This window comes from Phacochoerus africanus, chromosome 3, assembly GCF_016906955.1.
Source record: "Phacochoerus africanus isolate WHEZ1 chromosome 3, ROS_Pafr_v1, whole genome shotgun sequence".
Classification (NCBI taxonomy): Eukaryota; Metazoa; Chordata; class Mammalia; order Artiodactyla; family Suidae; genus Phacochoerus; species Phacochoerus africanus.
Window position 1 is genome coordinate 113,637,203 of NC_062546.1, and position 113,237 is coordinate 113,750,439.

The 113,237-nt window shown below is 41.6% G+C and overlaps 3 protein-coding genes and 1 long non-coding RNA gene across 8 annotated transcripts; 2 read left to right on the top strand and 2 right to left on the bottom strand.

The window, feature by feature from the left end:
- Nucleotides 1-617: 617 nt before the first annotated feature.
- On the bottom strand, nt 618-37,307 carry DDHD2 (DDHD domain containing 2). Of its 5 annotated transcripts, none has more exons than XM_047772465.1 (17): nt 37,055-37,306; nt 35,570-35,797; nt 34,098-34,288; nt 31,747-31,836; nt 30,496-30,616; nt 28,765-28,854; nt 27,459-27,594; nt 23,225-23,433; nt 22,888-22,955; nt 22,026-22,148; nt 20,807-20,902; nt 19,166-19,294; nt 18,639-18,794; nt 18,267-18,369; nt 17,847-18,017; nt 16,540-16,702; nt 618-725 (listed from the first exon to the last, which is right to left on the bottom strand). In XM_047772465.1, the coding sequence occupies exons 2-17, from the start codon at nt 35,787-35,789 to the stop codon at nt 644-646; spliced, it is 2,148 nt and encodes a 715-aa protein (XP_047628421.1). In that variant the 5' UTR covers nt 35,790-35,797; nt 37,055-37,306; the 3' UTR covers nt 618-643. The 5 variants fall into 5 exon arrangements, with proteins under 5 accessions (XP_047628421.1, XP_047628418.1, XP_047628420.1 ...); XM_047772462.1 differs by lacking the exon at nt 37,055-37,306 and adding an exon at nt 37,000-37,045; XM_047772464.1 differs by lacking the exon at nt 37,055-37,306 and adding an exon at nt 36,684-36,880.
- Nucleotides 37,273-51,007, top strand: LOC125123151 (uncharacterized). Its single transcript, XR_007133990.1, has 3 exons — nt 37,273-37,460; nt 39,431-39,605; nt 50,946-51,007. It is a non-coding gene; the product is annotated as an uncharacterized LOC125123151 (long non-coding RNA).
- Nucleotides 50,008-92,130, bottom strand: BAG4 (BAG cochaperone 4). The gene is made up of 5 exons (XM_047772474.1): nt 91,852-92,130; nt 60,347-60,451; nt 53,152-53,406; nt 52,119-52,373; nt 50,008-51,401 (listed from the first exon to the last, which is right to left on the bottom strand). The coding sequence occupies exons 1-5, from the start codon at nt 92,119-92,121 to the stop codon at nt 50,916-50,918; spliced, it is 1,371 nt and encodes a 456-aa protein (XP_047628430.1). The 5' UTR covers nt 92,122-92,130; the 3' UTR covers nt 50,008-50,915.
- A 446-nt stretch (nt 92,131-92,576) lies between these two features.
- On the top strand, nt 92,577-103,798 carry LSM1 (LSM1 homolog, mRNA degradation associated). Its single transcript, XM_047772485.1, has 4 exons — nt 92,577-92,710; nt 96,663-96,731; nt 98,130-98,245; nt 103,278-103,798. Exons 1-4 carry the CDS (start codon nt 92,665-92,667, stop codon nt 103,446-103,448), a joined length of 402 nt encoding a protein of 133 aa, XP_047628441.1. The 5' UTR covers nt 92,577-92,664; the 3' UTR covers nt 103,449-103,798.
- Nucleotides 103,799-113,237: the final 9,439 nt, after the last annotated feature.

Sequence of the window (113,237 nt, forward strand, 5' to 3'; positions counted from 1 at the left end):
CACGCAAGCTTTCCCGGCACACGGCTAACTGAAATGCTGAGTAAGGAAAATCCCAGGACGGACTGTTTGAAATGAAAGCTTTAAGTGTTGCCATGGTAACTTCTGGATGATCAGAACTATTAAGATTCTGAGTTCACGAGTTCTCTGCATAGCTCAGTGGTAACAAATCCGACTAGTAGCCATGAGAACACAGGTTCGATCCCTGGCCTCGCTCAGTGGGTTAAGGATCCAGTGCTGCCGTGAGCTGTGGTGTAAGTCGCAGACACAGCTCGGATCCCAAGTTACTGTAGCTGTGGCTGGCAGTTACAGCTCCAATTACACCCTTAGCCTGGGAACTTCCATATGCTGGGGTGCATCCCTAAAAAGACCAAAAAAAAAAAAAAAAACAAAGGTTATAAGTTTAGATCCTACAAATGATAAGTGTTATTGGACAAAGTTGCTAGCAAAACATGCACACACTAACCTTTCTCTAAGTGGCCCACTGTGGTTTTGCCCCATGCATTTTAAGCAGAGTTCCTCTAAAAGTAAATAACCTAAATCTTGGTGACAGGCAACAAAAAGTATAGGCAAATTCTGGGCCCTATGTTAATATGTATACATGACATTTAAAAACTTACATTAAGCAGCCAGAAGTGATTCATTTTTACTGTAAAGGCTGATCAAGGAAGATACCCTGGGTTTGGTAGATTTCTTTGAGGACTAGCAATACTGTATCTTCAGACTCCCTGTAAAGAGAAAAAATTACATTGTAAAAAGAAGAAACAACTGTACTAGATGCTTTACACATATTATCTCAGTCTATACAAGCACCTTCACATTCATATTTTTACTATTTAAAAAAAAAAATCTGACCCAGGTATGACATAATTGGCAGTGGTTTGGAAGCTAATCATCTAACAAAGAAGTCCAGCATAGAGTTCCCGTTGTGGCACAGTGGTTAACGAATCTGACTAGGAACCATGAGGTTGCGGGTTCGATCCCTGCCCTTGCTCAGTGGGTTAACGATTCGGCGTTGCCGTGAGCTGTGGTGTAGGTTGCAGACGCGGCTCGGATCCCGCATTGCTGTGGCTCTGGCGTAGGCCGGTGGCTACAGCTCCGATTCGACCCCTGGCCTGGGAACCTCCATATGCCGTGGGAGCTGCCCAAGAAATAGCAACAACAACAACGACAAAAAAAAAAAAAAAAAAGTCCAGCATGTGTGCTATAATTTTAAAAAGCTAATAGTAAATAACCAGGCTCTGTTCCCTTTCCATAGAACTCATTCTTGAGACAACATACAAGAACCGTCCAGTTGGTCACCCTAATTTTTTAAATGTTATTCACCTTTTTCAAAAGGAGTTCCCATCATGGCTCAGCAGAAACCAATCTGACTGGTATCCATGAGGATGCAGGGTCAATCCCTGGCCTCATTCAGTGGGTTAAAGATCAGTGTTGCCATGATCTGTAGCATAGGTCACAGACAGGGCTCAGATCTGGCCTTGCTATGGCTGTGGTGTAGGCCGGCAGCTGCAGCTCTCATTCGACCCCTAGCCTGGGGACTTCTATATGCTGCTGGTGCAGCCCTAAAAAAGCTAATACAATCATATGCTTGGAAATGAAAGATATAAAAGGGTATAATAATGAAGCTCCTTCCCACCTGTTTCTTAAGCACTAGTTCCCAACTTCTGACAACCACTGGTATCAACTTTCATGCACCTTCCAGCTATTATTCAGTGTGTGTAAAGCAATTACTTACACTCAGTTCATAAAGAAATCTGAGTATAAAAATAACTTCTTGAGGGATTGCATAAGGGTATATGACTCAAACATTTTTCAAGATCTGAGGTTCAACATTTTTTTTTTTTTTTTGTCTTTTCAGGGCCACTCCTGCGGCACATGGAGGTTCCCAGGCTGGGGGTCGAACTGGAGCTGCAGCTGCCGAACTACACCACAGCCACAGCAACATGGTATCCGAGCTGTGTCTGTGACCTACACCACAGCAACCACCACCAGATCCTTAACCCACTGATCGAGGCCAGAGATCGAATCTGCATCCTTGTGGATACTAATCAGATTCTTTTCCACTGAGCCATGATAGGAATTCCTGAGGTTCAACATTTCTAAAGTCACAGATCTATTTGAGAATCTAATGAAACTTCTGGATTTCTCCCCAGGAAGGATAACATATACACCCAAAATTATAAACAGAATTTAATTGAATTCATACTTTTTATCCCCCACAAGCTGCATACATAAATTTTATGTTAAGAAGTTCCTCCTGGAGTTCCCATAGTGGCGCAGTGGTTAACAAATCCGACTAGGAACCATGAGGTTGTGGGTTCGATCCCTGGCCTTGCTCAGTGGGTTAAGGATCCGGCATTGTCGTGAGCTGTGGTGTAGGTCGAAGATGCGGTTCGGATCCTATGTTGCTGTGGCTCTAGCGTATGCCGGCAGCTATAGCTCACCAATTTGACCCCTAGCTTGGGAACCTCCATATGCCGCGGGAGCAGCCCTCAAAAAGGCAAAAAGACAAAAAAAAAAAAGAAGAAGAAGAAGTTCCTCCTATGTCAATGAGAGGAGAGTAGCTAAACCAAATATTAAAATGGTGTGATTCTGGTTCCTAAATAAATGGATCAATGAAAAAGAACAGGATGTCCAAAAACAGCCTTAAATACACATAGAAATTTAATATAGGAGTTCCTGTTGTGCCTCAGCAGATTAAGAACCCAACGTAGTGTCCATGAGGATATGGGTTCAATCTCTGGCCTCGCTCAGTGGGTTAAGGATCTGGCGGCTAGGTAACAAATGCAGTTCAGATCTGTTGTTGCTGTGGCTGTGGTGTAGACCGCAGCTGCAGCTCCAGCACTAATTTGACCCATAGCCTGAGAACTTCCATAGGCCTCAGGTGCAGCCATTTCAAAAAAAAAAAAACTAAAGAAATTTAACACCATAAAGTTAGAATCTCAAATCTATTAATAGTGTAGCAACAACTGAATAGTCATCTGGAAGATGACTTGGATAAATTTGAATGGAATCAAAGATTTACATGTAAAAATGAAACTTTTTTTTTGTCTTTTTTTTTTTTGCTATTTCTTGGGCCCCTCTCGAGGCATATGGAGGTTCCCACTGCACCACGACGGGAACTCCCAAGGATCCTGTGTTGCTGTGGCTGTGGTATAGGCCAGCAGCTATAGCTCCGATTGGAACCCTAGCCTGGGAACCTCCATATGCTGCAGGTACGGCCATAGAAAGACCAAAAAAAAAAAAATGATAGATCAATGGAATAGGGCCAAGGCCATTCAATAGTTTCTCCATCTGAATAAACTTTTCAGCAGATGTTGCTGAAATAACAGGAAAGTCACATGCAAAACAACAAACCTCAATCCTTTGCTCATACCATATTTAAAAATCAAAATAGATCAGGGAACTAAATATAAAAGCTAAAATGATATAACTTCTAAAACAAAGAAGAAACCTTAATGACATTGGATTTGGTAAAGATTTCTTCAATTCTTAGATATGTCAAAAAGTCACAAATGGAGTTCCCGTCGTGGCTCAGTGGTTAATGAGTCCGACTGGGAACTATGAGGTTGCGGGTCTGATCCCTGGCCTCACTCAGTGGGTTGAGGATCCGGCGTTGCTGTGAGCTGTGGTGTAGGTCGCAGACGCAGCTCAGATCCTGTGTTGCTATGGCTCTGGTGTAGGCCAGTGGCTACAGCTCTGATTAGACCCCTAGCCTGGGAACTCCCATATGCTGCAGGTGCGGCCCTAGAAAAGACAAAAAGACAAAAAAAAAAAAAGCCACAAATGTCAATAAATTGGACTTCATAGAAATAAACTTTTGTTCTTCAAAACATACTTGGTAGAAAACTGAAAAACCACATCCTGAGGAAAAAGCATGTATCTGAAAAGGACTTGTAATGAGAATATAGAAAAAAGTCTTGCAACTTAATGAAATAATCCAATTTTTTAAATAGGCAAAAGATTTCAACAGATAATTTGCCAAAGGTGTAGATGGCAAGAGGTGGCACAGTAAAGAGGACATGGAATTCACCACTCATCCCCCGCAAACACATAAAAAATACACCCACATGCAGAATAATTCGCACTGGAAACCAGCAGAAAAACTCCTGTGCAACCCAGGCCATAAGAAAGATCCACACACAAGTTCCAGTTGTATCTTAGCAATAATGAACCTGACTAGTATCCATGAGGATGCAGGTTCGAGCCTTGGCCTCGCTCAGTGGGTTAAGGATCCGGCATTCCCATGAGCTACTGCATAGGTCACAGACACGGCTTAGATCTGGCATGGTTGTGGCTGTGGTGTAGGCCTGCAGCTGCAGCTCCAATTCGAGCCCTAGCCTGGGAACCTCCATATGCCTCGGAAGTGGCCCTAATAAGAACCCCCCCCAAAAAAAAGACAGAGAAAGAAAGATCCACAAGTAATCAGGACAGGAAGAAAAGCCATCAGATCAGGAACTGTGCTCTTAGGAAGGAACTCAGAGGAAAAGGGAGACTGCAGGGCAGAGATCTGCCCTGGAGAGTAAGCAGTGAAAGCCTCAGATCAGATGCCCAAGGTTTGGGTCCTAATCATGGGAGAAGCGCCCCTTGGCTGGCTGGAAGACCAGTGGGACTAACAGGAAGGCTGCAGGAAGCCCAGACTCCAGATTCCACGGTGAGGGGCTCACACGTGCTGGCCTCCCCCACAGGGTGGAAAGGACAGCTGGAGGATTGCTCTGGTGGCTGCCCGGTGCCTGGGAGCACATCTTAGCCTGAGGTGAGGCGATGGCTGTGAGGGACAAGGTGGACCTGTGCCCGAGGCTGAGCAGAGGAAGGGAATAGCTACAGCGCTTCCACAGGCATTGCACAGCAGGCAGCTCTGACACAAGCAGAAAGCCCACTGGACCACACCTTGTCAATACTCCCCAGCTCTGGGGCAAGGGTTCCCATGTGGAGAGAGGGTAAAACACACACATAAAGGGAACACAGCCAGCCTGGGCCTGAGACTTAGGGCTTCTGCTCCAGCAATTGGGGATCAGACTTCGACCCAGAGAGGGGAAGCCCCCCTCACACTAGCTACAGTCCCTCCCTATCCAGCCCCACCCCCTACACAGATGACAGCTGTCAGCATGCCCTGAAGAAAGACTCGCATCCCAGTGTCAAATCCAGCTCACCCACCAAAGGCATGGGGCGCACACAGTCTACATATACGTATAAGAACATGCCTCCAATGGAGTTCCCATCGTGGCTCAGTGGAAACAAATCTGACTGGTATCCATGAGAATGCAGGTTTGATCTCTGGCCTTGCTCAGTGGGTTAAGGATCTGGCATTGCCATGAGCTGTGGTGTAGGCTGCAGATGCAGCTAAGATCTGGAGTTGCTGTGGCTGTGGTGCAGGCCAGTAGCTACAGCTCTAATTCAACCCCTGGCCTGGGAACCTCCATATGCTGTGGGTGCAGACCTAAAAGACAAAAAAAAAAAAAAAAAAGAACATGCCATCAAGACCGTAATACATAACTATCTCACCTAAATTCACAGAAACAGACAAACTTAAGCACAATGAAAAGGCAGAGGAATTGCTCTTTCAATTGCAACAGCAAGAGGAAAACCATTGAAAAAATAATAATGAAACAGAAATAAACAATTTACCAGATAAAGAATTCAAAACAAAAAATACATAAATAGAAATTTTTTTACAGCAGCCACCTGAGCCACAGCAGTGACAATGCCAGATCCTTAATCTGCTGAGCCACCAGGGAACCGCTGAACATAGAATTTGTGTGTATCTTTTTAGGCTAGGAGTCAAATAGAGCTGTAGCTGCCAGCCTATGCCACAGCAACACCAGATCCGAGCCACGTCTGCAACCTATACCACAGCTCACAGCAATGCTGGATCCTTAACCCACTGAGCAAAGGCAGGGATCAAACCTGTATCCTCATAGATACTACTCAGATTTGTTTCCACTGAGCCACAATGGGAACTCCTGAACATAGAATTTTAACAAGGAACTGGAAAATATAACAAAGACCCAATCAGAAATGTAGAATTCAAGAGGTGCCATAAAAAATACACTTGGAGTTCTTGCTGTGGCACAGTGGGTTAAGAATCTGACTGCAGCGGGTCAGGTCACGGCAGTGGTACAAAAGCATGGGGCACACAGTCTCACGGCAGGTCAATCCTTGACCTGGAGCAGTGGGTTAAAGGATCTGGCATAGTTGCACCTGCAGCATAGGTCGTAGCTGAGGCTCAGATTCAATCCCTGGCCCTGAAACTTCCATATGGCATGGGTGCAGCCATTAAAGAAAAAAAAAAAAAAAAGCACTAGAAAGAATGAGTAGCCTGAATGACACAGAAGAATGCATAAGTGATCTGGAAGATAGAATACTGGAAACTGCCCAGTCAGAACAGCAAAAAGAAAAACAGATTTTATAAAACAAAAACAGGAAGTTCTCTTGTGGTGCAGCAGGTTAAGGATCTCGTTTTGTCACTGCAGTGGCTTAGGTCACTAGAGTGGCACGAGTTCAGTCCCTGGGCCCAGAAACTTCGACATGCCACAGGAGTGGCCAAAAAAAGAAAAAATAAGGTAAAAATATGAAAACAGTATAAGAACTCTCTGGGGTAACATTAAGTATATCAACATTTGCATTATAGTAGTCCCAGAAGAAGAGAGAAATGGCGAACAAAAATGTATTTGAGGAATTATGGCTAAAAACTTCCCAAACGTGAAGGAAACAGACACCCAGAACAGAAAGCACAGAGGGCTCCAAATAAGATGAACCCAAACAGACTCATGCCAAGACAAAACATAATTAAAAATGGCAAAAGTAGGCGTTCCCGTCGTGGCGCAGTGGTTAACGAATCCGACTAGGAACCATGAGTTTGCAGGTTCGGTCCCTGCCCTTGCTCAGTGGGTTAACAATCTGGTGTTGCCGTGAGCTGTGGTGTAGGTCGCAGACGTGGCTCAGATCCTGTGTTGCTGTGGCTCTGGTGTAGGCCAGTAGCTACAGTTCCGATTAGACCCCTGGCCTGGGAACCTCCATATGCCACGAGAGCGGCCCTACAAAAGGCATAAAGACAAAACAAAAACAAAAAAAAAGACCAAAAAAAATGGCAAAAGTTGATGAGAAAATTCTAAGGGCAGCAAGAAAAGACAAGACAGGAGTTCCCATTGTGGCTCAGTGGTAACCAACCCAACTAGTATCCATGAGGACACAGGTTCAATCCCAGCCCTGCTCAGTGGGTTAAGGATCCCACATTGCCATGAGCTGTGGTGTAGGTCACAGATAAGGCTTGGTTTCAGAGTTGCTGTGCCTGTGGCATATGGCGGCAGGTGTAGCACCAATTCAACCCCTAGCCTGGGAACATCCATATGCCATGGGTGTGGCCCTAAAAAGAAAAAAGAAAGGAAGAGAGAAGACATATACAAGGGAATCCCCATAAAGCTATCAGCTGATTTCTCTTCAGGAACCCTGCAGGCCAGAGGGAATGGCATGATACATTCAAAGTTCTAAAAGGAAAAAACCTGCAACCCAGGATACTCTGCCCACCGAGATTATCATTTAAAATCAAAGAAGAGATAAAGAATTTCTCAGACAAGCAAAAATTAAAACAGTTCATCAATACTAAACTGACAAGAAATGTTAAATGTTAAAGGGTTTTCTCTAAGTGGAAAAGAAGAATCTATAAGAAAAGGAGAAAATCCCACCAGGAAAGGCAAATATATAGTAAGGACTGAGGATCAACCACTACATAAGTCAGTGTGAAAATTAAAAGACAAAAAACTGTAAAAGCAACTACAACTTAAAATAAACAGATTTTGATGTAATATATGACATCAAAAACAGAAAATGTGGGGGAAGTGAGTAAAAAAATGTAGATTCTGAACAGAATGTATTTGACCTTAAATGACTACCATTTTTTATTATTATTTTTTTATTTTTTTTTGTCTTATTGACATTTCTTGGGCTGCTCCCGTGGCATATGGAGGTTCCCAGGCTAGGGGTCCAGTCGGAGCTGTAGCCACCAGCCTACGCCAGAGCCACAGCAACACAGGATCTGAGCCACGTCTGCGACCTACACCACAGCTCACGGCAACACCAGATTGTTAACCCACTGAGCAAGGGCAGGGATCAAACCCACAACCTCATGGTTCCCAGTCGGATTCGTTAACCACTGCGCCATGACGGGAACTCCATTTTTAAAAAGTAGATATAGTTCAACATATATGAACCCCAAAATAAAACCTATGAAAGATACATAAAAACTAAAAAGGACCATCAAGTTAAATAAAATCATTAAACCACAAAAGAAACAAAAAGAAGAAATGAACAGAGAAAAACTACCAAACAACCAGAAAACAAGTAATAAAGTGGTAGTAAGTACATATCTATCAATAATTACTTTAAATGTCAATGGAATAAACAAAAGAGTGTATGACTGGACAAAAAACAAGACCCATCTATATGCTACCTTCAAGAGACTTACATCAGAGCTAAAATATATACACTGAAAATGAGGGGATGGGAAAAGATATTTCATACAAATGAAAACTAAAAGAAAGCAGGGGGTGTTCCATGGTGTTGCAATTGGTTAAGGATACAGCATTGTTGCTGCTGTGGCATGGGTTCAATCCCTGGCCCAGGAACTTTGGCATGCTGTGGGCATAGCCATAAATAAAAAACAAACCAGAGGTAGTGACAAAATAACAGGCTATAACAAAAGACAAAGGAGGGCATTATATAATGATAAAGGGATCAATACAAGAATAGGGTAGAACATTTGTTAACATATATGAATCCAAGTCAAGAACACCTAAACATATAAAGCAAATACTAGCAGGCATAAAGGGAGAGTCCACAGTAACTCGGGAGACTTTCACACCACACTTTCATCAATGGATGGATCATCCAGACAGAAAATCAATAAGGCAACAGTGGTCTTAAATGACACAATAGACTAGTTGGATATAATAAATATCTAAGGGACATTACATCCAAAAACAGTAGAATACACATTCTTCTCAAGTGCACATGGAATAGTCTCCAGGATAGATCACACACTAAGCCACGAAACAAGTCTCCACAAACTTAAGCAAATACAATTTATATCAAGCATTTTTTCCCAACCAAAATGGTGTGAAACTAGAAATCAATTACAGAAAGAAAAATGGGAAAAGGACAAACGTGGAAACCGACATGCTACTTAAAAAAAAAAAAAAAAAAGAAGAAGAAGCCTCAATAAAGAAATCAAAGAGGAAATCAGAGAATACCTGGAGACAAATGAAAACCGAAACACAATTGTCCAAAATCTATGCGATGCAGCAAAAGCAGATCTAAGAACGAAGTTTATAGTTATACAGATCTTCCTCAAGAAACAAGACAAATCTCAAACCTAAACAACCACCTAAAAGAATTAGAAAAAGAAGAACAAACAAACCCCAAAGTTAAAAGGAAGGAAATAATAAAGATCAGAGAGGAAATAAAGTGAAATTAAAAAAACCTAGTAGAAAAGATGAATAAAACAGAGAGCTGGTTTTTTGAAAAGATGAACAAAATTGATAAACATTCAGCCAAGCTTAACAAGAAGAAAAAAGAGAATCCAAATAAACTAATAAAGGAAATAGGAGAAATAACCAATACCACAAATATATAAAAATATCACAAGAGGATACTATGAAAAATTATATTCCAACAAACGGACAACTTAGAAGAAATGGACAAAGGTCTAAGAACATACAAACTGCTAACACTGAATCAAGAAGAAGCAAACCAGGGAGTTTCCACTGCAGCAGAGTGGAAACAAATCTGACTAGTATCCACAAGAATGCAGGTTCAATCCCTGGCCTTGCTCAGAGGATTGCAGATCCGGTGTTGCTGTGAGCTGTGGTGTAGGATGCAAACATGGCTCAGATCCCACATTGCTGTGGCTTTGGTGTAGGCTGGCAGCTGCAGTTCCGATTTGACCTCTAGCCTGGGAACTTCCATGTGCTCCAGGTGTGGCCCTGAAAAAAATAAATAAATAAATAGCAGAAAACATTAAAAAAAAAAAGAAGAAGAAGAAGAAGAAGAAACAAACCAGAGTTCCTGTTGTGGCTCAGTGGGTTGCAAACTCTATTAGCATCCACGAGGATGTGGGTTCGATTCCTGGCCTCACTCAGCGGGTTAAAAATCTGGCACTGGTGTGAGCTGTTGTGTAGGCTGCAGCTGCAGCTCTAATTCGATCCCTAGCCTGGGAACTTCCATATGCCACAGGTGTGGGCCTAAAAATAAACAAACAAACAAACACACCATTTGAACAGACCAATTACTAATAGTAAAACTGAATCTGTAATTTAAAAAAATATTCCCAGGAAACAAAATTCCAGGACGTTTCAGAGAAAAATTTTACCAAACATGCAAAAAAGATCTTATACTTATCCTTTTCAAACTACTCCCAATAACTGGAGAGAGAAGAATGTTCCCAAATTCACTCTACAAAGCCACAATTATCCTAGACTGAAATCAAAGACACTACCAAAAAAAGGAAATTAGAGGCCAATATTTTTGACAAATATTGACTGAAAAATCCTCAACAAAATATTAGCAAACCAAATCTAACAATATATAAAAAGTATCATTCATAATGATCAAATGAGATTTGTTTCAGGGACACAAGGAAGGTATGATATTTGCAAATCAATCAATGTGATATACTACTTCAACAAAAGGAAAGACCAAAAATCACACAATCATTTTAACAAATAAGGAAATAGCTTATAAAATTCAACATTCATTCTTGATAAAACCTCTCATCAAAGGTGGTATAGAGGGAACATATCTCAACAGAATAAAAGCCATTTTTGACAAACCCATAGCTAACAACTTCAACAGTGAAAAGCTGAAAGCCTTTCCTCCAAATTCAAGAACACAAAGATGCCCACTCTCGCTACTTCTATTTATCATAGTATTGAAAGTCCTATTCACAGTAATTAGACCAAAAAAATTAAAAAAGAAATAAAAGGCATCCAATTGGAAAGGAAGAAATAAAACTGTCACTATTTGCAGATGACACAATTTATATAGAAAACCCTAAAGTCTCCACTAAAAAAAATTAGAACAAATGAATTCAGTAGGAATTTCCATTGTGGCACAGTGGAAAAGAATCTGACTAGTATCCATGAGGATACAGGTTCAATCCCTGGCCTTGCTCAGTGGGTTAAGGATCCAGCATTGCTGTGAGCTGTGGTGTAGGTCGCAAACGTGGCTCAGATCTGTTGTTGCTGTGGCTATAGTGTAGGCTGGCAGCTATAGCTCCGATTCCACTCCTAGCCTGGGAACTTCTATATGCTATGGGTATGGCCCTAAAAAGACAAAAGATAAAAATAAAAATGAAATCAGTAAAGTTGAAGAATACAAGATTAATACACAGAAATCTGTTGCTTACCTATACACCAATAATGAACAATCATAATGTTTTAAAAAAATCCCATTTAAAATCTCATCAAAAAGAATAAAATAGCCTAGGCATAAACTTAACTAAGGAGGTAAAAGACCTATACTCTGAAAAGTATAAAACATTGATGAAACAAACTGAAGATGATACAAAGAAACATATCTGTGCTCTTAGACTGGAAGAATTAATGTTAAAATGACCGTGCTACCAAAAACAATCTATAGACAATGTGATTTCAACCCAAATATCTCTGACCTTTGTCACAGAACTAGAACAAATAATCCTAAAATTTATATGTAACCACGAAGTTCCTATTTTGCCAAAACAATCTTGAGAAAAAAGAACAAAGCAGGAGGGCATAACCTCCCTGACTTCAGACTATACTACAAAGCTACAGTCATCAAAACAGCATGGCACTGGCACAAAAACAGATACGTAGATCAACAGAACAGGACAGAGAACCCGAAAATTAATCCACACACCTATGGTCAAATAATCTACAACAAAGGAGACAAGAATATACAATGGAAAATAGTGATGATGGGAAAACTAGACAGCTACATGTAAAAGAATGAGATTAGAAAATTTCCACATCCTACACACAAAAATAAACTAAGAATGGATTAAAGACCTAAATATAAGACTGGAAGCCATAAAACTCAAGACAACTTAAGCAGAACATTTTGACATAAATGATAGCAATATTTTTTGGGGGGAGTTCCCGTCGTGGCTCAGTGATTAACATTTCCAACTAGGAACCATGATGTTGTGAGTTCGATCCCTGGCCTTGCTCAGTGGGTTAAGGATCTGGTGTTGCCGTGAGCTGTGGTGTAGGTTGCAGATGTGACTCAGATCTGCTGTTGCTGTGGCTCTGGCATAGGCCAGCAGCTACAGCTCCAATTAGACCCATAGCCTGGGAACCTCCATATGCCAAGGGAGCAGCCCTAGAAAAGACAAAAAGACAAAAAAACAAACAAATAAATGATAGCAATTTTTTTTGGATTTGTCTCCTAAGGCCAAAAAAAAAAAAAAAAAAAAAGCAAAAATGAACAAATGGAATCTAATTAAACTTTAAAACTTTTGCACAGCAAAGGAGACCAGCAACAAAAAGACAAGCTACTGAATTAGAGAAAATACCTGCAAATGATATGACAAATAAGGTGTTAATATCCAAAATATATAAACAGCTCATATAATTCAGTATCAAAAAAACACCACAGTCAAAAGGGGGGGTGGGGGGCAGAAGACCTGAACAGATGCTTTTTCCAAAGAAGACATACAAATGGCTAATGCACACATGAAAAGATGCTCAACATTACCAATCATCAGGGAAATGTAAATCAAAATCACAATGAGGTATCACCTCACACCTGTCAGAATGGCTATCATCAAAAAAACCCCACAAATAACAAATGTTACCAAGGATATGGAGAAAAAGGAATGTAAATTCCCATTGCTGGTAGGAATGTAAATTGGTACAGCCACTGTGGAAAAACAGCATGTAGGCACCTCAAAAAACTAAAAATAGAATATATGGTCCAGCAATTCCATTCCTGGGTATTTATCTGATGAAAATGAAAAAACTAATTTGAAAAGATATATGCACCCCAATGTTCATAGCAGCACTATTTATAATAGTCAATACATGGAAACAGCCTAAGTGTCTATCAACAGATAAGTGAATAAAGATGTATTTACAATGGATTATTACTCAGCCATAGAAAAGAATGAAATTCTGCCATTTGCAGCAACACAGATGGACCTAAAGAATACTATACTTATTGAAATAAGTCAGAGAAAGACAAGTACTGTATGATACCACTTATATGTACAATCTGAAAAACAAAACAAACTAGTGAATATAACAAAATAGAAACAAACTCACATATATAGAGAACAAACACTGGTTACCAGTGAGGAGAGGAAAGGGGGAGGGACAGTATTAAGAGAAGGGAACTAATATGTACAAACTATTATAGGATATATTGCAGGTATATATTGTAAAACACAAGGAACACAGCAATTATTTTATAATAACTATAAATGGAATATAAGCTTTAAAAAATTGTAAATCACTATATTGTACACCTGTAATCTATTTAAAATTATACGTCAACTATACTTTATACATTATCTGGAAAATAAGGAATCGGAATTGGATTTTAGTATTGGACCAATTTCTTTTCCTCCAGAACAACAGAATGAGTTTAAAAAGAACAAGGTGGAGTTCCCATCATGGCACAGGGGAAATGGATCAGACTAGGAACCGTGCGTGAGGTTGCGGGTTTGATCCCCAGCCTTGCTCAATGAGTTAAGGATCTGGCCTTGCCATGAGCTGTGGTATAGGTCGCAGACACAGCTCAGATCTGGCATAGCTGTGGCTCTGGCATAGGCTGGCAGCTACAGCTCCGATTAGACCCCTAGGCTGGGAAATTCCATATGCCATGGGTGCGGCCCTAAAAAGACAAAAGACAGAAAAATAATAATTTTTAAAAAAGAACAAGGTAACCAAATCACTCCAGTCTTCTTTAATAAAATTATAATACAGGTATATTTTTTTAAATGCCTTTATCATGGAGTTCTCATGTGGCACAGCGGATTAAGGATCTGGTGTTGTCACTGCAGTGGCTTGGGTTGCTACTGTGGTACAGTTTGATCCCTGGCCCACAACTTCCACACATGCTGCAAGTGCAGCCAAAACAAAATTTTTAAATGCCTTTTTCAGATATCTATCGAGCCACATCTGGAGAGATCATTCTTAGAAAGCATTATTTTGTCCCCTGTAGGACTGCTTTTACTGAATGCATTTTGATTTTATGCCATGGTCTCTATTGTATTTATTATATAAAGATAATTTTGAGTATTTCAAATAATAATCCCTTTGTCAGAATTCAATAAGAAATTTCCCTCAGGGGAGTTCCCATCGTGGCTCAGTGGTAACAAACCCAAGTAGTATCCATGAAGAAACAGGTTCGATCCCTGGCCTCACTCAGTGGGTTTAGGATCCAGCGTTGCTATGAGCTGTGGTGTAGGTCGCAAACGCGGCTCAGATCTGGTGTGGCTGTGGCATAGCTGGCAGCTACGGCTCTGATTCAACCCTAGCCTGGGAACTTCCACATGCTGTGGGTGGAGCCCTAAAAATAAGACAAAACATTTTCCCAAAGGGAGTTCTGGTGATGGCTCAGTGGTTAGTGAACCCAACTAGCATCCATAAGGACGTGGGTTTAATTTCTGTCCTCGCTCGGTGGGTTAAGCATCCCGCATTGCCATGAGCGGTGGTGTAGGTTGCAGATGTGGCTTGGATCCCTTGCTGCTGTGGCTGTGGCATAGGCCAGCAGCTGCAGCTCTGATTGGACCCCTAGCCTTGGAACCTTCATGGCACAGGTGTAGCCCTAAAAAGACAAAAACACCAAAAAAAAAAAAAAAATCTCCCTTAGGAATTTTTTTTAGTCATCTCAGGAGAGTACTCATTGTGGCTTAGCAGGTTAAGGACCTGACTAGTATCTATGAGCATGTGGGTTTGATCCCTGGCCTCGCTCAGTGGGTTAAGTACCTGGTGTTGCCGTGAGCTTTGGTATAGGTCAAAGATACGGCTCAGATTCAACGTTTCTATGGCTGTGGCGTAGGCTGGCGGCTACAGCTCCGATATGACCCCTATCCTGGGAACTTCCATATGCCACAGGTGTGGCCCTAAAAAGTAAATAAATAAATAAATAAATAAAGTCCTCTCAGTATTATAAAGCATGCATTTATTGAACACTTATCCCTCACCCATCTATTTTCTTCTTTCTTTCTTTTTTTTCCTGTCTTTTTAAGGCTGCACCCATGGCATATGGAAGTTCCCAGGATAGGGGCTGAATGGAAGCTGTAGCCACTGGCCTATGCCACAGCCACAGCCATGCCAAGATCTGAGCCACCGCTGCAACCTACGCCATAGCTCATAGCAATGCCGGATCCTTAACCAAGAGGCCAGGGATTGAACCTGGGTCCTCATGGACACTAGTCAGATTCATTTCCCCTGAGCCACAACAGGAACTCCTCCCGAACCCATTGTATTTTCCTAGTTTTATTTCCCTTAGTTCAATTTCTTCAGTAATTGAGTTCTATTCTGCTATAATACATGAATTTCAGTAAGCACCATTAATCCAATCTACAATCTACCAGGTAATTGATTATAGTTAATAATTAATCTATGAATAAATTCTGGGGATCTAACGTATATAGCATGGTGACTACAGTTAACGATGTTGTATTATGTACTTGAAAGGTGCTAACAGAATAGACCTTAAATGTTCTCGCTGCAAAAAAGAAAGTCATTATGTGAGGTGATGGAAGTGTTAACCTATTGTGATAATCATTTCATAGTACATACATGTATCAAACATCACATGTATTAAACTTACACAATGTTATATGTCAATTATAGCTCAATAAAGCTAGGAAAAAACATTTAAACATTAAAACAAAATTAATCATAAGATCTGATCTCGCTACTGTAAAGTTTTTTTTGTTTTTTTGGTTTTTTTTTGCTTTTTAGGGCTACACTTGCGGCATATGGAGATTCCCAGGCTAGGGGTCGAATTGGAGCTGTAGCTGTCAGCCTATGCCAAAACCACAGCAATGCAGGATCTGAGCCACGTCTGCAACCTACATCACAGCTCACGGCAATGCCGGATCCTTAACCCACTGAGCAAGGCCAGGGATCCAACCTGCATCTTCATGGATGCTAGTCAGATTTATTAACCGCTGAGCCACGACAGGAACTCCTGTAAATACTTTAAAATGGGTTTCCTAAAATACTTTTAGCAATAGTAATGTATTGTTCTAGTTCATACTTATTTGCCCATCCTTCCCCATTACTGGCCAGCAGACAAACTTTTAAGACCAAGCTAACTGAACTCGTGGTTGTTGATGTCATTAGCCTCATGCTCTACCCAACTATAAGACAAAACAATAATGTGTTGAAACGAGATTTCTTCAAATAACATATTATGCTATTGTGTAACTGTCTGTACAAGAAATCATTGTAATCCCAAACGTACATCAGCCTATCCTCCTTTTTCTACATCAATCAAATATCAGACACAATTACACCAAAGAACCCAAGAAACAAAACAAACAACACTTACCAATAGCACAGATGGCTTTGCAAAGCAAATAAATACTCATTAAAACTTTCAATGGGCTTCTCCTGCAGCACATAGTCAATGCGCTGGCCTCCGTTCAGCATTCCCACGTGGATGGGGGGCACGTCTTCTTTAACTGCCACAGGGTTCTCATCTGTGTTAACATCTGGTTACAGAGGAACCACAGTAAGAATCTAAGCTTCCAGCCCTCGGAGTTTCCATTGTGGCTCAGCAATACAAACCCAGAAGCATCCACAAGGATGCAGGCCCAATCCCTGGCCCCGCTCTGTGGGTTAAGGATCCGGCATTGCTATGAGTTGTGATTTAGGCCTCAGATGTGGCTTGGATCTGGCGTTTATGTGGCTGTGGTATAGGCCAGTTGGTACAGCTCTAACTCGACCCCTAGCTTGGGAACCTCCTTATGCCAGAGCTGTGGCCCTAAAAATACAATACAATAAAATAAAAGCTTCCAGACCTCCACGGTCGTCCCCACCTCCCCTCGGATGCCAGGTTTACCGTAGGATGAACTGCTCAGAAACCTCTCTCCCTCCTTTCTCCTCTCAACCCCCTTAAAGCTGCTTTTCAGGCCACATTGGTTTTATCCAGTCCCCTTTTTCTTCCCTGTACCTTTGATAGCTAATTCATTTGCCTTTGATTTACAAACTAAATGGCTTAGGCAGTTGAAAACTAAGGCAAAAGAATGTAGTATTAACTGCAAAATTAAGGGAAGAGGATGTGGATTCAATCCCTGGCCTCAGCATTGACGTGGACTGTGGTATAGGTCATAGACATGGCTCAGATCCTGTGTTGCTGTGGCTGTGGCGTAGGCCGGCAGCTGTAGATAAGATTCGACCCCTAGCCTGGGAATTTCCATATGCTGTAGGTACGGCCCTAAAAAAAAAAAAAAAAGAAAGAAATGAAATGAAATGAAAAAAAAAGAGGAGCGTGTCCTAGCTAGTCCCCAGCCAGGAAAATTAAACCAGCCCATGGATTTACAGACATTCCCCTGTAAAAGTAAGGTTTTTCACAGTGTCATCTCTCAGCATCACGCCCAGAGTTCCCAAGTGGGGAATGTTTTAGAGCCTCATTACTAGATGCTCAGATTCGTGATATTTTTCCTCACAAATAAAGTTTTCCCATAATTTGTGGCTATTAAATGATAGAAAACATGAGCAGTGCTGAAGGTCCTTTAGGATGCATCATATTCATCCTAAACAATCAAAAGGGGACAGAGAGCATAAGGACCACACAGCATGGAGTCCTTCTCAGACAGCCTGATGCAGGAAATCAGTGTGTACAGTCTCACTGACCACTAGGCTTCTCTGAACTTGATTCAGGTTCTGCTTCAGTTTCGTCTACAGTTTCTGAAGCTTGTAAGGCAGGGTATGGCGCTCTGGTGAATGACTTCCAAGCCATCCGCAGCGAACCCAGCAAGTTGTTTTTAAGGTCCATGCTCATCCTGGTTAAGCCCTCTCTCAGTTCTGAAACACATATGAAAAAGAATGTTATGGAGTTTCCCTGGTGACCTAGTGGATTAAGGATGGGTGTTGTTGCTGCTGTGGCTCAGGTTCAGTCCCTGGCCCAAGAACTTCCACATGCTGCAAAAAAAGAACATTATACAGTTTACAAAGTGTTTAAGGTTCAACTCAGCTACACAAAATGAATGTGGCCCCGTCAGTCTGAACTGACCAGAAGGTCTAGAATCATCAGGCTCTGTACTCAAGACTTACCTAAGTGCATCCGCTTTCTGCCCTTATGATGCGGGATCAGCATTGGCTCAAATTCCACTCCTGGGACCACCATTGGTTCAATCCTATAGGCCACAGGATCAAACTACATAGGGAAAATAATAACTACATATACCTCTCCTGAAAAATGATAACCACAGTCTCAGGCACTGTGTATCAGACAAGAATAACTAGAAGCTCTTTTTTTAAAAATGTGGTCATTTAGCCCCATCGCTTCTAGATTCATACTATTATAAACGAACTCATTACTACAGAATTATACAGAAAAATTAAACCCACACAATAGAATGTCATACTGTTTACCCATAAGCCCTAATATTTAGGTTAAAATCACAAGTGCTGCCCAATGCTTACGGGGTGATAAATATTGAAGAAACCTTTGCATGTTGGAAATTTGTAGTTGGGGTCAATTCTTTTTAGTCCTCGGACAGTAAGAAACATTCCAATGGGAGATCCAAAGGCAAAGAATATTTCTGGTTTATAAGTGAGTCGGGGGTATTTAACAGACACCTGGAGGGAGGAAATAAAAGCATCTCTCATTAATAACAGAAGTTACAGGAGTTCCCGTCATGGCTTGGTGGTTTATGAACCTGACCAGGATCTGTGAGGATGTGGGTTCAATCCCTGCCCTCGCTCAGTGGGTTAAGGATCTGGCATTGCCGAGAGCTGTGGTGTAGGTCACAGACGCAGCTCGGATCCTGCATTGCTGTAGCTGTGATGCAGGGCAGCAGCTACAGCTCCAATTCAACCCCTAGCCTTGGAACTTCCATATGCTATGGGTGCAACCCTAAGAAGACAACAAATAAAAAATAAAATAAAATAAAAAACAACAAAGGTTACCTGTGTTTCCACCATACGAATGGCAAACAATATAATGTTACCTGCCCAATGCCAACGTCCAGATACTCATCGTTTCCGGTCTCATTAGTATCACCGCAGTGCTCTGATTCTTTGGGGATGTTAGACATGTTCATCCCTGCATCTGATTGCGGACTTGGTCTATTAATACCCTAAAGAATAAAAAATAGTTCTGTGGAGCTGCTATGTGGTAAAAATATCCAAAGGATACCATTTTCTACTAGTTTGAAAGGAAGCTTGAGAAGGTTTGAAATGACAGGCAACAATTCTAAGAATCATCTCTCAGAAAGCAAGATAAAGCTGATGAAAACAGAAGTTGCCTTAAATTATGAATCGACAACCCTGCATGCTCTAAAATGATGAAAGATGTGCATGGCCATTTGGGTAGCAGTTGAAATTTTAGGCAACCATCAGGAGAGAGAACAGCAGCAGAGCACTGCGAAATGTGGGGGACTGCTGAGTTCAATGAAGTACTGTGACTTTCTAATCAAAGCAAGTAGTATATTTCTATGGGCCTTAAATTTGAGAACTGAGCAACCTGCTAAGAAGTTGAAAAATAATTAACTAGGAAATGAAAAAAAACTTAGCGGCCCAAAATACTGAATGTAGCAGTATGGTTACAACATGAATAAACCTTGAATATATTAAGTGAAAGTAGCCAGCCAGAAAAGGCCACATATCGTATGATTCCAGTTATGTGAACTGTCTAGAATAAGAAATACACACAGATAAAAAAAGATCAAGGGTTCACAGAAGAAGGTAATGGGGAGTGATAGCTAATGAATATGATGTTTCTTTTTTGGGGTGATGGAAGTGTTCTGGAATTAAAGAGGGGTAATGGTTACACAACTCTAACTATATTAAAACCCTCTGCACTGTCTACTTTAAAAGGGTGAATTTTCAACTGAATACTACTCAGCCACAAAAGAGAACAAAATAATGCCATCTGCAGCAACATGGGCAGAATTAGAGACTCTCACACTAAGTGAAGTCAGAAAGAGAAAAACAAATACCATATGATATCGCTTATATCTGCAATCTAATATATAGCACAAACGAACCTTTCCACAGAAAAGAAATGCATGACTTGGAGAATAGACTTGTGGTTACTAAGGGGGAGGGAGTGGGATGGACTGGGAATTTGGGGTTAATAGACGCAAACTATTGCATTTGGAGTGGAAAAGCAATGAGATCCTGCTATATAGGACAGGGAACTATATCTAGTCACGTGTGATGGAACATGATTGAGGATAATGTGAGAAGAAGAATGTATATATATATGTGTGTGTGTATGACTGGGTCACTTTGCTATACAATAGAAAACTGACATAACACTTAAACCAATTATAATAGAAAAAATAAAAATCATTAAAAATAAATAAAAGCATCAATTTTATGCAATCTGATGTAAATTATATTGCAACAAAGCAGTTATAAAAGAAACCCAAGAGAGATAAGAATGGTAGAAGCCCAGGAGAGAGAAGATTTCTGAAGCTAATAACACTTTTAAAGATACCAATAAAGAAAATGTGTTTAATTTCTAAAAAGAGAGCCAAAGATCAATTCTAAAAATTGTTTACCTCCCTATAGTAAACAGCTCACAAAGCACAAGGACACAAGGATGTCAAAAATGTTTAATCCTACAAGCTGTATTAAGCACCTACCACTGAATTTCTTCTGGTCTGAATGTAGTTTAATATTTTCCTTCTTGGTCCTAAGGGAATTCCCATTTCCTGAAGATCTTTGTCTGTACATAAAGCCTAGATGTAAAAAAAAAAAAAAAAAAATCAAATCTTTCCTATTTCAAGGCAAAATAAAATTAATGAAATGTCCTGGTCTCTGAGTGGAGCAAGGCTTAAGCATTTTGTTGTTCTTTGCTTTATGTGACTAAGACTCCGTAGTGGTACAACATCATTAATAACTTCAAGAAGGGAAGAGTATTTTATTCATAAATAAGTTTACAGAAGAATAAAAAAAATCAATACGCCAATAACAATGCTACAGTAATACAGATACTACTGTAAACAAACAAACAAACAAAAAACCCTACAGAAGTGAGTATCTAACTTCATGACAGAAAAACCCTCCATGAATTCCATGAACCTTAGATGTCACATTCCTGAGAAAGACTATGTGTCTGCTCATGGACACAAGCAGTGAGAACGCACAGCAAACACAGAGCATGAAACAGACCAACAACCAGGATCTCCACTTAAGGGCTGCTCCCTGTCCCTCGCCATGAGGAAGTCTTCCCTCACCCGCCCCAACTAGGTTAGCTCATCCTAGGGGGCGCTCTTAAACCACTGTGCACATTCCTTCCTTAGAACTTATCACTGTCGTAATTCATCATGTGTTTGGTTATTTGATGTGTCTTTTCCACTAATACATGAGGTGATGTCTCTACCTGAAGTACTTGAAGTCTGCCTGATCGTAGCAGGCACTTACTAAATTCCTGTCAAATGAACAAATGTATCACAAACCTGAAAAAAGAGCACAACAGGAGTGGCAAAAACCAAAAACGAATCAATAAGCAAATATCCACAGTAGAGCTCCAAAAAGTGTAACAGACAATTAAGAGTTAGAAAAGTCAGTGGTCATTCATTCCTGCTCTCATGTTTTTGAAGCTGTGCTGGATTTTAGTCTCTGCTCTCCTGCTATATCAGCATGGGTCCTCTGAACTCTGAACTCCCACAAAGCAAAGATCACTTAATATGATTAAAAAAAAAAATACACCAATAGCGCTAAAGAACATTCCTAATGATAACAAAGTATTTATGACTAAAATGCTTCTAAAGGGCAGGCTCTTAGCAAGCAGCATGATAAAGATAAGCAACAAAAATCCTGAAAATGGTATAGGACAAAATTTTGAAAGATTATTTTTACCAGAGCTTCTTTATCTACTTTCTCCTTCTCAAAGATACTAAAGAATTCAGAGAGTTGAAGTTTCTTCAGGTCTTCCTCCAGTGTTGGTGTATCTCCTTGATCCATGAAAACAGGTGGCGAATCCTAAAATTTAAATTGTAAAGCTCATATCCTCTAAATTCATTTAATTTTCCTTTATTCATACTACTTTGCAATAAAGAAATGTACTATGTAAGATATATCCACACAGAGATGTATCTTAACTTTGAACTGTAATTTATATGAAATATAAATGTGATTAACATTTAAGTTTTTGCAACATTAGTTGAAACCCAATATATTTTTAAATAAATGAGTAAAGAATTACAAAAATATTCTTCATCGTCATTAACAACACATTTCCTGAGCTCTTATTATTGTTTAAGGACTGCTTTCAAACAGAATTTCTATAAATTATATCAGTTTGCATCCAATTCATTTTCCATTTCCTCAAATGCAAATTCCATTTCAACTCAATGATTCTATAATTCTAATAGCAGACCAGTAGTGTTTATAATGAAAAATAAGGTACCTATAATCATTTTAGAATGTGGCAAATACTTGTAGAAACATGTTATCTTGCTTCAATTATCCAAGAATCATAGAGATAATTACAAGTCTTAAAATTAAAATAAATATAAATGTAACGTTACAGTATGAGACTAAGCAAAAAACAAAGTCTGAAATCTAAAATCCTAGGAGTTCCCTGTTGGCCTAGTAGTTAAGGACTCGGTGTTTGTCACTGCAGTGGCTTAAGTTTGATCCCTGGCCAAAAAATAAAATGAAATCTAAAAATCCTTATTAAGAAATAGTACAAGAGAACCTATCTGAACATCTAAATTACCTTTTTACTGTCAATATCCCCCAGAGAATCCTTCTGATTTGTTAGGATATCAAACAATATAAGCGAACCTACAAGCAAAATAGAAGGGACAATTTCAAAGCATTAACAAAGACTAAATAGCTGTCTTTTATACAGAAATTAATAAGCCAATTACCCATGTAGCAAAACCTATGAAGTAGAGTCTTTCTTTCCAATCCGCCACCCCCCTTGCAACTCCTTCCAAATTCATCATAAACCACTTCTAGACTGCTGAATCTGATACTGATAAAATACTGCACTTCAGAAACGGGTGTCCTTAAAATATGAGAGCCTTCCCTGGTCATAGAGAATCCGTTACCTAAACTATGACCAGCAATGGAAACACCTCCTTTGAAATCGGGGTTCCTCTGCAGAAAAAGCTTATATATTCTGTTCATTTCAGAAGCAACTGTGTCCACAATAGTCTGACAGTAGGTGGGGCTATTGTAGAAGAAGACATCCAGAATCGTGTTGTTGGTGAAGTGCCTTAGGCGGTTAATGCTGGGCAGGGTTATTCGCTGCAGATCTCTGAAAAAAAAAAAAGGAAAGATATTTTAATTAGAAAAATTAATACATGCCATAACCTCCTCTAAATTACTATCCAGCTTAGACTTAGATATTTAAATATACACAAGGTAACTATCAATTTATAGGAAATACAGGGAGTTCCTGTTATGGCTCAGCAGGTTAAGAATCTGACTAGAATCCATGAGGATGTGGGTTCAATCCCTGGCCTCGATCAGTGGGTTAAGAATCTGGCCTTGCTGCAACCTGTGACATAGATTGCAAATGTGGCTCAGATCCCACCTTGCTGTGGCTGTGGTGTAGGCTGGCAGCTGCAGCTCCAATTCAACCCCTAAGCCAGAAACTCTCATATGCCACTAATTGGGCCCAAAAAAGAAAAAAAAAAAGGAAATACAGGAGAGATATACTTTTAACAAAGCCAAAGGACATGATCAGCAAAATTCAGAGTGTGAGAAACTCTACAAGACAAAAAACACAGCTTCTCCAAGACATAAATTGCAAGAAAATAAGAGATGGAAAAGTTATCTTAAAAAGACATTAAAAGAGATTTAAAAGACATTATCTAATTGCAATTTATGGACCTTATTTGGATCTCAGTTTTTGTTTTGTTTCTCTGCTTTTTAGGGCCACACCTGCGGCATATGGAAGTTCCCAGGCTAGGGGTCGATAGGAGCTGCAGCTGCCAGTCACAGCCACAGCCACACAGGATCCAAGCCACGTCTGCGACCTACACCACAGCTCTTGGAATGCTAGATCCTTAATCCACTGAGTGAAGCTAGGGATCAAACTCATATCCTCATGGATATTCAGGTTCATAACCCACTGAGCCACAACAGAAACTCCTGGATCCCAATTTAAAATAAGTGTGTGTGCTTTTGTGTATGTGTATATATAAAATCATGACATTAGACAACTTGAAATTTGTACACTGGTGTGTATTTGTTGATATTAGAATTTATTAGGTGTGATAATGGTATTATGGGTCTATTTTTTTAATTCTTAAGACATACAAACTGAATATAGAACTACTATATGACCTAGCAACCCCACTCACAGGCATCTGGAGAAAACCCTAATTTGAAAAGATACATGCATGCCAATTGTTCACTGTAACACTATTCACAATAGCCAAGACATGGAAGCAACCTAAATGTCCAACAGAGGAATGGATAAAGTATGGTACAAATATACAATGGAATATTACTCAACCATAAAAAAGAACAAAATAATGCCATTTGCAGCAAATGGATGGACCCAGAAATTATCATACTAAGCGAAGTCTGAGAAAGATAAATGTCATATGATATCATTTATATGTGGAATCTAAAATGTGGTACAAATGAACTTATTTATAAAACAAACTGTCACAGACATAGAAAACAAACTTATAGTTACCAAAGGGGACGAGAAGAGGGATAAATTAGGGGTTTGAAGTTAACCTATACACACTATTAAATATAAAACAGATAACTAATAAGGACCTACTGTATACCAGAGGGAACTCAACATTCTGTAATAACCTATATGGGAAAAGAATCTGAGAAAGAATATATATATATAACTGATTTAACTTGGCTGACCACCTGAAACCAACACTGTACTCCAAATGAAATAAATAAATCAAGTATATTATAATCACGAGTTTAAAAAAAAGATACACAATACAAACTGAAACATTGAACTCACAAAATGATATAATGCCTAAGATTTTGTTAAAAAATAATACAGTGGACGGATGGTCAGCATAAAGAGGTACGAAGATGTGGATGGGACAGAAGTGGCCCTGTATTGAGGCTTCTTGGGGCTGTGTAATCATAATCAGAACATGAAGATTCATTATATATGCTCTTGTGTACAAAATTCTCTATAATGAAAGGTTTTTTAAAAGATAGAAAATGTTTTTCCCGGCATTCTCAGCATTAAGGTTTTGTGACCACAAGTCAGATGTTTAATAGCTCAGCTCCCTATTTCAATGCAGAATTTCTACAAGCTGAAAGAAGGCAAGGATGCCAGATGCCAAAAGCAAGCAGAACTCCTATCTCATAAAGGAAAACAATGCAGACAATAATCTAGATCAGCTTCTGGCTAAAGCTTTCTCAAAATTCCCAGAAAGCTTCAACAGCACCTGTAGTTTAGAGAGGGCTATGTGTCCCTTGTGACCTCTCAGCATCACCTCAAATATGAAAGAATGTGAACTCCACACCTAGTAAAGGCAACACCACAGTGGAGCACTTGGCACATGGACTACGTTCAAATCAGAGCATTAAGAACTAAGAGGGAGTTTCGGTTGTGGCTTAGCAGAAACCAACCCAACTAGTATCCATGAGGATGCAGGTTCGATCCCTGGCCTTGCTCAGTGGTTAAGGATCCAGCATTGCTATGAACTGCTGTAGGTCACAGACATGACTCAGATCTGGCGTTGCAATGGCTATGGTGTAGGCTGGCAGATGCAGCTGTGATTGGACCCCTAGCCTGGGAACTTCCATATGCTGCAGGTGCAGCCCTAAAACACACACACACACACACACACACACACACACACACACACACACACCAAACTGAGACACACAGAATCAGAAAAGCCATTTCCACACACACACACACACACACACACACACACCAAACTGAGACACACAGAATCAGAAAAGCCATTTCCAAGACCAGCATTGATGCTTTCTCTACCTGAGAAGCATCTCCTAGTTCTATCCTAGAACTAGCTTATGAACACACTTCTTTCTGGAGATACCATAGCTGAATATCCTTAGTACAAGGATAACCTTCTCTGACTTTCTGTAAAATTTACCATCAAAGCTATTGAACTTGTAACTCAAGAAAGCCATCACTTGGAGTTCACTGGTGGCCCAGTGGGTTAAGAATTTAACCCTGGCATCACTGCAGTGGCTTGGGTTGCTGCTGTGGCATAGTTTCAGTCCCTGGCCTGGGAATTTTTACATGCTATGGGCCCGGCCAAAAAAAATTTTTTTTAATTAAAAAAAATAGCCATCACTCATAAGTCATTATACCAATTATACCTCATGTTATAAATCCTAAAAATTTAATGTTTGGGGATTTCCCTTTTTGCCCAAATTTGGGCAAATGTTATCGAAATTATGATCATAAAAGGAACAAAATTCTTTGTGCATCTTGTGGTAGGTTGGCTTCTGACATCTGAAGATGGAAATACTTATACACCATGGAGAGAAAGCAATATTTGCCTTTAATGCTAAAGAAATAATAAAGCTGTGGAGCTCCCATCGTGGCACAGTGGTTAACGAATCTGACTAGGAACCATGAGGTTGCGGGTTCCATCCCCAGCATTGCTCAGTGGGTTAACAATCTGGCATTGCCGTGAGCTGTGGTGTAGGTCAAAGACCGGGCTTGGATCCCACGTTGCTGTGGCTCTGGCGTAGGCCTATGGCTATGGCTCCCATTAGACCCCTACCCTGGGAACCTCCATATGCCATGGGAGCGGCCTTAGGAAAGGCAAAAAGACAAAATAATTATAATAATAATAAAGCTGTAATAGGAAACACTAACAAGCCAGTAGAATATACTGGAAGAAGATACACACAGCTCTCTACTCCTAACCCGAGCTAGTTAAACCAAGCAATCGGTCAGCACTTATAATGTATCTCTAAGAAAAAGACACAGAGGTGCAAAATGTTTCTGGTGAAAGAAATTTTATTTTTGCTTTTCAGGGCCACACCTGTGGCATATGGAAGTTCCCAGGCTAGGGGTCAAATTGGGGCTGTAGCCACAGCCACAGCAACACGGGATCTGAGCCACGACTGTGACCTACACCACAGCTCATGGCAATGCTGGATCCTTAATCCACTAAATGAGGCCATGGATTGAACCATGTCCTCATGGATACTAGTTGGGTTCATAATCTGCTGAAACACAACAGGAACTCCCAAAATTTTAAATATACAATCAGCTATAGCACTGATACGTTCCTAGGCATATCAATGATCAGAAAACATATTACAACCACACTTAACAACTCGAAGGTGTCAAGGATTACTCACACATCCACACCAGTGGAATGTAAAGGACTGTGCCAGTTGACTGGGAGAAACTCTACCCTCCCAATCTGATGATTTTCATGGGCTTTCTTGAAATGTGTCTGAAGCAGGTTCAAAGAAACACTGCGAAAATCATTAACTGGAAAAGAAAATTAAACAGTGAAGCAGTGGATTCTCAGGATTAGGATGCAATGATCATATAGTTACACTAAGCCTATCATCATTTGCTTAGAGCACCTATTGACCTGAGTCAAAAACAGTGGTATCAGGAGTTCCCGTCGAGGCTCAGTGGTCAACAAATCCGACTAGGAACCATGAGGTTGCGGGTTTGATCCTGGCCTCGTTCAGTCAGTTAAGGATCTGGCGTTGCCGTGAGCTGCGGTGTAGGTTACAGACTCGGCTTGGATCCCGAGTCTGGCACAGGCCGGTGACTACACCTCCGATTAGACCCCCTAGCCTGGGAACTTCCATGTAGAAAAACCAAAAAAAAAGTGGTATCAGAAAAAATTAACCTTGTATGTAGAAAAAGACATTTCTTTAATATAGAATTTGCTTTTACTATAAAAATATTTGATCAAAGAAAACCCTGCTAACTTCAAAAATTTTACTGTCATGGGAACAGTTTCAAATTTTTTTTTAATCACATGACTATGTCAATTGGCCTTGCAGTCAGATTCCTATCCTAACTTTCTGGTTCTCATAAACAACCATTACCCAATATTTTGGATTAAAAACTGCTGTCTGGAATTCATATCACGTAGAGCTTAACCTTCTAGAAGGTTTACGCTTAGAAGCCTTAGCCATTAGGATCAGATTCCAGAACTGGAGCAATTAGACGATGAATACTACCAAGTTTTAGAAGAACTTACCTTTTGAAATCAAGTTACACTAACCACCTAAACATTCCAATTAGAATGTCAAGAGGTTTATGAAAGTTGAATTACAAAAAGGACCGAGCTTCTGTTATTCATTAAACTATATTACCTTTATGGTTATATATTTATAAATAGATTCCCTTTATATCAGGAATGCTCAGAAACAGGAATCACATCCTGAAACCATTTTATTAGGCTTGAGAGCTTGCTCACTCAAGAACTGTTAGTTAAGAGAATAAACCTATTAGACTAAGGAGTTTACTGGTACTTTTAAATCTAAGCTGGGAAGCTTTACCACCATGCTGCTGGCCTTTAGCTCTCCAAATCTTATTATGCAGCTAAGACAACAGATAAAAGACAACACCTGATCTCAACTCACAGGAGCAATAACAGTCCCCTTAAATGATTTAATCTCTTTTGCTCTGCACACCTACCACACTGTACAATGCTTCGAAAGCGGAGATCACAAGCTGGTCCGATCCCATGGACTACAAAAACCAAGTGATCTATTTGTAAAGGTTCCCCTACAAATGAAATTACAAAGAAAAATCATTCTGTATAACTCATCATGTATTCTAAGATTGACATTCACAACAAATAGGTAATTTGAAATGGGCAAGTGAAAAAAGAGCAGAGGAGTTCCCGTTATGGCTCATTGGGTTAAGAACCCGACTAGTATCCATGAGGACGCGGGTTCAACCCCTGGCCTTGTTCAGTGGGTTAAGGATCTAGCGTTGCCATGAGCTGTTGTGTAGGTCGAAGACACAGCTCAGATCCGCTGTGTCTGTGACTGTGGTGCAGGCTGGCAGCTGCAGCTCTGATTTGACCCCTAGCATGGAAACTTCCATATGCTGCAGGTGAGGCCATAAATAAATAAATAAATAAATAAACAAGAGCAGATATTTTAAAGGACATAAATAGTCCTACATTTATAACTACTAAATATACAGTGACTAATTAGTAATAACAGTGATTTTTTAACTTGGTTTCTAATTTATCTTGAAATAAGTTGGTAAAAAAATTTTGGGGGGTTTTAAAACATTTTATTTTGAAATAGTTGGACTCTTACAAACCACATGAAAGAAGAGTAAAACTTTCATGTCCTGTTTACACAGATTCAACACTTTAATACTTGCTTTATTACTCTATGTGTATGTGTATTCACACCCATTTCTTTTTCTCAATTATTCAGGAGCCTGCACACATCATACCTCTTCAACCCTTTAGTATTTTAATATGTATTTCCTAAGAATATTCTCTTATATAACCACAGGGCAGTTACTGAATTTAGGCAGTTTAACACTGACAGAATATTTTTATCTAATATCCCATTTTTATCAATTGTACCAACAATGTCTGGTACGTATTTTGAGGCCTGAAATCTTAAACTCATCTTTTTATTTTTTTCCTATCGTACTTCACTCTATTGCACTTCACAAATGTTGAGTTTTATTGTTGTTTACAAATAGAAGCTTTGTGGCAACCTTGAACTGTCATTAAACTCATCTTTTTGGGAGGTAGCGGGGCTATGCCCGCAGCATGCAGAAGTTCCCTGGCCCAAGGATTGAACCCTCACCACAGCAGCGACCCAAGCCACTACAGTGACAAGGCTGAATTCTTAACCCACTGTGCCACAAGAGAACCCCTAAACTCATCTTCTTAAATTACAGTAAGTCTGAGACTTTATCCAAGAGACAAGCCATCTCCTCTGCAAGATGAAAGGAATTTTATAATCTAGTTAAATACATTATAAAACCAACCATAAATGACCCAAGCTAGACAGCAATGGATACCATGAAGGTCCTACTGAAAAACAGTTTTCCCTAATTGAAAACCCTCAAAGGCAGGAGTTACCAGGAATAAATGAATAATCAAGCAAGGGGAATTATACTTCTCAGAATTAGGACTCAATCAGTTCATTTGTACTTAGTGACTTCCTGATTAGTACTGCCAAATTTTATCCATTCGATCATATACTTGGCAACTTTAACATTTTTTACCTAATTCAGATTCTTAGTAGATGAAGTAATGCTCATGTTCACTTGGAAGCCCATTTGATTAAAGAAAATTTTTAAGCCTTGAGGTAATCAAAAGCCATAGATAAAGGCCACGAGAGATAAACAGATAAGTATACCAGAAGAAAAAAGAAGAATGATTAACATTACCACCATGAATGTCAACAGAGATGTTCTCAACCCCCCTCTTCACTGTTCGTGGTCGACCCTGCTCAGTGGGTGTTGAACCCCATTCATCAGACCCTGCAACTGGCTGGTAATGCACCATAAGCTTAAAAAAAAAAAAAGGATCAGTACAATACAGATAGTCTACATTAAAAACATCTCTATGCAATTCTGAGGGGTAGGGAGCAGGTCTTTCTAAACATAACATAGAGTCATATTCAACTGAAGTTTTTGTTGTTTTTTTTTTTTGTCTTTTTGCCATTTCTTGGGCCACTCCCGCGGCAGCGGCATATGGAGGTTCCCAGGCTAGGGGTCTAATCGGAGCTGCAGCCGCCAGCCTATGCCAGAGCCACAGCAACAAGGGATCCGAGCCTCGTCTGCAACCTACACCACAACTCACGGCAACGCCAGATCCTTAACCCACTGAGCAAGGCCAGGGATCGAACCTGAAACCTCATGGTTCCTAGTCGGATTCGTTAACCACTGAGCCACGACGGGAACTCTTCGACTGGAGTTTTGATAAGCAACTCTTACAGCTTAAAATGAGAATCCTGAAAATACAACAGGCTAATGTTGTATACTTTAAATATCACACTATTATTTTTGTCAGTTATACCTCACTAAAGCTAAAAAAAAAGAAAAAGACATCAGGCTAACAGATCTTTCAACAATACCCTACACATGTAAGATATGCCCACATAATGAATGGGTCAGTGATTTTCTTAATCTACGGTGACATAACTTTCCCTAAGAAAAATTTTTGTGAAAGTTGAACAAGTAAACAACAGTAGTATAGTGGCTACAAATTTTAGGTTTCATAACTGTGAATGCAATATAAAAATTTCCAACACTTATCCTACACAGAATGACCAGAAAAAAAGAAACCAATAGGGAGTTCCCATCGTGGCGCAGTAGTTAACGAATCCGACTAGGAACCATGAGGTTTCAGGTTCGATCCCTGGCCTTGCTCAGTGGGTTAAGGATCTGGCGTTGCCGTGAGTTGTGGTGTAGGTTGCAGACGAGGCTCGGATCCCTTGTTGCTGTGGCTCTGGCATAGGCTGGCGGCTGCAGCTCCGATTAGACCCCTAGCCTGGGAATCTCCATATGCCGTGGAAGCAGCCCTAGAAAAGGCAAAAAGACAAAAAAAAAAAAAAAAAGAGGAACCAATATAAGTTCTCCTTAGTAAGCAATTAACCTTTAATCCCATCATTAAAGAAGGTCTTTCATTTGCTTTACCTTTGGATTGTGTAATATAATAATTTCTCTGTTGGGAGATTCCAGTTTCTTTTTCCATTCATCCAGAGTTACAGCAAGCATGTAAGTTTCCTTAAAAGAAAACACATCTGATTAGATTTCTCTAATAGCTTTTCTATTAAAACTGAACTTTTTTCACAAGAGTACTGCTAGATAAACAATTACAAAAAGAAGAGCTTACTGCAATTTACCAAACTTAATTATTTTAAAATGACAACAGAAAATAAAAAGACACTAATACTAGTATAGAATGAAGAAAAATTAATCACTCCTATTATCCAGACTGGAGATAATCACTGCATACATTTTGTTCTTAAGGGCTGCACCTGTGGCATATGGTAGTTCCTAGGCTAGTGGTTGAATCAGAGCTGCAGCTGCCAGCCACAGTCATAGCCATGGCAATGCAGGATCCAAGCCCCATCTGCGACCTATACCACAGCTCACAGCAATGCCAGATCCTTAACCCACTGAGTGATGCCAGGGATCGAACCCACGTCCTCATGGATACTATTCAGGTTCATTACCATTGAGCTGCAATGGGAATGCCACTGTACACACATTTTGATATATATTTCTTTCAATAATATTAATGCATGAATATGTTTCATAAAATTAGGAATATATACACACATAGTTCTTTCTTGATTTATCATGTTTACTTTAAAATTTTTTTGGAGTTCCCATCATGGCGCAGTGGTTAACAAATCTGATTAGGAATAACGAGGTTGCAGGTTCAATCCCTGGCCTTGCTCAGTGGGTTAAAGATCCAGCGTTGCCGTGAGCTGTGGTGTAGGTTGCAGACGCAGCTCGGATTCCATGTTGCTGCGGCTCTGGCGTAGGCCAGCGGCTGCAGGTCTGATGAGACCCCTAGCCTGGGAACCTCCACATGCCTTGGGAGTGGCCCTAGAAAAGGCAAAAAAAAAAAACCAACAAACAAAAAAAATTATTTTAAAATTTTATAGTATGAGACAAATGAAAAAAAATCACTCCCAATTACATCATTTAGATTAGAGATAATCATTGTTCACATTTTGATATATTTCTTCCAACAATATTGATGTCCCACTCCAATTCATTTTTATTTATTTATTTATATATTTTGTCTTTTTAGGGCCGCACCCTCAGCATATGGAGGTTCCCAGGCTAGGGGTCAAATTGGAGCTGTAGCCACCACCCTACGCCACAGCAACGCCAGATCCAAGCCCAGTCTGTGGCCTACACCATAGTTCACGGCAACGCTGGATCCTTAACCCACTGAGCAAGGCCAGGGACTGAACCCACAACCTCATAGTTCCTAATCAGATTCGTTAACCACTGAGCCACAAAGGGAACTCCTCCCACTCCAATTTAAAGCAAATCTCAGGAGTTCCTGCTGTGGCACAGCGGGTTAAGAACCTGACTGCAGCAGCTGGAGTTGCTGTGGAGGTGAGGGTTCCATTCTCAGCCCGATGAACACAGTGGGTTAAAGGATCTAACGCTGCAGCAGCTGCAGCTCACATTCAATCTCTGGCCCACTGACCTCCAAATGCCGCAGATGTGGTCATTAAAAAATAAATAAATAGGAGTTCCCATCGTGGCGCAGTGGTTAACAAATCCGACTAGGAACCATGAGGTTGCGGATTCAATCCCTGGCCTTGCTCAGTGGGTTAAGGATCTGGCATTGCCGTGAGCTGTGGTGTAGGTCGCAGACTCGGCTTGGATCCTGCGTTGCTGTGGCTCTGGCATAGGCTGGTGGCTACAGCTCCGATTCGACCCCTAGCCTGGGAACCTCCATATGCCGTGGGAGTGGCCCAAGAAATGGTGAAAAGACAAAAATAAATAAATAAATAAATAGGAGTTCCCACTATGGCACAATGGAATCAGCAGTGTCTCTGAAGTGCTGGGATGCAGGGTCAACTCCTGGCTGGCACAGTAAGTTAAGGAGCTGGCACTGCCACAACTGCGGTGTAGGCCACAACTGCAGTTGGAATCTGATCCCTGGCCTGGGAATTCCATATGCCACTGGGTGGCCAAAAAAGAGCAAATTTCAGAATATTTTCAGAGCGAGAAAAAACAGAAGGAAAAAGAGACCAATCCTGTGGTCATAGTTTAAATATTAACAATGATTATAATTAGGCGAAACAATTTTAGACATAATGGTTTTAATTGCATTTCAAAATCTGAAAACTACTTTATCCTGAAACTAACTTGTGAAAAGAAATGCTGTAAACTATTATGCAGATAGAACCAAAACAAACTCTCTGTAAATTCACAAAATAAGTCACCAGAGGAAGAAAAGATTATTACAGAAGAAAAAAATGAAGAAAATAAATAAGAAAAGGCCAAAGGAATACCTCCAATACTTGGCTGAAGCTCTCCGAGTATGGGACATACTTATTGTCTTTGTCTCCCTTGTAAAACCAGGTACATCGTCTCACTTCTGATGCTGGCTCGTCCCAGTACACAGCGTACCGCATCCTCTCCCCCAAATGAACATCATATCTGCCCCCGTCAGTGGGGACAACTCTCCCATTACAATCTTTTCCTATCAAGGATTAGAAAGGGGTAAAGAAGTAGAGAGCCTAGCAAAATAAACTTACCAAAATACATTCCCAAGTTATCCTCTAAATAATGCTATGAAACACATGAATGATCGATTTCTTCTTAGCTCAACTACTTTATAAATTATGAAAATCATTCTTCGGTTTAATGAAACATGGAAAAAAAAAATGCCCAAACACAGTTTCGTTCTTTTTATGAGGAGAGTTAGCTGTGTCCCTTTAAAAAAAATGTAAATAAAGGGAGTTTCCACTGTGACTCAGTGGGTTAAGAGCCTGACAAGAGTCCATGAGGATTTGGGTTCCATTCCTGGCCTTGTTCAGAGGATTAAGGATCCCACATTGCCACAAGCTCTGGCATAGGCTGCACATACAGCTTGGATCCTGTATCGCTGTGGCTATGGCGTAGGCTGGCGGCTTGCAGCTCTGATTCCACTGGTAACCTAGAAACGTCCATATACTGCAGGTGTGGTGGTAAAAAGAAAAAAGGAATGTAAATAAGGTGGCTTTCTGAATTTTTTGCTTGAGGAACCAAAAGGTAAATTAATGACCATGATCATGATGATAAAGCAGTAATCTGCGTCATTCTTGTTTCATAGAAGAAAAAAAAGTGAAAAATTAAAGAATTCTTTATTTTGTAATGTGACACCAGGCCCCCATCACATTCTTTATATAAACAAGAACTGAAACATAAGCTACAACATAAGAAACATAATTGGACAACTATGCAGAAATTAAAATTGGCACTAGTTTCAATATACAGACCAAATGCTTGAATACTGTAAATTAGCCAGATAGTAATGCAGAGCCTTTATATAAAAATGCTAAGATAACTTGAAAAAAAATCGAAAATTTATCTTTAATAGCACTCACTCTAAGGACTTTTATACTGACACAACACTATAAATCATCTATACTTTAATAAAAAATTTTTAAAAATGGAACATATAGGAGTTCCCATTGTGGCACAGCCGAAACAAATCCAACTAGTATCTGAGGATGCGGGTTTGATTCCGGGCCTCACTCAGTGGGTTGGGGATCCAGCGTTGCCATGAGCTGTGGTGTAGGTCGAAGATGTGACTAGTTTCCGCATTGCTGCGACTGTGGCATAGACAGGCAACTGTAGCTCTGATTTGACTGATAGCCTGGGAACCTCCATATGCTGCAGGTGCAGCCCTAAAAAGCAAAAAACAAACAAGACTGGGAATATATAGTTTAGAGCGATAACACTAAATCCTTGCCTATTACAAGTCATTGTTTTGACGTACCATTGTCATATGCCTCTTCCAGTTGCTGTGAATCCTCAGAGTTGAAAGGAATCCAGGTCTCCTTAGAATCTATTATCTTACAGTAAAACCAATGAGGAGAAACTGGTTCATACAAACTGCTGGCATCCATGTCTATTAGCTCAAAGGAACTACATGAGTTTGGTGATGGGGATGGATCTGACTGGGACAATTGTTCCTGGTGTGATTCCACTGATGACATTTCGTTCTCTAAAAGACAAAGGAAAATTATCATAAAAATGTTTCCTTCTATTAACAGTTGTTCAAAGACACACAACTGGTCATTTTAAGGAGTCACTTCTGAAAGAAAAATCTAAGGAGGCTACACAATTTGAAATAGAAATAACATAACAGAAGTAACAGCTGGATTTTTTTTTTTTTTTAGGGGAGAGGTTTTAAACAAAATGCTCCTTATTGTTAGACCAACCACTCTGTAGTGATTTCCCAGTTCTCTCAGAAAACTACATGGTTTTAATTAAACAAAACCAGAATCACAAGAAACACCTGATCAAACTCTTGATTGCAAAAAAACAAACCACCACCAACAAAAAAACCCCACTTTACCCCAATTTCAAATCTAAGTCTACTGTCAGAGGCAAAAAAATTTACTCTAACTGAAAGTCTTAACACCTGGTTTTAGGCTCCAGGCCCCTGTCATTACATATTTACATGACTACTCAAATCTTACAATACCGAAAATAAAACTATCCACTTAAGAACTGGTTCTTGTAGAGTGCTTAAATAGGAACTACCTTACAAATTCTGAAATCACAAACGCTTGCTCGGGGCCCCTGAGCGCATGCACTGACCCACTCCCACCGTCCAAGTCCCAGATGAAAAGTAACAAGTGACCTCAAAAGCTTCCTTCCCTCAAGGAAGACTCTGACCTGTGTGTTTCTATCCTTTCAACACTCTGACCACTCGGCAGACACTAACACTGCAGACATCAAAAGTAAACCCAGCCTCCCCACTAGGAGAGTGGACAAGATAGTTGCTATCTCCGCAGCCTGCGCAGCTGGACCGCAAACACACGGCCTCTTGAGCGGACGCTCCCCAGGCTTCCGCTACTTTATCTTTTTTCCCAGCATGAATTTACCTTCTCTACCTTGCGTGTTCCTTTTTCCCCGTGGCCCCTGGCCTCATGCAGCCCAGATCAGGGACCTCGGAGCTTGAGGACGCGTCTCCCCCTCCCTCCTCCAAGCCCCGCAAGGAGGGCTGGAGCCTCGGATGCAAACGAAGTAATTTCTCTTTGCCTTCGGGCGCAGTGGATACAAAAGGGGGCCTGTCGTGCCCCTGGAGTCGAGGTCACCTCACCCCGCCGGGACTGGTCCTCCCAGCCCCCTTCCCCGCCTTGGGCAGCGCGTCCTCCTCCGCTGCTGGCACCTCCATCCTGCAGTGCCTCCAACACGCACCTGGGTCTGAGCCCTTGGCCAGGCCGCCGCCCCTAACGCGCTGCCACGGACTCACCTAACAGCTCCGCAGCCTTTCACTCTTTCCAGCCCTCGCCGAAGGGGGCAGGACATGTCCCCGCGGAGGCCTTCCCCCGAGCCCGGGCGGGGCGGGGCGGAGCCTGCGGCCCCGCCGGGCTCGCGCCCAACTCTGAGCTCCACCGCGCTCCCAGCGTGCGAGCAGGAGCAGGGCTACTAAAAGCAAAGGTGAAGTGACGTGTAGCTCCCAATCGAGGCGGCGGCGGGTGAGGCGTGGAGGCCCGCAGGGGAACTGGCGGGAAGTGTCGCGAGAGGTGGAGGGAATCGCGCGAGATCTGGTCCTCCTAGAGTGCAGGCGGCCGGAGCACTGGGCACGCGGGTGGTGCGTGCAGCGTGCCCTCCACCTGCAGCCAATGCACGGGAACTCCGCGAGGACGGAGGTCTTGGTAAGGCAGGGATGGGGAATGAGACTTATAGGTGGGGAGCATAATTTCGATGAAGGCAAGCTTCTTCAAGATGACCAGCCCAGCCTCCTCACCTAGTAGATGAGGAAACAGACCTCCTGACTCTGTGGTACCCTGGCTAACCCTACTAATGGGCGGGATAGTGCGAGGACACGGGGATGTCACAACCCCTGATGAAAAGTAGGCCGGGGCGCTAGCAACAGCTCCATCCTGCCAGACCTCCACTTCAGGGTGCTGAGGACATTGGCATTTGCAAAGAAAAAGTGTCTTGTCTCTGGGGCTTTGCCCCTTCCCCTTTGCATTTATTAAGATTTAGAGGCTGCCAAAAAGATTTATCTCTGGAAGATGTAGCGGTGAGCTTGGCAGGATTTAAAAGCCGCAAGGGCGGTTTAGGAGGAAATACTTTTGTCCAAATAAGATAACTGGGGAGTTCCCGTAGTGGCTCAGCGGTTAACGAACCTGACTAGGATCCATGAGGATGCGGTTTCGATCAGTGGGCTCGCTCAGTGGGTTAAGGATCCCGCGTTGGGGTGAGCTGTGGTGTAGGTCACAGACTCTGCTGGGATCCTGCGTTGTTGTGGCTGTGGCGTAGGCCGGCAGCTGTAGCTCGTATTAGAGCCCTAGCCTGGGAACTTCCATATGTCACGGGTGCCACCCTAAGAAGAAAAAAAGAAATAACATAACTGAAGAGTTTAAATGAATTTCCTGATTGGTAGACCTGCCCAGCTCTCCTGAGTATACAGTTTTCTGGAAGGCCTCAATTCCTTTAGGGCATGCAATAAAATACTTCCCTATTTTCTAACTATATTACAGGGCGGGGTTCAGGGAATGCTGAAAATGGAAGTTTTATTTCCGCAAAAGCTGAGAAAAAGGAAACTAAAAGAAGGAATTTTTCTAACACCTTAATTCTCTCACCGTTCAAAAACCACACACAGGAGATCCTGTCGTGGTGCAGCAGAAACGAATCTGACTAGGAACCATGGGGTTGCAGGTTCGATCCCTGGCCTCGCTCAGTGGGTTAAGGATCCGGCGTTGCCATGAGCTGTGGTGTAGGTCACAGACTCGGCTTGGATCTGGCGTTGCTGTGGCCGTGGTGTAGGCTGGCAGCAACAGCTCTGATTAGACCCCTAGCCTGGGAACCTCCATATGCCGAAGGTGTGGCCCTAGAAAAGGCAAAAAGACAAAAAATAAAATAAAAATAAAAACCACACACAATTACCCACAAGTGTATATAGGCCTTCTGAAATTTATAACACCTGAACAGATCCTGTTTTCTCCAGGAGGATGAAGGAAGCCAGGGCTGTGTCTCAGTCTCTAGGCATCTGTTTCAGATGCCTTGCTAATATAACTAAAAATGGTAGCCAGCTTTTACTGAGCTCTTACTATATTCTAGATACAACTGTAAACATTTTACAAGTAAAAATCCTATTTAAGCCTCACAGCAACCTGGTAGGTTATCCCTGTTTGCAGAGGTAGAGGTGCAAGTAAGCAGGACCCCATGAGGCCTTCCCAGAGTGGACCCCCCGCTCATGTCCTTCACCTGCATTTTTATGCATAGAAAGACTTCAAAGAATCAATTTAGGGAGTTCTCGTTGTGGCTCAGTGGGTTACGAACCCTAATAGTATCCATGAGGATGCAGGTTCAATCCCTGGCCTCGTTCAGTGCATTAAGGATCTGACGTTGCCCTGAGCTGTGGTGTAGGCTGGCAGATGCCCCTCCAATTATACCCCTAGCCTGGGAACTTCCATACGTTGCAGGTGCGGCCATAAAAAGAAAAATAAATAAATTTAATCAGAGAAGTGAAAAAGAAAATACAGAGAAAAAGGAAAACAGTCAAGAGTGACAGAATAGTAATAGTTTAGCCATTCAACCAAGTCAAGGGTCTTTGGTTAATTCTTCTTCAAAGACTATAGATAATATTCTGAGCCATGTCCTTGGAGCTGTTTTGCAGGTGCTGAAGCCCCCACCTTCTGCAGGTGGAAGAAGTCAACTGTATGCTGCCCACAAGCAGGTGGATCCCAGACTGGCTGGAACCGGAAGGTTGATGATGCTGACTCCCAATGACCTCACCACCAACCAATCAGAAAAATATTCATGAGCTGATGATGCCCTGCTTCTCAAACACTGTAAGACTCCTCACTACCTCTTCTAAGGAGGGGGGCAGAATCCTGGAGGCACTAGCCTGCTGGGTTCCCCTCTTTGCCTGGCAATTAGAGCTACTTTTTCTGTTTCCTCCAACTATGTCTCCACATTTCTATTTGGCTTCTGCGTATAGAGGCAGCCGAGATTTCGGCAACAGAGGGACTCACCCAAAGCCATACATACTAGCAAGTGATGGAGCCAGTATTATAAACATCTGGTCTGTTTTTAGGGGCTGCACCCAAGTACCTTACCTAAAATAGTTAAGTGCTAGAACTGAACTTGAATTTAGGTCCATACTCCAAAGCCATGTTGCAGCCTTTAAAAAAAAAATTTTTTTTGTCTCAGGATCCTTCATACTTTAATTATGGAGAATCCTAAGGAGTGTTGATTACGTAGATTGTATCTATCGCTATTCACTGTACTAGATGTTAAAACTGAGAAATTTAAATATTTAATTCATTTAAAAATAAGAAAAAGCCATTCCATGTATATAAACATTTTTATGGAAAAAGAATTCTTTTCCAAAATAATTTTTTTGAAAATCAAAAATGACATTGTATTACATTTTTGTACATTTATTTAATGACATGTTAATAGAAAACCGTTTTGGTTCTCATATTTGCTTTTTCATTCAATCTGTTACAATTTTAGTTTTCGTTGAAGTAAATGAAGAAAATCCAACTATGTAGTTGGAGAGGGAAGGGGTCTCTTAATAGCCTTCTCAGATAAATGTGGATATTCTTTTTAATACTATGTTAAAATTCAACAAATGGTAGCTTCTTAAAAGTTAGTTACAATGTGGAATCTGAAAACGTATTAGTGAATGTACTCTGATATATTAAAACCCATTGGTCTGTCCTGCACTTTGGATGGGTCTTTTATCCATGCATGGCTTATGATATCATGCATTAGTCATTTGAAAAATATTAGTGCACTGAGCTATGCAGTCTTTCAGATGTTAACATGTGTGTGTGTGTGTATATATATATATAAACACACCCATCTATATGTAAAATTACCACCCATCTCATTAGAAAAGTCTTTTAAGGAGTCCCCATTGCAGCTCAACGGAAATGAATCCGACCAGGAACCATGAGGTTGCAGGTTCAATCCCTGGCCTTGATCAGTGGGTTAAGGATCTGGGGTTACCGTGAGCTGTGGTATCGGTTGCAGACGCAGCTCGGATCTGGCATTGCTGTGGCTGTGGCATAGGCCAGCAGCAACAGCTCCAATTAGACCCTTAGCCTAGGAACCTCCATATGCTGCAGGTGCGGCCCTCAAAAGACAAAAGGCAAAAAAAAAAAAAAAGTCTTTTAAGTATTGGGAAGCTGTCAAGCTCATAGATATGTTTTCCAAAATTCTTTTCTCTTTAAAAGTGTAAATTGGCAACAAATACTGTCAGTTGTTTTGCTTGACATGATAGGTTCATTTTTTGTTTGTTTGTTTTGTCTTTTTAGGGCTGTACCAGCCGCACATGGAGGTTCCCAGGCTAGGGGTCAAACCGGAGCTGCAGCTGCCGGCCCACGCCAGAGCCACAGTAACTTGGAATCCAAGCCATGTCTGCGACCTACACCACAGCTCACGGCAACGCCATATCATTAACCCACTAAGCAAGGCTAGGGATCGAACCTGTGTCCTCATGGATGCTAGTCAGATTCGTTTCCACTGAGCCACGAGGGGAACTCCTCACTTTGTTTTGAAGAGAAGTTCTGCTGGGTACCTAAATCTGAATAGCTATAGTTTTTCATTTGTACTTTCAAAAAAATGATGTTCAATGAAAAAAGCTACCAAGTCAATAATGTTAGGTGCTTTCTCCTCAAGAAACCAGGTGTAATACTGTGATTTACAGGAAAAATATATATTTGATCATTCAGATGAATATATATTCATCCACAAGTCCTAGCTCACAAAACCTTTGGAATTTTCTTAACTATAAAAGCAATAGGTATTATTCGGTGTCTTGTCCTCGGTTCCTGAAAATGCTTCAAGGAAAGTGACTCTTGGATCCCACAAAGGATTGGGGGCTGCTTGCCAGGAGAACCAGCCATGTGATTAGATGGGGGAACTTCCATCCCAACCCCCAACCTCTGGGGAGGGCAGAGGTGCTGGAGGTTGAACCAACTGCCAGTGGCTTAATAAGGCATGCCTATGTAATGAAGCCTCTTTAAAAACACAAAGGAGGAGTTCCTGTTGTGGCTCAATGGTTAATGAATCTAACTAGGAACCACAAGGTTGCAGGTTCAATCCCTGGCCTTACTCAGTGGGTTAAGGATCCGGCTTTGCTGTGAGCTGTGGTGTAGGTTGCATTCGAGGCTCGGATCCCGCGTTGCTATGGCCTTGGTGTAGGCTGGCGGCTACAACTCCGATTAGACCCCTAGCCTGGGAACCTCCATATGCCGTGAGTGCAGCTCCCGAAAAAGGCAAAAAGACAAAACAAAAACAAAAACCTCCGCAAAGGAGGAGTTCCCACTGTGGCACCAAGGGATGGGCAGCGTCTTGGGAACACTGGGACTGGGAACACTGGGATGCAGGTTTGATCCCTAGCCCAGCTCAGTGGGTTAAGGATCCAATGTTGCCCACTCTGCGGCTTAGGTCAAGGCAGCTGCTTGGGTCTGATCCCTGCAACTCCATATGCCAAGGGGCAGCCAAAAAAAGAAAAAAAAAAGTGCAAAGGACAGGGTTCAGAGAGCTTCCAGGTTAGGGAACACAGGAAGACTGGGAAAGTGGTGTCCCTGGAAAGGGCACTGGAAGCCCCACTCCCTTCCCCCAGGCCCTGCCCTACTTAGCTCTTCACCTGGCTGCTCTGTAACCTTTAATAGCCTTTTATAATTAACTGTTAATCTAATAAATAAATGGCTTTTCCTGGGTTCTGTAAGCCGTTCTAGCAAATTAATGGAAGCCCAGGAGGAAGAAGCTAGAGAACCTCTGACTTATAGCCAGTCAGTCAGAAGGACAGGTAACGACCCAGGTGTGTGACTATCATCTAAAGTGGAGCCCTTTACCTGTGGAATCTGATTCTGTCTCCAGGTAGACAGTGTCAGACTGAGTTGAATTCTTGGACACGCTGCTGGTTGCATGTTGGTGTGGGGAGGCCAAAACACACACATTGGAATCGGGTCCAGGAACCCATTTTCACCAGCATACTTCAACCCTCAGAATTGTTTTTGTGCATACTAACCATTTTGTCACATATAATGTGAAAGAGGTGTGAATTCAAGGATTAAGAGTTAATAGGATTTGGAGTTTCTATTGTGGCTCAGCAGGTTAAGAATCCAGTTAAGGAGTTCCCGTCGTGGCGCAGTGGTTAACGAATCCGACTAGGAACCATGAGGTTGCGGGTTCGGTCCCTGCCCTTGCTCAGTGGGTTAACGATCCGGCGTTGCCGTGAGCTGTGGTGTAGGTTGCAGATGCAGCTCAGATCTGATATTGCTGTTGCTGTGGCATAGGCCAGGGGCTACAACTCCAATTCAACCCCTAGCCTGGGAACCTCTACATGCCCCTCCACAAAAGATGTGATGACTAAATGGGATCCTGGAAGAGGAAAACAGTGTGTTAGGTAAAAATAAAGGAAATCTGAATAAAGTATGTACTTTCAGTCAATAAGAATCTATCAGTATCAATCCATTAACTGTGACAAATGTACAACACTCATTTAAGGCATCAATAACAGGGTGTGGGTTATGTGGGAATTCTTAGTATTACAATTTTCTGTAAATCTAAATTATTCTAAAATATGAAGTTTATTAAAATAAATCCCGTTAGAGAATGGGCAAAAGACATGCACAGACATCTCACAGAGAATTTACAGATAGAAAATAAGCACATGAAAAGATGTTCAACATCATTAACCACTAAGGAAATGCAAATTAAAGCACAATGGGATACCACTACATACCATCAAAATGGTTAAAATAAAAAATACTGGGAGTTCCCGTCGTGGCGCAGTGGTTAACGAATCCGACTAGGAACCATGAGGTTGCGGGTTCGGTCCCTGCCCTTGCTCAGTGGGTTAATGATCCGGCGTTGCCGTGAGCTGTGGTGTAGGTTGCAGACGCGGCTCGGATCCCGCGTTGCTGTGGCTCTAGTGTAGGCCAGTGGCTACAGCTCCGATTCGACCCCTGGCCTGGGAACCTCCATATGCCGTGGGAGCGGCCCAAGAAATAGCAAAAAAAGACCAAAAAAATATATATATATATTAAAAATAAATAAAATAAATAAATAAATAAAAAATACTAGAGTTCCCTGGTGGCTCAGTGGGTTAAGGATTTGGCATTGTCACTGCTGATTTGATCCTAGCCTAAGAATTTCTGCATGCCTTGGCCAAAAAAAAAGTTTAAGAAAGTGACAACACCAAATACTAGCAAGGGTGTAAGAAAACTCATACTTTACTAGTGGGAATGTAAAATGCTAAGTCTCTCTAGGAAAGTTTGGTAGTTTCCTAAAAAATTAAACATGGCAAGTATCATATGATCCAGAACTGCACTCCTGGGCATTTATCCCAAAGAAATGAAAACTATGTCCACACAAAAACATGTACATGAATGTACTTAGCAGCTTTATTTATAATAGCCCCAAACTAGAAACAACCCAGATATCCTTCAACAGGTGAATGTTTGAACAAACCATGGTACATCCATATCATAGACTACTATTTAGCAATAAAAAAGAGCTACTGATACAGGAAACAATTTGGATGAATGTTGAGAGAATTAGGCTGAGTGGGAAAAAAGCCAATCTCTAGTGGTTACATACTGTACAATTTTATTTATATAACATTCTCAAAATGACAAAGTTTAGAAAAGGAGAACAGATTAGTGGTCGCCAGGGGTTTAGTCTGGTGGGAAAGGAGAAGCAGACGTGGCTGTGAAAAGTCAACAGGAGGAAGAGTTGTGGTGATGGAACTGCTCTTTATCTTGGCTGTATTGATGTCAATCCTGGTTGTGACATTGCAGTAAAGTTTGGCAAGATGTTACCACTCGAGGAAACTGGGTGAAGGGTACAGGAAAGCTCCGTGATATTTCATAAAACTGCATGTGAATTTACAATGATCTCAAAATATAACTTTAATTAAAAAATACAATATAGTTGGCACTCCTATCCATGGGTTCCACATCCACAGGTTCAAGCAAAATTTGAAAAGAAAAAATAAAAACTTCAGAAAGTTCCAAAATGCAAAACTGAATTTGCTCCACACCCAGCAACTATTTACATAGCATTTACATTTTATTTGCAACTATTTACATAGCAATTTACATTGTATTAGGTATTACAACTAATCTAGAGATGACTTAAAGTATAGGGAGGATGTGCATAGGTTATCTGCAAACAATACACCACTTCATATAAAGGACTTGAGCATCCACAGGTTTTGGTACCCATGGGGGATCCTAGAACCAATCCCCCACAGAGACTGTAGGCTGTTTACTCCTGGTTATTTTGAATTTCAGGAAAGCAGTCATTTTTAGTAGCATTATGTCCCATGCAATATTTGGAACATATTGATACTAAAACCTGATTTGTTGTCTATCTGAAATTTAAATGTAACCGAGAGTCCTATATTTTCTCTGGCAGTACTACCCTTGGTATTAGTTTACCAGGATAAAATATACATACTGCAAAATAAAAGAACATTTAAGGGTTGGCTAAGAGAAGATGTGTTCTGATCTCAGAAATCCCTAAATTCTCCCTTCTCAGCAGCTCACATCTCCTCTGCCTCACATTTTATTACAACAAATGTGCTACTGCCCACCAATCCTGGTGAGGAAACTACACAGAGTACAAAACCCTCCTGTCTTCACAGGGGAGTAAAAATTATCCAGATAATCCTCCCCAATTTCAACTTAAACTAGCCCCTCCAAGAAAGATTATGAAAAAATAATAAACAGAATAGTCAGGAAGCATTTTATAGAAGCAGTTTGGGAGCTCCTGTACAATAATACCATAAAAAACACAACCAAGAACAAACAGACATCTGAAAAAATATCTCTAACATGACTGAGATCAAAAAAAAGAAAGGAAAGAACAACTTTGGAGGCAATCCATTACTGAAGAAAAAAAATTATCACAAATATCCTCAAAGATATAAGATGCTAAAACCACAAACAAGAGCAGAGTCTCACAGAAAACACAGAGAACAACAAAAATCCTAGAAATTAAAAGAGAAATGTAAAATTCAATGAAGAACTGGAAGATCTAGATGAGTAAATCTCCCACAAAGTTCAACAAAAAGGCAAAAAATAAAGGTGAAAAAATACGTATATCAAAGACTCAGTCTAAAATGTCTATAACAGAAACAGCAGGAACTCTAGAAAGATGTAATAGAGATTAGGTAGCCGAGGGGGAAAACAAACAAATGAAACCAAGAAAATGTTAAAGGACTTAAGGGAAGGAGTTTCCACAATAAATGTGCCCAGAAAAATGAACAAAAACAGATGCACACCATCATTATCCTGAAAGGAAATTTTAGAACAGAGAGGACAAAAATATCCTACAAGCTTCCAAGAAGAAAAATCAAGTAATAAAGGATCATGAAAACTTTCAAATACGCAAGATGTAAAAAAGTGATTTCCTATGCACCCTTTTCCAGGAAGCTACTGGAGAACATGCTCTACCAAAATGAGGGAATAAACTAAGAAAGAGAAGGACGGAAGAATCCAACAAAAGAGGCGGAAAGAACCCCTGGAATGAAAGTCCACACCACGCCAGGATCTAACTTGCTCTCCAGTCAGAAGGCGCCAGGACAGCTTCCTCAGGAGTCTCAGCATCTCAAGAGAAGATTCAGACAAATGATGGAGGGTGTGAGGTCAAGTGAGTCATGAGTACATAAGCAAATACAATACATAAGACAAATGATTCCCTCCAGGGAGAACCAGGAGTTGTTCACGAAGAGAAAGTAACCACAGTCTACCGCATGACTGAGCTCTGGTCAGCATTTACATGGTCTAGTCACTGACAACAGAATTACCATATAACTGGATGGAGAAACTGGAGGGGTGAGGGCTGGTAGAGGCAGAGAAACAGAACTAATCTTCCTCCTCTACAACAGAAAATCAGCAGAAATGAGCTAAAATTGATAAATCAAGAAGAAGCAATACAATTACGTTATTTTGAAAAATAGAGATAATTTTTTTTTAATTCAACTTGAAAGGGGTTACTTTTGTAGAAGGAAAAATGGGAGTGGAACAGAAACATGCTCCTTTTTGTAGAACTGACTCTTTAAATTCCTCAGTTCCAGAGAATTGAGTCTCTAAACCTGTAACTTTTTTAAAAAGATGAAATACTTCAGGAGTTCCTGTCATGGCTCAGTGGTTAACGAACCCGACTAGTAACCATGAGGTTGCGGGTTTGATCCCTGGCCTCGCTCAGTGGGTTGGGGATCCAGCGTTGCCGTGAGCTGTGGTGTAGGTGGAAGACATGGCTCGGATCCCGAGTTGCTGTGGCTCTGGCATAGGCTGGCGGCTACACCTCTGATTAGACCACTAGCCTGGGAACATCCATATGCCGCGGGTGCAGCCCTAGAAAAGGCAAAAAAAGAAAAAGAAAAACTTCAGTCATCAAGTTTCTATCCCCCCTCAAACTTTTTTAATGCCAATTTAATCTACACTCTTCAACTTTAAAACAAAAAGAACTGCCTACTTCTAAAGGTATTATATTAACCAACTAAAGAACCGTTTTCAAAACCCTATTTTTATTTCTTTTTAGGGCCACACCCAAGGGATATGGAAGTTCCCTGGCTAGGGGTTGAATTGGAGCAGGAGCTGCCGGCCTAAGCCACAGCAGCAGCTACAGCAATGCCAGGTCCAAGCCACATCTGTGATCTACACCACAGCTTGTGGCAGCGCCAGATCCTTAACTGACTGAGCCAGACATTGAACCCTCATCCTCATGGATACTAGTAGGTTCTTAAGCCGCTGAGTAACAACAGGAACTCCCAACCCTATTTTTAAAAGCATTTAAAAGAATTCTCCACCAACAATGTAGCAATCAGCATAGCCCATTCTGCTGATACTTCATTAGAACTTATTTGTCTCAGTATTTATATTGGCATTTATATTTGGAACAATATTGAACTATAAAGAAAACTCAGTTGTGTCTAACATGCCAGATCTAGATAATCGTATTTACAATTTTGACAAAAATTATCCCCAAAGTAATATAAATGTAGACACTTTTTAAAAGTCCGGATGTGAAATATCAAAACATTTTATGGGAGCTTCCTGGTGGCCTAGCGAATTAAGGATCCAGCGTTATCACTGCTGTGGCACGGGTTTACTCCCTGGCCAGGAACATCTATGTGCCATGGGCATGGCCAAAATAATAATAACAATAATAATAATAATAATAATAATAATTTTTTAATTCAGTCTGGAGTCGATACTGTCAAAAACAACCAAATCCACCAAAAAAAAAAAAAAAACTATTTTCCTTTTTAAGTTCACTATTTTTTTCTGGAACAGGCTGCCAATTTAGTTTTTCTTTCCTTGATATTAGCATCTGGAATCATTTTAACATGGTTTATACCTTTAAGTTCTAAGTTTGTACTTATCCTGAATGTCTTACTATAATTAAAAATATAAACCCAGAAGCAACAGCCCTTCCTCACAGAAGTCCAATGAATAAATGTAGAAGGAATGAGAGAAAGAGAAAGCCACCACAGGAACACCACAGTAGTAACTGACACCAGCAAGGTCTGCCAGTGGATAGAAAAATGAGTGGGTAAGTTTAAGCACAAACAGGACATTTGCATAGCTCGAATTATCTCCGGCAAACACTCAGTCATTACAAAGGAAAACACAGCAAGTTTACAACCAAGAGGCCTAGGAGACACCACCTTAGGTGATGTTAAGGTAAACAACACCAATAGTTCATTACCACATCAGGTGTCATGACACAATGTCACACTTTGAAGCCATGACAGTGGAATGCAAGACAGGGTCCTAGACTGGATCCCCAGACAGTGAAAGGACCTTAGTGAAAAGATTACGAAAATCTCTACTTTCAAAACTCTCTAGTTAATAGCATTGTATCAAGGCAACTTTCTTAACTTGGCAAACGTTCTACAATTATGTAAGATGTTAATATAAGGGGATGGTGACTGAAGGGTATAAACGAACTGTTTTTACAACACTTCAGTTAAAATTCTCAAAATTTAAAACATAACTGTTAAAAATTTAAAACATACATATATATGAATATATGTGTCTAACATATGTTATTTAGACTTCATGGAAAATAACGTTAAGACTCCAGGGAAACTGGTATCTGGGGCACTCAGTCAAAGAGCAGTCTTCTCTCCTGAATTAGTCACTGTCTCACTGGTTGCTAACTTAGTTTTAAGGTTCTTCCCCTTCCAAATATTTAGTTTCAAGTACTTTTAAATTTTCATAGAAAAGCTTACTTTTAAACATTCCTCTATTAGGCCAAAATTTAAAATCCTAGAATAAAACTGTCACCACGGAGTTCCCATCGTGGTGCAGCGGAAACAAATCTGACTAGGAACCATGAAGCTGCAGGTTCGATCTATGGCCTCGATCAGTGGATTAAGGATCTGGCGTTGCCGCGAGCTGACACAGCTTGGATCTGGTGTGGCTGTGGCTGTGGCTGTGGCTGGCAGCAACAGCTCCGATTAGACCCCTAGCCTGGGAACTTCCATATGCCACAGGAGTGGCCCTAAAAGGACAAAAACAAACAAACAAACAAACAAAAAAACTGTCACCAAATTATCTCATAAAATCACTTCTACCAACCACATGACCCGACCATTTCTTTTCATCATATAATATGATTGTATTGGTGTTGTTTATAAGGAGAGGGAAGGGCTAATAGATTTATTTTATTAATAGGCCTGGCAGTGAAGAAAAAAAAATTATCAGTTGGCTATCTTATTAAGAAATAACAGTTTTTGCAATAATAGATATTGTGTACTGGAACCCACTTCAGATGTAAAAAGCAACTTACCTAAGTCACTTCTATGTGGTAGCATAGGGCTACCAAAGCAAACCCAGCTAAGATCTTTCATTATCCCTTCCTTAAATGACTCTAATGTGACTGTTATTAGCGGTGGTAAACATCTTTAAAAAAAAAAAAAAAAAAAAAAAACAGGCAATACTGTCTATGCAATTTATTCCAAGGGAATAAAGATAAACATCAAGTCTACCTTTCAAAAGCTGAACATAATTTCTCACTCTAGCTATGGCTGCTGATTCATTCCCTGAGCTTGAATCCTCTTTTACCCACATTGTTTCTTACTATAAACTGAGCTGAAATCTGCCCATAGGGGTCCTGATGGTGAAGTTAATATTCTAGATGGAGAAGAGCATTCCCAAACGGTTGTATTTATTACTTTTGCAATTATTATTTCTACTTGCTATGGCATTTAATTTTTCATTTGTATTTAGCACGTTGCTCCATATGGAAACAGCTATAGTAAAAAGATGGGGGGTGGGGTGGAGTTTAAAGTGGATCTTCATCCAATACCATTAAAAAAGCAAAAAAGAAAATGGCCACATTTTCATTTCTATACCCATGCCATTTTAACCAAATTAACCTTCCAAAAATAACATGAAAAGCAGAAGTGGTAAAACTCTAACCTAATGATCTATACAAAAAAGGAGTCACTCTACCTCAGGAACTCACTACACACTGCAATATACTCAAGTGGTGAAAAGATAAAAATTCAACCAGAACTGCCATACTCTCTGGCTGTCAATACAGTCTCCTGAGTAATTATATTAAACATACTACTACAAAATGTACCAAGTAGTAGAGAATAGTACTATATTTGTGAACTGCAAGTAACAAAACAAAACAGAGATCCAAGAAAGCTAAAGTCCAAGCTGTAATTTACACGTAAAGTGTATGTTGAAAGCCGTCACGATGTACAAAAATGTGACAAGTAGTCCAGACGTTTAAAAAAAAAACAGAGCTTGTTTGTCTCAGATAGTATCCAGTCTTATCTGGTAGGTTTCTGATAAGCCTGTTACATAAAGTGTATTTCCCTCCTGCTGATAAGAAGCAGCTTGCAGATACCCATACATTTCTTAAGGGGTGAATCTACTTGACAATATTGATAATGCCATAGTTTCCTATTACATTCATTGGTCTGAAAATTGAAAACAACCCATAATCCAACTTTTCTTCCAAGTCCTTTACCAGTTTTTCAAGTTTTATAGCAAACGAAATTGGAATGTATTGCTTCTTGTCATCAACAGGCATTTCAAAACGAGGGTAATTAACCAAAATCAAGAGTTCTTTGGTCAAGTTAGTAACAGGCTTCCCCTTTGTTCTAAATCCCTTCATAATCCTTTTTTTTCCAATTTTTCCAGTATGGCCTGGATTTTACAAACAGCCTCTTTCCTGGCCTGCCGGACAGTGTCCTGGCCCCCAGTTTCAACTGAATCCAGTTCTAAAAGTTCCTTGGTTAGCATTTCCTCCAGAAGCCAGTATGCTTTGTCTGTCTTTTTTCCTACGAACTCTTCTACTTCTTGCTCAAGATATTGGACCTTCTCCAACACATGTATGATTTTTTTAATACTTGGGGGAGTCCCTTCATCTGAAGATAAACACTCGTCAGGAAGATTATTACTCGGATCTTGATTGCTGGGATGTTCATTGCTGGCATGACCGTACAGCTGAGGCTCGGCACTGTACTGGACTTGGGAATCCAAAAGCTCTGAATCATCACTGTTCATTGTTCCCGAGGACTCGTACTGATGGACACTGCAAGGAAAGCTGTGCCGGCTCATGCCTTGATCTGATTGGCTATAGGGGTATGAGGAATCCTTGGAGCAGAGGAGCAAAGAGGGGAAAAAAGCTGTTTTAATGGGAATCTATCATATTTGTTAGCCCACATCTTTTACCTGACCAGCGAGGTAGATGAAAAGATTACCCACCAATAAAACTCTTAAGCCCTCCTTAATCATTTCGAGAAAAACACAGCCCTAAAAAGACAAGAGGCAGATAATTCCTGAGCACAAAGGCTAGAATCTATCCTCAGGCAGGTCATCATCATGAAGACCTCATAATCTATCCTTACTACCTCACAATCCATCCAGTGACTTAATAAATAGGAAATAGATAGTTTTTTCCCCTAAAGTGAGAAACCCTTAAGACAAATCTTGAAAAGGAACCTAGCCACAGGCAAACGCTGTCTGAGTCTATGGCTTAATGAAACCATGCAATTTCATACTGGTTTTGCCTTCTGTCTGGAGACTGAGGTAATAAAATCCAGTCTTTGATTTTGTTTAACAGATAGCATTACAACACATAGTAAAGGAATGTCTTTTAAAAATAGATGTGAACCTAATACTCCTCTAAAAAATAAAGTCTTGAATAAAATTTTTTAAAAAAAGGAAACTGGGCTACATAAAGCTATAGGGTAGTAGCCACCAACTTTTTGAAATTAGTCCTCATTTAACACAGACCAATGCAGACAAATTCCACGTTGTGCTCTCTTGTTACCCAAACATCAGAAGACCAATGTTCAGAAGGTCTCCTACCTTGGGCTGCGGGGGTGGTGGTGAAGGAGGTGGCTGAGGAGAGCCACTGCTAGGCCATGACGAAGCACTTTCGCTCACATAGAGACTCCCAGGTGGTGCTGAGGGTGAGGCTGCAGGCCAGGGGTAGCGGGTTCCCACTCCATAAGTGCCAGGAGGGGCCCATGCATCCTCCTGTGGTCGCACGGTGGGTCCTGGTTGTGGAACACTACGGTTACCATCCCCATAAGGGTAGTGGGGCACGCTCATTCCAGGGTTCTGGATTGAGAGGAAGGAAATAGGCTGGTCACTGCTAAAAAGCACTTTAAAGAAAATGTTCTAGTGTAAATAGATTCTGAGATGCTTCTTCTCTGCTTAACGAAGTACATTTTTGCTGTTACTGGGCTAACCTGTAGCATCTCTAACCAGGTGCAATAATTTCTCCAAGCCTAAAAAGGCCAGGTTCCAAAGCTACCAGGGGCAGATCTGCTGATGATCAAACTCAGAAGGAATAGGACCTAAATTCAAGGTCTGCCCACAGATACTATAAATAAATGGATCCATGTGCTATAAGGAAGCACAAATACATATTAGAACTCTCCTTGAAGTGAACAGAGAAAAACATGGGATCATTCACAGAATATTAAAAAAAATATAGGGAGTTCCCGTCGTGGCGCAGTGGTTAACGAATCCGACTAGGAACCATGAGGTTGCGGGTTCGGTCCCTGCCCTTGCTCAGTGGGTTGACGATCCGGCGTTGCCGTGAGCTGTGGTGTAGGTTGCAGACGCGGCTCGGATCCCGCGTTGCTGTGGCTCTGGTGTAGGCAGGTGGCTACAGCTCCGATTGGACCCCTAGCCTGGGAACCTCCATGTGCCGTGGGAGCGGCCCAAGAAATAGCAACAACAACAACAATAACAACAACAACAACAACAACAAAAAGACCAGAAAAAATAAAAAATAAAAAAAATAAACCTCACCTCTTGAGGTAAACAGAGAAATAAACTTGGTACCATTCATTCATACTAACAAATAAAACCACCACAGAAACATGCTCACCTGTGAAGCAGGATATCCTGAAACCTGCCCCCTAAGAGGGGGTGCTTCAGTCTGACAGTCCTGCTGGGGATACATCCAACGGGACACTGGGGTTGGGCTGTTGCCAGGTGAACGGTAAGTGCTTGGAACCTCTGTGGAGTAACTGGTCTGAGCATACCCGGGTGTGTAATAAGCCCCGGAGTAGGAGGCAGGGTTTGTGCCAGGGCCAGTGGGGTATGGTGGGCCATATGCTCCATTTGTATAAGAATTCAAATTCTGTAAAAAGGCAATGTTGGGAGGGAAAAAAAAAAAAAGACGAATGAGTAGAAGAGCTAAATGCCCTCACTCTGAAAACTTTGAGAAAGGAAATCAGTAACCAATGAAAACATGAACTACCGAATTGATCTTTGAGGCATTCTTTTGTATTATAATCATATACATACATAAGTTCAGATTATTACTGAAGAGTCTGTGTCATAACAATGGGAGAGTATATGGTGATGAATTATGAACCAATGGCCTTAGAGCAGTGCTTCTCGACCATTTCCACAAGTGCACCTAACAACCATATCTAATAGCAGAGGACTTGCCTCTACCAACTGGGCAGGGGGTTCTAGGAAACTTGGGAGAATGGCTGGAGATAGAAGACAATAACCATGATACAACAGAAAGAAAAAAAGAACACAGAGACAGACCTAGCCTGACCACAAGCTTTGGGTTTACCTTCTCTCAACTTTAGTTTCTCCACCAGGAAAATGGAGATCATAAACCTATGTTGCAAGGTTACTGTGAAAATTAAATGAGATGACATTTATATATGACATATATAAAATCCTTAGTATGGTATCTGGCACACAGTATGCTCAATAATTGGTAATTATTTGTATTATCATTGTTAGTATTATTACGACAAGGTCAGGAAATGAACCCAGGTCTGACTCCAAGCCCATGTTCTTTGTCCTATCCCACTCTGTTTCCCAGATAATAACAGCAGAGACAGATTCCTCATATATTGCTTACTGCAATTTGTTTCATTTTTGGTTTTTTCTTTTTTGGCCATCCTGCAGCATATGGAGTTCCCAGGCCAGGGATCAGATCTGAGCCTCAGTTGCGACCTACATGGCAGCTGTGGCAACGCCAGATCCTTTAACCCACCATGCCAAGCCGGGAATCAAACAAGCATCCCAGCACTCTAGAGACGCCACCAATGCCACTGCACCACAGCGGAAACTCTGCTTACCGCAGTTTTACCTCACCTATCCAGACTATTATTGACACCCAGAATCCTCAGTTTAGTAGGACTTCTTATATCTTAAAGATACATGCCTAAGTGTTCACAAGAGAAATAAAATATAATGGCCATGTGCTGATATTTGTTGAGATGGAATAATGGATTTGTGGGGGATTATTATGCACTATTCTCATTACTTTATGTAATTATTATGTTTGAAAATTTCCTTCTTACAAAAAGAGTTCCTGTTATTTCACCCTATAACATGGAAAGTACAGATGATAAATGAAAAGGCATATGTATAGTAAGTTTAAAATTGTGCAAATATGATAGAGAAAAGGCTGAAAACAAATTTACCAAGATAAGAATATTAGTATGACAGAATTAGTGTTTGTTCTCTCTTTTCCTTATTTCCCAAATGTTTAGTAATAAAGTTGTATTACTTTTTGGAGTTCCTATTGTGGTGCAGCGGAAACGCATCTGACTAGCAACCATGAGGTTGTGGATTCGATCCCTGGCCTTGCTCAGTGGGTTAAGGATCCGGGAGCTGTGGTATAGGTTGCAGATGCAGCCCAGATCTGGTGTTGCTGTGGCTCTGGCATAGGCTGGTGGCTACAGCTCTGATTAGACCCCTAGTCTGGGAACCTCCATATGCCACAGGTGCAGCCCTTTTATACAAAGGACAAAAGACAAAATTATATAAAGTTGTATTACTTTTTATAGAAAAAAATGTGCTATTAAAAATGTCATGAGGGAGGCTCTCTGGTGGTCTAGTGGTTAGGACTCAGTGCTTTCACTGTTGCAGCTTGCATTCAATCCTTGGTATGGGAACTGAGATCCCAGATCAAGCTGGGGAATGCCACAGCCAAAACATAAAAATAAAAATGTCATGGTGTTCCCCTTATGGCCCAGTGGGTTATGAACCTGACTAGTATCCATGAGCATGCAGGTTCAACCCCTGGCCTTGCTCAGTGGGCTCAGGATGCCAAGTTGCCATGAGCCATGGTGTAGGTCACAGATGTGGCTCGGATCCCACATGGCTGTGGCTGTGGCTTGGCATAGGCCAGCAGCTGCAGCTCCAATTCACCCCCTAGCCAGGGAACTTCCCTATGCCACACGTATGGCCCTAAAAGGCAAAATAAATAAATAAATAAACAAACAAACAAACAAACAAACAAACCTCAGAGTTCCCTTGTGGCCCAGTGGGTTAAGGATCTGGCACTATAGCTGCTGTGGAATGGGGTCAATCCCTAGCTCAGGAATTTATGCATGCCATGGGCATGGCCAAAAAAGGGAAAAGTCATGCAATTCCATGTATGTCTAGAAACTGATGGGCTATTAGGACCACAGCTAAATCCATCTTTGTCTAAGTAGACTAATTTACAAAAGGAAACTTAACATGGAGAGCAAGCTGTGATTTGAAACCTGTCAGTTCATATGGCAACAGAGGAAATCTGAAACTGAGGAACTACAAAAAGAATTACACAAAATCTTTGACAATCACTGAATTTCTGTAGAAGTCTCATTCTGGATTCCAGAAGAAATCAAGAGACTAGATTTTGATCGATCTCTTAAAAGGCAAAAATATTCCAAGGGCTGCTCTTGTTCTAGAGGTAAATGTAAATATGACTCAGCATTCAAAAGCCAAAATGTCATACCATATGGTGTCTCACTGCAAACTAAAGATTATACAGAAGGGAAATAATTCTTCCAAAATCTGGTTTTACAATTGATAGGCTGTTGTGTAAAGGCAGAATCCAAAGAGGAGAAAAGTGATCAGGTCTCTTACCCAGAAAGTAACACACTGTTCAACACCTTCCCTTTCCCATTTGGTATATGAATATCAAACAGCAAACAGACCCAACCTAAGTGGGGGACTTAAAAAAACAAAAGCCAAAAACCCACCACAATCATTACCAGAAAACCTGTGTGTTTATCATACTTTTTCCAAGTACCCACTGGGTCACTGGATCAGAGATACAACATGGATATTTACAAATGATCACAGAGTTAGAAGAATATGTATTAATTAGTCTTGCAGCTGCTATAAATGTTGACTGAGAATGAAGCTAATGAACACAGTTCAGAAATGTTTCAAAGTCTTTAAGTCTCCTGAAAAGTAGCGTGGCAGCAAAGCAAAGAAAATAAAGGAGTTTCTGCCCCAGTTTCAGAGCCCTGATACAGGGGCCAAAGAGGAAGAAAACAGTTCTGGGGCAGTCCTGGATGCAAATGAAGGCTTTAAAAGCAAATAAGAAGAAAACTTAGTTTTGTAGAACTCAGAAAATACTTCACTGTTGAATCTCATCAACAGTCTGGTGATCCTTGGAGGGAAAAAAAAAAGAGGAGTTCCCATTGTGGCTCAGTGAGTTACAAACCCAGTTGGTATCCATGAGGATGCAGATTCGGGTTCAATCCCTGACCCCACTCAGTGGGTTAAGGATCTGGAGTTCCTGTGAGCTGCAGTATAGGTCGCAGACGTGGCCTGGATCTGGTGATGCTAGGGCTCCAGTTTGTTGCTTAGCCTGGGAACTTCAACATGCCACAGGCGCAGCCCTAAAAAAAAAATAAATAAATAAAAATAAAAGTCTGGTGAGACCAAATCTTCTGTATGAGCTGGTATACTTACCACCACTCAAACTTGCTCCATGAACCATCCTACATGCTTCTCAACAATCCTTACTACCAGCTGAAGAATGAAGCTCCAGAAAAATGAGTGAAGCTGTATTTCGAAGACTGTCCCCACTACCTGCACAGCACATAAATCAACCTGAGCAAAGCTGGCTAATCAACTTTGAGGACTGCTCTTGGGCCCACACAACATTAACAGCTTCTAAAAAAACAGATGTAGGGAGTTCCCGCCATGGCTCAGCAGTAACGAACCCAACTAGGATCCATGAGGACATGGGTTCGATCTCTGGCCTTGCTCAGTGGGTTAAGGATCTGGCATTGCTGTGGCTGTGGTGTAGGCTGGCAGCTATAGCTCCGATTTGAGCCCTGGCCTGGGAACTTCCATATGCTGTGAGTGTGGCCCTAAAAAGACAAAAAAAAAAAAAAAGAAAGAAAGAAAGAAATGAATGTAAATTCCACATGATCAGGGGGAAATGCATGAAATTATGCACTCTTGTTTATTAGAGCTGTTTCTGAATTGGAATGTTTTAAAATTTAAAAAACCTACCAAAAAGAAGAATGATCACGTGGCTAACATGAGGCGGCGACTAGAAAGCAAATGAGTGAAACTATTCACTTTTTAAAAAATGAAGCTGGGTGCACCCAAAATGGAAAAAAAAAAAAAACACCTCATATCAACAATAAAAAGCTAAAATATCCCAATTTAAAAATGGGTAAAGAATCTGGATATTTCTCCAAGTAAGATATACAAATGGTTAATAAACACATGAAGATGCTCAACATCATTAGTCATCAGAGATGTGCAAATTAAAACCAATGAGATAAGAGTTCCCATCGTGGCGCAGTGGTTAACGAATCCGACTAGGAACCATAAGGTTGCGGGTTCGGTTCCTGCCCTTGCTCAGTGGGTTGACAATCCGGCGTTGCCGTGAGCTGTGGTGTAGGTTGCAGACGCAGCTCAGATCCCGAGTTGCTGTGGCCCTGGCGTAGGCCAGTGGCTACAGCTCTGATTCGACCCCTAGACTGGGAACCTCCATATGCCACGGGAGCGGCCCAAAGAAATAGCAAAAAGACAAAAAAAAAAAAAAACAAAACAAAAAAACCCAGTGAGATAGAAATCACTTCATACCCACTAAAAAACTAAATGGCAGATCGAGAGAATGGGCTCTTATTTGCCCACAGAGAAGAGTGAAGTACTGACACATGTCACAACATGGGTGAACATTATGCTAAGTAAAAGAACCCATTTATAAATATAATTTATATTTATAATTCCCTTTATATGATATGTCCAGAGTAGGCAAACCTATCGAGAAAAAATAGACTAGAGGTTGCCAGGGTCTGGGGAGAGGGAGGAATGGGATGATAGGTACACAGTTATATGTAGGATGACGGACATATTCTGGAATTAGTGATGACGGCTGCACAATCTTGCAGATGTACTAAAAACAACTGAACTGTACCTTTAAAAGGTGAATTTGAAGTTTCTATAGTGGCTCAGCAGTTAACGAACCCGACTACTATCTACAAGGATTCGGATTCGATCCTTGGCCTTGATCAGTGGGTTAAGGATCCAGCGTTGCCATGAGCTGTGGTGCAGGTTGCAGACGTGGCTTGGATCTCACATTGCTATGGCTGTGGCGTAGGCCACAGCTACAGCTCCAATTGGACCCCTAGCCAAGGAACCTCCATATGCCACTAGTGCAGCCCTAAAAGACAAAATAAAAAAAAAAAAGGTGAATTTTATGGTACATGGCCAAACCAGAAGCAGGTAGCACTAAGCAATAATAATGCCTGCTTCTCAGGCCAGCTCACAGCAATGCTAGATCCCTACCCACTGAGAGAGGCCAGGGATCGAACCCGCAACCTCATGGTTCCTAGTCAGATTCGTTTCCACTGAGCCACAACAGGAACTCCATGCCCGCTTCTTGATTTCAGTCACAGGAATGAGGATGACATGATAAAATGGAAGTTTGTGATGAGCAGTAAAATGTTGCAGGTTTTTTTTTGCTTTTTAGGGCCATACCTGCAGCATATGGAAGCTCCTAGGCTCAAATCAGAGCTACAGCTGCCGGCCTATGCCACAGCCACAGCAATTTGGGATCTGAGCCAGTCTGCAACCTTCACCACAGCTCACAGCAATGCTGGATCCTTAATGCACTGAGCAAGGCCAGGGATCAAACCGGCATCCTCATGGATCCTAGTGAGGTTCATTAACTGCTGAGCCATGAAGAGAACTCCCAAGTAACATATTTTTCCTTTATTTTGCATTCCACTATCTCTGAACAACCTTATCCTAAAGTTCATATATACATGATCATTATTAACAAATCAATTCCAGAGTTCCCGTCATGGCTCAGTGGTTAATGTCAGACATAGACAAATAACATTATATCTCACTTATCTGTGCAATCTAAAAAGCAAAAGCCAACTTACATATACAGAAAACAGACTAGTGGTTGCCAGAGATAGAGCAGGGGTTAGGGATGCAGAGGTTAGGGATGTAGGAATGAGTAAAAGTGGTCAAAAGGTACAAACTTCCAGTTATAAGATAGACAAATCACAGCCCATAATGTACAGCATGGTAACTATAATTAATTACTGTATTACATATTTGAAAGTTACTAAGAGTATATCTTAAAAGTTCTCATCACAAGAAAACAAAAATTTCTAATTATGTATGGTAACATATGTTAACTAGACTTGCTAAGGTGATCATTTTGCAAAGTATACAAATGCTGAATCATCCTATTGTACACCTGAAACTAATACAATGTCATACGTCAATTATATCTCCATAAAAAAGTAAAATTTTTAAAAATAAGTACATTTTGTGTTTGGTTGTTTCCAGGTCCTAAGAAATAATCTATTATGTCTCAAGCTACCTTTGCTATAGGTAATATTGGCCTAGATAGTTCCTTTATCTCTGAGCTAAAAACATTAAAATGGGAGTTCCTGTGGTGGCGCAGTGGTTAACGAATCCGACTAGGAACCATGAGGTTGCGGGTTCGATCCCTGCCCTTGCTCAGTGGGTTAACGATCCGGCGTTGCCGTGAGCTGTGGTGTAGGTCGCAGACTCCGCTCAGATCCCGAGCTGCTGTGGCTCTGGCGGAGACCAGCGGCTATAACTGCGATTCGACCCCTAGTCTGGAAACCTCCATATGCCGCAGGAGTGGCCCAAGAAATGGCAAAAAGACAAAAAACAAAACAAACAAAAAAAAACCATTAAAATGATTAAGATGGAGTCCATTACACAACAAAAACCCACATACCCTTACTATGAAATCTTCACAGGTTCTTCAATAAATTGACTCATTAGGAAAAAATTCAGAAAGTTGTGTCAATTTTAGAATATACCTGGCCTTGCATTTCTGGTCTCACAGGATATGTACTTGGGTAAGGAGCCCGAGGTCTCGCAGAATTCCAGTAGTTAGAATTGTAGCTAGGGTATGGTGGCTGCTCCTAAGGAGAAAAAGGAAAACGAGTTCACTTTTACTAACATCCTTACATCAATCCTAACACACTGATAGAGGCAGGTATAAGTATCAAAAAAAAAAAAAAGGCAATAGACAAAAAGCATTGGAACCTCACTATAACATCACTCATTTAAACTGATGTAGATATGGTAAATCACTTGCCCTAAGACAAAACAATTAACTACTCTTACGCATTATACCAATTATAACAAATGATATATAAATAATACATCTACTATGGCAAGATAATTAGCAAAACCAGAGACACTGAATTCCCTTACCCCTCTCCAATCACTAGCCCCATCACTACTAACTTAATTAGCTCAGCACAATGACAGTTTCTTTGCCATTGTTAAGAAGAGCAGTATCTCAACAACTTTGGAATCTGAAGTAATATTTGACTAACTTCACTTCAAACGAACACATCTTCAAAACTCAATTTCTTTGCCTGGCCATACCCCTAGAATTTTCATATTCCTGTTTTCTGCTATGGCTAAGCCTTCTGCTGGCAGCCCACAACTAACTTGGTAACAGGAAATGATGTAGAATAATTACCATTCTAATCACCACTCCAAGGAGAAAACCTAGCTACAGCATTATTCTCTACAACCTTCCACATCAACTCAAAAAGTTAGTGCAATCATTTGCTGTAAGCCAATACACTCTGACAAGAGACTAGATCAACTCAAAACATTTTAGGCTGTTTTAATATATACATTTGTTACCACATAAATTGAGATGTTCTGCTTTAATCTTTATAACAAAATAAAGCTTAAACAGGATCTTCAAATCTATAAATATGGTTTTACAAAGATATTCATTGGCAGCTGTAGACACTGAGAATTTAATTATCGCCATCTTAACTGCACTACTTACCAGTTTCATAATACTTTGTTTTCAAAGCATGCAGTTATTCCACATGACATTATACAAGCTGGGCAAGTAACATCTCCTTTACATAATATAGCAACTAAAGCAATACAGAAACTAGCAAGATGAAAGGAAAATGTTTTGGGCAAACTTTAGATCCCAACAATCAAATTTTTCAAACGGACAAATTCCCCTGATCAATGCCCTCCCCTCCCTCCCCCAGTAAGTGGTATTTCACTAACTGACTTATCTCTATAAAGCATTTGAATCTTATTAAAGAGGTGCAAAGTCAAGAACTGAAGCTGACTCGCCCCAACAGTGGTGAACTGACATCTAAATGCCCAGAATCACCTTAGTTTCTGGTCTTTCCTACAGATTCTCCAAAGCTCCCCATATTTATACCACCGTCCCACCCACTCATTCCCCATTCAGGTCCCCAACACATTAACCCCTTGCCACTCTCCCACAGAGGTACTCACTCTGCAAAAACCTAACCCAATGATGCACTGACTCCACATCTGTACTGCATCAAAGTATCATCGGAGAGAAACGCAAGCTTGCTGGTTTTACACAAGTAGACATTCAGCACTGCCTAGCAGCCACAGCACACCTCCTCAGTATGTTCATCACATTCTCCAGAACAACCATTTCTCTTTCCCTGTCCCCTCAAATCTTCAATATCCTCTTCTGCCACCAATCACTTTAAGCTGACAACTTCGTCTCATACTTTAAGCAGCAGAACATTGTAAATCAACCATACATCAATAAGAAAAAAACTTTTTTGTTGTTGTTTTTTTTAGGGCTGCACTCATGGCATATGGAAGTTTCCAGGCTAGGGGTCAAATTGGAGCTGCAACTGCCAGCCTACAACACCACAGCCACATCAATGTGGGATCCTAACTGTGTCTTCAACCTACACCACAGCTAAGCCACAATGGGAATTCCCCAAATTTTTTAAATGGGGAGAAAAAAAAAAAAAACAGCAATCAGACAGAAATTCCGTCTTCCTACTTACTAAAGCTACCAAGCTACAGTATCTGTCACATCTATTCAGAAAGCATGAATGAAGTGTCTATGGCCCTATTAAAAGGCCAATCCTTCAACATAGCTCCGGACCACATAATGTCTTAACTAGTAAAGAACTTTCATGAATCATTTATTTCTCCTAGTACAGCAGATCACCTCAATTAGAATACAAACCTGCTCTTAAAACTGTCCTAACTGGGGAGTTCCCACTGTGGCTCAGCAGAAACAAACCCAACTACTATCCATAAGGTCATGGGCTCGATCCCTGGCCTTCTCAGTGGGTTAAGGATCCAGCATTGTGCTGTGGTGTAGGTCGCAGACAAGGCTCAGATCCAACATTGCTGTGGCTATGGCGTAGACCTGCAGCTATAGCTCCAATTTGACCCCTAGCCTGGGAATTTCCACATTCCACAGGTGTGGACCTTAAAAAAAAAAAAAAAAACTGTCCTAAACAAATATTAAAACATATTTTTAAACTCTCATAACAGTGTGGCAAGCGATTGGGTGTAGAATAAATAAGATTAGCAATAATCTGAGAATTGCTCAAGATGAGTGATGGCTATCGGGGAGTTTTATTATACTAATCTCTCTACTTTCACAAATGTTTAAAAGCTTCTATAAGAAAAAGTTAAAAACAAAACTGTGGGGTAGGAATTGAAGGAAGACTTTTTTTTTTGCTTTTTAGGGCCACACCTGTGGCACATGTAGGTTCCCAGGCTAGGGGTCAAATTGGAGCTATAGCTGCTGGCCTACACCACTGCCACAGCAACACCAGATCCAAGCCGTGTCTGCGACCTACACCACAGCTCACGGCAATGCCGGATCCTTAGCCCACTGAGTGAGGCCAGGGACTGAATCTGCAACCTCATGGTTCCTAGTCGGATTTGTTTCCACTGCACCACGATGGGAACTCCTAGACTTTTTAAAAATATACCCTGTTTTGTACATTTGACTTTAGAACAATTACAAATATTTTACATAATTATAAAAAATAATGAAATATTTTATTTATTTATTTTTTGTCTTTTTGCCATTTTCTTGGGCTGCTCCCAAGGCATATGGAGGTTCCCAGGCTAGGGGTCGAATCGGAGCTGTAGCCTACACCAGAGCCACAGCAACACGGGATCTGAGCCGCATCTACAACCTACACCACAGCTCACAGCAACGCCAGATCCCTAATCCACTGAGCAAGGGCAGGGATCGAACCCGCAACCTGATGGTTCCTAGTCAGATTCGTTAACCACTGAGCCACGATGGGAACGCCAATGAAATATTTTTCAATCCCTAAAAGAAAGCAAAACAAAACAAAAAATAATGAGTTAATGAATTGATAGAACAACCCCACAAAGAGAAACTATTTCAAGTGTATATGGAGCCCAGTAATTTGACAAATATCCCTATTGGGATATATTCTATAGACACCCCTCACCATTGAATTTTTTCAGTAATCATATTAACATCAACTTTGTTGGTATTGCTGTTTTGTGGGTACTGTAGGTAAAAATAAATGATTGTGCTGGTGTGTGGAAAGCAGTTATTTTCACAGTGAGAGATTTAAAAAAAATAAGAATAACAATTTTTTTCTTAGGGAAAAGTTCTTTTTATTACAACTATGAGAATTCCTTTTTCGTATGAATTCGGAAAGTTTAGACATCCTTACAGGTCTGGTATCTCTCCAACATATCTCCTATATTAAAATCAAAAGAACTATTTCAAATCTTTCCTACTTGCCTGCTATAGTCTAGCAAGGGGAATTAATGGTATAAATTAAATCAGTTTCCTCTGAATATACTTATATGATGAAGCATGTTGAGTTTTTTATATGGGAAAATGTCAGAGACTTTGGCAGCCTGATACCACTGCTCATGGTGCTCCACCTCTGGCTTTTGGATCAGGTAAAATATGAGATACTCAAACTAATACTCAACATTCTGAGAAAGAAGTCTGGAGTATCATGACTATCAAAAGGCAAATTCTGGTTAGCAAAATATTTTCAAAATAAAAACTATCATTTAAATCACTTAACATTATTTTGTACATGTTGCATTTACATGCAAAAATTTTAAAGAATAAATTGAAATATGAAATTAAATTTACCCTGAGAGTACAACTGTTTGCATAAATAATAATATTACTTAGGAAATTTAGCACTGATAATCTGTAGGATTTTTTAATACTAAGAATAACGAAATTTAAAACCCTATAGTCCTTAAGTTGATGTGAAAAATTTATTTATTTAAAACAAATTTTTTTTTTTTTTTTACAGCTGCAGCTACAGCAAATAGAAGTTCCCAGGCCAGGTGTCAAATCAGAGCTGCAGCTGCAGGACAATGCCACAGCCAAGGCCACAGACTGAACCCGAATCCTCACATAGACAATGTCACGTTCTTAACCAGCCAAGCTACAATGGGAACTCCTGATGTGGAAATTTAGTTTGAGTTCCCTTCATGGCTCAGCAGTTAACAAACCTGACTAGGATCCATGAGGACTCGGGTTTGATCCCTGGCCTCGCTCAGTGGGTTAAGGATCCAATGTTGCTATGAGCCATGGTGTAGGTCACAGACACAGCTCAGATCCTGCGTTGCTATGCCGGGTGGCATAGGCCAGCAGCTGTGGCTCTGATTCAACCCATCGCCTGGGAATTCCGTATGCTGTAGGTGCAGCCATTAAAAAAAAAAAAAAAAATTGTTTTCTCCTTTTGGAGATGAAATCAACATAGGTCACCCAATGTGAGTGTTTCATGTCCCCAGTAACCTCCAAAGAACATAGAGAGATAGCATAGCCATTCTCTACAAACCCCCTGAAATCATTTCAAGAATAATTCTTATCATTGGAGTTCCCATCATGGCGCAGTGGAAACAAATCCAACTAGGAACCATAAGGTTGTGGGTTCAATTCTCGGCCTTGCTCAGTGGGTTAAAGATCCAGCGTTGCTGTGACCTGTAGTGTAGGTCGCAGACGTGGCTCGGACCCCACACTGCTGTAGCCGTGGTGTAGGCCAGCAGCTATAGCTCCAATTTGACCTCTAGCCTGGGAACCTCCATATGCTGCAGGTGCGGCCCTAAAAAGACAAAAGACAAAAAACAAAACAAAACTGTATTTTATCTATTAAAAAAATAACAAATTGATAAAAAAAAACACATACACAAAAATAATTCAAGTAATTCTTGAAGAGTTTTATAAATGGATATCATTAGTGGCATATATTCTAAAGGCAAAAGAAACACAAAGAAATATTAAAGTTTTACATAGAATGCTATTAGTGGTGATATTAGTGTTTTAAGTTTTAAACTATTTTGTGTGTATTATCGAATATAGGATATAAATAAAGAGAGCAATGTTATTGGAAACCAATATTTTCATATGGGAAAGGAAAGATAATATATTGACTGGAGAAAGATGAGGAAGAATCATGTATAGTGGATTTGAGCTGGAGGAATAGGTATAATCTCACATATTTAAAAAAGTAATTTAATCTCTTATGCAAAACAAGCACATATGGGTAAGTAAGAATGTGCAAGTTCTAAACAAAGGATTTAGGAGTCAGTGCAAATTCTAGCAATCCTTTTGCATTCCCGCCCTCGACCATGAGACCAGCATATTGCATATAGGAGTTGTGATTTTAGCCTAAGTCCCAGAATAAGAAGACACGTGTACAAACTTGAATCCAGCCCTGAGCCTAGAGATGAGCCACTGCAGTGAACTCACAGAACACCTCCAAGAAAAAAATATTCACCATTATAAGCCATGGCTCTTGGAGCTGTTGTTTTACTACAGAAAAAGTCAACTGATGTGATAACTAAGTATCAAGTTTGTAACCTAACCATACAAAAAAAAGAATTATTTAGGAGTTCCCTTTGTGGTTTAGCAGTTAACAAACACAACTAGGATCCCTGAGGATGCAGGTTTGATGACTGGCCTCACTCAGTGGGTTATGGATCCAGTGTTGCCATGGGCTGTGGTGCAGGTCGCAGACGCAGCTTGGATCTGGTATTGCTGTGGCTGTGGTGTAGGCCAGCAGCTATAGCTCCAATTTGACCCCTAGCCTGGGAACCTCCATATGCTGAGGATGTGGACCTAAAAAGCAAAAAAAAAAAAAAAGTAAAAAGAATTATTTCAAGTGACTTGAAAATCACGTTATTTTGACTGTACATCTTTAGTGAAATATATCCTAAGGGCAAGATAACTGCAAAGAAGCCAAAATTGCATTCATTAGTTAACTGTTAGTCATAATACCGGCATTATTGTTTTTATTAACAGATTTATTGAGATTACTACTATACAATTTGCCCATTTAAACTGTATGATTCAATGGTTTTTAGTATATCTACAGATATACTACACAGACATGGGCAATCATTATTACAATTTTAGAACATTTCAAAATCTCAAAAAGAAATACTGTATCTCTTAGCCATACCTTGTACCTCTCATTCCCACAGCCCTACACAACCACTAATTCACTTGCTGCCTTTATGGATTTGCCTATTTCGGATATTATATATAAATGGGATCATATGCTGGGTGTTATGACTGGCTTCTTTCACTTAGCTTGTTTTTGAGGTTCAACTACACATGTATCAGTGCTTCATTCCTTTTTTTGACCAAATAACGTGCTGTTGTATACAAATACCATATTTTGCTTATTCGGTGTTCATCAGCCAATGGGCATTTGGACCATTACAACCTTTTGGCTATTATGAATATTGCTATAAGCATTCATGAATAATATTTTATGTGGACATCTGTTACTCTTGGGTATATACTTAGGAGTAGAATCGCTAGGTCATACAGTAACTCTGTTTAACAATTTGAAGAACTAGCTGATTGTTTTCCAAAGAAGCTGCACCATTTTACATGCCCATTGACAATATAAAAGTCCTAATTTCTCCTTCTTCTCATCAATACCTGTTTTTTTCTGTGGTTTTGTTTTTATAGTCATACTAGTGAGAGTTCCCACTGTGGCTCAGCAGAAACAAATGCGACTAGTACTCATGAGGACACAGGTTCAATCCCTGGCCTTGCTCAGTGGGTAAAGGATCTGGTGTTGCTGTGGCTGTGGTGTAGGCCAGCAACTGTAGCTTTGATTCAGCCCCTAACCTAGGAACCTCCATATGCCATGGGTGTGGCCCTTAAAAAAAAAAAAAAAAAAGAAGACATATAGTCATACTACTGGGTGGAAGTGGTATCTCACTGTGATTTTTATTTGCAGTTCACTGATAACTAATGATGTTAAGCATTTTTTTATGTGCTCATTGGCCTTTTGTACACCTTCTTTAGAGAACTGTCTATTCGTTTTCTCCTTTTTTTTTTCTTTTTAGTGCCACACCCTCAGCACATGGAGGTTCCCAGGCTGGGGGGGAGCTCCAATCGGAGCTACAACTGCCGGCCTATGCCACAGCCACAGCAACGCCAGATCTGGCTGCATCTGGGACCTACACACCACAGTTCACAGAAACGCCAGATCCTTAAACCCACGGAGCGAGGCCAAGGATCAAACCCGCAACCTCACATTTCCTAGTCAGATTTGCTTCCGCTGCGCCATGACGGGAACTCCGTTTTCTCCATTTTTAAGTGGGTTATTTATATTGTTATTGTTCAGTTTTAAGGGAACATGAAAGTTCCTGGGCCAGGGATAGAATCCATACCACAGCTGCAGCAACAATGGATTAGCTAACTTAAGTGAAATGGACAATTCCTAGAAAGATACAAACTACCAAAACTAATTAAAGAAATAGGAAATCTGAATAGATCTATAATAAAAGATTGAACTGGTGATTAAAAAACAACAACAAAAAACCCAACTACCCACAAAGAAAGCCCAAATTGACTAGTGAATTCACTAGTGAATTCTGTCAAACATTTAAAGAACTGATACCCTATTCTTCACAAACTCTTCTAAAAAATATGAGGAAAGGGGGAAAGGATCAAGATGGCAGAGGAATAAGATATCAAGCTCACCTTCTCCCACAAACACATAAAAAAAAAACACATCTACATTTAGAACGATTCACACAGAACATCTACTGAATGCTGGCAAGAAACCCTTCAAATAACTGGGTAGAACGAAAGAAAAAAAAAGATATATAGAGAGAATTAGGATGGGACTAGCATTCTTAAGAGGGAGCTGCAAAAGAGAAAAGGAACCCACACTCTTATTAAGCCACCTAACCAAGGGGGAGATCAGCTGAGATGGAGGGACCTCAAAGTCACCTAGAAAAGCACAGCAGTGCGACCGAGGAGGGCAAAGCAGAGTGACGGCCAAATAGATAATCTGCACCATCACCCAGGACACCACAGCCTGAGATGCTTGGGTGGGGGCTGGGTGCTGAGACTCATGCTCCAGGGACAAAGAGGACAAACCACAGCAGTCATCTCAGAAACTAGGGGGAGGCATGGCCTGCCACCACCAGGGGTCTGTGAACAGCCTCCAACTGTGGCTCCAGTCACCTCAGAGGTCGGCAAAAAAGAGGGCACTGCAACTGAGCACTGCCCTTTGTTGCTCTAACTCCCCTGGGAACACACCCAACCTGCACCTGCCACTGCAAAATGCTCTGAGCAGCACCCACACCTGTTTGATCAGTATCACTTCCCTGAATCCTGCAACTAGAAGCAGCCTGTGCAGCACCTCTTGCGTGGGCTAAGCAGGATGGGGTGCTTCTTGTGTGGGTTTACAAGTGGTGGGGGCAAACCACACTGCAGGTATCTCTGACTCCAGAAGTGGGTGTGGCCTGCCACCACTAGGAGTCTGAACAGGCACCCCTTGCAGCCCCAATCACCTCAGAAGGCACCATGGAGGAGGGCACCGAGCCCGAACATCACCTGTTGTTGCTCTCACTCCCCTGGGAACTCACACACCCTGCCACTGCCACTGCCAAATGCTCCAAGCACCATATAAATCTGCCTGAGGCTCATTACCACTTCCCACAGCCCTGCAATGAGGAGTAGCCTACGCCACCTTCCTGTAGGTCCTTGCTACTGCCAAGAGCTCAGCAACCAGGCACTGACTGCTAAACCTGCCCACTGCCTCCTTCTCCCTGGAAACATACTCAGCACCCTGGGGATAAGTGTCTGTTAATAACGAAGGAAAAGAGCAAATATCCAAACTTCCATGCCAAAAATAAATAGAAACCCCCCACAAAATACAAAGGGGCACTCTTGCATAGAAATAACCCTCTGAGACTACAGTTCAATTTCCCTAAACTCACAGAAAAAGAAAAATGTAAGCAAAATGAAGAAGCTCAGGAACCATTCCCAGTTAAAAGAACAGAAGAATTCACCTGAAGCAGCAAACAATGAAACAGACCTCTACAGTCTCATAGACACTGAGTTCAAAGGGGAGATAATGAAAATACTGAAGGAATTAAGGGTGAATATGAAGGAATTAAGAGCAAATATAAACAGTAATGCAGATTACTTTAGAAAGGAACTAGAAAATATAAGGAGGAGCCAAGAAAAATTAGAAAATTCATTTGCAGAGACACAAGATGAGTTAAAGGTACTAAGGAGCAGAATGAATGCAGAGGAATGAATTAGTGACTTGGAAGATAGAATAATGGAAACCACCCAATCAGGACGGCAGACAGAAAACCAAATGAAAAAACATAAAAGCAATATGAGAGATCTATGGGATAATACAAAGCGGGCCAATCTACACATGATAGGAATTCCACAAGGAGAAGAAAAAGAAAAGGGGATTGAAAATATATTTGAAGATGGAACTAGAGAATCTCACACTGAGTGAAATAAGCCAGAAAGACAAAGACAAATACCATACGATCTCACTTATAACTGGAATCTAATATCCAGCACAAATGAACATCTCCACAGAAAAGAAAATCATGGACTTGGAAAACAGACTTGCGGCTGCTTGATGGGAGAGGGAGGGAGTGGGAGGGATCGGGAGCTTGGGGTTATCAGACACAACTTAGAATAGATTTACAAGGAGATCCAGCTGAGTAGCATTGAGAACTATGTCTAGATATGCATGTTGCAACAGAACAAAGGGTAGGGGGAAAAATGTATACATGTAAGGATAACTTGATCTCCTTGCTGTACAGTGGGAAAATAATAAAATAAATTTTGTTTACATTCTCACGATTAGTCTAAGGAAAAAAAAAAAAGAAAGAAAATATATTTGAAGAAATTATGTCCGAAAACTTTCCAAATCTGAAGAAAACAGATATCGAGATACAGGAAGCACAGAGGGCCCCAAACAAGTTGACAGGCCCACACCAAGGATATTATAATAAAAATGGCAAAAGTTAAAGATAGAGAGGATTCTAAAGGCAGCAAGAGAAACGCAAAGTGTTAATTACAAGGGAACCCCCATAAGGTTATCAGCTGATTTCTCTATAGAAACACTACAGGCCAGAAGAGTGTGGCAAGATATATTCAAAGTTCTAAAAGGAAAAAATTTGCAGCCTAGAATACTCTACCCAGCAAGAGCATCATTTAAAAGAGAAGGGGAAATAGGGGAGTTCCCATCATGGCTCAGTGGTTAACGAATCTGACTAGGAACTGTGAGGTTGCAGGTTTGATCCCTGGCCTTGCTCCGTGGGTTAAGGATCCAGCATTGCTGTGAGCTGTGGTGTAGGTCACAGACACGGCTCGGATCTGGCATTGCTGTGACTGTGGTGTAGGCAGGTGGCTACAGCTCCCATTAGACCCCTAGCCTGGGAGCCTCCATATGCCGAGGGAGCGGTCCTAGAAAAGATAAAAAGACAAAAATAAATAAATAAATAAATAAATAAATAAAAAGTTTAAAAAATGGAAGGGGAAATAAAGAATTTCTCCAACAAACAAAGGCTAAACCCATTCTAAAAAAAAATACTGAAAGGGCTTCTTTAAATAAAAAAGCAGTAAGAAGAAACAGGATGGAGGAAATCAGAATTGGAAAGCAGTTACTTAAACAATCCAGTATACAGATCCAAAAGGGGGGAAAAAACCCTACTATAAAATATGAACACAAGAAACAGCAAAAGGACAAACATGAAGCTGTTAAAAAAGGACTTCAAAATCACAGAGTATGGGGAAGGAGAGTATGAAAATCTAGACTATTTTTTCTTTTTTAATAATGTGTTTGAGCCTATAACAATAATGTGTTTAAACTATCAGGCTAAAGCAATCAGAGATAGGAAGGAGTTAACATACTTAAAAAACAGGCCAAACTACAAATCAAAACCAAACATTATATTCATAAAAACTAAAAAGAAAAGTTCACAAGCATAAAATAAATGGAAATCATCCAACCAAAAAAAAGAAAGGAACAAAGGAGAAACATAGAATCAACTGGGAAACAACGTTTAAAATGGCAATAAATACATATTTATCAGAGTTCCCATTGTGGCTCAGTGGTTAATGAACCCAACTAGGACCCATGAGGATGTGGGTCCGATACCTGGTGTTGCTCAGCAGATAAAGGATCTGGTATTGCCGTGACCTGTGGTATAGGTCGAAGATGTGGTGTGGCTCTGGCGTTGCTGTGGCTAAGGTGGAAGCCGGCAGCTATAGCTCCAATTTAACCCCTAGCTGGGGAACCTCCATATGCCTCTAGTGCAGCCCTAAAAGCAAAAAAAAAAAAAAAAAAAATCAATAATTACCTTAAATGTCAATGGATTGAATGCTCCAGTCAAAAGACAGAGAGTGGAGGACTGGATAAAAAAGCAAGAGCCTACAATATGCTGTCTACAAGAGACTCACCTTAGGGCAAAGGACACATATAGATTGAAAGTGAGAGGGTGGGAAAAGATATTTCACGCCAATGGACAAGACAGGAAAGCAGGAAGTTGCAGGAAGTTGCAATACTCATAGCAAACAAAATACTTTAAAATGAAGGCCGTAAAGAAAGACAAAGAAGAACACTATTTAATGATAAAAGGATCCATTCAAGAAGATGATATTACAATCAATATGTATGCCTCTAATGTAGGAGCACCCAGATACATACAACAAATACTAACAGACATAAAAGGAGAAATTGATAGGAATACAATCATAGTAGGAGATTTTAACACCCCACTCACATCAGTGGACAGATCCTCTAGACAGAAAGTCAACAAGGCAACAGAGATCCTAAATGACACAATAGAAAAGTTAGGCTTCATTGACATCTTCAGGACATTATGTCCAAAAAAAAAAAAAGAATATACATTCTTTTCAAGTGCACATGGAACATTCTCAAGGAGTGACCACATACTGGGGCACAAAACTAACCTCCACAAATTTAAGAGTATAGAAATTATTTCAAGTATCTTCTCTGGCCACAATAGCATAAAATAAATCAACCACGGTTAAAGAAATGAGAAAAAACTGACTATATGGAGACTAAACAACATGCTATTAAAAAACCAATGGGTCAATAAGGAAATTAAAAAATACCTGGAGGAGTTCCTGTCGTGGCGCAGTGGTTAACGAATCCGACTAGGAACCATGAGGTTGCGGGTTCGGTCCCTGCCCTTGCTCAGTGGGTTAAGGATCCGGCGTTGCCGTGAGCTGTGGTGTAGGTCACAAATGTGGCTTGGATCTAGTGTTGCTGTGGCCTGTGCCATGGGCTGGCAGCTACAGCTCTGATTAGACCCCTAGCCTGAGAAACTCCATATGCCACAGGTGCAGCCCTAAAAAGACAAAAAGACCAAAAAAACAAACAAACAAACAAAAACCTGAAGTCAGCAGAAATCAGGAAATTATAAAGATCAAAGAGAAAAACAATAAAATAGATTCAAAGCAATAGAAAAAAAAAATCAATAAAACCAAGAGCTGGTTCTTTGAAAAGGTAAACAAAATTGACAAACCTCTGGCAAGAATCACCAAGAAGAGGAGAGAAAAAACCCAATTAAACAAAATAAGAAATCAAAAAGGAGAAATCTCAACAGATAGGGCAGGAATACAAAAAGAACTATAAGAGAATACTATGAACAATTATACGCCAACAAATTTGACAACCTAGAAGAAATGGACGACTTTCTAGAGACTTACAGCCCAACAAAACTGAATCAATAAGAAAGAGATCAAGAGTTCCTGTCGTGGTGCAGTGGTTAACGAATCGACTAGGAACCATGAGGTTGCGGATTCGGTCCCTGCCCTTGCTCAGTGGGTTAACAATCCAGAGTTGCCGTGAGCTGTGGTGTAGGTTGCAGACAAGGCTCGGATCCCGCGTTGCTGTGGCTCTGGCGTAGGCCGGTGGCTACAGCTCCGATTTGACCCCTAGCCTGGGAACCTCCATATGCCGCGGGAGCGGCCCAAAAAATAGCAAAAAGACAGGAAAAAAAAAAAAGAAAGAAAGAAAGAAAGAAATCAACTAAACAGACCGATCACTAGAAATGAAGTTGAATATGTAATTAAAACACTCCCTACAAACAAAAGTCCAGGACCAGATGGCTTCACAGGCGAATTCTACCAAACATACAGAGGAACTTATACCCATCCTCCTTAAAGTTTTTGAAAAGGCTGAGGAAGAAGGAACACTCCCAAAAACATTCTATGAAGCAACCATCACCCTAATACCAAAACCAGACAAAGATACTACCAAAAAAGATTATAGGCCAGTATCTTTTTTTTTTTTTTGTCTTTTTGTCTTTTAGAGCCACACCAGCAGCACACAGAGGTTCGGGGTTAAGGGTCAAATCGAAGCTGCAGCCCCTGGCCTATGCCACAGCCATAGCAATGTGGGATTTGAGCCATGTCTGCAACCTACACCACAGTTCACAGCAATGCCAGATCCTTAACCCACTGAGCGAGGCCAGGGATCAAACCCACATCCTCATGGATGCTCGTTGGGTTCACCAACCACTGAGCTACAACGGGAACTCCGAGGCCAATAACTTTGATGAATATAGATGCAAAAATTCTCAACAAAATTTTAGCCAACCGAATCCAACAACATATAAAAAAGACCATACACCACAACCAAGTGGGATTCATCCCAGGTTCACAAGGATGGCTCAACATATGCAAATCAATCAACATCATACATCACATTAACAAAAGAAAAGTCAAAAACTACATGACCATTTCAAAAGATGCAGAAAAAGCATTTGACAAAGTCCAACATCCTTTCATGATAGAAACTCTTACCAAAGTGGATATAGAGGGAACATACTTTAACATAATAAAGGCCATTTATCACAAACCCACAGCAAATATAGTACTCAAGGGAGAAAAGATGAAAGCCTTCCTGCTAAAATCTGGAGCAAGACAAGGATGCCCACTCTCACCACTTTTATTCAACATAGCACTGGAAGTCCTAGCCACAGTAATCAAACAAACAAAAAAAAAAAAAATAAAAGGTATCCAAACTGGAAGAGAGGAGGTAAAATTGTCACTGTATGCAGATGATATGATACTATATATAGCAAAACCTAAAGGCTCCACACAAAAACTACCAGAACTGATAAACAAATTCAGCAAAGTAGCAGGATACAAGATTAACATTCAGAAATTGGTTGCATTTCTGTCTACTAACAATGAAATATTATAAAAGGAATACAGGAGTTCCTGTTGTGGCTCAGCAGTTAACAAATATGACTAGCATCCACGAGGACACAGGTTTGATCGCTGGCCTTGCTCAGCTGGTTAAGGATCCAGCATTGCCATAAGCTGTGGTGTAGGTTGCAGATGTAGCTAGGATCCCCAGTTGCTATAGTTGTGGTGTAGGCCAGCAGCTGTAGCTCTGATTCGACCCCTAGCCTAGAAACCTCCATATACCACAGGTGTGGCCCTAGAAAAGACAAAAAGACTAAAAAGACCAAAAAAAAAAGAATACAAAAATACAATACTTTTTAAAATTGAACTCCCAAAAATTAAATACCTAGAAAGAAACCTAACCAAGGAGGTGACTTATATGCTGAGAATGATAAAACATTAATCAAGGAAATTAAAGAGGATTCATAGAAATGGAAAGATATTCCACGGTCTGGGTTGGAAAAATTAATATTGTAAAAATGGCCATACTACCCAAAGCAATCTACAGAGACAATGCAATCCTTATCAAAAATTACCCATGGAGTTCCCGTCGTGGCGCAGTGGTTGACGAGTCCGACTAGGAACCATGAGGTTGTGGGTTCGGTCCCTGCCCTTGCTCAGTGGGTTAACGATTCGGCGTTGCCGTGAGCTGTGGTGTAGGTTGCAGACGCGGCTCGGATCCAGCGTTGCTGTGGCTCTGGTGTAGGCCGGTGGCTACAGCTCCGATTCAACCCCTAGCCTGGGAATCTCCATATGCCGCGGGAGCGGCCCAAGAAATAGCAACAAAAACAACAACAAAAAGACAAAAAAAAAATTACCCATGACATATTTCACAGAACTAGGATAAACAATCCAAAAAGTTATATGGAACTACAAAAGACCCAGAATTGCCAAAGCAATCCTGAACAAAAACGAAGCAGGAGGCATAACTCTCCCAGATTTCAGGCAATATTGCAAAGCTACAGTAATCAAGACAGTGTGATATTGGTACAAAAACAGACATATGCATCAGTGGAACAGAATAGAGAGCCCAGAAATAAACCCACATACCTACAGTCAATTAATTTTTGACAAAGGAGACAAGAATATAATATGGGAAAAAGTCTTTCAGCAAGTATTGCTAGGAAAACTGGACAGCCACATGTAAATTAATGAAACTGGAACACACCCTCACATCACACACAAAAATAAATTCAAAACGGCTTAAAGACTTAAAATGTAAACAAGACACTATCAAACTCCTGGGAGATAACATAGGCAAAACATTCTCTGACATCAACCATACAAATGTTATCTTAGGTCACTCTTCCAAGGCAACAGAAATAAAAGCAAAAATAAACCAAATAATCAAACTGATAAGCTTTTGCACACCAAAGGAAACCATAAAAAAAAAAAAAAGACAATTTACAGAATGTGAGAAAATAGTTTCAAATGATGCAACTGACAAGGGCTTAATCTCTAAAATATACAAACAACTTACACAACAGCAAAAACAAAACAAACAAAAAAACAAAAACAAAACAAAACAAAACCAATAACCCAATTGAAAAATGGGCAAAAGACCTGAATAGACATTTCTCCAAAGAATATATACAGATGGCCAACAGGCACATGAAAAAATGCTCAACATCACTAATTATTACAGAAATGCAAATCGAAACTACTATGAGGTACCACCTCACACCTGTCAGAATGGCCATCATTAGCAAGTCAACAAAGAACAAATGCTGGAGAGAGTGTGGAGAAAAGGGTACCCTCCTACATTGTTGGTGGGAATGTAAATTGGTACAACCACTATGAAAAACAGTATGGAGGTTCCTCAGAAAACTCAGTATAGAACTACCACATGACCCAGCAAGTCCACTCTTGGGCATATATCCAGACAAAACTTTCCTTGAAAAAGACATGCACCCGCATGTTCACTGCAGCACTATTCACAGCAGACAAAACATGGAAACAATCTATATGCCCATCGACAGATGAATGGATTAAGATGTGGTATATATACACAATGGAATACAACTCAACTGTAAAAAAGAACAAAATAATGCCATTTGCAGCAACATGGATGGAACTAGACTCATACTAAGTGAAATCAGAAAGAGAAAGACAAATGCCATATGATATCACTTATATCTGAAATCTAATATACGGCACAAATGAACCTTTACACAGAAAAAGAAATGCATGACTTGGAGAACAGACTTATGATAGCAAAGGTGGGGGTGGAGGGGGCGGGGAGTGGGATAGACTGGGAATCTGCGGTTAATAGATACAAACTATTGCATTTGGAGTGGATAAGCAATGAGATCTTGCTGTATAGCACAGGGAACTATATCTAGTCACTTGTGATGGAACATGATGAAGGATGATATGAGAAAAAGAATGTATATACATGTGTGACTGGGTCACTTTGCTGTACAGTAGAAAATTGACAGAACACTGTAAATCAACTATAATGGAAAAAATAAAAATCATTTAAAATATAAAATAAAAATATGAGAAAAGAACACTTCTAAAGTCATCTTGTGAATCCATTATTACCCTGACACCAAAACCAAAGACATCACAATAAAACACTATTTGCCTCTATAGGCAAATCTATGGGGGCCAATATCTCTCATGAATATGGATGCAAACATCCTCAAAAAACACACTAGTAAACCAAATCCAGCAATATATAGAGTTATGTACCATGACCTAGTGGAATTTATCCCAGGAATGCAAGGTGGGTTGAATCTTTGAAAATCAAATGCAATACACCATATCTATCAAATAAAAACCCAAACCCCTATGATTATCTCAATAGATACAGAAAAAGCATTTGACAAAATCTATCACTTTCATGATAAAAAGACTCCAGGAATACAAGGAAATTTCCTCAGCCCAGTAAAGAGCGCCTGTGAAACACCCACACTTAACCTCATACTTAATGATGAAAAAACGGATTCTTTCTCTTAAGATGAGGAACAAGACAGGGTATCTGCTCTTGCTACTTTTATGCAACATTGTACTGGATGTTCTAGCTAGGGCAAGAAAAATAAAAAGGCATGGTCTTCATAGCTATATGGAATAGAAAGAAATCCATTCATCTATGGTCAGTTTTTTGTTTGTTTTGGCTGTTCCATGGCATAAGGAGTTCCCTTGACAGGGATCAGATCCAAGCCACAGCCACAACCCTCACTGCAGCTGCAGCAACCAGATCTCTTAACTGTGCTGGGCCGGGGACTGAACCTGTGTCCTGACACTGTAGGGCCTCTGCTGATCCTGTTGTGCCACAGCAGGAACTCCTACGGTCAGCTGATGTTTAACAAGGATGCTAAGACTGTTCAATGGAGAGAGAAAGTCTGGCATAACATATGGTGCCATAACAACTCAATAGCCACATACAAGAATGAAGTTGGACTCTCACCCCATGTGTAAAAATTAACTCAATAGACCATAGATCTACATCCCGCTTGATCATGGTGAACAATCCTTTTAATGTACTGCTGGATTCAGTTTGCTAGCATTTTGTTGAGGATTTTTTGCATCTACATTCATCAGTGATATTGGCTTGTAATTTTCTTTTTTTTGTGGATCTTTGGTTTTGGTATCAGGGTGATGGTGACCTCACAGAATGAGTTTGGGAATGTTCCTTCCTCCGCAATTTTCTGGAATAGTTTCAGAAGGATAGTTAGCTCTACTCTAAATGTTTGATAGGTGTTAGTGCTTCTCTAAATGTGTGATAGAATTCACCTGTGAAGCCACATCGCCCTGGACTTTTGTTTTTTGGAAGTATTTATTTATTTATTTATTTTTGGTCTTTTTGTCTTTTCCAGGGCCGCACCCTTGGCATATGGAGGTTCTCAGGCTAGGGGTCTAATGGGAGCTGTAGCCACTGGCCTACGCCACAGCCACAACAACTCCGTATCCAAGCCGCACCTGCAACCTACACGACAGCTCATGGCAAGGCTGGATCCTTAACCCACTAAGCGAGGCCAGGGATTGAACCTGCAACCTCATGGTTCCTAGTTGGATTCATTAACCACTAAGACACCATGGGAACTCCTGTTTTTTGGAAGTTTTTAAATCACAGTTCCAATTTTGGTACTTGTGATTGGTCCATTCATCTGTTCTATTTCATCTTGGTTTAGTCTTGGGAGATTGCACTTTTCTAAGAATTTGTCCATTTCTTCTAGGTTGTCCACTTTGTTGCCATATAGTTGCTTGCAGTAGTTTCTTCTGGCCCTTTGTATTTCTGTGATGTCCATTGTAACTTCTCCTTTTTCATTTCTAATTTTATTGATTTGAGTCCTCTCTTTTTTTCTTCCTGAGTCTGGCTCAGGGTTTATCAATTTTGCTGATCAATTTCATTGGTCTTTTCTATAGTTTTCGTTTCTATTTCATTTATTTCTGCTCTGATCTTTACAATTTCTTTCCTTCTTTCCTTTTGCTAATTGGATTTTGTCTGTTCTTTCTCTAGTAGCTTTCGGTGTAAAGTGTCGATTGTTCCTTTGAGATTTTTCTTGTTTCCTGAGCTAGGCTTGTATTTCTATAAATTTCCCTCTTAAAACTGCTTCTGCTGCATCCCGTAGGTTTTTGGATTGTGTCTTTGTCATTTGCTTCTAGCTTGTTTTGTTTTTGTCTTTTTGTCTCTTCTAGGGCCACATCCATGGCATATGGAGGTTCCCAGGCTAGAGGTCTAATCAGAGCTGTAGCCATCAGCCTACGCCACAGCAACCTGGGATCTGAGCCGTGTCTTCGACCTACACCACTGCTCATGGCAGCGCCAGATCCTTAACCCACTGAGCGAGGCCAGGGATTGAACCCGAAACCTCATGGTTCCCAGTCAGATTCATTAACCACTGCGCCACAACAGAAACTCCTAGGTATTTTTAAATTTCCTCTGATTTCTTCAGTGATCCATTGGTTGTTTACCAGCATGTTGTTTAGTCTCCCCATGTTTGTGTTTTTTGCAGTTTTTTCTTGTTGTTGAGCTCCAGTTGTATAGCATTATGGTCAGATGCTTGATACAATTTCAATTTTCTTAAATTTACCAAGGCTTGCTTTGTAACCCAGAATGTGATCTATCCTAGAGAAAGTTCCATGTGCATTTGACAAGAATATGTATTTGGCTGCTTTTGGATGGAATATTCTATAAATATCTATTAAGTCCATCTGGTCTAATGCATCATTTAAGGCCTGTTTCCTTGCTGATTTTTTGTCTGGATGGTCTGTCCATTGCTATAAGTGGGGTGTTAGAGTCCCAACTATTATTGTGTTATTGTTAATTTCTCCTTGTAAGTTTGTTAGCAGTTATACTGATGTGATCCTATGTTGGGTTGATCCTTTGATCATTATGTAATGTCCTTCTTTGTTTCTGACAATATTCTTTATTTTAAAGTCTATTTTGTCCGGAGTTCCCATCGTGGTACGGCAGAAACGAATCTGACTAGCAACCATGAGGACTCAGGTTTGATCCCTGGCCTCGCTCAGTGGGTTAAGGATCCAGCAGTGCTGTGAGCTGTGGTGTAGCTTGCAGATGCAGCACAGATCCTGCATTTCTGTGGCTGTGGCATAGGCCGGCAGCTGTACCTCCAACTTGACCCTTAGCCTGGGAACCTCCACATGCCATGGGTGCAGCCCTAAAAAGACAAAAGACAAAAAAAGTCTTTTTTGTCTGATATAAGTATTGCTACTCCAGGTTTCTTTTGATTTCTGTTTCGCATGTAATATTTTCTTCCATTCTCTCGCTTTCAATTTGTATGTGTCCTTAGAACTAAAGTGGGTCTCTTGTGAACAGCATATATATGGGTCTTCTTTTTGTATCCATTCAGCCAGTCTATGTCTTTTGGTTGGGGTATTTAGTCCATTTATATTTAAGGTAATTATTGACATGTATGTTCTTATAGCCATACCATTATTTTGGATTAGTTTTTGTTGGTCTTTTTTCTTCCCTTCTCTTATTCTCTCCTCTTGTGGTTTGATGACTATTTTTAGTGTTGTTTTTAGACTGCTTTTTCTTATTTGTGTGTTGGATCTATTGCAGATTTTTGGTTTGCAGTTACCATGAAGTTTTGACAATGGAGTCTATATATATATACAAAATTGTTTTGGAGTTCCCATCAAGGTGCAGGGGAAACAAATCCACTAGGAACAGTAAAGTTGACAGTTTGACCCTGGCTTCATGGGTTGAGGATCTGGTGTTGCTGTGGCTGTGGCATAGGCTGGCAGCTGTAGCTCCGATTGGACTCCCCCTAGCCTAGGAACCTCCATTATGCCATGGGTGCATCTCTAAAAAGACAAAAAAAAAAAGATTGTTTTAAGTTGTTGATCTCTTAATTGCAAGTGCATCTCCAGCATACTGCATACATTTGTACCCTCCTCTTCTCATGATTTCCGGTTTTGGTAGCATATTTGTGTGTAGATGATTTCTTTTTTTTGTTTTGTTTTTGTCTTTTGTCTTTTTAGGGTCGCACCTGCAACATATGGAAGTTCCCAGGCTAGAGGTCTAATCGGAGCTGTAGCTGCCAGCCTACGCCACAGCCACACCAGATCTGAGCCATGTCTACAACCTACATCACAGCTCATAGAAATGCCAGATCCTTTACCCACTGAGTGAAGCCAGGGATCAAACCCGCAACCTCATGGCTCCTAGTTGGATTCGTTTCCGCTGAGCCACAACGGGAACTCTGATTTCCTATCTTTATTATATGCATGCCTTTACCAGTGAGCCTTGTTCTTTGTGGTATTTTTGCTTTTGGTTGTGGCCTTTTCTTTTCCACCGACAGAAGTTCCTTTTGTATTTGCTGTAGAGCTGGTTTAGTGGTGCTGAATTCTCTTAAGCTTTTGCTTGTCTGTAAAGCTTTTGATTTCTCCTTCAAATCTGAACGAGATCTTTGTTGAGTAATCTTGGTTGGAGGTTTTTTCCTTTCATCACTTTAAGTACATCATACCACTCTCTTCTGGCCTGAAGAGTTTCTGTTGAAAAATCTGCCAATAATCTTACTAGGGTTCCTTGCATGTTATTTGTTTCTTTTCCCTAACTGCTTTCAATATTTTCTCTGTCTTTAATTTTGGTCAGTTTGATTAATGTGTCTCTCTGAGGTGTTCCTCCTTGGGTTTATTTTATATGGTATTCGTTGTGCTTCCTGGATTTGAGTGAGGGATTCTTTCCCAGGTTAGGGAAGTTTTCAGCTATTCTCTCTTCAAAAATTTTCTCTGGCCCTTTCTCTCTCTCTCATCTCCTTCTGGCACTCCTATAATACATACGTTGGTGCATTTAATGTCATCTCAGAGTTCTCTTAGACTGTCTTTGTTTCTTTTCAATCTTTTTTTCTTTTCTGTTGTGTGTCAGTGATTTCCACCAGTCTGTCTTCCACCTTGCTTATTCATTCCTCTGCTTCCTGTATTCTGCTATTGGTTCCTTCTAGAGTATTTTTTATTTCAGTTATTGTATTTTACATCTCTGCTTGCTTAATCTTTTTTTTTTTTTTCTGTCTTTTTGCTATTTCTTGGGCTGCTCCCGAAGCATATGGAGGTTCCCAGGCTAGGGGTCGAATCAGAGCCGTAGCCACCGGCCTACGCCAGAGCCACAGCAACGCAGGATCCGAGCCGCATCTGCAACCTACACCACAGCTCATGGCAACGCCGGATCCTTAACCCACTGAGCAAGGGCAGGGATCGAACCCGCAACCTCATGGTTCCTAGTCGGATTCGTTAACCACTGCGCCACGACGGGAACTCCTGCTTGCTTAATCTTTAAATCTTATTTCTTTGCTCAGTGTTTCTTATAATTTATCCATCTTTGCCTCCAGTTTATTTCCGAGATATTTTTTAAATGATTTCTATTCTTCTTCTTTTTGCTTTTGAGATATTTTTTAAATGATTTCTATTCTTCTTCTTCTTCTTTTTGCTTTTTAGGGCCACTCCCACAGCATATGGAGGTTCGCAGGCTAAGGGTCAAATTGGAGCTGTAGCTGATGGCCTACACCACAGCCACAGCAACGGAGGATCCGAGCCATGCCTGCAACCTACACCACAGCTCACAGCACTGCTGGATCCTTAACCCATTGAGGCTGGCCAGGGATCAAACCTGAGTCCTCATGGTTGCTAGTCAGATTTGTTAACCACTGAGCCACAACAGGAACTATAATTTTTATTTTTATTTTTTAAATTTTTTTCCATTATAGCTGGTTATTTCCAAGATCTAAATCATCTTTACTATCACTAGTCTAAAGTCTTTTTCATGGAGGCTGGTAATCTCCAGATCACTTAGCTGTTTTTCTGGGTTTTTTTTTTTTGTTGTTGTTGTTATTGTTGTTCCCTTATCTGAGTCATAATTCTCTGCCTTTTCATTTTGTATAGATTTTGGTGTGTTCTCCTTTTTGCAAACAATAGGCTTCTGATGTCTGCCCCCCTTGTGGCTGAAGCTGGTATAGAGGCTTGGGGCAGGCTTCTTGATGGGAGGGACTGGTGCCTGCCCACTGGTAGGTGGAGCTGATCCTTATCCCTCTCCTGGGTGGGGCTTTGTCTCTGGTGTGATTAGAGGCAGCCTGTTTGCTGATGGGTGCTGTGTTCCCACCCAGTTTATTGTTTGGCGTGGGGCTGGGAACAGATTTTTCCAATATGGTTACCTCTAGAGGAGCTCATGCTGATGAATATTCCCAAGACCTTTGCCTCCAGTGTCCTTCCTCCACATCCAGCCATAGTCACCCCTTGTTTTCCCAGGAGATCCTCCAAGAACTGCAATCAGGTCTGACCCAGATTCCTATGGAGTCTCTGATTTGCCCTGGGGCCCAGTACACATGAAGCCCTGTGTGTGCCTTTCAAGAGTAGAGCTCCTGTGCACAAACCCCACTGGCCCTCAATGCCAAATACTGCCAGGGCAATACCAGATCCCCAGGCATGGGAATGTGACATGGGACTCAGAACTCTCACTCCCATGGGTGAGCCTCTGTACAGTTACTTTCCAGTTTGTGGGCCACCCACCCATTAGGTATGGAATTGTTTATATTGTGTAATCACCCCTCTTACCATCTCAGTGTGGCCTCCTCTTTGACTTCTGGAGTAGGGTATTTCTTAATAGGTTTACAGTCTATTTTGTTGAAGGCTGTTCAGCAGTCGCTTGTAATTTTGTTGCTTTCATGAGAAGGTGAGTTGCAGCCCTTCTACTCCACCATCTTAATCCCATCTCCCTTCTCTATTTTTTCAACAAGACCCTGGGATGTAAGTTGCTCCACAAGCTGACCCAATCAATTTTGGGATTTGTTGTGACCCCAAAGGGCTCCTTCCAGCTATCTCTTCCCCTAACTCTCTCAAGCAAACTAGCTGGCCTACAGTTTAGTTTGTATCTCCAATGAATCTATTGATCTCCCAATTGCCTTTTACGACAAACTCGAATTTTCGAGAACATACTTAGGCTTCATCTCCACACTCTGATGCAAATAAAATTCCTTTGAGAAAAGATAAGGAGCTACCTGTTTCACAGTCTGCTTCTGCCTCCAGATAAAATGTCTGGGCCATACTCTGCAGCTGGGTTGAGGACAATGGTGTGCTTTCTGAAAGACACCTCTGCTTTAAGAGCTGAGCACCTGGGGGGGAAAGGGCAATAGCCTGAGGACCTCCCAGCTTGCCTTTCAGGACATGGTAAAGGTGATCAGGCCCCTAGTGTTCTCAGCCGCGCCATGCCCAAGGTAAAGCCTCCAATCCACAGGTAGGGACAGGGCACAAGTAAGAACCATCACTATTGGCTACACTTGACTGGAACCTTGGCCTTTCTAACAGTAGCTAGGGGCAAAATAAGCAGTGCTGATATGTGGCCCTCCCAGGATGACTGGGACCTGGGGGAGAAGGAGCCCTGTTTCCCTCACTGCTCCAGACTAGAATGGAGTTTCTATCTCAGAAGGCTGAGGTTGGGGGTGTGGGAGTTGGAAAACATCTTGGTTCTTGATTCTGAAAAACAGAATCTCACTGTTATAAGTTTGAGTAAACTTTCTAAAATTAATATTTTTTCATTTGCTAAATTCCCTAAGACCATTTCCAGAGACTTTAATTACCTTAATATTGTAAGGAACCAAGATTTTTCCATACAAGAAAAAAAATAATAAATACAATCAAAGAAGTAAAAATAATCTATGGTGTTAAATCTGAATTTATTTAAATATGAACTCATTTATTTCTCTATTTTAAAATACTTATAACTCTTGAAAAGGTCTAGAAGCAATGACAACACAATATCAATCAGTACACCTAGCATTCAAATGTAACTTCTGTACCAGTTATTAAGCTACTGGCCCTCAGCTCCAAACATAGTATTCTGTAACTGGCTCTGAGATACAAGATCCAGAGTCTGCAAATATTTCTTTGTCACTTGCTTATCATTTGGTTCTGCCAATAGAGAGCACTGGATTAGAGGAGAGAATGGACTTGCTCCTTCCTGTCTATTTGCTTCCTGTTTCTACCAGTGTCAGCCCAACAAAGCCCTGAATCCTGGAGGCAGCATCAGTCAGCAGCAGTCTCCAGACTCTTGAGTTTCCTGGAGCGCAGCTGTGCCCCTTCTGGTTCCAGCTACAACAGGCCGTTCTTCCAAGTTTCCAGGTTGTGATAACCTCAACCTCTTCTCTTTATTTCCCAGCCCCAAGAGGTGTTTCCTCCTGCAGAAACTATCTTCTACGTTACTTCCATTTTCTCTTTTTATCTTTTCAGATCTCCAACCCCCATTTAACTTATTTCCTAAATCAAATTATGTCCTTTAAAAGAACTAGTGTTAAGTTCTGTTTTCCTGCCTGGATCTTGACTTACACAATTTCTAAACATAATTCTCTAAGTAAAAATAAAAAACCAAGGCTTCTTAATGGAATGGCTGGTTCTATGCATGAGACAGAATATACACAAAATAAGCCTGGCACATCCTGTACCAGAAATGAAGGCAGCTGTCAAAAATCAATGGGTCATATCTTAAAGGACTTAGAAGCCAAGAGGAAGGGATTTCCCTTGGCATAATATGGGATCATTTAAGCAATAAAGAGAAAGACTAAAATTGACAGAACACTGTAAATCAACTATAATAAAAAATTTTAATAAAAAATGACTAACTGAAACACATTAGAAATACTGACTATATATTTGTATACATACATGTTATGCAAATGAGCTCATAAACCTACTTTAAAAAAACAATAAAAAATACAGATCCCATTTTGTAATTTTAATGGGGCTTAGAGATGATGAAAATTAAACCTTCCATCTTATTCCCAGGAGTCCTTTTTTATTTTATTTATTTTTTATTTTTTTATTTTTTGTCTTTTTTTGCCATTTCTTGGGCTGCTCCTGCGGCACATGGAGGTTCCCAGGCTAGGGGTCGAATTGGAGCTGTAGCCACTGGCCTACGCCACAGCCACCGCAACGCAGGATCCGAGCTGCATCTGCAAGCCACACCACAGCTCACGGCAACGCCAGATCCTTAACCCATTGAGCAAGGCCAGGGATCGAACCCACAACCTCATGGTTCTTAATCGGATTCATTAACCACTGAGCCACGACGGGAACTCCCAGGAGTCCTTTTTTAGAAAGATGGATAAAGGAGTTCTTTCATGGCTTAGCAAGTTAAGGCTCCAGCATTGTGACTGCAGCAGCTTGGGGTGCTGCTGTAGTGTGGGTTTGATCCCTGGCCTGGAAAATATTGCATGCTGTGGGTGCAGCTGAAAATGCAAAAAAAAACCTGTCTTAATTGAAAATAAAAAGAGGTACTGGAGTTCCCACTGTGGCTCAGCAGAAACGAATCTCACTAGTAACCATGAGGTTGCGGGTTCGATCCCTGGCCTCACTCAGTGGATTAAGGATCTGGCCTTGCTGTGAGCTGTGGTGTGGTTCACACACGTGGCTCAGATCTAGCGTTTCTATGACTGTGGCATAGGCCAGCAGCTGTGGCTGCGATTCTACCCCTAACCTGGGAACTTCCATATGCTGAAGTTGCAGCCTAAAAAGCAAATAAATAAATAAATAAATGGATAAATATCTACACCTTGATTGTGGTAGTGTTTTTATATGACTGTATGTATTTGCCAAAATTCACACCTTAAAAATGGTAAAATTTGAAGTTCCTGCTGTGGCAGAATGGGATTAGCAGTGTCTCTGCAGTGCTAGGATGCAGGTTCAGTCCCCAGTCCTGCACAGTGGGTTAAAGGATCTGGCATTGCCATAGCTGTAGGGTAGGTCGCAACTGCAGCTCAGATCTGATTCCTGGCCCAGGAATTCCATACGCCACAGGGCAGCCAAAAAAGAAAAAGGGAAATTTTTTTAAAAGGTAAAATTTACAGTATGTAAATATACCACAATTTTATATGAAAAATGTTCTTGGAGTTCTCATTGTGGCTCAGCAGTAACGAACCCGACTAGTATCCAAGAGGATGTAGGTTCAATCCTTGGCCTTGCTCATCAAGTTAAAGACACGAAGTTGCTGTGAGCTGTGGTGTACGTCCCAGATGCAGCTCAGATCCACTGTTGCTATGGCTGTAGTGTAGGCTGGCGGCTGCAGCTCTTAATTTAACCCCTAGCCTGGGAACCTCCATATGCCGCAGGTTTGGCCCTAAAAAGCAAAAAAAAAAAGGAAAAGCAAAAGAAAAAAGAGAAAAGAATGTTCTCAATGAAGTGGTAAAAAACATTAATTTTATTGTCTTAATAGAAAAGATTTTCTTTGCTTCTTTTTTTCCCCTTTTGGACAAAATGTAACAAATCTAAAAATATCCCCAGTAATAATAAATCTGCAGCTCAGGAACTCTTAATTCTATGATACTAATTCTATGAAACAGCATTTAGTTTCACAGGAAACTGGCTGAAGCTGTTCTATAAACCAAGTTGCCAATTTTACCATGTGCCTAAGTCTTTTCAAACTCTTTATCTGCTGTCTGAAACAAGGCAAAGGTGGTAACAGACAAAGATGAAAAAAGGTTCTCACAATGTGAATTAAAGTTTTTGTGGCAAACTTTTCTCTCTTTTGAGAATACCTACATCTCAGATGAAGGCTAGAATCTAGTCCTTTCATATTTATCTTAGAAGGAACTAGTTCATAAGAAGTAGATACATGGTTAACTCACAAAGTGACTTGCCACTGCACCTCCAAAAATAGCCCTTGCACAAATGAATCTAAGAGTAGAGGAATCTAAGCAGTGCTGCTATTACCTAAGATCCATATACAAATCTGTTTATATTTTTCACAAGAATTAGACAAAAATTCTTAGAAAAACACATTGTAAGTTATTTTTATAGCTACATACTCCAAAATCACTAAAAAGCACTTTAAGTTCCTGTATTGGCCATCATCACAGATTCTCGTTTTCAATCTCATCTGGTTCTCTTCTATGCTTCTCTCTACACTGCTTCCCTTTCCCTCAGCACCTGTTTCAAACATTTCCCATATCAAGTTCCCAGCATACCCCATCCCACTTCCATTACTCTCAAATGACCTGGACTCCTACTTCATCAAGAAAGGACACCAAGAGCTAGGAACTCCTTCAATGCTCCTCCCCTCCAAATCCGAGCTTACTTTCTCCCCCTCTAGCTCCGAAGAGGTTTCTCAGCTCTTTCTCACTTTATTTTATTTATTTATTTATTTTTGGCCACACCCACAGCAAGTAGAAGTTTCTGGGTCAGGGATCAAACCCATGCCACAGCAGTGACAATGCTGGATCCTTAATCCACTGTGCCACAAGGGAACTCCTTTTTCTCACTTCTTAATCCACCTCTCCCCAACCCATATTCCCTCCTTTTATTCGCATCTTTTTTTCTCAATCTACTAGGTTACTCTCTGCTTACAAACATCCTCAAGCCACCTAATCCTAAAGATTCTTCCCTCAATCGTGGTTCCCAGTCAAGTGACCACTTTCTCATTTACTAAGTTTACACTGTTTTCAGCTGCCTTCTGACCCAAACCTCCTATTCATTACTTTAATACTATTTTAAACTCCCACCACTAAAATCAACAGTACCTCTTTAACTGTCAACCCAAATGAATCTTTTTAGTTCTCCCATCATTAGCTGCAAAATAGCTGGGGCCTCTCTTGGTCTACACTGCACAAGTACTGACTGTCCTATTATCCTTCTGAGATTCTCACCCATGGTCCTCTTCTGGGTCCTCTCTCCCCATCACCTCTCCTAGATCTCAGAATTCTCCGCTGGCAGCGTGACCGGGTTTGGTAATTCACTTATGCTTCTATTTGATGCCTCTCCAATCACTGTCTCCATCCACAACTCCCTCCTGAGCCCCACATCTACTGTTTTGTTCCCACAAACAATTCCTAGATGCCAGACTCTAAAACTGGACATCAAAAATAAAACAAAAACATGGAGTTCCCATTGTGACTCAGTGGAAATGAATCTGACTAGCATCCATGAGGACATAGGTTTGATCCCTGGCCTCGCTCAGTGGGTTAAGGATCTGGTGTTGCCATGAGCTATGGTGTAGGTCACAGACATGGCTTGGATCTGGCATGGCTGTGGAATAGGCCAGCAGCTGTAGCTCCAATTTGACCCCTAGCCTGGAACCTCCATATGCTGCAATTGCAGCCATTAAAAAAGAAGGTAAACATTCTGATTCTGCAAGTCTGGGGCAAGGCCTGAACTACAGCATTTCCGAGAAGCTCCTTGGTGGTGCATATACTGCTGGTTCAAGAATCAAACTACAGTGCTGCAAGTATAGCTAACATGGTAAGAGAAAGAAAACAGAGATTTTCTCTTTTTCACTCCTGCCATATTTAAATACATTAATATAGAGTCAAGTCTTTGCAGTTATTCACTGCAATATCATCTCAATATATCCAATTCTGTGAAGCAATGCTTCTCAGCCACAAACATGCATATGAATCACCTGAGGATCTTATTAAACTGGAGCAGCAGGAAGTATGGAGCAGGAGAGATTCTGCATTTCTAACTGCCTCAGATCAACACTGAAGCTTCTGGTACATGGACTACACTTTTTGAAGAGTAAGATGTCTTCCGGGCTCAGAGGGTTAAGAACCTGACTAGTATCTATGAGGATGCAGGTTTGATCCCTAGCCTTGCTCAATGAGTTAAGGATCTGATGTTGCTGTGGCTGTGGTGTAGACTGGCAGCTGCAGCTCAATTTTGACCTCTAGCCTGGGAACTTCCATATGCTGCAAGTGCAGCCATTTGAGAAAAAACAAAGAAAGAAATTATCATCCTATACTTTTCAAGTTTCAGAAACATCAACCTGAAAGATAAACTCCTGCAACAGTTCACAAATGCCCAATCACATTCCGGCCGTATCCCTGACCGCTCCAGCGTTACCTAGCCTGTGTGCACACCTGTTCTCCCTTTAAACTCCCTGCCCAGTACTAAGATCTTAACTTCTCTAACCTTAACCTAAAAAAACCTTTGTTTTGACTACACAGCAAGCCCAGGTGGAATCATCAGCTTAGTGGTTCTCTCCTCCTCCCCCACAAGTGAGCCTAGGTCTAGTCTGCATACCTATTAGCCAAGCATTTCCTCACTCTCCTCTGTCGGGACTGAAGTCCCCTCAGGCTGCTTATTCTAGACTCAGAGAAATTATGGGCCTTTCTTTGTAATTAACCTCTCACTACATTTTTTTTTTATGATACAACTTTTTAAAAGAAATAACATGACATCAAACCCAGCCTTTTAAAGTGTACAATTCAATGTTTTTTTTTTAATATTCAGAGCTGTGCAATCTTCATTTATAATCTAATTCCAAAATATTTTCATCATCCCCAAAAGAAACCCCATACCCTTTAACTATCTTCCCCAATGTCTCCAGGCCTCCAACCCCTGACAATGACATATATTTGTACAGACTTGCCCATTCTGGATATTTCATATAAATGGAATCACACAATGTTTAATGTTTGTCTTCGTTCATGTAGCATATTTTCAAGGTTCATCCATGTTGTAGAAGGTACTTCATTTCTTCCCATTTCTTCCCATTCATTGTATGAATATGTCAGATTTTATCTATACATCAGTTGATGGGCATTTGGAATATTTTCCCTTTTGGCTATTATGAATAATGCTGCTATGAACCTCACGTGTACAAGTTTATACGTGGACATGTTTTCAGTTCTCTTGGGTGTATAACAAGGAGCAGACTTGCTGAGTAAGATCCCAACAGTATGCTTAACGTTTTGAGGGACTTCCAAACTGTTTTCCAAAGCACTGAACCATTTTATGTCCCCACCAGCAATGTATGGGAATTTCATTATTACATTTTCAACCAATGAGGATGTTACAGTTCCTGAAGAAAAGGATAGGAGTGCCCCCACCAGATAACGACTAATTCTCTGCGAAGCATACTGCATAACAAAACAACTGTATTTCCGCACGACTACAAGAAACAAGACATTATAGGTTCAAATATACTGAGTGAGTTAACCCTTCACGGTCAACGGTTCTTTCATCGTAAAACAGAGAAGCTGTGATGACATTTAAGCGGCAGTCACCCTTAAGATGAAATAAAACAATCCACGGAAAGCTGCTTTCCAACATTGATTATGCGTGATTCAATGTCGGGCAAAGCGTTAAAAGGGCAAAGAGCTAAACGCCCAGATCCCTCCCCTTCCTTCACGTTCCTTCCCAGGGGGAGGGGTTGCTAAGGGACGGAGGGTGCTGCAGCCACCTCCCTTCTTGGGGAGGGCCGACCTGATGAGCCACGCAGGATAAATTGTCAGGACTCGAAAAGCAGACCCGGATCCCTCCAGCCCAACACCGTTCCCAGGCGAGATTCGCAGCCTGCTACTCAGCTCAGCAGGTCAGCGCAGGATCTTTTTCCCCTTTTTCATGCCAAGACATTTACTATGGTTGAAGTAAAAAAGAAGAGGCAAAGAGAAAACAAGCATAGCCCCCACCTACGATCCTAGTTTCTGTCTCTCCACCCCCCCATAAGGAAAACACATGAAACCCAATTCATTACGAACTCTTGGAGGTGTATCAAACCCAATAACCCTCACCCCCAAAGACTCCCCTATTGCCTTCCCCCACCCCACCCCACCCCGGGACAGACAGAGCAAAGCTTACCTGGTGGCTTCCTCCAGCTCGACCTGGCTCCGACCAGACGCCTCCAGAGGGATAGTAGCCATCTCCTCCTCCCCCTTCTCCCGGCCAGGTGGTCTCAGCCTGGCCGCCCCCGCGTACCCGCCAAGAAACAGGAGGCTGGGGAGGTTCGGGGCGGGGAGGATATATGGGCGGAGGGGGGTGCACGGGCACATCTCCACCCCCAGGCCCGTAGTAGCGGCCATAAGACGGACCGTCACCGGGGCCGTAGCCCGAGCGCCTCAAGGCCGACATGGGCTCCACTGCCCCCAAGTACTTCCCGCCCCCCACGGCCGGTCCATTGCGCAGACGCCAGCGGGAGAACGCAAATGGACCGCAGGAAAGGGGGTCGGCCAGCAACAGCCAATCCCAGGCCGGGTCCCGCCCCCTCGGCCTCAGATTCTTGAAAGTTGAAGGACTGAGGTCGGTGACTCTGGGGTCTAGGAAGCAGGATAGCAAGGGGCGCCACCGTGTACCTTAAAAGGGAGAACGCATTTCCCCACTACGTATCCAATCTAGGTTTCTCTTCCCCTCTTGTCAAGGACGTGGAAAGGGTGCCTCGGGACCTCACTACGGTCCCGCCTCTTCCTGAGGACCGGCACGTGATGCCGGAAGTGGGTGGGAGTAATATGGCGACGTTTCCGGCAGGCCCCGGCGGCTGAAAGCCGGGCCGGAGGTGCTGCTCTGGGTCCGGGTTCTTGTCCCGGTGCCGCCGAGGCGGCGACTGCGGTAGGAAGAAGGAAGTGTTGGACGAGTTGGCCCACCACCGCTATACGTTGCGCCTCATTTCAACTCAAAATGAACTATATGCCCGGCACCGCTAGCCTCATCGAGGACATCGACAGTGAGTAGTTCGGCTCCTCCGAGTGAAGTCTGGGGTGAGACTCTTCCTGCCAGGAGGATGCTTTTTGGAGGCAGGTCCTAGAATGAGTCCGGGCCAGGGGGCGGTGTCTTTTTAGTGCTGTTCTGGACGTGCGGCGTGTAGCGTCCTTTGCAGGAGGGAGGAGCCTTGTGACACGCTGTTTGCCCGCCTCCTACCTGTATCCTATCTCTTACAGCCTCCACCAGTCCCCCGGCAAGCTGTCGAATCCATTTCTGCTTTTCAGGGATGCGGCTGCTGAGGCCCAAACATGAAAGTTGCCGCCTCCCGGGCCCATCGTCTCCCACCTGCGGGATTTCGAGTCCCAGGTGGTTACTGGTGGATGGATGAGAATTCTTAAGGAAGGGATGCATCGAGAAACGAAAATACGAATACAACAGTAATTGGACTTAATTAGCACTAAGCATAGGCTTTATGCTGCGTCGCCTTTTGCTGTCTTCTTTCACCGTTGAGGGTCTTTAGATTTTCAGATTATGATAGTAGAGACTACTGCCAGACAAGGCTTGACTTTTCCAGAAGGACCAAAAACTTGTTTTTTTCTTGTTAGTTTTCTTTGGTTTTTATTTAGAAGACCTACCTTATTCCTAGTCACCATCCTGAAGAGAAGTTTAGTCCTCTATAGCTGTCCTATCTTTTCCAGACTCTCATTCGTGGATTATTCCTCAAGCAAATTTTAATAAATTGTTTCAGTCCTGTGATCTATCTTGTTTTGCTTTTTAGGGCGGCACCGGTGGCATGTGGAAGTTCCCAGGCTAGGGGTCGAATCAGAGCTGTAGCTGCTGGCCTATGCGACAGCAACTCTGGGTCCCAGCCACGTCTGTGACCTACACCACAGCTCATCGCACCACCAGATCCTTAACCCACTGATCAAGGATCGAACCTGAGTTTTCATGGATACTAGTTGGTTTCATTACTGCTGAGCCACAATGGGAGCTCCGTCTCATTAACTTGTAGTAGTTGCAAAACAGTTTGCATACAGTTCCAAACAAGTTACAACAATCTCTACAGTTACTAAGTATGCAAATTAAAGAATGAGTTTATGATTATATTCTCTATCATCTGAAATTATTTTTAAAATCCAAATTAGTGATTTTGCTATTAAAGGAAAATGTAGTGTAGGTTGGACCAAATTCATATGTGAATAGCCACTGTACAAGCCTATCTGCAATGTATGATAAAGTCTTCAATTTTTGTTGTTTGAAGATGCCCTTTTGCCCTCACCTCTTTTGTTATATATCTGAATTAGTTGAGGCCTTAACACATTCTGCCATTCTACTAAAAACATAATTTTCTCAAGCCTCTAACCCCTTTTTTTTGCAGATTCCAAACCCCTCCTTTACCAAAAGGTTTAAAACCATTTCATATGCGCCCTTCACACACATACATTTTCCTCCTCTCTCCTCAGTCCTCCTGTTTTTTCTCTCATATTTTCTTTCTCCCTCCCCCAGAGTCCTCCCCTTCATGTATGTTCTTGTCTGTCACATTTTTTCTCAACTGTGTTTCCCCATCAAATTCCCATTCCCCTTTTCATATCTTTACCCCCAAACCTTTTGAGCCATCTCCCATTTTAAGTCTGTTTCCTGACTCCCTGCAATAGACCATCTCTGTTACCCCTGCAATCTGATTTTTTAGACAACACTCTACTGAAACTGCAGTCTTAAAAGGCATCTGTGTAATGCAGTCCTCCAGGTTCTTCCCTCCCCTCTGTTACCACTGGAATCATTACTTTTCTTGATTTCTCCAACACTGGTACTTAATTTTCTCTCCTCTGCAACTCTTATTATTCCCTAAAATAGATGGGTTCTTAGCTTCCATCAACAGTCTGTTTATATCTCTAGGAGCTCTCCTGGACTTCAATAATTATATCACCTCTTTGTGGGCTTATCCAAAATTGCTCTGATTCTGACCTTTTTGGCCTCCCAGTCTTACATCTCTAATTGCCAGTTGACATTTCTACATAGGCAACCTGATACCAGCAGAATCACAACAGCTAATCACCTTCCACCCTAAGCTTGCGTCTTTTAGTCCCAACTTTTGGTAAATGGTCCTTCTTGACATGATGACTCAGAATTCCTGCATCTTCTTTAACTCATCTCTTCAGCACCCCATTCTCTCGCACATACCCACACATACAAATGCAGATAATTGACAGATCCCATCCCTTGTCACTGCAGGGTCTTAGTCCTCTCATCCTCCCCCTTCCCATCTCTACCCTGAGTCAGGTCTCTTCTGCATGTCTCAGACTCTGGGAATAGCCTCAAAACTGTTCTCTCTTTCCTGCCAGTTTAATCTTCAGTGTTTTCTTATTCCCTGTGAAGTCACATCCAAACTTCAGCCTGTTCCCAGTACTTTTTTTCTGACTTCATCTCCTATTATTTCCCTTCACACCTTTTAGCCAAACATTTGGACACATAGCTCTTTTTTCTTCTGCCTGAATTACAGACTTCCCTCCTCCTCCCCTTCTCTGTCACTCTTCCCATGGCCAAAAATGATCTACCCTTTAAGGTCCAACTCAGATACCTCCTCCATCTAGAAATAGTTTCTCTCAGCCTCACATAATTAAGATTTGCTTGCTTGCTTTTTTTTTTTTTCTTTTCTTTTTTTTATCTTTTTAGGGTCACACCTGTGGCATATGGAAGTTCCCAGGCTAAGGGTTGAATCGGAGCTGCAGTTGCCAGCTTACACTACAGCCCCAACAATGCAGGGTCCAAGCTGCATCTGTGACCTACACCACAGCTCATGGAAATACTGGATCCTTAACCCACTGATTGAGGCTTGGGGTGGAACCCGCATCCTCATATATACTAGTCAGTCAGATTGGTTACCACTGAGCCACCACAGAAACTCCAAGATTTGCTTTCTTGTGGTACTTAATTATAGAAAAGGCAAAAAGACAAAAAAAAAAGAAAAAGAATGAGTTTTACTCACCTTTCTAGTGACCAGCTTATTGTCATTCTTCAGTGTCAGCTCAAAGTCACTTCTCCAGAGAGGTTTTCCTCTGCAGTCTGTCTTCTGTAGCTGTTCCTCCTCTCTCTTTCTCATACTACCCTGCTATCTTTTTTGTTATTCTGCTAGATTAATTACTGTAGGTTATTTTTTTAAAATTTGTTTGACTTCCTCCACCATGAATATAAGGTTAGTGACTCTGAATCTTATGCTCTTCTGTATATGTAGGCCCCAGAACAGCACATAGCACTCAGTAAATTTTATTGAATTTTTGCTTTAAAACTTTCCCTGATTGCAAAGTATGAAATAGCAGCTAGCTTTCTTCTAATTTGAGGAAAAATTAATTCTTTTTTTCTTTTCTTTCTTTTCTTTCTTTCTTTTTTTTTAAGGGTTGCACCCTCGGCACATGGAAGTTCCCAGGCTAGGGATCAAATTAGAGCTATAGCTGCCAGCTTACACCATAGCCACAGCCAGATCCAAGCTGTGTCTTCGACCTACACCACGGCTCTTGGCAACATCGGATCTTCAACCCACTGAATGAGGCCAGGGATTAAACCCACATCCTCATGGACACTAGTCTGGTTCATTACCACTAAGCCATGACAGGAACTCCCAAAAATAATTCTTAGAATTAAGATCATAAAGATCATCTAGACTAAATTTCTAAATTTGCAGATATAGAAACTGACATGACACTGAGAGGGTTTAACTGTCAACCATCAGCATCTAGAGCCAGTCAGACAGGCTTCCACCTCTCTGATCCTTTTCCCCACCAGTCTTGTCATTTAAACCCTAGGCTTCCTTGGTCATCCCTAATTTCCCACTTCTGATTACCCACTGAACTCTGCCTTAAGTACACTGGAAGAAGAAATTGAGCTTAATCTGCTATTAATGTTGTTTTGTTGTTATCCTGTAAACTCACTGAAGCTAACAGTTTTCATTCTTTAAATATCTTTTTTTCTCTCCCCAGAAAAGCACTTGGTTCTGCTTCGAGATGGAAGGACTCTTATAGGCTTTTTAAGAAGCATTGATCAATTTGGTATGTATTTGCTATGGGCTTCTCTACTCTGGATAATAAGAGCTGCCCATTGTATTTTTGTGTTGTCTCCTATTGAAGTTCTTCTTTCACGGGTCTGGCATAATGGAATACTGTTTTGAGTTATTATGTCATTGGTTTCTAAGTTATCTTAGGTGATTCAAAAGCTTATGTTTACAAGCTTGTTTTTCTAAAACTGGTTTTCACTAGAACATGCGATTACAGTGTTTTAGACTATTTTTTATTTTCTCCATTAGAGGGAGCCAGATGATAGAAATAAGTTTAGTCCACTGACAGCTGCTCATTTGTACACTGGCTTGGGTGCAACTGCTCTTCAAAGCAGTTTCTCCACTGAATATAATCCCTCCTTGTCCAATGGAAGTTGGGTCAAAGGCCTTTTCTGGAGCTTTTTAGGGACTCCCGACACAAAGCTCAGGGTTTTACGCTTAAGGACACATCAGACTCAAAGTCTTGGTCTTGGTTTTTCCTCCTGGATTTTTCTAAACAGACCTTCTATTTGCTTCTGTTTCAAGGAACTTCTCAGTTCATGTCAACATTGCTGGACATTTGCTAGGTTGGCAGCTTTGGGCATGAGGAAAAACAGCATTATTGAAACACTTGTAAGAATTGCAGCAGATAAGAGGATAGATATCTTTTCTTAGAATAAGACAAACAGCACCATTTGAAAGAAGAAAACCATTCTTCACAGATTGTTGTTCTAAATCTTAAGTCAAATTCATCAGTCTACTAGAAGGAAAAGTGATTACTAACTTTACTCTCACATTACCAGATTATGGTTGTCTGTCAAAAGGGGAAAAATAGGTTACTGTTGTATCATAGTCCATGAATACTTACATTGGATTAAATGAATCCTAGGAACTTAAACAAAGTTAAATCTTTGGTAAATCATCACATTTACATACCCACACAACACAGAAAAACTGTTTCCTTCTCAGAAACCAGAGTTCATTCTAATGTCTGTAGTTGTTTGGGCTTTAGAATCTTCCAAGTACCCTATCATTTATATTTTCTTATAGCCATGTTGATGTTTGCAGTTAACTCATAAGGAATTTAATTTTCTTCACTTATTCCCACCATCCTTCTTGTATTAGTGCAACATAATCCCAGATATCCTCTGAGTTTGAGGTTGTTTAAACATCTCCTTATACTTCAATACAACCTTTTCTTTTTTCAATGTTTTAAAAGCCTCCTAAGTTGTATGTCTTAAAATAGGAAGAAATTAAAATTTTAGCTTTTCCCAGAATTGTAAAGTTTGAGAATCATGTTTAGCTAAATTTTTTTTCTGCTTAAAATAACTGATTAGTTGAGTTATGGACCTTTACCTATAAAATAACTTGAACTAAATATAAATATCTTTGTTTCTTCCTTGTACACTTATAGCTAACTTAGTGCTACATCAGACTGTGGAGCGTATTCATGTGGGCAAAAAATACGGTGATATTCCTCGAGGGATTTTTGTGGTCAGAGGAGAAAATGTGGTCCTACTAGGAGAAATAGTAAGTGAAAACTGCTAAGCTGCTGTGGATCTTAATAATCATCTAGTTAGGTTTCTTTTTGTCTTTTCAGGAAGGAAAATATATATTCTCCACATTCACCCAGCTTCTCACAGGAAACCATCAAATTAACTTGGGAAAGCTACCTTGTAAAAGGAAAGCTACAGAGAATAGTTAACTTCCAGTGCTTCTTGGCATTTGAAAGATTTTAATCCCATTAGCAAAAATGTCATTGATTTTTTTTAACCTGATATCATAAATTGTTTTGTCCTATACAATAATGTTTGAGGAACTAATTCAAGGAAGTGTGGTTTATTAGCACTGAAATATTTTGTAGTCATTTAAACAATTGGTTACAAATAGTTTTCCATAACATAAAGGTAATTAGCAGTGTTTGGAGGAAGAGACATGTCCATGTTTTAAAGGGGGGGGCAAGCAGAAAGAATGGTTGCAGAAGCACCTTACTCTTAGCTTTCCGGGAATGGAACTCAGGCTCACTCAGATCCTTAGTTCACAGCCAGGGAGGAGGCCCCTGCTATCTGTGTCAGGAAGACCATCTGACAGGTGAAAAGTTTAATCAGATTTTCTTTTCTTTTTTTTTGTCTTTTGTCGTTGTTGCTGTTTCTTGGGCCGCTCCCGCGGCATATGGAGGTTCCCAGGCTAGAGGTCCAATCGGAGCTGTAGCCACCGGCCTACGCCAGAGCCACAGCAACGCGGGATCCGAGCCGCGTCTGCAACCTACACCACAGCTCACGGCAACGCCGGATCGTTAACCCACTGAGCAAGGGCAGGGACCGAACCCGAAACCTCACGGTTCCTAGTCGGATTCGTTAACCACTGCGCCACGATGGGAACTCCATTAATCAGATTTTCTAAAGTGGTGTTACTATAGGTTCATGTGTGAACTATTAGCTATTCTAAAAAATATGTATTAGAAGTACTCAGACTTTTTTTTCAAAGGATTGAGGAGTTCCCACTTTGGCACAACAGGATCAGCAGTGTCTGTGGAGCACTAGGACACAGACTTGATCCCTGGCCGGGCACAGTGAGTTAAGGATCTGGCATTGCTCCAGCTGCAGTGTAGCCTGCAACTGTGGCTTAGATGTGATCCCTGGCCAAGGAACTCTATTTGCCATTGGGGGATCGAAAAAAGAAAAAAAAAATAAAACCTGAATTCACATTTTACATGAAATGTTTCCTTTAAAAGAAAATTACTCAGAAATTGGCACAACATTGTAAATCAACCGTGATTTTTTAAAAAGGAAAAAAAAGGAAAGTACTTTATTTAAAATGTTAGACTTGGTTTCTGGTGCTTCTGATTATTGGGTATTCCGAAAAAATCAAACCTTGGCATTTGCCTAATTTTATTGTTAAAGTTTTCAGTAAAGTTTCCCAATACCTAGCCACATCTTATATCAGGTTTACAGAAGTCTTTGGAGTGGGGTCATTTAGTCCATAGCCATTTTTAACAGCAGGCTGTTTGAGAAAGTAAGGAAATAATTCTGTCAGGGTCATGTTGGTTCAGAGACCTCGTGTTAGAAACAGTTAGCTAGAGGAGTTCCCATCGTGGCTCAGTTGGTAACGAATCCGACTAGGAACCATGAGGTTTCGGGTTCAATCCCTGGCCTTGCTCAGCGGGTTGAAGATCTGGCGTTGCCGTGAGCTGTGGTGTAGGTCACAGATGTGGCTCGGATCCCACGTTGCTGTGTCTCTGGCATAAGCCAGCGACTACAGCTCCAATTAGACTCCTAGCCTGGGAACCTCCATGTGCCGTGAGTGTGGCCCTAAAAGGACAAAAGACAAAAAAAAAGAAAGAAAGAGCTAGAAACAGCTAATCAATACTGTCCAAGTATTGCTGTGGAATATAAGAGATAACTTTCCCTAATTTTAAAAATATTTTTGTGGGAGTTCCCACTGTGGCACATTGGGTTAATAAGGATCCACTGTTGCCACACCTGTGGTATAGGTTGCAGCTGCAGCTCAGATTCAGTCCCTGGCCCAGGAACTTCTATATGCCACAGGTATGGCCCAAAAATATATATATTTTTGTGGTTTGTATTTTTGGTCCAGTGTATCATTTTTTGCATGTTTAAGCAGCAGAAATTGTCACCTCTTATATTCTGTAAAGATTGAAACAAAGCACTGGTGGGATACTATGAGGGGATGAGGGTAGGAAGTGATTGTAAAGTAGCCTGCCAGTATATTAAAAGGGGCTGACCCACCTCCGGATAGTAAGATTATGGGTGATTATTTTTTCCTGTTTTGAATACTTTTCTGTTTTTGTTTTTTGCTTTCCCCACAGCATGCAACCAGCATGATGTGGGATCCTAATTCCTAGACCAGGGGTTAAACCCAGGCTGCATCAGTGAAAGCACCAAATCCTAACCACTAGACCACCAGGAAACTCCCCTGGAATTTAATTTTAAAGAGGAAGTGTATTACTTTGTTATTAGGAAAAGATTTAATTAAAATAGTTACACATGCTCCACTTCAGTTTTGTAGTAGTAAATACCACCAACATGGTTTCTGTGCCAGTTCCATTGGCACAGACATGCCTCTGTATATATATGTGTTAAGAGAAGTGAACTTGTGTTTTTTTCTGGAAGATTCATTGTTTCCTGGAGGCCTTTCTGAGGAGAAAAATACTCTTTTTGCGGGGGGGGGGGGGGTGGGTATAACAGATACTACAGAATTTTTACAGTTGTGTTGCCAAAGAAAGACGGTTCAGGACTGCTTACATAGTCATGAATCAGTAGTCAGTTTGAAGAAATTACATACCAATTCTAGGGAAACTCTAATCTAGAAACCATTTAGATTCTGTAATATTTAGTTGCTTGCGAAGTCCCAGGATTCTACCTCAAGGATAATGAGACACACGGCCTTAAGTAAGAAGCTGATTGTTGGGAACAGTGTTATCATAACCCATGAATAGCTCAGTGCCTAGCTACTGAAAGGTCCAAGAGGTAGAACACTAAGCCAAGAACATTATCTTCCCTTCTGCCGTCATGGGTAGTGAGGGAAGATTACACTTGATAATATATATTTTGCTGGATGCAGTTAACTTTTGACCAAGGGCAGGGCTTGCTTGTATAAATTATGTGGTTTTCATTCTAACTTCTCAGTGAGAGTCCTCCATCTGCTTTGTCATTGCCTGTGGGTTTGGAGGACTTGGCAGCACGTGAAGATTAGTATCCAGTAGTAGGCTGGAACATCTGGAGAGTGTATGTATGTGTCAGTGCTTCCCAGAATTTTGTAACTGGAAGCCACAGAGAGGAGCTCCCCTGAGGTGTGGCAGGTTAAGGATCCGGCGTTGTCACTGCAGTGGCTTGGGTTGCTGTAGTGGTGTGTGTTCGACCCTGGCCCAGAAACTTCACATGCCACGAGAGTGGCCTAGAAAAAAAAAAGCCATAGAGAAGAAGGATGAGAAATAAGAAAGCCTTGTCTGTATAGTTTTCCATGTTACAAAAACACGAAATGACACCTGTATACTCATTTTAAGGAGAATAAACTGAGTCTGTTGATAGTGAGGTAATTTTATAGCAAGGTTCTGCATTATAAAATCGGTTATCAAATGTTTATAAGGTGTTCAAAAATAAAAATATTAAGCACATTATTGCCCTATTAAGTGGGAGAAGTAGCCGATATTTGCATTGTGTTTTTTCTTAAGTCAGTATATACATAGAAAAATTGAAAGGATACGCAACAAAATGTCATCCTTCTGTGCTGGAATAAGAGATAGTTTTGTTTTTGTTTTTGTTTTTCTGTTTGTTTTCTAAATGTCATACAAGGAGCGTGTATTTTTGAAATACGGAAAAAAATATTTTCTACTAAGCAGAAATATTTTAAATTAAAATTGTGGAGAAGGAGTTCCTGTCGTGACTCAGTAGAAACAGATCTCACCAGTATCCATGAGGACACAGATTCCATCCCTCACCTTGCTCAGTGGGTTAAGGGATCCGGCGTTGCCATGAGCTGTGGTATATATCATAGATGTAGCTTGGATCTGGCATTGCTATGGCTGTGGCTTAGGCAGCAGCTGCAGCTCTGATTTGACCTCTAGCCTGGGGACTTCTATATGCCTCGGGTGCGGCCCTAGAGGAAAAAAAGGGGGGGGCACACACACACAAAAATAAAACAGTGAAGAAGTATATGGAGGCTCAAATGGTTTAGTAACCTCACTGGTCTGCTGAGCTTTTCTCTAGAAGACTTGTTGCCAAGGAAGGAAAATAAGTCCAGTGTTACAATGTAACACTCCTAGTTAATGGGACAGAGGGACAGTTGATGTGCCTAGGGAGAGGGGGCTGTTCTCTACCTTCTTACTGAGCAAAAAAAAAAAAAAACAAAAAACAAAATTAAGCTTCATGTAAAAGTAAAAAACTTAGCTTAAGCCATCTTGACCTCAGTAACTTCTCTCTGGGATTCGCTGGGGTGGGGAGCTAGCTGTTTGTAAGTAATGATAATCTTCCTTTTTTTTTAAGACAAAGTCCTTGACTAATGTAAGATTTTACTTGGATAACCTAAAGCTTCATTATACACACTGATACTGATCCCCGTTACCACACTCATACAAGTTCGAATTCTGTGGGGGCATTGCCAGGCATTTCTTTGTAAAATTTATCTGTCTGTAGGATATTTCAGGCCTGTCACAAGTACAAAAAATAACCCAAGCCTGATATAGGAATCCATTTGCCTTTAGATCTATACTATTTTCTTTTTTTCTTTTCTTTTTTTGCTATTTCTTGGGCCGCTCCCGCGGCATATGGAGGTTCCCAGTCTAGGGGTCGAATCGGAGCTGTAGCCACCGGCCTACGCCAGAGCCACAGCAACGCGGGATCCGAGCCGCGTCTGCAACCTACACCACAGCTCACGGCAACACCAGATCATTAACCCACTGAGCAAGGGCAGGGACCGAACCTGCAGCCTCATGGTTCCTAGTCAGATTCGTTAACCACTGCGCCACGACAGAAACTCCTAGATCTATGCTATTTTCTATTCTTGGTCACTAGTGAAGTTTTCCCACCTGCTTGTTTTGTAGGACTTAGAAAAGGAGAGTGACACACCCCTCCAGCAAGTGTCTATTGAAGAGATCCTGGAAGAACAGAGGGTGGAGCAGCAGGCCAGGCTGGAAGCCGAGAAGCTGAAGGTTCAGGCCCTTAAGGACCGAGGCCTCTCCATCCCCCGAGCAGATACTCTGGATGAGTATTAAGTCTTTTGCTCAGAGGCTGTTGCTCTTGGGGAGCAGGGGCTGTCACTAAATGAAAGTGGAGTCCTGATCACCTTTGACTCAAGACTGTAAAGCTTTGAAAAGCCATTTTTATTTTGAATTCTTTCCCATGTGCAACATGAAGAAATCATGTGTTTGGGGTTTTTGTTTTTTTTTTTTCTTTCTTTTTAATAACAAAATCACCATTTGAAGAAACAGTGGCATGGACTCATTTCACACGTCATTGTGGAGCCAGCAGCTGCTTTTCTGTATTAATCTCCTCACCCCACATTGGAGGATTTAGGGGACAGTCTTCATTTACTTGTAAATAAAGGATGGGGTCTAAAATTTTCGATGTTACTTCCCAAGTTTGAGTTTCTCCAATGAATGGACATGATTAAATTTCTTCTCTCAAAGGGGTGATCAGTGCCTTTGAGATTTCGCTTCTGTCACAATTCCAACTTGCTAGTTAGTTATTCATGAAGGAATATTTTCATACTGAGTAGCTTGCAGGTCCTTCCTTTTCCCCCTTACATTTTTTTTTCTTCTGATAGGAAAAAACACATTTTTAGGCTTGAGGAGGGCTCTTTCAGTTTAGTTTTGTAGTTACTGACTTTAACGGAAGCCTGGTGGTGGAGAAACAGCATCACAACTCCTGTTACTGCTTCAGCAACAGCTACTCCAACTATCTTTCCATGAGATCCGCATGACTATCTCTATTCGGTTAATTTAGTTAGGGTTTCTAGTCCTTTGGATTGAGTCTTGAGCTTCTTATGCTGTCATCAAAAAGAAGCACAGATATAAGGGTGTCTCAGTGATGGATGCATCTAGGTTATCTTTGGCCAGCATGTCTTGGCTGACAGCTGCTGATGATGCCACTTTCCTGGTATGATTGCTCACACAGGAAGCTAAGAGGCTGTACTTTCTGAGAGTCAGATGTTGTGTTATGGACAGTGTACTGAACTTGGAGTTGGGAGACACAAGTTAAAACCCAGACTTGATCTCTGTAGCACCTTGAGCTCAAGCGAGTCAGACATCCTCCCTGATTCTCAGGTTTAACTGTAAAATTATCATAGTCTGTTGTGCAAAGGTGTCCTTTGCAGAAACGGTATCTATATCCAATTCTAATGTTTGAGTTAGTTTATAGTATTAGGTACACTTCACATTAGTGAGCTCCGGTATTTTTAAAACTGTCACAAATGCCAAGCTATTCGTCATTGGGTTGATTTCAAAGTAGATAATTTGTGAAGAACTCTTCATGATTTATCTAGTGTGTTTTACCTCTAACCTTATTGCTAAAGAGCTGGAATTTGTTATTAATTATTATTAACTGGAGTTCCCATTGTGGCTCAGTGGTTAATGAATCCGACTAGGAACCATGAGGTTGTGGGTTCGATCCCTGGCCTTGCTCAGTGGGTTAAGGATCCGGTGTTGCTATGAGCTGTGGTGTAGGTCACAGATGCAGCTCAGATCCCATGTTGCTATGGCTATGGCATAGGCCGGCAGCAACAGCTCCGATTAGACCCCTAGCCTGGGAACCTCCACGTGCCGCAGGAGCAGCCCAAGAAATGGCAAAAAGACAAAAAAAAAATTATTATTAACTACCCATACAAAGGGTGAAAACCCATTACCAACTTGTGGAAGACGTGGCTGACTAAACTTTACAGCAGAATTACAGCATTTGGTTTTTCTGAGCACCACTGTTTCAGAACACCTGACACCTTCAAGAGATTTGGCTTCACTGTGGTTACCTTATCTTTTCAACCGCCTGCACACATTTCCAAATGCAATCACAAGAGTATGATTTAGTATTATGTTCCAAGAAGAAAAGAGACAGTGTCAATAGTAGGTCAGGAATTTCCAAGCCATAGCCACGCTTCAATCATTACACATAAGATAATGCTTTAGACTTTTGTCACACATACAACAGCCAAGTATTAGACTTGAAGAATGAAACTTTAGAACACCTGCTTCCCTCCTAAGTCTCCACATCGCCCAGTGCAAAGGCTTGCCCTCCGCTCTGCCCGCTCCAGGATTTCTGCAGCTACTGAAATCTGGTGCTTTTTCCCTGGACCTCTGCTGCTGCTCTTGTACTCTTACCAGACTTCATAATCAATTTCAGTTCATTCCCTTGTTTTATCTTTAATAGTTTCTTCTAATAGGGGTTTCCATGAGACTGCTTTGAAGAAAAACAAGGAAGAACTTGGGCAGCCCCAGTCCTGGCCATCTTTATTGTGGTGCAACTGGGTATAGCAGCCTCTCCTCCCTCTCAGCTGTTCTTTTTTTTTCCCTTTCCTTGATCCTTGACTTTACATCACTTGCTCTTGGCTAAATTTAAGTCTCTTCTCTCCTCCACTGCTCTGATAAACTCCCAACAGGCCCTGCATTCTCTGTAGAGCTAGCTACCCTCAGAGTGTCTTCTGTCATGTCAGTGTGAACCCAAGAGGTATCACACAGATGTGAAGGCTGGAAAGTGGCCTCAACTTTGCTCACAAGAGTACAGGTGGCAGATCTGGCAGAGCAAGGCACTGACAGCAGGTGGCGCAGCCTGCAGGCCAAGCAGGTGCACCAGCTGTAGCGGCCAGAGGCCGTTCTCACCACCCAAAATCAGCTGTGCCCTGGTTGAGGGCAGAATTTCCTCCTCTCTCTGCTTGGGATGTACTTGCCCCAGGTAGCTGCATGAATCCTTCTCTCCCAGTCTTCAGATCTCTGCTCAGATTTCAGCTTCCCTATGTATTTTAAATAGCACCCTCCCCCCCACACCTGTATCTGTTGCAGCTTTATTTTTCACCAGAGCAGGCATCACAATCCAAGATAAATTTCACTTCTCTACTGTCTGCTCCACTCCCCAACTAGAATGTAAACCCTTAAGGACAGGATTTCCATCTTGTTGACTCCTGTACTCCACATCTAGAATGATGCCGGTCATATATTAGATCTCAAGATATGTATTTGTGGAGTTGAATAATGGGCAGATGGATGGATGGATGGGGGTGTGCAGTGAATTCAGGCTGATCAACTAAGATGCTTGAGACTAATAAGGCACAAAAAGATGAGGACAGCAGGACCCTCGGAGCAACCAAGAGTTAAGTAATTGGCAGAGACCCTGACACTGAATATGGAGTCATACTCTTCCTGGGTAGCAGCCTTCACTGGAGACCACGGTTCTCCAGGTGTGAAGGGTTTGGAGATAATTGATGTAAAAATGTCTGGAAAAGTATCACAGAGAAACATGGGGTTGGGACGGGGGAGGACTTGTCAGGCCTGCTAGAAGCAAGAGCTACTCTTCTGCCTGTTTTCCTCCCAACTGCAGTGCCCTGCCCTCCTCTTGCATAGGACCCCTTCAGGGGTGCCCCAGAGAAGGAGAGAGAACTGCTCCTGGGTGCTTGCCTTTACCAACTAAGCAGGTTTTGTATCGTTAGGTGACTCAACATCTTCTAGCCTGAAATAATTAGGAAACCAACCCTAGAAAGTGGCACGCACCTGCCGCCAACCTTGGCTCGTGCTCCCCTACCTGTCCATTCCTCCTGGTCTGTCAGAGCTACTTGGAAGCAGAGAATAAAACCATGCCATTTTCTTTTCTCCTGTCTCACTTCATGGCTTTGCCTCCCTTCCCCCCATATCTCAGTCTATTTTGTGCCTGTTTTCCTTTAAAAAAAAAAATTGTTTTTTTTCCTCCCAACACTACTCAGCACTTGGCTGAGTAGTGCTACCACTTGGCTAGACCCAGGGGTTGAAAATGGCCTCAAATGCTGCTGCTCTGGAAACACAGAGAACTGAGTGGTGTCAGAACACCAGCTGGCCAGCAGCTAGAACCACAAGGAGGAGAGAAGGCTCAACACTGGTGGTAGCCAATGTCAGAAACCCAGATGGCTTGAGAATTCATCTTTAAGACCCAATTTTAATGACGAACAAGTGTGCATACAGTAAATTCCACACTTTTTAGTATACAGTTCTCTGAGCTTTAACAACTGCATATAGTTATGTAACCCCTGCCCCTTTTAAGTTAACTTCTCCCTCCTTCCCCAGCCCCTGGCCACCACTGATCTGTTTTGTCCCTATAGTTCATGTTGGCAACTAGTTCAAAATTTTCTTAAAAGTAGTGTGCAGGTGAAATAAAATATCTGGGAGGTTAAATTCAGCCTACCTGCCTTCAGCCTACCTGCCTTCAGTTTGCTCTTGTGGTTTTGCCCATTGCAGATGACAGAGCTTTAACTGAGGCTCTCGCCAGAGGCCCTGGCTTACCTGCTAGAGAACAAGGGAGCTAGTGGGAGGAGATATAGCTGGGTGTGTCCTTCATCACGCTGAGATTTCCTGGGTATGAGGCAACAGTGAGCCCCACTTTTCAGGGAGAAACAGGAGATTTTAAAGGGCAAAGGGCACAGGCTGTGCTTCCTGGTTTCTATACTTCAGAGCTGTCCGAACTTGGTCCAGCTGCACCTCTTGGTGCCTCAGGTTCCTGACAGGACCAACTCCGTGGGTGGTGGTTGTAAGGATGGAGTGAAGACAGTGAAGTGCTTAGAATAGCGCCCAGCACAGAAGAGTGTTCCACATCAGTACAATCTGCTGAGTCCCCAGCATAGCCAGACTTGTGGGGTAGATTCCACATCTTCAGTGAACTTGCACTTAGTCTCCTTTGTACAAGCAAGAATGATACCTATGGACCCTTTGGAGGAAACCACTCCATGCTTTCAATATTAAATAAGCATGTACCCTATAAGCAGTGGGAAAGAGGTGGAAGAAAACCAATATTTACCGAGAATCTACAAAGTGCCAGGCTCCATGCTGTCCAATCTTCTACTAAACATTTATTCAGTAGCCATTAATTATCTGACACTGTGCTAAGTGCCAGAGATTCAAAAATTTAGAAAGAATCCAAGTCCTTACCGAGTCTGCAGACATGGATGGAGGGGGAGGGGGGTCTGCATGTGTAGGGGCAGAGAGTCTATGGGAAATCTGTTTCTTGCTATTTCTCTGTGAACCTAAAGCTGCTCTTTAAAGTCTTTTTTAAAAGTGTGTGTGGGAGTTCCCATCATGGCTCAGTGGTTAACGAACCTATTATCCCTGAGAATGCCAGTTTGATCCCTGGCCTTGCTCAGTGGGTTAAGGATCCAGCATTGCCATGAGCTGTGGTGTAGGTTGAAGATGTGGCTTGGATCCTTTGTTGCTCTGGCTGTGCTGTAGACAAGCAGCAGCAGCTCCAATTCAATCCCTAGCCTAGGAACTTCCATATGCTGCGAGTGTGGCCCTAAAAAAAAAGACTAAAATAAAAAGGTGGGCATGATGGGATGGACTGGGAGTTTGGGGTTAGTAGAGGCAAATATTGCATTTGGAGTGGATAAGCAATGAGGTCCTGCTGTACAGCACAGGGAATTTTATCCAATCACTTCTGATGGAACATGATGGAGAATAATGTAAGAAAAAGAATGTATATATACATGTATAACTGGGTCATTTTGCTGTACAGCAGAAATTGACAGAACATTGTAAATCAAATAAAAAATCAAAATTAAAAAAAAAAGGGTGTCGTGAGGAATGGGCAATAATCTTACCTATCTTGTGATAAACGCTTGTCAAGGGAGCCCAAAGATATGGAATCCTAATAAAGAGTAGAGTGAGGTGGAGCCCAAAGGGAAGCCTTTTAGGGGATGATGCTGAGCGCTGCCTGAACATGGAGAGGGTCTGCAGGTGGTGGGCCGTGGGCAGCACCTCAGGAGGGCTGAGATCTGCTGGAGAGGAAGCCAGCGGGGGCGCTTGGGGGGCCCAAGACTTTGGCTGAAAAGTCAGGGCTCTGTCTTGCGGGCTCTTGATGTATTTGCTACCTGATGCAGGCATTATCACCCCTCTGAGAGGATTACACAAAGAAAAAGAGAAACAAAAAGATGTCCCTTTTTTACAGACAAGGAAGTTGAGACTTAAGAAGTGAGGAGCAGTGGGAGTGAGACTGGAGGTCTGTTTGGATGTGAACCCTGGGCTTTCTGCACTCCTGCCCACAGCTTCCCACACACCCTGCACTCACCTCCCTGGGGGCCGGGCCCAGGCAAGCTCCAGGTCCCCCTCCTCATCTCTTAGCCTCTGCCTCCCAGGGGCCTGCGGAGGAATCATCCACCTGACTTCAGCCTCTTTCCAGCCCTCATTTCCCAAATGACCCACAAACATCACAGGGCTGAACCCCCTGCAGGTGGCCTCTCCATGCTGCTGGACGACTGCTCTAGTTGGAAGCCCTGCACCCAGCCCCTCTCTCACACCTGGCTAACACCTAATACACTTTGCACACTCAAATGCACTCCCCCCAGAAACCTTCCAAAGCAGCCCTCCCACCCCTATGTGGTCTGGCGTTCCCTTCTCGCTGTTCTACAACTCCGCATACTGGGTGTATGGCTCATTTTGCCTCATAATTGAGCTACAAGCAGACACTCACTAAAGGATTGCTGCCTTCCCATCCAGCACTCTGCTCTGCTTGGGCTGCATCTCTTCCCACCTGAACTGCTATGCCCTCTGGTCTCCCCACTTGGGGGTTCTGCCCTCATCCAAGAGAAAAGCCAGGTCCAGATGGCTTCCAGAACCAGAGGAGAGGCCCAGAGCTCTCTCCCCCACTTACTTCTCAGAGGGACCGTGAGAGTTAACTAGTCACCCAGCCTTGGAAGGCTGAGGAAGAGAGGAAGAGAGCCTTGACCCCAGAGGAGGACACCAGCACCCCCCTGGAGTCCACAGCAGTCTCTGACATCAGCAGCAGCCGTGTGCCCCACTCCTCCAGTCTCCCCACTCTGCCTCCTCCCCGTCACAAGGGCCACAATTCTCCACAGCAACGGCAGGGCCTTGAACATTATCTGCATGGCCTGTCCCATAATAACCCCTCCCACTCCTGAGACACACGTGTGCACAAGGGCACACGTGAGCCAAGGATGGGGGACAAGCCAGGAACAGCTGGCATGCAGCCTTCCTGCATGCCCTCTGACCTCTTTCCACGCCTCAGGATCAGGCTGGGGACAAACAAGAAGCCAAGGCCTTTCCCTCTGGTGCTTCCCTCTGACCCGGTGAAGGCTAGAAGCAAAGCCCATGGGCAGGTTTCTTCAGTCAGAGACCAACTTGCATCCCTGGGGCTTCCCAGCTGCTGGAGGAGGAGCAGGAGCCTAGAGCGAAGCACTGTGGGGGCGGGGAAGGAGGGCCCCACAGTGTGTCTGCCTCTGGTACCAGTCACAAGAAGAGATGTGGGACAAAGAGGGACAGACTGACAAACAGGGACAAACCAGTTCCAGAGAGTTGGGTGGTTAAGGAAGGCCTCTGGTGAAGGAGGGGCCATAGGGAGCCCAGAGGATGGGCCGGGGCCTCCAGGCAGCCACTGAGCCCTTCCCACTGCATCAGCAGGGCTTGAAGGGGGCATGTAGGCCTGTTGTGTATGCACACCAGGCACCCAGCCTGGCTCTGAGCAGGTCCTGTCCCCCTCATCCTCTCTGGAGTGAGAGAACAGCAAGAACTGGTGGGGGCCTGGCCCTGCTCCCCTCTTTTCAGAACTTCCCTCCACCCCAGGGCAATGGTAACAGGACACAACTCTCACACAGGGGGCCAGCTCTAGGCCAGGGCCAAATCTAGAGTGCCTCTTTCCACCCCTAAATTCCTGCCAGGTGAATTTGACTTCAAAGCAAGGATGGTGTTAAAGGAAAAGACTTGGTCAGAGATCAACTTGCAGGCTAGAAGGGGGTCCCCCTCACTGGGCCTGGCAGGAGCACAGGGACTGCAGAGAAGACTGCGCTGCCTCTTGAGTCCCCATTCAGAGCCCAGGGCCCCTGAAGTGCAAAGACTGAGCACCCCCAATACCCTGCTTTTTAGCCTTTCAACTCATGCAGGCCCCATGGTGCAGTCCAGTAGAGGGTGTGAGGAAGGGTGTGGGGCTCTGGCCAGATCCCCCCTCGGCTTTGTGAGCTTAAACGACTCAGCTCTGAGGTACCATCCTTGCTCCAGAACAAACCCCACAGGAGGGAACAGACCCCAAACTGGGTTTTGGTAAAACGCTGTTGATCTGAATGGATGGATCAATAATTGAACAGTGAACAGTGTCTGGGGGCTGCAGGAGGAGCTGTGTAAAGATGGACTAAAGATCAGTGGACTTATGCTGTTGTCCCAGCCCTGCCACGGACCAGCCATGCGACCCTGAACAGGTCACCTCCATTGGCAGTTGACATGCATGATATGAGAGCTGCATGTTTCTGTTTTATTTGGAGACTTACTCAGGACTATAGCCCAGCAGCTGGCCTCTCGGCTCCCAGGAGCTGCTCTGAAATATGTGTGACTGAGGTGAGGGGGTACGTGAGGTCAACACACATCTCAGGGGAAGTCACGAGGAGCAGGTATCTCCTTTAATGATTTTAGTGCTTTCCTCAGTGAGGGATGATGCAAGAATCTAGGTTCACAAAGAATTTCTCTCAAAACAATCTATCTGAAGGCCTGTTCTGCCTGTTTTCCCAGAACACAGAGTGGCTCACCCTGATCTTCGCCCTCAAGTCCTTTCAGAGTGTACTACAGGTGAAGCCACTGGTGACTTCATCCTTGTAGAACTGGATGGTGGTCGACATGCCTCAGCAGGCAGTACCTTCCTCTTGGTCATAGATTCATCCAAGGTTTGGGAGGCATTTCGTGACCAATTTGTCCCATGGCACTAGGAGCCCTGGTGTTCCTGGGTCTGGTGAGGAGTTTGTTGATAGGACACTCAGGTGTCCTATCACTGAACCAGGCCCTATTAATCAGCAGCCAAAAGTCTTTAGCCTGCCTGTCTTGCTAGCTTGTTAAGGTCCAGGAATAGATTCCCTCTTACCGCTTCTTCCCATGTCTAGGGTTACACTTTTACAATCACTGATCTGATATAGAACTATATATTTGGTTAATCAAGCGGCTTAGCCATCATTATTTTCACTAGCGGCTCAGTTACATATTTGGTAATGCAAGAAACAACAATCTTGTAAAACAGGCAGAATAGGAATTAACACAGCTAGGAGCCTTAATAGGGTCATAAGTAAATATTTTAAGCCAAGAGTTGTATTAGGTGCAGTCTAGTTTATCCCCAGGTTGTCTGACCCAGTCTGTTCCATACCAATCACTCTCTTTAAGGGAAATGATATATTGACATAGTTCATAAGGCACCCAGCTCAATTTCCTAGTGTGATTAGGCTGGTTATCTTTAGTATGATTTAACTGTTCCCAGTACAAGAGCCTTTAAACTTAAATGATCATAGTCTGGTGTTAGTCATATAAATCCACCCCATAACTGAGGGAGAGTCCCTCCTAATAATCAGGAAAGTTATATTCTTTCACTGAAATTTAGCTTGTTGCTAATTAAGCTTAGTCAGCTATGTAAGAAAATTCATATTTATCGCCAAATTCAGAGTGGTCCCATAATGTAATATCAATAATGACCCAAACAGACTTATAACTTCTTTTTTCTAAAATGAACTTTCTGAAGGCCATCCAATTAGAGTGTTGGAGTGGAGAAATCCAAGGTAATCCAGGAGCATGGGCAGTAGGTAACTGACCATAAAGCCAATAACTGGATTAATTTTTAAAGCCTGCATAGGATTTGTGCCCATAATAGAAAAACATCTGATTTGTGCAAAGTCCAAGAGAACACTCTAAAAAGGCATACAGGTCAGGTCTGGGATGCTGGGCTAGCTCTCCTGACAATGTGGTCTTCTTCTCGTCCTGCTGCGGGTGTCGTTTCTCCTCTGAGCATTGTTTTAAGGTGAATTTGAGGTCAGCAGTCCTCTCAATAGATCAGTTCTCTGCAAGGGCACTTTTTGG

Bases quoted from the DNA above. Each gene is read 5' to 3' on its own strand.
- DDHD2 (XM_047772465.1), bottom strand. From the start codon at position 35,789: ATGTCATCAGTGGAATCACACCAGGAACAATTGTCCCAGTCAGATCCA. The intron at 20,903-22,025 runs GTAAAAATAATC...TTTTACATCTAG, and splicing joins AAGTAGATAAAGAAGCTCTG to GCTTTATGTACAGACAAAGA. The intron at 726-16,539 runs GTAAGTGTTGTT...TTCTCTTTACAG, and splicing joins CAAAGCCATCTGTGCTATTG to GGAGTCTGAAGATACAGTAT.
- LSM1 (XM_047772485.1), top strand. From the start codon at position 92,665: ATGAACTATATGCCCGGCACCGCTAGCCTCATCGAGGACATCGACA. The intron at 96,732-98,129 runs GTATGTATTTGC...GTACACTTATAG, and splicing joins AAGAAGCATTGATCAATTTG to CTAACTTAGTGCTACATCAG. The intron at 98,246-103,277 runs GTAAGTGAAAAC...CTTGTTTTGTAG, and splicing joins TGGTCCTACTAGGAGAAATA to GACTTAGAAAAGGAGAGTGA.
- BAG4 (XM_047772474.1), bottom strand. From the start codon at position 92,121: ATGTCGGCCTTGAGGCGCTCGGGCTACGGCCCCGGTGACGGTCCGTCT. The intron at 60,452-91,851 runs GTAAGCTTTGCT...TTTTCTCCTTAG, and splicing joins GAGCTGGAGGAAGCCACCAG to GAGCAGCCACCATACCCTAG. The intron at 51,402-52,118 runs GTAGGAGACCTT...CTCTGCTCCAAG, and splicing joins CACCACCCCCGCAGCCCAAG to GATTCCTCATACCCCTATAG.